Source organism: Haemaphysalis longicornis, unplaced genomic scaffold (assembly GCF_048455015.1).
Source record: "Haemaphysalis longicornis isolate Haplotype H1 unplaced genomic scaffold, Haemaphysalis longicornis Haplotype H1 scaffold_2, whole genome shotgun sequence".
Classification (NCBI taxonomy): Eukaryota; Metazoa; Arthropoda; class Arachnida; order Ixodida; family Ixodidae; genus Haemaphysalis; species Haemaphysalis longicornis.
The window spans coordinates 53,490,952-53,601,747 of NW_027526295.1; the positions used below are offsets into that span (position 1 = coordinate 53,490,952).

The window sequence follows — 110,796 nt, forward strand, 5'->3', positions numbered from 1 at the left end:
ACGTAACAAACAGTAATCTTCAAGTGAATATTGTTTATACATCGTAAGGGACATGCATATTTATATCTAAATAAGAGAATAACAGCCATCATACACTGCTTAACAACATGGGGCCAGTGAACAGTGAGGTGTTCACAAACGCGAACAGTCTATCAAAATTGGCCATTGTAAAAAATTGCGTAAGCTAGGCGTACAAGACATTTCGTGTGTCCTTTCTATAATAGTGTTGATTGCCGCATCACACTTGTATTCTTGGTTGTGCACAGTCTCCTCAACCATGGAGGAAGTCAGTGGCATTAAATCTTCCCAGGACTGGGTTCGCTGTGGCTGTTATTATGGTACCTGCAAAAACAGAAACGAAAGAGCACGTTTTAACTATTTTGTGTATTAGTGCAGGCCATACAAAGGCAATGAAAATTAAATAAAATTATCATATATAAAAGGACTGCTTAGTCCCGAAAGCGATGGCACACATTTTATTACAAGCTTCCAGTGACTAAGCTAGATAATAATAAAAGCAAATTACCCCTGCACACTGCACAGCCACGGTTAGGAGATCCTTATGACGTCGCAGAACCATGTTTTACGATTAGCACTAGCGCACCAAAGCCACTGTCAAGAAACATTACTTGTGGCGCTGTGTGGCCGCAGACGCTCTTCCGCCATTAGGATCAACATATTACAAGCATATTTAATTCGCGATTGCAGCGGGGCCTGACTTTTATTTGTGGGGTCACCTAAGGGCAAACGTGCAGGTAAAGTATTGATTTGTATTGTTTTTTTCTGTTACCTCTATCTCTGCTGAGGACTTTGAAAAGTTTTCCAATTGTTTTTCCTTTGGCAAAAGTTTTTTTCTGACTGAAATAGAGCTGCGTGATTTACCGGAGGCTAGTTCTTTCAAAATAAAGAGTGGTATTTTATCATCGTAGCCTTTAAAGTGGCCTTTTATTACAACTACGATCCTTTCGTTGGTGAGTAGAAATTTTGTGCACGTAGGCATACATAGCTACCTTGGAAAGAGATTGTTGTATTGCTATAACCACGAAACAAGTGTTACGCTGTGCTGTGTTGCGCTGTGTTGCCCATGATAGCATCGAAGGCTATCATGCGCCAAAGAGAAGGTTTTGTGTTTTGTCTTCTCTATAATGACTCATTGCTTTAAACATAGTAGATCCTTTAGGAGCGCTGTTTCTTTAAAAAGCTATAAACAGTGGAAAATTTAACTATTGCCTTGTCCCTTCGGAGTAGGCTGGGGATAAATGGAATTCGTTGTAGAATAGCCTAAAATGTGTTTTTTTTTTCTCAGGAACTCAAAAATCCTATATAAGAGTGAGATAAGGTTTACTGTAAGCTCTTGGTCACATTCTTGACATGTCAGATTATCTTGTTCGTCAGAAAAAAATTGTGTCTCAGATGTGGATCTCCCATTCGGAGACGACATAAATTAACTTCTATGCGTCGTTATTTATATGTGCTTGATGCCCACTCTGCTAGAGTGGGTTTAACTATGAGAAGTTTGTTGTTAGTTTCTTGAACCCATGAGGACTGTCATTTTTCTGTCAGTTTGCTCCGTATCAATCTCATAAAGTCGCCCTGAGGAATCTGTACATGTTTTATTATGCAATTACCTGCCTGTGTGGCACAACATGCATCTGCTCGCTCATTTACAATTGTTCCAATACGGCTACAATCCCAGCACCACGTAATTTCCCGTCCTTGCGTTTTGTCTGTTACTAAACTGCGTATTGTTCCCGCTATCAAGGTTTTAGCTGCATTTTTGTAATGTAGTACTATGATTGCGCTGAGAGAGCCTGTGTAGATAACACTGTTTCTAGATTTAAAATATTCTTTCTGCAGCCACAGCAATGACGCAACATTCCGCTGTAAAAATTCAGGCGCATTGAGGAAGGCTGATCACCGTCTCCCATGTTTATTGCTCTAATGCACTCCCAACACAGCATGGTGTTCTGGAACCATCTGTGTAAAAGGCCTTGTGTTCTTTGTATTTTTCGTTTAGCGCCAAAAACTCCTGTACGATTTGTTCGCGTGGTGTCTACTTTACTGAAGGTGGGTTAATGTGAAGTCACAGACATTTTTGATTGTAGGGTTTTAACGCGCCGACGCAACGCAGGCGATGAGGCGCGCCGTAGTGGAGGGCTCCGGATTAATTTTGACCACCTGGGGATCTTTAACGTGCGCCGAAATCTCGTACACACGGGCGTTTTTGCTTTTCGCCTCCATCAGAAAAGCGGCCGCCGCGGCCGGGAATCGAACCCGCGACCTCGTGCTCAGTAGCGCAACGCCTTAGCCACGAAGTCACAGACAGACGAAATGTATACAAACATTGCTGTCGGTCATATTTCTGAGTAAGTTGAGATAACGTGTCCAGCATACTGAGTTCTTGGCATTTTTCTTCAAACCGAAGGAGCAATGTTCTGGTAGCTTGAGGTTTATTATTAAACAGTGTCCTATACAGGAATTTTGTAACTATAAGGTAACACAGATGTTTTGGCAGTGAACAGGTCTTTAGGATGCATGAGCTTGTCAGCATCGTCCTTCGACCCGTGAGAGGTGGTTCATTAGTTTCGACGTAAAGACTGTTTATGGGTGACGTCCTATTTGCCCAAGACGAGAGACGCAAACCTAAATTGTGAAGTTGGTACAAGGTTGCAAGGAGGATTGTACGGCTGAAACATACATAAACAATGGTCTAAGCAGAAGCGTAAAGCTGAAGTATAAATTTGCAAAAAGCAGACCCTGCCGCAACCCCAATGTTTATGTGACAGGACTTTAAATATGCTTAGAGCTGTGTATACCTTCTTTTTAGCATATTCATTTGAGCAGCAAAGTAAATTTTCGTCAAACCTAATGCTGCGAAATTTTTGTTCTTTTTGTATGAGTAAGATGATTTCCTTGAGGTGTAGGGTGGGATTAGTCTGTAAGCCTCGTTTGAGTGAGAAAGGAGTAGGAACTGTTTTGTGTGGTGAAAACTGAAAACCATTTCGGTCTGCATACTTTGTTAGTCTGTTGATAGTAAACTGAACGTTCTCACAGCTCGCTTTATTGGAAGATGTGCAAGTTATCTAGGATCATCAACATAGAGGGAACATATAGACGCATTAGTTTTGATATGGAGTTAATTTTTATGATAAATAATGTTGTGCTTACAATACAGCCCTGAGGCACCCCATTCTGCTGTTCAAGTATCTTCCAGAGGGTTGAACTTAGGCGCCCTTAATGAACGGTTTGCCATGAAGTCCTTCAGGCAATTGAGCTTTCTTGTTCGGTTGCCTAATTCTGCTAGATCATGCATGATTCCAAACCTTCATGGTGTGTCGTAAGCCATGTCTAGGTTGAAGAATGTGGCAAGGCAGTGTTGTTTGTGTATGAATGCTTCTCGTACGGCATTTTTGAGGCTGAAAGATGTTGCAATGTTGACCACGTTTTTTCAAACCGCACTAGTGAACATGCATCAGTGCTTTTGATTGTAGGGCAAAGCGTAATCTGGTGTTCACGACAAGTTGACACGTTTTTGCTAGACAGCTGGTAAAGGTCTATAACTACTAGGAGCGGGTGGCAGCTTTTCAGGTTTCCAGAATGATACAATAAATGCTTTTTTTCCAAGCTTCCAGCATCTTTTCCGGTTCTCAAATTTTGTTGAAAGACTTCAGAAGTGCTTCAACAGAAGAAACCACGAGATGTGCGAGCATTTCGTAATGTATATATCTGGGCCGGGGGCGGTCAGCTCACCGGTCGATGAAGCTCTTTTCAGAATTTGCTGCGCAAACTGTTGTATGATTCGTTTGTGCACCACAAGTTGGCACTCTTTGTTTCTCTGTTGTGTTTCTGTACTTTAAGAACGATCCTGCGTAGTGTGGGAAAGTCGGAACTCTGGAGAAATGTTCACACATTATATCTGCCGGTTCTTCTATGCTTTTTTGTAGATGCAGTGGTAATAATAGGAAAAGTTTGGAGAGGGAGTGTGTCCCGTTCAGCTTATGAAGTGGCTCTCGTAATTTGTTTATGTGACTGATCTGTTTATGGACGAGACAATTTTACTATTGGGCTTTCTCGGTATTGCGGTAGTGGTACCTTGTTTTGTCTATTTTCTTTTTTAAATGTGTGAGGTTTTTTGCCTTGGGTACCTTCGAAAGACTGTCCATGGTTTATTTTGCTGCAGTTTCGCCTCCATAGATTCTCCGGTTCACCACACTTTGGGGTTTTGCGTTACCACTCCCGTGGACTGTGGAATAGTAAGCGTGCTGCATTAAGGATGCAGGACGTAAACACTTCATTAGGTTCTTCAATGCTTACAGTATCAGAAAATAGTTTGCCTAAATTCACTTCGGAAGTCCCCAGTCGGCAGACTGAAGTTTCCCGCGGCATGGTTTTGTTGTCACAATTGTTGGTTCTGATGTTACGTTGACGACCACAAGTATATAACTCCCATATGGATTGTCAATGATAGCCCAATTAAAATAGCCGCAGACAGAGGGCGAAATAAAGGGCAGATCTATAGTGATCATCTTATCTGAGCTTGGAGAGCAGTATGTTGGCTTGCCGGTGTTGAGAAGACAGGCATTACTGAAAAAAAAACCTATAAAATCTGGCCTTTACGTAAGTCTTTTCACGCCCCCAAAAAGAAGTCTGGTCATTAAAATGTCCAACTATTAAAAACGGCTCTTGAAATGGGATTAGTAGGCCTTCTAAGGCTTGTAGTGTTATTAAACTTGCATAAAGAAACCTAGCAAAAATGAGTGATAATACGAGTGTGGAGCTTTTGCTACTTAACTGCTCATTCCGTTTTCTTCCAACACACTATGTACTAAGTGCAAGCCTCCTTAACCCACATTCATTTTATTTTGAGGCCTGTGCGAGGCTTCAGTTGGCTCTATATATAGTGCGAATGTAGTTTGCATATGTACCAACATCTTGTGTTTTGTATATGTGCAATGTATATTCTTTAAAAGCCCATGTTCTTGTATAGTCGGTGTATAAGCCTACCTCGCCTGTAATTATGTGTGTGAATATTTATGCCTGTGTGTATGTGCGTGTATAAATAAATAACATAACATAACATAACAAAACTTTATTTCAGAAGGTGGACGCGTCGGTCAGCATTGCGGGCATTTTTTCTCCGCTTTCTTTCTTTCTTTCCAAGTTCTTTATCTGTTTCAATGACCTACCACAACCTCCCCTTTGCTTTCCGAGGTTTTTCTTGACTGCCAACCCTTATTTCTGTGTTATTTCTACGAGCCCCTCATGGCCTATTCTGATTCGCTATATATATATATATATATATATATATATATATAATATATATATATATATATATATATATATATATATATATATATATATATAAATACTTGATGTTTGTTGAACACTAATTAGGAAGCTACGATTTCATGCGACCGAAGTGACACCATTGTATTTTGTTTGTGAACCTAAAACTAGCCTCTGGCTATTGGGTACAACACTGTTTTTGCGTATGTTGTTCTACAAAAAATGAATAAAGCTTCAATCAATTAATCAATTGTAAGGTGTGGTTCGAGGTAGAAGCAGCACATTGTTAATGTGGCCGCTTCTGCGCCTAACCTAGCAGTTCGTGTTCTCGCACTGCGATACCTTTTCTGGCAACTATTGCAGCGCCACCAGAGAGCCTGCTGGTCTGCTCTCGGTCGCAACGGAAGAGGTGGTACCCTTTTAGTAAGTTCTTGTGTTTAGGACCCAAGTTTCTTTCTTGAACAGTTAAGGCCACAGGTGAGTCAGTGGTGAATGTCTTTGACGTTATTTAATTTGTTTAACACTCCTCCGCAATTCCAGTGCACTAATTATGCCATTTGCTTTCTATGAAGTGATAATTAGGTTTTTGGTCCTGTTTTTCGATGCTTGTTTCTTTTTGCATTTTCTAGGAAGTTTCCTGCGCCCTTACAAAGTGCACGACCTATAACCTCCTTCACTTGTGCCCATGGTCTCGTCAAAGACTCTGGAGGTTCGTGCAGGACACACGGGTCTTGAAGTGTTCGCCCTTGCCGTATGGGGTGAGTCCTTGGAGACTGCCGAACAGGAGGTCAGTGCAGCAAGCTTTGGAGGCGGTGGCGCAGCGCTAGCCTCTTTCACCGGGGCGCGGGGGGCTTTGCTTCAGCCTCACATTGTGTGGCCTCAGAAGGCGCCGAAGACCGCTGTGATGCCGCGCTGTGTAGCACCAAAATGGAGTTGGCGTGGTACTGCACCGGTGAAAGTCGTTTCTTTGCTTTTAGAAATGTCATGTTTTCTGACACTTTGAAAGTGAGTATTTTTTTTCGTCTTTCATGCTGGGCAAACACGAGAATATGCTGCGTGGCTGCCCTCTCAGCCCACACAGAGGTATGGTGCCTTTTCACCATTTTCAGCAGGGTGCTCGCGGGAGGCCCATTTGGCGCATGTCCATTGGCCATGGCAGCTCTGCGAGCCGGGACCGTATTGTTGGCATTTCTAGCATAGGCGTGTATTTAGTGTGTAGTGTCTAAGTTTTATTGTAGGGTAGCCTACTTCCACAGATTCTGTAAGTATGCTTGATGCAAAGATTAGTACGACGTGCTTAGTCTCGATTTCTTTGGTTTCCTGTTTGATTTTGATTTGATAGACAATCCTGACGTACTGCTCTTCCTTCTGGACGTTCTAAGAGCTCCTTTTCAGTCAGATAATTTAAGTCGTCGTCTGAGATCACCCCACCGACTTTATTTAGTGACCGGTGTTTACTGACCGAAACGAGGATTTCTCCAAAAGACATTAGTTATGGCAGCTTGTCATGCTGATGTTTGTAGAGCACTTCCAGAAGGATGTCTCCGTTTGCAATCTTCTTAACCTTGTAGCCTTCACCAATGGTGATCATTAGTGTTTGCCACTACAAATGGCGTGACAGGTCGGGCGGTTTTCTCTGCGTCATTACTGTGTACCACGTGGGAGCGTGGAAAGTTGCTTACATTTTTAGTGAAAAACTTAGTGGTAACAACCGTGCCCCCTCTTTTGCGAGAGAGATCATTTGAACGAAAAAGGAAGCCGTGAAATGAAAAATTGGTTCCCCCATGCTCTCATCCACCAACCATGGAGCCCAACAAGGGGACGGGCCAGGAACTCGGGAGCAAGTAGCGCCCACGCCCGCACTACCCCATGACTATAACCGAATATGGCAGGACTAACGGTTGCTCACCACACAAGGTTAACCCTATCCTCCGGGAAAAATGGAAACTTAAAAGGAATGAGACGACAGAAAAGTTGTTAGAAAGAATATAGGAAAGTCAAAGATGAAGCGGGGGCAGGGAAAGGCGACGGCGATTCCTCCCGGACGGGTCAGACCAAAGGTGCCGCCTGCGAGAAGTGGAGGCCAGATTGGTGTGTTGCCTTCACCAAGGGGCATAAAAGGTCCAAGCACTCGGCGTTGGCTAAACCACCAGGATCTCTCTTTTCCCGGACATGGCGTTGCCTCGCACAGAAGTGGGTGCTCGGCGTCCGTGGTGTCGCACAGTACACGCAAACATCGGCTGTAACAGGTGCCTCGTGCTGGGTCCCAGAGGGAGCCCGAAAAGTCGGCTATCCTTTGCTTTACTGAATATGTATGTCAAAAACTGAGGCAGCTGAGAAAAGTCACGCGTGCAAAACAGATCGGGACCCGCAGGGAACAGTACAAAACCACGCGTCGCCCACGTGTCTGTTTTGCGCTCAGGCAGATTTTATACTTCCGTCTCTGTCACCAAATGAAGCCACATCATCGACTTTCACTTTGAGCGAACAGTTTCCACGTATTTAGAACTTGTGTTTGCTACCTCATTGCTGCCGCACCTCAAATAATTTATTCTGAGCCTATCATTCCGCTAATGTGCTTTGAAGGCCAACGCATAATGAATTTTTTTTGCGATGCGTATCGAGGAGTTCCACACTACTATACGGCGTCTGCGTATCTTTCTTCGCTCTTGTTTTTTTCTCTTTTGGCCCGAACTACATCGACAGACAGACTGGCTACACTTAATTTTACCGCTTCCCTAGAACCAGACAATGGGTGGGGAGCACTTGTAATAGTCGCGTGCTGTCACGTTCGGCCACGCGATATGACGTCATAGACGCACGTACCAGAATAACTCTCTTACCCCCCGCTCGCCACGTGCAGATGGTCACGTATGCAGTGCACTCGGATCTAACAATGGACACCCGTGTTCGATTCCCGTATGAACACCAATGTCACTCAATTTGCGTTCAGCCTAAACGATTTGTATATGAATATTGCCATGAACTAGGCATTGGGTTTGTTTGTTTATGTTTTGTTTTTAGTGCCGGGCCGCGCCCGGCTGCGTTATCTGTGGCCCAAGCGAAGCGCGTGTTCCATTCTTTATTTTTATGCCGCACGGGTTATCTCATTCCGATAAGGAGAGCGTTTCGTCCTACCTTCACTAGCCTCGAATAGTCTTCTTTGATCTACAATGTTCTAGATGTAAATCGACGCTTCGAGAAATACTCGCGCCGAAAGATAAAAGCTTGTAGAGCAGACGCCGCGGCAATCAGATTGCCGACGCTCGCTTGCGTACGTCACTTTGTCGACTGCTGCCTCGCCGCCTGTGTATTCTTTGAGTGATTAGGGGAGCACAAGCTCGCTCCAAGAAACTTGTTTTTCTTGAAGGCAACTGCGTCGTCTTTGGTATCGTGACAATATGTATCTACGTATGCTCTGGGACACCGATTCCTACATTTTCAGTTTGTCATTATTTACTGCCGTGGTAATTGTTCTACCTGACAACAACACCTCTTTTGCGCGCACATCTCGTCACTTAGGTCTTTCGCCTTAAGCAAACCTATTTCACATCCTGTTTCCGCCGAAATTGCTGCCCAGTATATCTATCCATGATCCCACAAGTCAACATGCAGTCAGAGTGTCTGAAGTGGAGAGGAAGAATTTCCGTGTCGTGGTTATACTTGCCGATGGTGCAGGCGGTAAGATAGTTTGCCACGCAGCCGGCGACCAGGGCACTGAAGCCGATACTAGCCAGGTCGGTGGACCGGTTGGGTGCAATGGTGCTGATCACGCCAAATGCCACCCCCAGTGAGCTGACGTTGGCGAATCCACACAGCGCGAATGTGATCACACGCCGGGTCCGCATCTGGGATGGCATGCACGAATTACTGGTCAACGGTAAATGTACTTCACGTAGGACTAAGTAACATAGTCTTCTCTCGCCGAATAAACACTTCTGTTTCCTCGTTTTATTCACTGACAGCAAATTTATGTCTTGCGATGTCTCGGTCCGGTGGCTTCGTACTGCCACTTTTAAAATGAGGAAACTATTTAAATTAAGCATCGTGTGGACGATTATAGATTACATCATGGTTGATGGCATCAGTTATGGTTACTTCCGCTGAGAGCTCGGTATCAGGGGCGGGAGGTTCCGTTCCGCTAACCTGACGGCACTTCTTTTGGTCCAAGCAAGCCGTCCTTCTTTTCATTGGCTTCAAAACAATTTAGGACAAGCTTATATATTACCAACCAGCTCAATTAAAAATTACTTCCCCCGCATCCAGACCGTCTGAAACAAGAAAATTTACACCATCTTCCCGCGAGGAGAACCATGGGTAGATGCGACGCATTGGGGGGTTTCCGTTGCGCTTCCGTTATGTTGTTTCCATTTAGCGTGTCAATTTGTTGTGGCTAGCAATTTGTTGTGCTAGCATTTCTTGTATCGGGTTGGCCGGTGCTTGTTACGGTTGCGCCGACCATCGCGATAGCAGGCCTGTTAGTCTCCATTGAAATCATCGGTGGTCATCGGATGTCATCGAAGCGGCGGAACGACTGAGCGGAGCGGCGCAGTTACCGCGTTTATATGTACCGCGCGTTAACGGCGAGGGGAATGAGAGAGAGCAGCGCACGCGCATGTGTTGGATGTTTAACCGAGCGCTAACGCGCTCTGACGCACAGCTGGCACGGCGACGGGAGCGAGCACTAACACGCAGCGCCATTTTCAATTGAATTGAATTGAAAATGGCGCTGCGGTGAGAGCGGCGTTAGCGCGCATTTGGCGCGGCGAGGAGAATGGGGGAGGGATGCGGACTACGCACTACGGAAGACGCCGGAGGGACAAGGCGAGTTAAAGAGATGCGTCGCATCTAACAAAAAGTGCCAGAAGCACCATAAAAAAGTGTGCGCTTTGATGTACTTTTGCCGCGCATGCGCTTAATATGCGTGGTGCCGGTCGAGGGAGAAGGAACGCATCGTTTTCAGTTTGACCGGCTCAAACCCACGCAGGTCTCGAAGCTAGCTGGATGTCAGAGCAGTTGTGCCGCAGAGTTCGGCGGCCTTCCAAACAGATGCAAGAATATCGATTTAGGATTGGTTCAAAGCGACATGTGGTGATCATAATCGGGGCAAGGCACCTTAAATCTTCATAAAGTGTGAAACGTCAGTGTCATTACGCCACAATTAATGCGCCTTTTTGCCCGTGTGCGTCCCCTGAAAAGAAGTGAGCGGAAATAGTTTCAAAGAAATTAAGAGGACTTGAAAGCCTGAGCTTGAACCCCCTTTACCAGTGCCTCAAAACGCCTTCATTGTATTCCTTTTTAGGAGCCAAAGAGCTACAAGGTTCTTCTTGAAGACTTTCTACAAAATTTGACAGTGTAATCGCAAGCTATAGCATCCATCATCATCATCCATGCCATCTATGCCTTAGCGTCGTCACCATAGCTGTAATAAGTTCCAGTGTTAAATAGTCGTGTAGAGCTAGTTCATACTCCTTGGTGCAGACCCTTAAGCGCGAAAAAATTAAAATTGTTGGTGGCAAGGACAAGGACAGGAGCCAACTTCCAACTAATTGCGTCTTCCAACACGAATTACATGTAGGCCAAAGCAATAGCACTTACAGGTAAATAAACAGTCTAACTGCGAAGTGTAAGGCGCAGACTCCAAACTTATCCAATTATGTTTTGCCTGTACCCCAATACCATCTGCTCTTTCACAGTCAAAGGTATGCAGGTCGTGCTAACGCAGTTGCTTCCCTCGCGCTGCATTTCATCGGCTTCCACAGTATCTCGTTAACGCTGATTCGTGTCATGGAACACAACACTGCATTCTTCAAAGTGCGGCGTGCACTCGCAATCGTGGCAATTGATGGCCAAATGCACATCTGTGCTCTTTTCTACTCGATTTTTATGCTCCCCTAGCCGTTGATTCATCCACCCAATCATTCAGTTACGACAATACAAGATCATGACCGGTCCGGATCCAGACCGGTCATGATAAGGCATATCACATGATGGCGACAGCTTATACTGGACTCCTCCATTGGAGTCTACGTGCTGGTTTTGGTGTTCATCATTGAAGTCCACTACGGGGACTAATATATGAACATACGTAAAGTGTTGGGAAATATTGTTTGCTCCAGCAAAATGTGTTATGAATGAATGAGTTGTGAATGTGGCCGAGATGTAAAGTGTCCATACTATATTTACGATATGTTAGAACATAAGCTGGCATCCTTGAATACTTGGCTGTGTGCAGTCGGGTAAACCGCTCTTTTGATGCCCCGCGCTTTGTCTTGTCGCCTGAAATCGGGCATGTGTCAGCGTAGAGCCCGGATAGTTTTTCAGGCTCAGATATGTTGAATTTAACACCGGCCCACTTACCAAATATTACAAATTTTGTGAAATGATAGGGGGCTGCAGCCGTCTGCTTAGATTTGTGGGCCACTTTGTGCGAATCGCGCCAGCTGGCCTACCTTAAAGACCGGCCTACCTTTGGAGAAACGCCTGGAATTCGGAACTGGTGTCAGTAAGGTGATTCCATGTTTTCTTCAGAGCACCACGGTGACCGCTTTTGGCAGTGGCTCTCTTAACCAGTTCTTGTGAGTGGAGCTAAACGGCAGTAGCGGTTTCCGGCTGGAAAGGTCGTATCTGACTGACGTGACAGTGAGAACGGAAGGTTTACGTCCGAGATGTTGAGACTACATTGCTAAAGCACTTTGTGCGAAACCTCCAGGAAGCTAATACCCCCTGATTACCTCCGATATTTGCGACGCATCCAGGAAAACGCCTCTTTATCTCTGCTACCCGAAACCAAAAAGTCATCAACATACAAAAAAACCTAAATGCACACGGAAGCGATCTGTAAACATCGTGGAATTATTTTAGCAAATTGCGGTATGGATTCCTAGGCCATGTTTTGACCCCGTTCGGAGCATTTACGGGACTTTATTTAAATAAAAAGTAGTTCGAAAGTTCTGTCCTTGTCTCTGCATCCTCCCTACCAATTGTCTATGATGTTTCGTATGACTTTTACTCGGTGAGGCTCGGCTTCACTGCGCTACTGCTTGGTTTACCGACCCTCCGACAGAGTGAGTCGGCCGAACACCAGAGCGTCGTCGCAATTGGTTCGCTCGGTGGAAACTAAGCGCCTGAAAGAATGGGCCCTTAGTTTGTTACTTCGTATACTGCATCGAGCTTAGTAAAGTCTGTGCAGTCAAAGTAGCTCCACAAAAGTGCACGGGCTAGGGTTCGCGTAAAATATCTACGGCCAATTAAAGGCGGGAAAAGAGACAACAGAGTTAATATAGGTACTAATAAGTTAAACACAACCGAAACTTTTATTGTAAAGCCTAAAACCAATGTACAAGAGTATTTTTGTGTGCGGGTAACTAGTACAGCGGTCGCCGGCACGACGGCGCATTTGCGATTGCTTTTGCTGCCTAAGGAACACATTCACTTGAGAAAAGATATGCATAAAAATTTGGGGTACGGTTATGGCACAAGCGTTATTTAGAAATAGTCATTTAAGCTGCTAGAAATGCTGAAACCACAAAAATATCCAACAGGATATACGATATACACTTTATATTTCCATACCAAACATCGCTCAGACTATGCCGGAGGGGACTAAAGTACTAGGTGCAATATGTCGCGATTGGAAAGTTTGTATTCATGATAGGTCATGTTTTTAGTGTTTTTCTCTACTTAGGGAATGTGCTTTACTCGCAGTTTTGCGCTGGCACATTCATTGCTAAACAAAGTAGTTTGCAGACTGCGCGCAGAGTGACACTGACACGCTGGCGAGTTCTCGTTGGCGTGGTGTTGAGATAACCAGCGATTGCTTGCGGGAACAGTACTAAAGCAGCCTACTCTCAGCTTGGTGCCAAGAAGCCTCTTGCGACACATGGACGAACCAGGAAAGCTCCCAAAGTAGGGGCGAATTGCCTCGCAGTTCAGTGTTTGCGATGACGCGGAGAGCGTTCAACCACTGTACCCGCCTCAGCTATTGAACGTTACTATACTAAGCGTTCCTCGCAGGCTTATCTGACCCATTCTACAGCCGACAACGTGTCATAAGCAGAATAGGCGGATTCCTGAGATGTCCAGATTGTCTAACCAAGGGTAATGTCGAATTCCAATAGTGTTGTTCACAGAACCGAAACCGAAGGTGGTTTGAATTACAATCTTCTACATTGTCCAATCACATCCGAACTCGAGTACGGGTTACTGCTGGACGTTGTTGCGGCCGTCACAGATGTCGCAGGGTACTTTGTTTCTACCAGGCTTTGTAAATAAATGCTGCTTTACCGAGTAGATAAACGTTGAAAAACGTGTTGATTTGAGCGATCGAGTCTATGCAACGGAAACAGAAATAGTTTGACAAATTCGATTCGCAATGTATGGCTTTGTATTTGTTCCTGTGTAGTGGCTTCTACATCACAACTAGATATGATGATATTTTAGCTGACAAAGTGGTTAGTCAGAAATTCATTTTATTCCTTAGTCGCAGAGAAAGTGGCCCTTGTCAGGCTTATGAAGACGCTGCTGGGAAGAAGGCAAAAATTTCATGTACAAAATGGTATTGCTGTTAAACCGGTCCACTGAAATTTGCGAATCTCAGATGGGAAGATTACCGTGAACAATGTTGCAACTTGCGCTTAGTGTAAAGTGATTGTGTAATAAAGATGTTTTTTTCTACTGTAACAAACAGTACTTTAAGAGGGGATGCTATATATACCTCTAGCCTCTACGTGCATCGCCCGCATTCCCGCCCAGGAGGTTCCCGAGATGGGAAATGTCGGCGAAACGAACGCGTCCATGTGCAGAAAATATCAATAAACACAACATTTTGACGTATACGTTCAGGTACGTCTATTGAAAGTCTTGTGGGATGCCTTAGCATGGAACATCACTGATCCATTATACAGCAGATACATTGTTACCTACATTCATGCATAGTGTTGTATGTGCATGTGTGCGATTGCATTATTTGAAGTCAAGAAATATGTACAAAAGCTATATCGCCATCCACTTTTATATGCATCGGCAAAAGGGGTTGCCAGCTGTCTATTGGCGGTGATACGAGGCTGACATCGTACCGACAAGGCTCCGTTGCCCACGTGCGACGTGAGGTCCCGGTACGCGACGACTTCGCTTGAGAGCAGCTCCGTCGCCAGCAGGCGGGCCCCGAAGTGTACCTCGTCCAGGCCCACGCCCATGAGCAGCACCATTGGCTCCAACAGCGTCGTCAGGATGGCCTGCATCAGCGGAGGTGGCTTCGATTGGCTTGCTTTGCCTACCATTCCGCCTCTGCTAAAGAAGCTCCGAGCATACAATAAAAGCATAGGAAACATGGGTTCAGCGACGTCATGGTTGGGGTTAGTGGCGGTGCCACATGCTAGATACTTGGACTTCGCCGTTTGTCTACTGCAGTAAAAATGGTTTATTGGTATAGCCGTACAATCAGTTGCTATAGTAACGCAAATAGCACCGCTATATCTATAGCATCAAAAATAGCACCGCTACTCATAATATTCGGGCATGGGTTTTTCTATATACAACAGGCAGCGTCATTCTTTCTCAATAATGTTATAGAAAAACGCTTTTAGTGTGTACGTCAGCATTATTCATTCATTTATACAATTTCTACTGTCAAAAGGTAAATTGAGTAGTTATCAACTCTTCATGTCAGAAGAATATGAAGCCAATATATCGGAAATATCGAAGAAATTCATGGGAGCAGTAAATTATGCGTACCTGCTTTGAAGGGGCAAATCAGTAGGGCATCGAAAGCTTCGCTTTAATGAACATCGTCAACGGCGCATTTATGAAAAGCGTTATGGCTGCCCGAGGCGATGCGTGTTGCTCAATCGTTGTTGCTCAATCGTTGGCGCTTTCCCTCGTCATTGTGCCAGCGCGGGTTCCAAATAAGGCGCATTTTGGGAGCGAAGCCCCTTAGGGAGTGACTGGAACTGTTGGCGTCTCTTGTCGTCGTCGTCGTAATCGTCGTTGCATGAAGTCACGGTACTACAACGTCGAGAAACGTGATCATCCAAGATAAGGTAATCATCCCAGGGCGGCAGCACATGATCGGACGCAAGGTCCAACGTTTATAGTTGCCAAGATCTCTCAAATTAAGGCCAACTTCTATTCAGTGAAATGTCGGCGGAGATGCAGCGAACGATGCCCGGCGGCAACGTAGTGAAAACGGCTGTTCGCCGACAACATACTTAGGCGGCGAACGCGACCGGAAGAGTCAAAGTGTATTGTAAAGCTTCAGCCAATCACAGCTACCTACGTTCTGTCTGCGCGGAGCGCCTGCGCATTCAGTAGCCGAAAAGAAGGCGCTCTTTTCGCTCTTCTTTTCCGTATTGGCGGTGAGCGCGACCACAGGCGGCGCTGCAAAGGGCGTCTTCGTGACGTCAACTTAGGGATTCACGCATTTGTCGTCTGCTTCACTCGGGCTCGCTCTACCTGCTGTTTCTTTGCGCTCGGTCGACTTTTGATGTTTGTCCGCACCAGATGTTTTGTATGCGCAACTTTTTATTACAATAAAAGACTTACAATCCCATACACTAGCTCAAGGCGTGATTTAGTGTATAGTTTTCGACAAGGCTTCGGAAGAAACATTGACGGTGTGGCCACATTCCTGTGAAGCCCGTGTTGTGCGGAGAGTCGGAGCTATAGGCGTCAGCTTCTGTATTTACAAATCTTTCGAACAAAGGGAACATCCAGAGTCTAAAAACCCACAACAGCGAAATGCAAGAGCAAAACAAACTTCAGGCCTTCGGGGCTCTCGGCTTTGGCAGAAGGCACTACGATTCCTGGTAATCGATAGTATGTAAGGTAAAACTGTTTTTGCAACCTGCCGAACGCTCGAAAGTATTGTATCACATCACTTTACGTTGTCATAGCATGAAAGTGTGACGACAAGCACTATGGGGCGCAAAAATGTAAGTTGAGTTCCAAATAACCTACGGTGTGTATAGGCGCGTGCTGGTGCAGCCTTCTAACCAGTATGGATGCTTTTTGATCAGAACGGGTAACAATTACAGTAAAAATACAGCAACAATATGTTTCTTCTGATCTTGACGGAGATTTCGGTTCATATTTCCGACAGCCATGCCTTCCCAATGTTCACATATGCGGTATAGTAACACTGCACTCAAGAGTACGAGGCGGAGGCGGAGGAGGAGAAAACGTTTGCAGTAAAATCGAGCTGGTTAGTGGGCGGGATCCTCAGTCCAGGACAGAGAGTAAGAGTAATTTTCTACAGTTCGTGGAACATCACCCCGAGTAGGCCAGCATTTGTTCTTTACGCCTGAAGGGGTTGGAAAACAATAAATAGCTGCTTGGAGATATTCATCGGTTATGCTTCTTTATGACACTGAAAACCGGCACGTACACTATTTCTTGCGTTTCTTAGAAAGTATATCAAGCATTCAACGCTGTAATCATGTCGTAACTGTTCGCTTTGAGATTCAGTTCATTAGTTACGATAGAAATTCGGGGCGGAAAAGTCGCCTTCGAGTACTCTGGACAACGTCGTCTGCGCCGTTTCGCGGAGACGTAGCACAAACCTTCTCATTGCATTTGCATGGGAATAAACGCACGCTGCGAATATGCACGTTGTACGCAGCCATACCGAAAGCCAATTTCTGAAGAAGGTAGTGCATGCCTTACAGCCTGAAGAAAATATCCACACAAACTATGTGCGCCTCTCAAACCTCCACAAACCTCCTAATAAGATATGTGTGACGGTGCAGGAAAATTAATTCGTTGGGCATAGAAAAAACATTTACCTGATACAAGTCAACAACAACGAAATAAATAGACGACAACCGCTTAACCCGCCACGGTGGCTCAGTGGCTAAGGCGTTGCGCTGCTGAGCACGAGGCCCTGGCCTCGATTCCCGGCCGCGGCGGCCGCTTTTCTGATGGTGGCGAAAAGCAAAAACGCCCGTGTGTACGAGATTTCGGCGCACGTTAAAGATCCCCAGGTGGTCCAAATTAATCCGGAGCCCGCCACTACGGCGCGCCTCATCGCCTGCGTTGCGTCGCCGCGTTAAACCCTGCAATCATCAACAACCGCTTTGTTTCCTGCTTTGCGATGCGCATGTATGGACGCGCCGCTTGGTGAGTAGCATTACACTGTTGAGTCTTCATAAGAACATCTCGGAAATACTTTAGGGGAGCCTACGCATTTTGTATGCCTATCGAGGAGCTCTGAGCCCTGAACCTCGCAAATAAGGTAGAAAAGACGAGTTACGCACGATTATCTGATCGATGCTCTGAAGCAAGTTGGTCTGTGTATTTATACAGAGTTGTCAGAAGCTGGAATAATAACTGAATTACCGGAAATACGCTTTTTCATGCCCTAAAAGATCGAAGCGGGCGATATTTAGCTTATGCTTTGCTGTCCCTTACAAGCGCACCACAGCGGCGCAAGTGTAGCAGACGACAGCGGCGCGAGTCCTTAAGCTGACGTCAGATCCAGGGGGCGCCACTCAAACATCTCACCGCCAATACGGCTTCTTTCTCGTGAAGCCCACGTCAAGAAAACTGCCAGAAAGTGCCAAAGCAGCGCGGTGGGTAAAATTGTAGCCGAAACGGAAGACTATATGGGGACTGCAGCGAAGTTCAGCGCACAAAACTAAAAGTAGCTGCAAAGCTTGCAATCAAACGAACAACACGAACAGCGTCACTCATTTTTGCCATTTGGTAATATGTATGCGGGAACAATGACGCTACTTTTTAAAAAAACAGCGCCCTGACAAGTAAATAAACATTATTTAGGCCGTTCATATCAATTTTTAATAGTCAATAGATACTTTTTATTTAAGCAGGGATATAATTACGCGCATCTTGCTCTGGATTTAGCATCTGGTAACCTTGACGCAGGCAGCTCGCAGGTCGGCGGCGTTCGTCACTGCAAGTTGCGTGGATGTTGGGCTCGACGAAAACTGCGCGGCGCGTTGATCCTTTGGCGGCCGCCGCGATAACTTTTCCATCAAATATCGCTGCATAGAGGTTGCCCTTTCTGCGTCACGAATTATATTTCGCATTCGCCTGTGCCATATAGGTTCTCAATATTACCTAGAGTGGAAGCTGTCGCTGCAATCGCATGCCGCCATGGGAATTGTGGGTACCGGGAGAATCAGATTGGCAGTAAGTGGCTAGCGCAAAGTGCTATGGGTTAGGCTTATCGTCTCTGAAGTGTTTGTTAGTTCTGTTTTCGGCATACCTTTCCCTTCCGGGCATGCGCCTTGCTAGCATTAAATGGCTTTCACAAATATGTCCAAATAACAGCGTGATTAACCCTTAACATGTGTTCGCGTTAGCGGGGAGTTTCTTAGGATGAAGGTGTGACCACATGCAGCAACGGCGACAGGCGACGCGGAAAACTCAACTCAAATGTTAAAACAAACAGATCGTGTGGGCGACAGCGACAAGCGAAAAAAATAATATACTGGCACTAATGCCCGCCGCCATTGTCGCTCGTCGCTGCAGCTCTCTGTATTGTAGCTGTCGCTCCCGTGTGGGCTGCTTCTGGCCAGCAAAATGCGAGTGATAGCAAGGGCGCCGGCGGGCTATCTATAAATTATTTTCGCTTGTCGCTGCTGCCCAGCCCATACCTTTCCTTTACCCATTGAGTTATAATTTTCGCATCGCTCGTCGCCGACGCTGCGTATGGCTACGCCTTGAAGCATGCATGCACTGCCTTAGGCAGACGCAATGAGGCAACATACGTGGCAACTCGACAAGCCGGCATGTATTTACCATTCAAAGCATTTATGCAATTTTACAATGCTTTACACGCGTGCTTGAAGGCTTACTTGAGGTAATAGGATTCGCCTACAGGTTTATTTACATGTGCTTGGACAAAAGAAATAAATACAACGCGACGACATCACTTGTGCATCTCTAGCTGTTGCATCTGCTTCGCCTGCCAAAGCCCATAGCATACGAAAAATATTACAGTTTTGAGACGAAGCAAAGACACAGAAGTGAGGCAATTAATTTATTTTCAGCTAAATATTACAAAATACGAGGAAAGCAATATCTAGTTTGGAGTATGGAATAATTTTAAAGTATATCCGGGACGGCCCAGTGTAACTGGCGGCGGGAGCCATATGCATAACTCCTGCTTTTTTTCTTTTCTAACCCTAACGTTCATTTCTCAACCTAAGCGCTCAACAGTATTTTATACAAATTGAAATTTGTTAATGGCGGGACGTTTGGCAGCACTTTTTTAAACAAAAACTTAATTTGCGTCCCTGCAAAGTCGTTGCCAGCCATGCCACGCCGAAGTTCTGGCCGAAATACAGGCTATGGCGGCACCTACGGAGACATGGAGCGCTTTGGCAGAATCACTTTTACAGTATCTTCAGATTCTACTCTAGGTAAGCTAGTGGGAAACTCTGTGGCCTGTGCACCCCGAGGTCGGGCGATCGAATGCAAGTGCGTTCCGTCTGAACTGCGCGGGGGAAGTGTGTGAAATGGACATCTTTGAAACGCAGACAACCTGAGAATCCCGCCATAGATTACATAGATTACAAGATTGATCCAGCACACAGACTGAAATTCTCTATAGCTTCTAAACAATTGTTTTGAGTGTATACAAAAAAACAAAAGAGGAGAATGTTCCAGACACATATTAAGCTGTTGCGTAATGGGGAGGGCAGAAACGCAAGCATTTTGGAAACCTACGTGATCGGTCATATTTGTGACTCGTTGGTAAAAGATAACACCACTTGCCAAAAACTATGCAACAATCACTGCCTTTTGCACAGTGAAGAAAATTGCAAAAATCCGAATAAGCTCAACACAATATTAGACAAGCTGAGGCTTTTCAGCGTTTGAGTGCATTATCTGAGGGGCTGTCATTAGTTGTCCTCTTATTAGTGATCTTACGCGTCTTTAGCGTGGATCCGAAAATGTCCGTTAGAAATTTCTGCAAGGGCATCACTTCGCCCTTCGCCCACAAGATTCCCTGCTTACAGCCGCCACCTGAGCGCAGCGTCTTTTTATTGTAGACTCCTGGCCATATGGGCTTCGGCGGCGCGGAGACAGCGTACGAGGCGGCCCGAGCTTTGATAGACTGGTACCCTAAAGGGAGCCCTTTGTCCGCATCCCTACCCCAACCTTATCTATAGCTATTACTCAACTTCCGTGATTTCACCCTCAATCACAGGCTTTCCCGCACCACCCTTTCCCCCCTCCCCGCTTGTTATCCCGTGTAGAATCAGCATTCCGGAGACTAATCCAAACGCACTCCCTCCCCACTCCAGCCATCCTCACACATATCCCCATCCCTTTTTGACACCGCCGCTTGCCCACGCTGCGGGGACCCCGAAGATACCCCCAAAGCCATCTGGAAATTCCACGCCCTGCTTCCTCTTCGCCTACCGACCCCAACGCCCAGGCTGCAGGGTGTGTGCCCTCGCGCGCTCGTACGCCCAGTCGCCGTGCGGCCTGGTTTTTATCATTAATAGACAGCGGAGGTGAGCCCGATGGTCAGTGGTGCCATGGGGAGGTCCGCCTCTTTTCTTCCTAAATTTATGCTTAACACATAAGCTCTGACGTTAAAGCCGCGACTTTCAAAGGCTAATTTTTATGCGGCACGTGGTGGTAAGAGACGGCCCTTCTCACCACGAAAAATAAAGCAGGAAATGAAATGTTTCCACGTTCCTTACCACCTAAAACGCCGACTTTTGTCTGCATTTTCTGAAATAAAGCCGAGAAATTTTAGTTGTTGGTTCCATTCTTCAACCGCCTCTGCTATTTGTCTCTTAATTAACTCACAAGTTGGCGTAAACCTGCTTTACTTTTAGCTGCCTTGAAAATTAGGGTTTTTGTAAAATGGTTATGATATTGTGGAGCCAACGTAAGTTGAGCTACCAAAAATTGAAAGCCGATTAGATAGTTCCAAATTCGGTGTTCAGATGTCAGCCAGCTTAAATTGCCATTTTTTTAACGCATACTGCACAAAACACCACCAGAAAAGAGCTGTGCATTCAGCACGGGTATGCCGCCTGTACCAACTACCCATAAGGGGTTATTAGCAGAAAACAGTTCACACATTGTCGGTGAAACGAAGACCTACATGAAATGGCCGCTAGAAATTTTGCAGAGGTATGGAGCTTGTGCCAACTTTGATAACAGCACAGAACAGGTAACTCGTAAATTATGAAGTGTAGTTTGGACCCTTACACCTTGTAGTGTGAATCAGACTACCTTGACTACTGAGCTACTGCGCAAATACTTGCATGACTTTATCCCCTAAGTGCCCACTGCACTTGAATTGCTTGCAAGAGATGACCGTGACTACGGGGTTATTGTAAAAGAACCTGGGCGCTGAAGATGCGCCTGCATACAAGGGTCATCGTGACCCTTGTCGGGGCATTAGACACTCACGTGGGGCGTGAACTCTGCGACAGACACAAGCCTGCCGAGGCCAGCAAACACGTCGTTCACGAAGGCTGCGGCCGTGTGGAAGGCCACCAAGGTGTAGCCGATGGCGGGAACGATGGCGACCAGGGTGACCATACGGGTTGCCAAAGCCTCGACAGAGGTCTCGTTCGGACTGCGTTCGGCGGATTGCATGCCGGATCTTTTTGTGATTAAGCCGGACATGGACATGGTCACTCAGGAAGATATATTAACTGTGGTCTCTTTATAAAAAAAGAATAAAATAAATACGCCTGTGCCACACATGCATGTACAAACATCCACTTTGCTACAGCTACTACACAGCAATGTATACACTTCCAGGTGACAAGAAAAAAGGTAAAGATTAAAGCATGGTTGCGAATTTCGCTTAGAATGCCGCTTAAAAAAGTGATATGGGCTATCAGACAAAGCTGGAAACTTTTTGATTTTTGGGAACGATTGTGTGGACAGCTTCTCAGCAGAGAAAGAGGTAAAGGGTTGACCATGCAACGATTGCGCGAGTTTTAAAGGGACACTGAAGTGATTTGTAAACATTGCGGGATTACTAGCGCAAATTGTAGTTCGGAGTCCGTAGGCATTGTTTCGAGCACTCTAGCCGCGTTTACGCGAATTTATTTAGTAGAAAAATCAATTCGAAAATGCTGTCCTCCTCTCTTTACGCTCGCCCATTTTCTGTGGCGTTTTCGTGTGACGTCAGCAGGAGATGAGCTGGAAAATGGCTGCGCTACTGCACGGTTCGCCGACCAGCCGACCTACCGATCGAGTCAGTCGGCCCAGCGTTTCGTCCGCCGGCCGCCGACGGGTCGTCGCTATTCGCTCGCTCAATTGAAACTAAGCCACAACACCGTTGTGAATGAAAGAATGTGCCTTTCCTTACTTTGTTAGTTTGTACACTGTGTCAAACTCAGAGTACGGGTCGCTCCACACAAGCGCTGCACAAGTGCACATGCGACGCTTCGCTGACTTTACGCTAGTAGGAAAATCTAAGGCCAATTGAAGGCGGGAGAAGAGTCACCGAAGTCAATATAGGTACTAAGAAAATAAAATCACCTGAAACTTTTACCGTACAGCGCAAAACTAGGGAGCAGGAAGCACTTTTTGCGCTGGGTAAACAAGCACAGCGGTCAGCAGCACGACCGCACATCTGCGAACGCTTTTCCGTCAAAGAAATGCAATTGCTAGACGTGAGATATTGTGGAAGTTTGGGGGACACTTACTGCAGGAGTGATATACAACAAATAGTCACATAAAGTACTTAAAATGCTTAAAATAAATAAAAGTGTAAACTGGTCATACATTATAAACCTTATATCTCCAAACTGGCCAGCGCCGGCTCGTGGCCTAGCGGTCTGAGGCGCTGGAATTAGTTTTGAAAGTCGCAAGTTGGAATCCCCGAGGGTAGATGTGTTTTTTTTTTAAGTTGATTTTTTCGTATGCGGCCGATCTTTTCTGAACTGGGTTCACCATTTTTGGGCCGTAACGTTCACTGCTCCACGAGCGAGATCGCAGAACGCGCGCATACTGACAATGACGCGCTAGCGAGTTCTCGTTGGCGTGCTGTTGCCACAAGCACCGACTGCTTGCGGGCAGTGGGCCCAGGCCTGAATCAGCACACCCTTGGCCTGGTGCGAACTAGCTTTTTACGAACAGACATGAGTGAGGCAAGCTCCGAATATGCGGGAAAAGCGCATGGCATTTGAGAGTCTGCGGTGACGCGGGGGGCGTTCATCCACTGCGTAGGCCTCGTCTAGTGATTTCTACGATTCCAAGCCGCCCTGGGAGGTTTATCTTAGACATTTGACAGCCGACAACATGGCAGAAGCGCGGTACGACGATAATTGAGAAATCGAGAATGCCCATCCAACAACGCCATCAGATGTCAAGCATGTTGTTTTACAGAACCGAAACCGAAACCGAAACTTTTGATTGCTAACCTTGGGCATCGTCCAATCACGGTGCCCCCCCCCCCTCCTGACGTCACAGCCTTTAGTTGGTGCGGCCGCCGCAAACCGCGCATAGTAGTTTTTCTTCTTTCGCGCTTTGTAAAATAATTACCGATTTGTCAACCGGATAAACGATGAATAGTGTGTTAATTTGAGCCAGTCTACACAGTGCAAGCAAAAACGGGAGCTTGACAAATTCACTTCAGTGTCCCTTTAAGAGGCACTGTGGGCGACGCTTTCGCTTTGATAGTAACTACTGAAGCATCGATGCTGTCATTCCGGAGTGCTGGCGTTTCGAGCGGGCGAAAATCCTTCGTATTGCTGAGAACAGTACCCCGTTTTGGAATATCCATAGGATAAGGCGAAGATGTATGGCTCTGGTGACATAACGTCGGCCAAACTGGCAGAAAAGTTTTCCTTCGCACTCCTCCTCCAAAGGTGGATCCGCTGGTACTGCCGTCAGCCGATGAGGACCAGACGAGATGTTCGCCGGTGCGGCCGACGATCTGTTAAGCCGCCGGAGGCGGCTGTCGAGGAGTCGATGGGTTCGGTGGTTGCTGGTCTCCGGCAGCCGGCAGACGACGGCTTGGGTACGATATAACTTGGAGTTTATGGGCAGTACTATTTACAAGAGAAATTTACAATATTTGCATAAAGTGGGGTAACTCGTTACAACTCTCGGCATAGCCGAAGGTACAGGGTACCTACAAACGAGAATGGACCCAAGTGGTGGATCTTAAAAGGACGCTCGGCACAGCCGATGGCGCGAAGCGCCTGCAAGAAGTAAAATCCGACCCCCGGTAATGGGGTTCCTAGCATTTATAGGATTTGGGCAGCGCCCCTGCTGGTGCGAGAGAGCACATGATGTCAGGCGGATATCCGGGCTGACATCAGGGTGACATCAGCTCTCAAAGCCCCGATTGGTCCACTACAAACAAATAAAACACACACACACACACAAAAGAACTAACCAATCGTAAACATGTCACCCCCGCGGTCACATGACCCGATAATCTCTCTCATCCAACTCCTAGTCAGCTTCCCGCGAACGTTATTGCCACCGCTGAGCCAAGGCAAGGCCTCGGCTACACAAAGTCGCATACCGTGAGGAGTAGTCACCCCACTAGGTTGAACGGGCGGTATCTGCTCAAACGCCAAAGCCGGACGGCTTAGAGCGGTCTAGGCTAACGCCTTACAGTAACGTCTTAACGTCTCGCCGCGTCGCCTTTGTCCACGGGCGCTCCCCGGCACAATGAGGGAGTCGGGGCTAATCCCCTCCCGAGGCCAAGGGCGGCCGCCGTGCGACCCGCGGGAAGAGCTGACCGCATACCAGCGCACCAAAGGTTCTCGGGAAAGCACCCCCTCCTCTCGCCGCACAAAAGGAAGGAACGCGAGGCATGCACTCGCGGCTTCCAACTTCGCGTCCCGCCGGTAAACAAAACGAGAATTCCGCAGCGGGCTTACACTGGCCCTTCTGAGATTCTTGCACGACCAATCTACGAAGAAATCATGGCTATGTTACAATCCAAGCTCCAGACACCAAGGCGAGACAGCTAATCACAATTTCTTGATTCAAGCCGTCGTCAGCCAAGAACTTCAAAACTTGGCATTCCGGCCGCTTTGCTCAATTAGTCATCTTCACTGGTAAGCTACGAGCTTCTTGACACTTTTGTCGATGGAGTTCCTGCCCAGGCGCTAATCCATAGAGGTGCGAACGTATCTGTGATAAGGGGGAATAGCTGCATCACGCAAAAAAACTCTCACGTCCGCTCCCATCCCGCGACCTTGACGTTGCTGAAGCAAGAGCTTTTATACCATTGGTTTATGAGCTGCCGCCCTGCCATCCTGACCTCCTTCTTATGCTTGGCCTTCTTTTTGAACGTTCTCAGCTTATTGACAAATCGGAGGTAGACATTAGTCTGGAGCTACCTTGTCCGGAGAATGTTGCAGACGCAGTGCAGTGTCTCCCGTATTTAATACAGTTAATTTGACTCTCCCTAAAGCCGCAGCCATTCTATCATGGAGAGGACCTTAATTGCAGCATTCTTGCAGCGCCGTAGTAGCAGCAGCTGTTGTCCGGTTAAGTAAACGTCCTCCGCAGCAAAAACTGAATAATTAAACAAACACATGTTATCTGATAGGATTTGAGCCCGCGTCTACACATTAGCAAACAAATGTCCCACCATCTTTGCAATCTACGCACGTTGCCAGCACAGAACGAATGTTGGGGTGTATATTGCTCTTGAGTGGCGCATACATACTTGGGGAATTGGCCAATGATCGAATGTTTTCTGGGGGAATGTGTCCCTTCACAATGTTCACAAAACTTGGAATTGGAGAAGTAAAAGTTTCAGATTAGTTCGTGTCGGGTGACACCTTAATGCGAATAAGTCATGACAGTGGCACACTATCCCAGCAGAGCCCTCATTTTAGGGAAGCTGTGGTATGTGGTAGTTTTTTTGCTGATGTAATTCGCGCCATAAGACGAAGGAACAGAAGCAAACAAAGAGGTGCAAACGCGGTGTAGCAGAACAGAAGGTTAAAGACAACGAATCTTTGGCAGAATTCTGCCAAGGTAATAAAAGTTTCGAGAAATCCCGGCTGCACCACGATCATGTGTTTGTGGACAACGTCCGGTATTTTTGAGATGACAGCAAAAAGTTATCATAAAGAGAACCGGTTGACCATCACAAGCAATGACTGACGGTCTCATGCACCAAACTTTAAGCTTTTCAACCTAAATGTGCGTAGCCTCATTATTAAAACAACATACAACTTTCACTGCTTCTTTAAATGATTCCAAAGGCGGTGTCCCATGCTGCTTTTTCACCTAGCTAGTATGCCAGTGACACTACTGTACAGATGACAACATACTTGTCTGCAACGCAGTTTTCGTATTTTGATGTCTTATCCTGCCTCGCTTGGAGGGATTTAAAGACAACTACGGGGTTGTTTTGATGTCTAAGTCCACAGCTGTTGTCTCCAACATTTTTGTAAAACGTTTGTTTCGGCAGTTTGCAGACGTACCCAATTGCAGTGTAATTTGCTGGTATGGAAACTGTGTTGCGCACTGTACGACCAGATCTCTCACGTCTCATCATTGAAACACTCCTCAACAGCACACAGAGCCTACCAGTAGTTCGTGTTTATCAGCCATGTTCGCCAGAAGCTCCAGCCGGACTCATTGGTACGAATGTGGTCACCCGAGCGTCACGTTGGTCTCCGCATAACTACTTTTTCGCAGCGGACGTTAGAGTGTGTTGCTCCGCTCTCTGCCCCTCCTACCACAGAACCTGGTCATGTGGCCTGGCTTGAGACTGATCACACCGGCCTTTCCTCTTTAAGCATTCGCATTAACCTGAAAACGTTAGTGACAAGGCTACAGACTCGTTACAAACGGCAGGAACTCTGTGCTGTACCTTTTGTACTCCTCGAGGTTTTTCTGCGCTGTGGCAGAGTCCTCCGTCTCCGGGTAGAGCAGCTTCGAGGACGCGATGGCCGCCAGCGTCGACAGTAGCGGAGAAATCATCACGTCCACCAAGCTGAGCTGCAGGAAGCAAACATTAAGAACGAATTATCGAAGCGCGTGCGCACCGCGGGAAGCTTGCTGAATTTGAAGTGTTCGGGATTGATTTGAAGGCAACTTTAGTTTCTTCCTGTTGCAAGGGAAATGAAGATCGCGATGCATTAACTTGGCGTCGTTGGCTTGGCTGTAAGTTATATGCGGGTTTATTATAGCGCGTGCAATGGATGTGGCGTGTCTGCAATATGTTACCGTTGCTACCTCAATAGAGCTGGTGGCATGAGAGCTGAAGAATAGTGTAGAGAGCCCAAGGGAAGAGCTTCCTTCGAGAAGTGAGCTTAGGACGTTGCCAAGAAAACGACAGTCGAAGCACGTCTCTTGTTCCAAGGCCACCGCTCCCTACAAGCAACCGCTTTGACCTTCTGTCCAGGTCACACGAACAGAGCAAGAGCCGGGATCATTCAAAACACCGCAGCCGTAGCCGTAACCGCCGTCCGGGCACATCGAGCAAGCTTTATCCACAAACCAAGAGGCATAGGCAGAACAAGGTTCACATGGAGCTCTCCCAACAGGCTCGCTCCATTGTCCATGCGACGTCGCCTTCCCAGCCCCATCGAGATCCGCTACAAGACATGCACGATCCACCACATGTGAGCAGCCCAGCTAAGCCCCCCCCTCCTCTCCCAATTATTAAACCCCCCCTTCTCAAGCTACGTACGTTAAACCCAATATGCTCAATAGAAAGCCCAACTCATGCTCATCACCAACAACAAACCGGATATTATTACCTTACAAGAAACGAACACAGACTGTTTCCTCCCGGGAAATGATAGCTACGTTCATCCAGGAACTATCCCGAATGGGAAAGGGAGGCAACCGGTATTTACGCCGCCTACCATGACTATTGCCTGCGTAGACAACACGCTCTCCACCATCCCGCTGGACACGACGCATCCTAATACCTCTGAAAAGGAGCACGGAGCTACAACTACGATGGTTGACGATCATAACAGCACTATTGTAAACTGCTATTGGCCGCCCAAACAAACAACCGCCACGCTGCCCGCCTTTCATGGGATGTATAATGCAACTCGTAGCTGAACCATACTCTTATTGCTTGAAGATTTCTACTCTTCTCATCCAACCTGGAGCTACATTAGAACATCCCCTTTAGTGTGTAAATTGGAAGAATATACCAGCCTCCTTCAATTGACCACTATGAATGATACCACATCTCCAACGAGGCTCTGCTTCAATCAGGAGGCTGACACAAATCGTGATCTTACCTGGATTCGAGGTCCGCTAATCGCCGCCTGGGGCAACACCAAGAAAAATCTCGGGAGCGACCACAAAATTATCCAAAAAAGTGTCCTTCTCACCCGGTCATCAAAAAGAAACCGATCAAACAGGCCCACAACAAGTATAACGAACTGGCCGAACGTCCGTAAACACCTGCAAGAAATTGGCACAAGCGGCATTCCCCTTGCTGAATGGAGCGACGTAATCTTGACAGTGGTACTAAAACACCCCAAAAGAATAGCCCGCACCGAATACTATGCGTACGTTGACCAACGTCTTCTTACCTTCTAGAGAAATCACCGTGCTAGTTTCAAATGCTGGAAACGTGACAATCATAACGGCCTCCTCAAATAAGGTCGTTACTGCCTCAATCACGAAGCCCAAGAGAATACCCAAGTTATCCACACAGAATTGGCTCCAAGTATGCAATGGGCGCAACGGCAAGCTTCATATGGCGAGGGTCTGGCGACTGTTTCGCACACTACTGGGACAACAAAAACCAAAATACACCGTCCAACGGCTTCACTTGCCGATGGGAGGCACACCACATGATATCACAGAACAGATCCGTAACACACTCTACCCCTCTTGTAGTATGGCACGCATCGACATCATTTACACAGAATCAGCCCCAGAAGATGAGGATGAAGGAATGAACTCGGACTTTTCACCTGGACAACTAAACATAGCACTGCATCAATTCACTCACAACATGGCCCCGGGGCCCCCATAAAATTACACGCGGAATGATCCGCAACCTGCCTGACAGGAAATTTGCAGAACTTCTCGACCATGTAAATCGGGCTTGGAGATCAGGAAACCCATCCCCGAATGGAAAAGTCATGTTGCCCTCATCCCCAAATCAGGAAAACCACCCAACACACCCTACAACCTCCGCCCTATCTGAGCTTCATGACATTGTGGGTTCGAAAACGTATGGAGAAGGTGGTGCTCGCTAGACTGGAATGGCACCTGGAAAACAACGGCCACCTACTAGCAACAATGGTGGGATTTCGAAAGCATGTGAGCACACAGGACATTGGCAAGCGCACTCATGAGGACGGGTATGCACAGTCCAGTGCAGCCCAATTACGCACCATGGTAGGAGTAGATATAAAAAAGCTTTTGACAATGTGGTGCATGACGCGATACTTCTCAGCCTCAAGAAAACTAGACCGGGTATGCATATTTTCAATTACGTTAAAACATTTTTCACAGACCCAACCATCTGCATCTTGGGACCCGATGGGGAACCCTCTCGGTCTTACCCACTTCATAGGGGCACACCACAAGGATCCATATTATCACCAAAGCTCTTCAATCTGGTGATGAAGAATCTCTTCGCCAAACTCAACGTTATACCAAATCTTCAACACGCCATATACGCTGACAACGTCGCACTCTGGTGTACAAAGGCTAGGCATGGCGAGCAGGAATACACGTTACAACAGGGCCTCGATATCATCAGCGGGCACGCCCACGATGTCGGACTCACCTGCTCAAACGAGAAATCAGAATATGTAGTTGTATTGGACAACAGAACCAAGAAAAACAACCAATATCGAAACCTGAACACATTACAGTAAACAACTTATCCGTCCCTCACCGTAGCCACATCAAGATGCTGGGCTTCATCCTACAACAAGATGCTAAAAGTACAGAATGGGTCAAATTCATCATTGCTCAAATTAACCATATTCACCAATTGCTCCGCCGCATGACGCGACACCATCAAGGCCTCCAAGAACACGAATTACGCAAAGTAGTCGAAGCCCTCGTGTTCTCACGCGTCATGTATGCATACCGTTTTCAGCGCCTTACCAAGACACAAGCCAACAAAATTAAAACATCCATCAGAAAATGCGTCCGCATAGAAATGGGAGTGCCTCTCTACGCCCCGCACGACCTTAATAATGACGCTGCCCTCCACAACACTCTCGAAGAACAAGCCTCAGTTTATCGTGAAGCTCATCACCACCGAATAACAACTTCAATGCAAGGGTGGGAAATTATTCGCTCCTTCGGGTATCCCCCCACCGACCACCTCCCATCCATCACTCTCCTGCCGCCACCCTGGGAGAGCATACCAATAATCACTGTGCTACCCATACCAAAACACATGAGTCGAGCCACAGATCAAGAACGTAGAGCATCTCGCGCTCAACACCTGCCCTAACCAATTTATGACACGTACTACACGGACGCCCTTATTGTGGACTTTACAACGACTACGGCATCGGTTGGCCCCTGCAAAGTTCACGTACGGCATCACGTCAACACCCCATCGCCCACAGCTGCAGAGACTCAAACCATCGCAGAAGTCATTATACTTCACCAGCATCTAACCACACACATTACAGACTGCACGGACAGTCAGGGAGCACTACGAAGCTTCGCCTCGAATGACATTCCATCCCGTGTCCACACTAGCCTGACAACATGCTTATCCCCACCTCAAGTTTTCCTCGAATGGATCCCTGGCCACCAAGGCATAAAGGGTAATGAACGAGCCCATGGTCTAGCCTGAGACGCTCATTTCCCGGGCAGCCCTGAGCTGTGGCCCGAGGAATACAATCCAAAAGAGGATAGAGGAATGCATCACAAAAGTTACCGCGAACATCGGCAACCTCCGAACAGCAAGAATGGTACTTCCCTCCCCATCTAAATTCATGTCACGAAGATGCGCTACATATATTAGACAGGCGCACACATTGTTCATACCCTGTGATCTGTTGCTTCACTACATAGAGAAGTAACGAGACGGTCCGCACTGTCAGGTATGTGGTTGCTATCCGGACAATGAACATACATATGCGCTGTGTACAGGCGACCTCGCCTTCCCTAGTTCTTGCGTCCAACCCCTTCCCCCCTGATATTCCCTACTCGTGGTCTGGCTCAATCGCTAAGGCGTTGCGCTGCTGAGCACGAGGATGCGGGTTCAATTCCCGGCCCCGGCGGCCGCTTTTCTGATGGAGGCGAAAAGTAAAAACGCCCGTGTGTACAAGATTTTGGCGCACGTTAAGGATACCCAGGTTGTTAAAATTAATCCGGAGCCCTCCACTACGGTGCGCCTCATGGCCTGCGTTGCGTCGGCACGTTAAACCCTACAATCAATCAATCGTAGACTCGTTGGGCCTCTCCCGCCAAAAACCTACGGGCAGCCCTGTGGTCCCTCTTGGCTGCCCACATTGAAACTCTTTGTGCACCTCCGCCAAGCCACCGTCGGAGGACCGTGGGACACCCCATTCCTCCGAGGACTAATAATTCCGCGGCTCGGACTTGAGCTGCAGAATAAAGCCTGATCTCTCTCTTTCCTGTTCCCAACTCGTTAGTCCTTTTACGTACTCCTAGCTTGGGCAGTGTCCTCCGGTGCGCGGGGAACTACGGATGAGCAGCCCAACTAGGCGTACAGACTGAACCGGTGGCGTTGCTCGGGTAACATACGTTCGGGTGCTGTCGGTGGCATTCCTGCATGTGTTCGGGTATTTCGCACCTGTTTAAAGGGGTCCTGAAATGCCTTCCGCCGATGCATGGATGTACATGTAACCAAATAAAGCAATGTATTAGCAATCTCCTCCTGCAAGAATTTTGTTAAAGCGATGAGTATTAGCTGAGAAATCGTAAATCAAAAACCGCGCACTATCGTCGCGCCGTATTTCCTCCTCCTTTCAACTGTTTCTTCGCTGTTGGCCTCCCCTCCCATGATGCTCCGCTCCTCAGCGGTGACGAACTTCCGCTATTGCGCTCCCACAGACTGCCGTCTGCTACGGGCCAGCTCTTTCGGCTTTTTCATCTTTGTTGATCCCATGGACACTCCTCTAAAGGCTGGAAAAGTGAACGAAGGACCTGGCCGCATGTGTGCGGCCTGGCCTTGCCCTTTCGCGGTGTACGTAGCTGCCGTTGGTATCGGCGGCGAATTCGCAGCCGCGCGGGGAGAATCGTGCGCTCGTTCCCTTTGGTGCACCGCGCACTGTTTATCCAAAAAGCGCGGTCTCAGATGTGACCCCGCTGGTGCCGGGTGTTATTTTGCGGCGGTTGTAATTCCTACTACCGGCGGCATGTGAAAAAGGACATTTTAAACCGACACAGAACCCGTGCACAAAACGCGCCGGATTGGATCGCTTTATCAGCGGCGATGAACGGGAAGGCGCAGAGCAAATTTAACCAACGCCGCACTCGATCAGCGAGAACCCGTGTTCTGACAAGCTGCACGCATGTGTTGCATTCAACACTGACGGGAAAGCGTATGTTTGCACTTGTTTGGATAGTCGTAAAATGTCCAAACACTCCGGCACTCCGATAGCAGATGAGCCGGCGAGACATTTCGGAAAACATTTGACAGATGGCGCCGTATGCATTAGTGTGTCGCTACGCAAAACTGATTAGACGCTCTACCGCTCTACTAAAACTCCCCTCGCAGTGTTTACGTAGCGGGATGCAAAAATTTAGCGTTTAGCGTATGCAAAGGCCACAAACGCTGTACTAAAACTCTATTAGCAGCAAAATAGCGTGCGTATGTGAGGCCGCTTGCGTTTACAAAGCTGCACGCCGAGCGCGTACGTTTCAAACCTAGTGACATCGTTTAAATACACTGGCAAGCACAGTGTAACGTAGTCAGATATAAACCGTATGCTCAGGCGATAAGCAAGAGCTTGTTTTATGTGATTGCGCATAAAGGCCCGTTCGCACTTGCGACGAAAGCGAGTGAAAGTGGCAGGAATTCCGTCGCTTTGTCGCGCGACGATCGTTTTTGTCGAATGGTCGGGACAAATTTTCGTCGCGCGACAGAATTTCCGTCGCATTCGCTCGCTTTCGTCGCAAGCGGGAATGGAAAGTTCTGCCGCTGCCGTCTGCGCCGCAGCTCGGAGGTAACCGCGCGATCTGCTCGGGCCGAACGAACGCGCACACTCCCGCACGGCAGCGCCCCAAGCTGCAGCCGGCCGCGTACATCGCTCCCGGCGCCCGCCTGGAGGCCGCCCTCGGCACACTAGCCAGTATATTTCAGGCACTATAATGGAGGACATATTTTTTGCTTCCGATTAACCTAGTTCTTTGCCCCTGTGTTTTTAAATACGTGAAGTGGTTAGCACGTCGTCCTCACGCAGCTCTGTATCGTCGTAGCATCGCTGATTGTCCGAACGAAGCTTGCAGCTAAGCCAATGCAGTGACCGAAGCTGTGTGTGTGTGTGCATCGCCTCCTGTGTGTTGTGGACGCGTTCGTTTCGCGATGAAATGCGGCATTGTACTTCTGCGGGTGGATAGTGCTTCCCATGGTCTGGATTATCTTTCTCGAACGACGTACGACTATACCTCGCATGGGGTATGTGTAGTGTGCCTGCCTAAAAGCATTCTCGCTTGCGCGCCAGAGTTGTGACTTGCTGTTCGTCCACGCAAACCGGGTGTGAGGTGAGTGCCGAATTTACGACGGGCAGGAGGAGGCAACCCATCGTCTGTCAATCGCGGTTCAGACTTGCAACGCATGTTGTGACGTTGCGTTCGTTCGAAACGCATCTCTGGATTGTTTTGAAGTTGAATAAAATGTACGCGTCAAACCCTGGCATTCGGCTCAGGGCGTTCTCTGCGATTGCACCAAATAAGTGTCACGGGGCTTTCTTTATGGTACGTACTCATGTAACATAAAATCCATGTCGTGCTATGGCCGTGTTGCATTCAATACAAACGGTTAAGCGTTCGTTTACACTTGTTTCGTTTGTCGTAAAATGTCCAACACTCCGGCACTCCGCTGGCAGATCAGCGGGCGAGCCGATGCTGAGCAGACGACTCATCTCTTTGCCGGAAGTGCGTGAAAAAGCCGCCCAATAGCAGGATGTCTAGCTCATGACGAACATATGGGAATCGATGATGTAGACATGTGAAGATGGCGGCGTCCAAAAACACGAAGGAAAGGGTGACAAAAAAGCAACAAACTTTGCAACAAAAGTGTGAGCTTTCCGCTGCGCGTAAAAGAGTAATACTTGGCACAGATGATGTTGACGACCCTTTCTAACGATTGCGCTAGTTCATTTAGTGTGCTCAAAATGCCTTTCAGGGCCCCTTTAACACCATTGATGCGTAGTGTGGAACCTAGTTGGCAGCCACTACACGGCCAAGTAGACGTCAAAAAAATCAAAGCCAGCTTGCAGAACCGTGGAAGCCTCATGTCAAAGGAGAGCTGTGTCTCACTATGATTAACTCCACTAGCGCCATATAGGTCACCGAGAACCATTTACCCTGTGCATGCCCACGGCTCTCGTCACTGAAAGACCATGTCAAACGCAAAGTAAAGTATATAAATGGTTTATTTATACAGTGCCCACTTCAGTCTCCGTATACTTCGTCGCCCACCGCCACAAAGTCTTTGTCCAGCGCTCCCGCGCCGTTGAAGCCGTGCACTACTACTTTTCCTTCTTGTCCTTCTAGACCATTGCATTACGGCTTGTCGTGGTTGCGCTCCATCGCGATCCAATCACTCACAAACGTCAGGAAGAATGCGTCCATTTGCTCAGATATTTTGCCATTGAAATCACAATGACACTAGGTGGGTTCACTTGCTGACTGGAGTAAAAGCACGCGGTCATAAATTTTTTAGTGTGCACCTTTGATATACAAGAGGTGGTGGACACAGGGGGGTAAAAACTTCGTATCTCCTCCGGATGGCACAGGTGTCCCCGTGATTGGTGGCTGGACTGTGTGGTTTCAGTAGCTGTGTACTCCTTAGATCTAGCTCCTCTCAGATGTGAGCAAAAGATTGAGTGCGCGTGTTCTTGATCATGTCATGAATGCCCCCTCAACCTATCTTCGCACGTGATGATATTGCATTCGAAAAAAAGGTAAGCCCAGTTTTTGTTACCCTTACGTTTTATCCCTTATTGTCGTGTCCCTGTGGCCGGAAATATTTAGTGTTTTTCTGTAGGCTTAGATATTAGCACCATGGAACCATGCCGAATGGTGCAGCTCACATTGAGGTGTTGGAGTGCTGGCAAGAGGGCAGCCGAGATAGTAGCGAAGCCGGTGGACATAAGGCAGTGAAGCTCTGACCGAGTCATGCGCTCTAGGTACGGAACCACCAGCAGCGGAGCTTCGCCCTGTAAAGTGCACAGTAGAAATGATAGGTCACAAAAGCGTAACTCACCGGGCTTTGCAAAGAAGCACGTTTCACACGCATTCGAAAGTTATAGCACCTGCGCGAAGCAGTAGTTGTCAATAATAATGCGTGTTGGACTAGCAGGCAGTCCGAAGGTAACTGGGAAGGCGTCCCAACATAACGCATCCTCAAAAGATTTGCAGAGTTACAGACTACAGTTATGGCCAGCACATGACAACACTATCTTGATTCGCACGCCGCAGCAGATACGTACCTGTTTTATTTCTTCTTGCTTTTGGTGCATTTTTTTATAAAGAAGTTATCGGCTGTTATTGACAACCAGGCGCATAGCCAGGGATTTTTTTCGGGGGGGGGGGGCGCAGTCGACCAAAAGTTGGGACGGCGAAATATGTAGGCAAGGCTTCTTGCGCGTAGTTTTTCAAATTAAGCTTCAAATAACTGACTTTAACATGCCATTTGTGTAGGTTGAACGCTAAAAGTAAAGCCCACCTTAAGGGGCCTAAATCATGATGATGATAATGATGATAATGACGATGACCTAAATTACCGTTCGCCGGTCTTTGGGTAGGCCACGGGCGACTCGTTCGTTCGTAGAGCAGGGGGTTATGCGGGCACGCGCTCGTGAGCGTGATCATGAGTGTGCTCGTGAGTGGCGCGCGGTCCTCGAAGTTCCTCAGGTGGAAGTGGAGGCCAACACTGGGTGTTTACTATTAAGATTCGCGTGTTTCAGATTTTCCTTTAGGAAAGGGACTAAAAAAGTTTTTCTTATCAGATATAACGTACAGTCGAGCACAATTTAAAGGTTATCTCGCCATCATCGAGCGGCACACACGTGCCACCGTCCTACGGTTTCGTTTTGGAACCATGAAAATCAAGATTTCGCTCTCTTGTCTTCCTTGTTGGCTGTTCCATGCTACAACGATGGCCCGCACGACTGACTTGCAAACCTTTGTGTTTTAAGCTTTACATTCGTTGTTATCAAGCACAGACTTGGTTGCCTTTTATCTACGCCGACGATAACGAAACTGGCATGGAAGATTTGCTAAAGCTGGTGTTCTGTCTGCTTCATTTGAAAGAGTAGCTTTCCCGCGATAACCTTCGAATTGCAGTGGAATGTACGTTCGGCAAATTAGTATATTATGGCGGTGAAGCTGGCAAACGTGCGCCTTCGTCCTTAAGTGATCGCCTTTTTGTTATTTTTTTGTGCTTGTAACGTGAATAGCAAACTTACGCTTAGCGGAACACCTGATTGCACTGCTGTTGAATGTTGAGCTTGTTGCATGTTTGTTAAATTTTATTCTTTTCTATCCGCTAAATGAAACAGACATAGCTTCAGTAAAATTCCGGTTAAGCAAATACAGAATGCTGATTCTAACCAAAAGGGAGGTCAAGGAAACAACAATGTTGAGGCCAAAAAGACAAAGCTCCGCAATAAAGAGAACTGTACAGATTCGTTGATGTGTTCGATTCCCAGACGCTGCGGCCGCTTTCCTGATGGAGGCGAAAAGGCAAAAACGCCCGTGTGTACGAGATTTCGGCGCACGTTAAAGATCCCCAGGTGGGCAAAATTAATCCGCAGCCCTCCACTACGGCGCGCCCCATCGCCTGCGTTGCGTCGGCGCGTTAGACCGTAAAATCAATCAGTTTTGTCGATGTGGAGGAAATACAAGATGACTGGAGCAATGCTTTTCATACAGCAGAAATTATGGAACTGCAATAGTCAATGAAATGCGATGTCGGTAGAAAAATAAACATATGAAGGGTTAATAGTTGACTGAACAAAATACAGTGGCATGCTCTGTCATGTGATTATACTTTGTACCAGTGTAAAGACAAGGAATGACACGCTAAATTCCAGACCACATGTATGCCTATATGAGGCTTTTTCCTGCTGTCCCGCCATTTCGCGGTCGTGCTGCTCTGCCAACGAAACAGCGGGACTGCCTCGATCGGCTCGCGGCAGATTCCCGACGCAGCTCGGTGCATCCGGCGCGAAATGCAGCCGTGCTGTATAGGTTGACATGTACAGCATCTGGAGCGGGAACAGGGATCAGGCGTTGACGTAGTACCTGTCTTCAGCTTTATATGAGCAAGAATGTCCTTAAACCTGCAGGTACCGCGCCGCCAGGCGACTTCTGGCGGTTCTGTAGGCTACTTAAACCGCACCACAGCCTGGCACCAAACTTTTCGGGGGGGGGGGGGGCACAGGCCCGGTGTGCCCCCCCCCCCCTGGCTACGCACCTGTTGACAACCGCAGATAAATAGAACCTGAACGTTGCGGCGCTAAATGCGGTGCCCATCACAAAAGCACGCAAAAAATTCTCGAAATTTTCCATGACACTTCATAGCAGAAAAAAGTGTTAGGTTACCTTATGTTCGTGAGTGTTAAAGGAGTACTGACACCAAATTTTTGTGTTACGTTTTTTTCGCTGCTATGCGTGCCTACCAGCGCACTAATCATAGAATGACAGATTAGATGGTCCAGCGCAACGTAAACATTCATTTAAGGCGTCGTTTATTCGTGCCAGTTTCGGTTTCGACAAAAAAACGCCGAGCAGCCGCCATGACAGCATGTATCACATGGCGTCACCATTCTTGCCGTATCGCTGCCTCTCTGGAAGCGCGCGCCAGCGAGCGCGCGCGCGCGCCCAGACCGGCCGAGGTGTCCGCCGTCCCCACAGGTCCAGGCAGCATGACGTCAGTCCCAAAACCATGACGTGTACACACGCCCGAGCAGCGCGCGCCAACCACAGCCAGCGCGTCGGCTTCGTCACGGGAGCCCCGACGTCGGCAGTTTGGGGCACGTAGCAGATGATGTCACGTCGACCCGCTCTGGGCTTTCTCGTGCGGGCGAAGATTAAAATGGATTTTAAATATGTTTCGCTGAGCGGTTGCTGTTGAAACTTGCTGGGAAATATCTCCTGATAAAAAGGAAGCGTTTTACATAGTTATCTCAGCTTTGAAATTTCGTGTCAGTACTCCTTTAAATTACCTTAGTTACCTTATTGTAATCTGAACGTGGAAACGTTTAACACGAGAACTTTACCTGGCAAGGCGAGTCTAGAGGTGTTTTTCGAGCAATTATAGGGCATTAAATGGGATGTCGTTGGTCTTAGTGAGGTTAGGAGGACGGGTGAAGCGTTAGTGCTCAAAAAATGGACATTTCCTATGTTACCATTGCTTCGTGGAGAGAAGAGAACTGGGAGTGTGATTTCTAGTCAATAAAAGCATAGCTGGCAACATAGACGAATACTGTAGCATTACTGAAAGGGTAGCCGTTCTTGTAATTAGGCTTAATAAAAGCTACAAACTCAAGGTGGCACAGGACTACGCGCCTACATCCAGCCACGACGACCAGCAAGTAGAACGCTTCTATGATGACGTGGAATCGGCAATGGCTAAAGTAAAAACACCGTGTACGGTAGTTATGGAAGACTTTGCTGCTAAAGTAGGCAAGAAACAGGCTGGAAACAAGGCAGTGGGGAACTATGGTCTCCGTTACAGAAATAACAGAGTGGACCTACCAGTAGAGTTCGCCGAACGGAATAATCTACACATCATGAATACCTTCTGCAAACGGGTGAGCCGGAATTGGACGTAGAGGAGCCCGAGGGGGACCATAAAAATGAAATTGACTTGGCGTTGTGAATGACGCGGAAGTGCTCCGAAGGGTCAGGTGTACCACCACCATGCGGTAAGATTTCGAATTTGGCTAGATCTAAGGAGGAACCGTAGCAAGCTAGTACGAAAGGAGCCAACCAAAGAGTTAACAGTAAGACGTAAAGTAGAATCCAGAATCGCGCTACAGAACCGCTATTCAGCTCTCACCGAGGAAGCAGAGATAACGACACCGGAAGCCAGCGACAATCTTACACGATTATCAGAAGTGTGCAGTAGAAGTCGGGGGCACGATGGCTAGGCGGGATGCTGGTAAACTTTCCAGGAGACGGAAGATTTAATTGGGAAAGAGCAAAGCATGACAATCACCACAGTAGTTGACAGGATAGGACCAGCGACGCTTTCGAAATTAATAGCCGTAAGACAGCTGACATACGGAAGTATATTATGGAGAGAATCGAGCATGCTGTAAAGAACGGAGGTAGCATGAAATCAGTAAAGAGGCGTCTAGGCATGGAGAAATATCAGATGTATGCACTTAAAGACTAGCAAGGCAATGGCATCACAACTAGGGATAAAATAGTTATAGTAGCCGAGGAGTTCTATAGAGATCTGTACAGTACTCGGGACGTCCAGGATAATATCGAGCGAAAAAGTGGTTCAGAGTAGATAGACAACAAGTAAAGAAGACGTTGAAAGAAATGCAAAGGGGCAAAGTACCTGTTGAAGATCAGATAACCGCAGACCTCTTGAAGGATGGCAGGTACATTGTACTATTAAACTGGCAAACCTGTATACGGAATGCCTAATGGCCGCGAGAGTACCGGAATCTTAAAAGAACGCGAACATGGTCCCACTCCATAAGAAAGTTGACACGAAGAACATAAAAAATTACAGGATGACCAGCTTACTGTCAGTCGTCTACAAGGTAATTAACAACATATTCGCTAACGAGATTTCCGCCACCTTAGATTTACGTAAACCTAATGAACAAGCATGGTTTCGTAAAGGCTATTTAACAATAGACCATGTTCACAGGATCAATCAGGCCATAGAGAAGTGCGCGGCGTATACCCAACCACCATATATATATAGCCTTTATATATTATGAGAAAACATTTGACCCGGTTTAAACCTCAGCAGTAATTCAGGCATTGCGGAACCAGGGTGCAGACGAGCATTATGTAAGAATGCTATATGTCTACAATGGGTCCACAGCTACCATCCTCCTCCATAAGGAGAGCAGTAAAATACCTATAAGGAAGGGCGTCAGACAAGGCGACACAATCTCTCCAATGTGTTTGAAAACATGTTTGCAGGAAGTATTCAGAACAATGGATTTGGAACAGGTGGGAGTAAGGGTTAATGGAGAATACCTAAGTAAACTCAGATTTGGTGATGGCGTTGCCTTGCTAAGCAACCCGGGAGACGAATTGCAAAGCATGCTTATCGCACTAGACAAACACGCGAGAAACATAGGCCTGATAATTGATATACAGAAAACTAAAGCAATGATCTCTAACCTCGGGAGAGCACAGAGATTTGAGATAAGGGGGCGAGGCAGTGGAATTAGTAAGCGAATATATGTACTTACGCCAATTGGTGACCCCGGATCCGAACCAGGAGACGAAGGTAATCAGAAGGATAAGAATGGGGTGGAGTGCATTCGGCGGGCATTCTCAGATAATAAATGGCAGCGTACCATCTTCTGTGAAGAAGAAAGTGAATGACAGCTGCATATTACCGGTACTCACCTAAAGGGCATAAACTCGGAGGCTGGCTAGAGAATTCCACTTAAATTGAGGACGACTGAGACAGCAATGGAAAGGAAGTTGATAGGAGTAAGCTAACGGCACAAGAAGAGAGTGGAGTTGGTCATGGAACAAACGCGTGTTCAGGACATATTAGTAGAAATTACGAAGAACAAATAGTCGTGGGCAGGGCATGTAATGCGAAGATAAGATAACCATTAGCCATTAAGGGCAACAGAGTGGATCCCTAAATAAGGCAAGCCTGGCAGGGGGTGGCAGAAAGTTAGTTGGGCAGGCGAGAACAAGAAGTTCGTGGGGATAGATTGGTCGCAGTTAGCATAGGACAGGGATAATTGGAGATGAACGCTAGAGGCGGTTGCACTGCAGTGGGCGTAGATAGGCTGATGATGATGATGATGATGCTCATGCAGCAGAATGCATTGTTCCATTATTTCATGGCTACGTAACCAAAAACTGGAGAGGAGTGTCAGCAACGTTTTAGACTGTTGCAGGGCCCCTCAAGTGCGGCCCCATTAGCCCGTAGCTCGGAGAATGCGAGGTTACGGAAATATTTATATACCCGTACATCAACTGTAGGCCATACTTTTTGGGGTGGGCGGTTTTGAAACCCAGATGGTCTTGTTCTTGTTTGTTTTGTAGCAGCTTTTTGGAAGCCGTAATAGGTGTAATAGGCGAGTTTACCGATTTGACTGCAAAACCGCCTGTTTCGTAAAGCACAGACTCAATTTTTTTGCCGTGGGAATTAGGCGCAGAACATCGGAGAGAAAAGATATTCATCAAGAGGATCCCCATGCACCGGTATCGCACAGGTGCGCTGTCATAGCCCGAGGAGTTGCAGTTGCGTCATCGCACACGAGGGCAACCGACGAAAAGGGGAACTGAAGAGCCTTGAAGACTTTGGGAATACGCTTATACTACAGTTAGAACTTGATCTAATAAAGTCACCAGGAACCGCGAAGTAATTCGTTAAATCGAGAACTTCGTAAAATCGGGACTGTCATGTTTCAAGCAGTTGATTCTATTGATTCAGTGGCTACTGGGAGTCGCATCCCAGCCGCTACTATGACATCGTAATTGGGGCAGCCAAGGCGCTCGCCTGCCGATAGTTTGGCACTGTGCTTAAAGTTCGCCGTGAAAATGGGCCAGCCGGGGGTTGGTCCGAAGCCGTCGAACCCCAGCAGACGCGCGAAACGAAATGCTTTGTGTTGTACCCCTTCTGGATTCTGGATTCTACTTTACGTCTTACTGTTAACTCTCCCAGGAGGTAGAGAGGTCATGATGCTACTTTTCCTCGAGGCAATTCGAGGGGAACTGGCATGGATGATGGCGCCCTTTGCTTTCAGCATTGTGGTAAGCCAGCTAGTCGGGACAACGTGGTCTGCGACCAAGGCACTGCTGAGTTTATATTGTAGAGCTACGTAAAAACGAAACTAGGTACCTCGTTTTTTTTTACTTGGCGCAATAATCTTTATGTCGTTCTAACGAAATACATTCAACAGTTGGGTTGTCTTAAATGTGGCTGTTTATCGAAATACTTCATTAAATTAGCAATGGGGCTGAATCTTTCGTTAGTTTGAGTTCATAAAAGCTTTGAGCCGTATAAGCACCTGGGGTGGAATCCAACTTTGTTCGTTGGATCGGGAAATTCGTAAGACCGGGTTTTGTAATATCGAGTTTTGACTGTAGTTACCTATTGCTTTCTCATTCAACTTCAAAGCTCCCGCTTGGCTGGTGTACCTCCAGAGCAACCGTCGTAGCAAACTCTTGTAAAACAGTAAACTATAGTTGAAGCGATGCCGTCGGAAGAGGAAACCGACTTCCCTGTAAGAGGTGCTTCATTAAATGTAACGGTGTTTACTCGTGTGAAACTGGAGTAGCAATTTTGAAAAACGTAGAATAAATAGATGGCGTCGTACCGAAGGTTTACGGTATTTTGTTTTCCAGGCGATACTTAAGGACGTGTGTACAACATGCTGATAGCCAGGCGATGATCCATACAGCCTGCCACATAATTCGGCAGTGACGAAAAATTGGCTCTAATACACGCTGTGAAGGTGTTTGGAAAGCAAAGCTGTGAACGACCCCCGCAACAATTATACATGCGGAGTCACTTGAATTCACACAGGTGGCTTTAGAAAGAGTGAAACCAGAGGAGATTCTGTCAGCCGTTACGTGGCAATGGCGGGGTGCCGTCCCGAACGCAGCAGCGTTGGGGCTGTGCTCGAGACAGCGGAACCAAGCCATCCTGGCGAGCTAGCTTGGGGCTACACCAGCGCGCGACACAAGCACAGACGGCGAAACAAACCGGCATGTCAGCAGAGTGACTCCTATTTATACAAATTTAAACTAAATAGTTCCGCAAGTTTGAGAATTGCGAGAAAGCAGACGGAACGTTTATATTCGCTATTTATCAGAACCAGTTACCCCATTCGTCTTTTTTAATACCTGTTAAAACACAACCGAATTGGTATTCAGAAATTTAGAAAACGCCGTCTGATTCGTGACAAGCAGTGACCAAAAGGTTGCGTTGCTCTAGTGGCCAGATGTCTGTAAATCGTCTCTATATATTGTTTTCCCGCCCAGCGTTAACGTGTGTTTGCCGTACAACCACTTAATTCTGTCGGGTCCGGGTTAACCTGGAGGGGCTGGCGAACTAGTTAAGCCGCACGAAGTAAGCGCGCAATGGACGCGAAGCTGCGCCAAACCAGTCCCATCACCGTCGCTAAAGCAGACGACAAAGCCGACTGAAGGGTCCCGCCGACACGTCAGCCTTCGTGATCACGGGAAACACTTGGTAATAGCGCCCTATCGCCGCACCACCTACAGTGAGCTCCGTGTGTGAGGAGCGCCCTCCGCCTCCCCAGCCGCGTTGGCAGTTTCTTGTCCCACACACCACGAAAGAACCGTTGGCTGGTGTAGGTAGAAAACTTTGCTTTAAAAAGCCCACGTGACCGCAGGGAATCGCGAATGCATTCCTTTTCGTGGCCATAGCTGGAAGCCCCGCCATAACGTTCGTGTAGAGGGGACTCGCCATTCCGAAGAAGACGTTTGCTAGGGCGACGATGGCTTCGCAGCTGGTGATGCCCAAGACGTGGTGAGCCACCCATCCCGTGTTGGCGATGATGAACGGGGTGAGGCCGCAGCAGAACAGCAGGATGGCCACGGTGCCCGCGAACAACACTCCCGGAAGCACCTGCACTCGTAAAAGACATAGGTATCGTTTTCAAACGAACAGGGATAAGAAGGTTTGGTGCAATTTCCGCCCACATTATCATTTCGTTTTTCGTGTGTGCATCTTGAGTTGCACTTTCACGAACGGTAAAAAGCTGTCGAATGTGGGGTTCCTAGAGGCACGCCAGTATCTGTTGGACTTCCGTATTCTACACGGCCAATGAAACCCTAAAAAGGCTGGGGATATACAACTCATTCGATAAATTTAGAGAAGCTCTCATCATTTCGCAGAAAGAATGATTCCGAAACACGAAGACAGGCAGGGCTATTCGGTCCAGAGTGGGCTCTCCTGCAAGACGCACGTTTGATCAACGACAAATACTTAAGGACGGACGTAATAAATAACTGAGGGTGCTTTCCAATGGTGAAATTATGGTCCCATTTTACACAAGCAGCAGCGGCAAGCAAGGGTTCGTTCATAAGAAAACAGGTAACAAACGACACCAACGTCGTATGCACTGGCGCTGCCTTCGACGACACAAAAAACACTCTTGTTTTCGTAGACCCAGCTGGAGGCATTAAAGACCGTCTTTCTCTAAACACTTGTACAGAAAGAGGCTGAAACCGGCGCTCTCCTCCTTGCCGTAAGGTACGGGGAACGCCAAAAAGAAAGCCTTCAAACTGTGACCGTTTCGGCCTTATTGATCGGCCTCATTGACGGCCGAGTGCCCAAGCGAGTCAAAATGCTGGAGCCGAAAAGAGCCAGCTGCCCTCACCGCAATATCTGTACTCCGGGACGCAAATATGCGGAATGAAAAGACGGAGCGGAGAGAGATGGGCGAGAAATTAGAAACCACACAGAACGCAGCCCCAAATCCTTCGAAACCCTGCCCAACAACTTCGGAGAAATGCTCATTATCCAAAGAGAATCTCGAGCTTCCCTCCACAGGCCTGACAAAAGCCTGATGGCCACAGGAGCTCAGATACTGCTAAGTATACAAATTAACAGCTTTCCTAGCAAAACAACCCTACCCCAAATGTTTCCCGAAAAATGCGACAATGTAACAAGTGCGGAAAACCCCAGAACCTGCTCCATTAATCCTCGAGGTGACCCGTCATATAGCCCTCAGCATCCAACACAACACACACTCTCGAGCTATGAGAGGCAGCTCTGACCACTTCCACCTCGCGGGTTCCTACGGACTTGGTTCTTCGAGCCTGGATAGGAGCAGAAGAGACCGGGATCTTGAGGGAGGGAGCCGCCCGAAGCCAAATCTCAAGCACTCGTCCCCCCTCCGCCACCCCCCCCAAATACAATGTTTGCTTTTGGCCCAACAATGTTGACATGTATGAACATTGCCACCGCACATAGATTTTTACAAATGGCTGTTGGTATATAAACGCTTCGTTCAACATCTTAACTTTAGCAGGGCGGCTAAACCAAGAGACAGACAGACAGGCAGGCAGACAGACAGACAGACAGACAGACAGACAGACAGACAGACAGACAGACAGACAGACAGACAGACAGACAGACAGACAGACACACACAAAGAGACCAAAACTTCTTCGTTAAAGTAGCCCATGAAAGACTGCTGTCTTTAATGTTTTTGTCTCCTCTTTTTGTTGAACGGCGGAGGCGTGGGTGCATCGAGGCAGCGCAGGCGATCGGAGCTACCTGCGCTTCTTTACGGCCGCCGCGGGCCGCGCGGCGTTCTATGCAGGCGGTATCCGCGGATCCTTCAGTGCCACGGAGCAGAAATAAATGTAAGAGTCGTAACCGCCCGTTGCGGCGCGTGCGGGCGAGCGACCACAGGAAAAAAATTCACAGCATATCCACGGGGTGAATGATGATGAGTGGGCGAAGCTCCTGAGGGGAAATCATCTTCAGTGAAAGTTCGCCCACTACATCTGTGTCCGAACGTAACGTCCAGAAAGTCTCGCTTAAACCGCGCGTCGGCACATTGGGGCTGAGCTCGCCTGATGCGTTTTGCAGACGCCTCACGAGCTCTCACTGCATCGGGGTCTGCCTGCCGATACGCGCGCTTTCTCACCGCTTCTCGTTCTCTGATGTTTTGGAGATCCTCTTTGCGCCGCAGCCGTGCCGCTTCGCGTACGGCAGGGTCCTCGCGCCGTTGCCGTGACGCTTGGGCCTCTCGTTCTCGAACGCTGGAATCTTGGCGGCGTCGTCGCGCAGCCAGACGACACGCTTCGGCCTCCCGCTCTCGTACGCAGGATCTTGGCGGCGGCGTCGCGCAGCTTCACGGAGCGCTTCTGCCTCGCGGGCTCGCACATCTGCAGCCTTATCCATCGGGCGACTCCGAGCGCGCGCCAACAGCGAACGGATTTTATTACAACGCTCCCCGCCATCTAGTAAACAATCCAAGAACTAAACTAGAGGTAGCCACGCCATCTAGTAAACAATCCAAGCGCATCTTTTCATTATATACAAGTACCGCCATCTAGTAAACAATCCAAGAACTAAACTAGAGGTAGCCACGCCATCTAGTAAACAATCCAAGAACTAAACTAGAGGTGGCTACATACATACGTCGAGGATGGACAGACCCACGCCTTAAGGAGCTTCGCCCCTAAAAAAAACAAACGCGGAATGCGAAGATCTGTAACTGCGTCGGCGAAGGAGGGGGTACCGGAACCTGATGGACAAAATAGCGGCAACGATTCATTCCGGTGCATCGCAGTGGCATTTCGGACGCAGCGCCCACGCAGTTTCCCCCTTGGCGCACAGATACGGCTATTTTAAACTAGGACAAACGCTTACGACGTTTTCTGGCCACACCAGGAAGCGTCGTTCCCCTCCTTTCTTGTTCTCTCGCCGTGGTCAGAGCCCTTGTGTGCGCAGCAATTTAGCACGAACTTGTTCGCAATGACTATTTCCAAAGGCACAGGGGTGCTGAGGTTTCTCGTAATGTTTGGCCGTTTTCGGCTTTTGTGAGATCAGACAAAGTGCCTCGGCGGGCTCTTTGTGGCCCAATTTGCAATAATAAGAATTTTCTTAAAATTACAAAAATAAATCTTTTTTACAACAATGCAGGAGTCCTAATTTGGTTTGTGTAGATCGACAAAAGTGACTGAAACGTGAAAGATTTCTCGGGCTGGTTTTGCTGATAAAAAGACATCCCGTGGGCACACTTACAATGTAGGCGACGCCGACCGGAGCAGCTTCATCCAGGCCAACGATCTCCCCAGTGCTCAGGTAGCCCAGCGTGGATAAAGCCCCGTCTTGGGAAAAGCTCATCAACCTGCAAGCAAACAAGTCCTTGTCACTGTCACTTATTCACTTAGAGCATTTCTGGAAGAGGCTGCTCTACGCGAAAAAGGATATCTGGAATAGCCGAGAGAATCGGAAAGCGGGGTGAGCTTCGACGACTAAGGCGTATAAAAAGTGGACGAAGAAGTTAAAGGTAAGAAGTAGCAGCACCTCTGCGGAAAAATGGCCTCCTGGGTTCCTTCTCTTCGCCCCTCCAGTTTTATCATTTGGTGGCAAAATCCTGTGTGGAAACTTCTGGAATCTATACAGAGAAATGGTAGGGTGTCATGTCTCCTCTATTCCCCCACTTCGGTCCGCGAGGGGGAAGGAATCGTCTTAAACGTACGGTTCCGAATGTCACGTGCGAAGATCGATAAAGAACTGCGCAAAGATGGTGCGCCTCCATATCAAACTTTCCATTCCAATACCCTGCATGAGGAGACTGCTAACTAAAGCAAGCATTTATGCTCTACGACGAAGACGAAAGCATGAAACTCCTCGGTTTGCACGATCGGCTCTTTACTACTGACGCTGAGCTCCTTAAGTGCTACGGTGAGTTTTTACCACGTGTTACTGTGGATGGTTCAGAGTTTGAAGCTCTAGTCTAGCACAACTACCTGACCATCGAAGTGCTGTCCTAGCTTCGTTTAAGATGGTCTCGCTAGAACCACTCTGGTAAAGCATCCTGGAGCGCCGGTTGCCAGAATCATCCCGGTCATTCAAGAAAGCATGCAAACGACCAGTGAACCTCGGCTGCTTCCCTTCCAGGCGGCGCCAACAACGCTTAGTATCGGTGCAGGACTTGGAAAGGAGCTGTCCAAGAAGTTGTGCGAGCTTCATCCACACATGTTGGCCGCAGAGGAATGTTCGGCCAAGAAGGCAGCACTGAACTCGGGGAAGCTTGCCTACCACAACGGCGTTTCGAGGGAAATGGACGTGACGGATCAGCGGGCCTACGAACAGGGACGTCTGGTCACAACATTTTATGCAGTTGATTGGAGGCAGCTTCCCGAGCGAGGATGCGCAAAAAAACCGATGTGGTGGACATTCGCCTTCATCTTCTCTGCAGGAGGATGTAGAAAAAGAGGTTGTGAGGTTGTGGGAATAGGGCGTGCGTATTCCCGGTTAAGAGGGGGGGGGGGTACGGACTAGGAGGAGAATATATAAAGGTGGCATGAATAACAATTCATACAAATAGTAGCAGCTTTGCAGAACAGTGGCCTCCTGCCATTCTTCCCTTCGCCATACCGGGTTTAGTGTACGGAATATACTGCGAAAGCAACATACTAAATTCCGTATAAACGTACAACGCACCACAGGAGCCATGGGCTACTTACTCCCTTGGAATGTAACACCGTGATACTCACGGGGCAACTGCACAGTAGGTGGCGTGGTTTAGGCCTGGCGTTTGTTTCCGTCAAGGCCTTAAGGTTGTATAAGACATCGTTGTTGATATCGTGAGCACGTTCTGAGTATCGTGTACTATGCAGTGAGCGGCTCGTACATGAAGGGCACCATCCTGAGCTTCATCATCTCCTCATAACCATACTCATCAATATCCATCCCATTGCCTTTTTCGCGAATATCATCATCATCGCAGGCTGGTTCGGAATTCGTGGCGGCTACACCACTTCGAATTAAATTCTTGGTGTACCTGTCTCTCAAGGTCCTTCTGGAGTGGTGCACGTCGACATCGATCTCGTCCTGTACGCCTTCCAGTCGTCCCCCTGGAGCTTCGTTCCGGTCACCGTTTACTGTCACACGCCATGCAGCGTGAAGGCGGGAGCAACCCCACTGGCGCTGTTGCTGCGGCTCTGGCGTTTGCTGGCGGAAGCCGGGAGCGTGTCCCACCATTTTTCTCCTCACTTTGCGGCGAGGAAGTCGATCATTAGATCGACAAATGCGCCCGGGTCAGTGCAGTCAACCGATTGGACGATACGTCCAAGCTCCAAAACTTTATTTACCTTACGGAAGTGTTAAAAACTAGTTTTTACAGCAATGAAGCTGGCTTTGCTGACTGGGACAGCTTTGCCCAGCAACTTCGTAAGATTTTCGGCAATCCAACCATTCGTTAAGACGTGGCCAAAAAGGAAGCTGTCTGCATGCGTTCAACGCCCGGAAGGGATGATTGGCCCATACATGGAGGAAATACGTGTCCTGTATCGTCGCGTTGATGAAAGCATGCCAGAGGCCGACAAGATATGCCACCTCTAAAGGGCATCTCTTGATTTACATTTAACGCACTTGCAGTTCAAAATCCTACAAGGTTCAGCGCTGGGTGAGCAACTGGTCAGCGCCTGGAGGAACTGCAGTTAATTTGCTTGCCTCAGGACGTTCGGGCTTGTCAGCCACATGGGGACTTGGAGTTAAAGGCTCTTATGCGCGAAATCGACAAAGAGCTGCAGCTCCATGACCCACCTATCCTTACACGTGGTCAGTTTCGGATGGATCGACCTGAGTGGCACGACCTTTTAAATGAGGTATTGGCAGCCATGGCAACGAGGTGCTACTGTGGATGGTCACGCGCAGACCTGGGCTGCGGGAAAAATTCCGTTATCACTTCACAGGCCCGTGTACCGCCTTGGAATAAACTTCAACCGTAAACTACCGCGTCGCTTCCTGCAGTGCTCCTGTGGATCGTCGGTACCATGGCAGAAAAGTACTGATTGATTTATTGTAGGGTTTAACTCGCCGACGGAACGCAGGTGATGAGGCGTGCGGTAGTGGAGGGCTACAGAACAATTTTGGCCACCTGGGGATCTTTAACGCGCACTGAAATCTGGTACACGCGGGCGTTTTAGCTTTTCGCCTCCATCAGAAAAGCGCGAGCTGAACCGGTAGCCGCGCAGGGTAGTAGCGAGCCGATTGGGCCGACAGATCGCGATGCCAAAGCTGTACGCATAGCCGCTCCACATTGAAGCGGTCTGATAGCTCTGGCAGATCGCGCAGAGCGAGCGGAGCCCGTAGTCGCTCAGAGTAGAAGCGAGCAGTTTGTGTTAGCCGATCGTGAAGCGTGAACTAAATCCGTAGCCGTGCAAACAAGTAGCGAGTCGACTGCATCGACAGATCGCGAAGCGCGAGCAAGCTCTTTAGACGCGCACATAAGTAGCGAGTCGACTGCGTCGGCCGATCGCGAAGCGCGACCTAAGTCCGTAGGCGCGCATAGAAGTCGCTAGTCGACTGCGTCGGCGGATCGCAGAGCGCCAGCCGGACCAGTAGCCGCGCAGGTTAGCAGCGAGCTGCTTGTGTCGGTAGATCGCAATGTGCGAAACGTAGTCACGAAATCGGTCAACCGGCATGTCAAGTGTACGCACCTCTATAAAAGCCCAGTTTTGCTCGCCTCGTGGGAAACTTCTCAGCAGTTTACCAACGCTGAGAAGGAGACGCTTTTCGTAAAACAGAACACGCGTTTGACGCGAAGCTCTCTCCACGATAATGTAGAAGGCTCAGCAGCTTCACGCAGGGGTGCGCCGAAGCCGAAGTCCAGTGAAGCCGTAGATCTTGGGGCGCTGATGAAGCCACCGAGATCACAACCCATTGGTAAGGGCATTGGCCAGGCTTTGGAGATTGCGGAAGTTAGGTATGACTCATGTCACCAAGCGGGGCTATTCCCTGGTCCGCTGTTTTCCGCAGAGAAACGCTGGGAAGATGATGACGCTCGCCATCTGTACGGCATAGAATGTTCCTTGCGAGTAGTGGCTCAGAAAACGAAACTAGTCTTAGAAAACGAAACTAGTCTATGCTAGCTTGGAAGCATTTGTAGGCCTGGGTAGGCAGAGAACCAAAGGCGGCGACACGCCACAAATGTTCGATTGTAAGTCGCCTGGGATCGGTGCATTGCCTCTCGAATGCGTCGCGATACCCAAGAGAAGAAAAAGGCGGCCGAGACACAGTCAGCATAGAAAGCCAAAAAACGAAGGCATACACTCCCACTATGCAACATTCAGGTCTAGGTTTACCAAACGCCGCACAGCAAAACGAAACTGAGACGTCTGATGGAAACAAAGAGGGCGCTCCCTAGCCGTGAAAAAGGCCGAGGGGCAGTCCACCAGCAAGGGCAGAAGGGAGTGACTACGTTTCGCAGGAATTCTCGGAGAGCTGTGGGGAAGGCATTTCGGGGAGAGAGTATTCCCCGCCGACGCGTTCGTCAGGGTCGGCGTCCCATTCTCTGGGTTCCCTTCATTTAAATACTCTACGCAGGCGTTGCGCGCATTTTCCCTTTCAGTGTCAAAGACGTCCCTCAGACAAAGGATGGTGTACCTTGCAACAGATAAGCAGAGCAGGTTAGCCTGAGTGGCAGCAGCGTTTCCGCAAAGTGCACCCGGCAGGATTTGTTTTGAGAGAGCTTAGGTTGTTCAGACGAATCCTCGTGCGCCTGTATAATTGCGTACTCATTCTGTTTCCTTAGTTAAGAGTTTACCCTGTTTTAGTAAGATGGAGAGAAGTGAAGCGTCGATTTGTGTTGGTTAATGGTTGTTAAGTCCTGGCTCCTCATTTAGTAATGAAAGCCGCCGGTGGCTCATGTATCGGCGTCGCCTCCTCTTGTAGCCGTCATGCCCCGTTCTTCCCATGCAACCGCAGGGACGCGAAGTTGGGGGCCGCTGATTGCATGCTTTGTGCTCCTTCCTTTTGTGCAGTAAAAGACGGGGGGGGGGGGGGTTAGCCCGAGTACCTCTGTTGGTATGCGGTAGTTCGGTGACGAGCTGACGGGAAACGAAAGGATGCCGCGCGGCGTTGACGTTGAGGATGTGCGAAGCCGGCGTATGTGCTGTTTGTTCATGGGTCAGTTGCCTCGAAAATGGGGGCCTGCGCTTAGAGCAGCTCTTCCCGCAGGTCAGACGGCGGGCAGCGGCGTCCCTTAGTCTGGGAGGGAATTAGCCACGACTGCCTCATTGTGCCGGCGCGTGCGCGCGGACAAGTGAGAGGCGGCAAGGCGAGGACACTGAGGTGTTAGCCACGCGAGGACCGCTCTAAGCGTTCGGCTTTGGTTTTTAGCAGGAGCCGCCCGATTAACGTAACGGTTCGACCACTCCGCGCGGTCAGGGACTTTAGGTGGCAGATGCCGTGTATTTGCCTGTCGGTTGCAATAACGTGGGCGGGAAACGTACTGAGTGCATGAGAGAGAGCGTTGGGTCACGTGACCGCAGGTGGGGACAGGTGTAGGATTGGTTGGTTCTTATGGCCAATCAATGGTTGATAATAATTATTTTGAAAGGGGTTTTCGCTCTTTTTTGAACGCCCCCTTTGGAGGCGTGGGTTTTTTCGAGGTCGGTCGACAGGGATCGAGTTCAGTATAGACCTTGGGCGAACCGGATGCTGCAGGCAGAGTGACAATGTAACCGTCATTCTGTCGCGATGTAAATACTTATAGTTATTTAAATAGTGTAAATAAACTTAATATTCAGCAAGAAAAGCAGTCCTCATCCCTCACCTGTTTCAAGCATCGGGCGTCGGTCATCGTAGCGAGTCGAGATTGCCCTCTCGGCTCGAGCTTCTTCAAGAACCTCATTATTTCGTCTTCATCAGTCGCCAAGAAGATGGACAGGCGGAATCTAATTGCAGTGTCAATAAGTGTGATTTAACACCGCGTGAAGTAAGCGTAAATTTTGTGAGTTCGATTGGAGAAGTGGTTCATGGGCGTTATCTAACACTGCGTGGTTTGATGTCTTGTTAGGCGTTACAGAAGTAGGAGTTGTTCGGGATGGGACACAGCGTTAGGTAAGCTTAAATTTTGTGCTGTTCGTTGGAGAAGTGGTTAATGGTCGTAATTTAACACCGCGTAAGGTCGGCGGAATCTGCGTGTGTTTATTTCGTCTCAGTCTGATGGAGTATAGGAGGTAGTTGTACATGAATACTGAAAGTGGGTGCATTTAGTACTGCGTGTTTACGTTAAGTTCGCATTTTGAGGCATTTGTGTGTGCCAGCTTGGTTGTCTTGCGTAAAGGTAACCTAATACAATTTTGTAGTGGAGTGTGCTACAGATTGTTGATTAGCGTAGCCGAGCTCTGTGAGCTAGCGATCTGTAGGTTATCTTTCAGATAACTTGTCAAGTATCTGGGGTTTTCAATGTCGCCACTGGTTTCATTTTCAATGTCGCCACTGGTTTCAAGTGTACGTATGAAATGTTTGTTCATCAAGGAGCCGTATTAAAGGTCATAATTTGTTTTGTTGTACTGTCATATCGATCCCGCTGACGTAGACTTTGTGCTGTACACGGTGGCGAAAGGCGTGCGTTGCCTCGGTCACTTCGTAAGGGCAGTTCTAGCTGAGTAGCTTTGACAAATGGTCATAGGCAAAAAACGGAATGCCTTTCGAGTTCCTTTTGGCCTCGTTCATTTGCTTCATCTGCCCCATAGAGTTCCTGTATCACATTCATGATTCTTTTGCTCTGCTGTTGTTGTTTTAACTACACCAGGAATGGAGGCCTGATTTTGAACTTCTTCCATGGAATGCGTGCTTCGAATCGTTTTAAAAGGGTGTAATATTTTAGCAGTTGGATTATTTTTTGTTATCAAGGTCTGGTAGACGGAGGGGTGTTCAGAGGGCCCTTTCCGCACTGAGCGTGGTTCGGCAATGGTTCCCCTGCCGAGTTCGTCATTTCTGCAGGAGCATTTTGTTCGGGTCTTCTTTGGGTTCATTGGGGCGGCCAGAGAAAGGAAGCAGCCTACGGGGAACACCGCCTCAAGGCATAGATGCAGCTGCTAACTACCCGCATCATTCCAGCCGAGCCGCGATGAGCTGCTCGTCCTCCTGCAGTATTATCTGGCAGCGGGGGTGCTGTTGTGAAACCGGTATTCGGTATTTCTCGGATCGAGCACCAAAGCCTGCCGTCGGCCGGGGTCCTTCCCTCATTGGCATTCGACGACCCGGTGTGCCGACGATGCCGTCGCGGCTAATGATGCTGCCACTGGACATTACCCTTTTTAACGAACTCGCGGCCCATCAAGCATCAACCGGTTAGCGGCGGTGCTGAAAATAGCATCCATTCGCGCCTCGCACGGCAATTTTCGGCGGCGTGCCTCGCATCATTGCCAGGCCCTTTCCCAGCGAAACTTCCTAACTCTACGAGCCAACGGTTCTTTCGTGGCGTGCGCGACAACAAAGTCGTAACGCGTTGAAGGCGGCTGCGGAGGAGGGGGTCGGCGGAGAGTTTCACTCAGAGAGCACACTAGATATGGCGCCGCGAATTTACACAGCGTTCCCCGCGCGGGAGTGCCTGCTGACCGGAGGCGGCATCGGCGCTACGACGTTGTCGTCTGCTTCAGCGGTGGTTGTTTTGGGCCTGTTTTGGTGCAGCTTCGAATTCACTGCGGGTGCCTTCGCACGGCTTGATTAAATTGTTCGACGCCACCTCCAGGGTAACCCCCACCAGACAGAATTAAGTGGTCGTACGGCCAACATACGTTAAGGATTCGTTTGCAGGTTGGGAAAACAAAATGTACAGACCCTATACAGACATCTGGCCGCTAGGGAAACGCTACGTTTTGCGCACTGCTTGCCACGAAAAGAACTCCGCTGAATAAAGTGGTGATTAAGAATTCGGTTGGGCTTTAAGACATATTACAAAATGCGAATGTAGCAACATCTTCTGATAAATAGGAAATATAAAACTTCTCTGAGCTTTCTTGCAATTCTCAAACTTACAAAACTAATTAGTTTTGGGAATCACTAATGGGAATCACTAAGCTCATATGCCGAATTGTTTCGGTGTCTGCGCTTGTGTCACGCGGTGGTGTAGCCCCAAGCCAGCACATCAGGATGGCTAGGTTCCGCTCTCTCACCCTTCGAAAGACGCTCCTCTATGTTTTCTCTCCCGACTCACGGCCGGGCTACAGTGGCGGCGTCCGCTGCCGACGCTGCTGCTGCGTTTGGGACGCTGCCTTCGCGAATTCCACGTAACTCTGGCTGAATCTCTGGTTTCACGTTTTGTAGAGGGACGTGTGTAAATTCAAGTGACATCGCATGGGCAATTGTTGTGGATGTCATTTAAAGCTTTTTTTTTGCAACCACCTTCACAGCGAAAATTGAAGCAAATTTTTTTTGGTGTGTCTGACGACGCTGGAGAAGTCTTCAACGAGCCACTCGATGGTTATTACGAGAGAGGAACGCAAGAAGTCTTCCCGGCGCTTGAACATCGAGAGGACAAAGGGGGCGCGGCTCCTACCTCAAGAGGATTGCCTCAGCGGCGGCAAGCTAACGGTCTCCTGCGCAAAAGAGAAGCATGTCTGTCAGTGTTTGTGTGTGTGCTTGTGTGGACGTAATTCTCAGCGCCATAAATTTCGTGATTGGTGCATCGCGACATTAGCTGAGAGAAAGGGTGAAAGGGGACCGACCCAACGTGCCTATTTAATCTCTAGCGCGCAGTGGCGCACTGTCTGTTCTCTGACATCGAGTGTAAATACTGGTACATAAAGTTTTCTTCTCCTTCAACTTCGTCATCATGACTGCCCCGGCCAGACACCAATTCCGGTCCACTTCGACCACGCTACGCCGGTTTGTAATACCCCCTAGATTCAGTGTGTTCGGCTGTTTCTCCGCACCTGTTCCACTCACGTGCCATAAAGTTCAGGTGACACGGGGAAGGTAAAATTCCTCCACTTGTACGTTTCCAAAACACAGTTTTGTGAATGTCGTGGTTAGAGTGCACTGTACCCTTAAAAAGCTTCCAATTCCGGCCCAATCCAACAAGTGGGCAAGTGATACGGAGAAAGGGAGAACAACGACAACATGTTTTGTTCTACCTCCCGTGACGTGCTGGATAGCCCAATCGGTAGAGCAGCGATATAGTACTCTGGACAGCCTAGTTAAAACCCAATCGGATCACACCCGTGTTTTGATTTATTTACTGTTTACAACAGCGACCACTTATTGGTCGTACAACTAGGGCACTTTTTCGCAGATTGGGAAACTTAATAGAATTTAAGCCTCTGTAGCAACCATTCCTTTCGAACGCGGAAATTTGACAACGCTATCGACTAACGGGATAACTAAACCATCCAGCCTCCAATGGGGCCATGTAAGAAGGCATAGTATTCACGATGCTTCAACAACAATAACAACACACACACATATTCACACACACGCATACATACACACGCACACATACACACAGCCAACATGCCTTCATGCCCTCCAACCCACTCTCTACTACCACTCTACGCTCACAGCGAAGTCCCACCCATTCCTTCGCACATTGTCTGAGAAAGCAAAAAACCCACGTCTTTTTCCATTTATAACCTCTTACGTTTCAAGAGCGAAAGAAAGCCGGAGACCGCCGGCCGGACCAGCAGGATTTTGTAATGAAGAGCCCGACCACGTACATCCCTGCTTCATTAAAAGTTTTATCTTTCTCTCGAAACAGATCCTCCTCATAGTGGGCTCGCATGTGACGCGGCCCCTTGAGAAACTGCCAGTGGTGCCTTTATCAAGAAACCCGCAGGGGTGTACTCCTGCTTTTCAGATAAAGGGGGAGAAAAAGCTCGCCGCTCGGTGAGTAATGGGAATACAACGGGTGGCCGGTTGACCGAGGCCAAGAAAGAAGAGACAAACGGCAGTTACTGCAGAACGGCAGTGCAGTTGCAAGTTCTAGAAATAACCATGGAAGCTTACAAACTGGAAGTATCAGATTGGCTTGGCCATTCATTTCGGAATTTATCATGGATACCGCGTGGCCAAGGCTCCCAAGAACTTCAAACGAGGGCTTTGTTTTTTTAAAACGAACCTGCCTTTCCCCCTTCCCCTAGATTCTGAGCGGCTGCTGCTGTTGCTGATTCATGGGCTGGTGTGCCCCAGGGTTTCATCTCATAGCAGATAACGGTGCCCGGTATCCGATTGAAGCTCCCGCGCGGCACAGGAATAGGCTTGCGGGAATTCACCAGACGAAGTTACGTGAGGTATCGCTGGCCTTATCGGTATACGCTCAAGGTGCGGTGCGAAAACGATTTGCGGGAGAGTTGCGCTGGAACGAGGACCGATTCCGGCGTGCGTTACGTCCTCATTGCTTCGGGCGATGAGAACGTTATGTCCTCTTATGGCCTCACCACACCGATGTCCTCTTTGCAGGGACAAGCTGAGCGTTTCTTGTCACTTCTTACAGTTATCGACGCACTCGCCACGCTTAACCGTTGTAAAATTGGGCCCCTAAGACAAACGCAATGAATTAAAGGTTTACCCCGACTGGTTTCTTTCATTTCAAACTAGACATGACACGATGAAAGTTTTGCGTTATGTTGATTCCGCGTTATGCCTGGGATGTGTAAGTTCAGTTTTATCTAAGTTACGCTGACGTGGTCAAAATGAGCTTCTAATGCGCAATTTTATTATCAGTCCCCTGATGAATGTTTGGGCGTTTGTTCTGTCGAGGTCGTTGGGTCGGTCCATCGGTCGGCCTCGGGATAATTTGTCTGGCTATGCGCCTTTCGTGTAAACTAGAGCATGCTGGTTTCAAATATTTCCTAGTTTCAGCGGAGGCTAGCAGTAAGTACTCCAAATGAACACACCTGGCGTCACAGGGATGCTTTGTCAGGCGACAATTTTCACGCGACAATGTTGAACGATGTCCACTCTTTTGTAAGAAATATTACCCTTTATGTGTAATTGTCAGCGTATTAAAGTTGGTTGTTGACTTTCTATTGCTCCTACACTGTGTCCTTTCAAAGCATTTTTCCCAATTATTATTGAACGCACTAGTCTTGGAGTTGTCTTTAGGACAACAGTTCGCCAGCCCTTTCCCAGGTCCACTATTCAAGGGGGCATAGATAGAATCTTTGTAATCGTTTTAGTACTGCAACTTCTACTACAATTCTGTCTATTATGCTAACCTTAAGCCCTCCAGGTGTTCTTCCGTCAAGGTAAAGTTTTGGTCTCTTGATGCGCACGTGAATGTACACACACCAAGTGATGCACTGCATTGGGCTCTAGAAAAGCTATAAGAAGGGCTCAACAATAACCCACCGCTCTCAAAAGGGCAGCGCCGTCAGTGAATGTTCAAAAGGCGGGCTTGCCTGGCGATTAGGGGCTTGGTACAGGCAAGCAGCTCGTGTCCCGCACCCAGGTGGACAAACAGGAGCGCCAACAAGTAGTGGGCGAGGAGGGCGGACATCGGAATCGTCCAGCGGATGCTCTTCGGGTATCTAGAGTAGGCGCAGCAGCCGGCCAACAGAACTAGCTGTCCTGCTGCACAGATGGGACCCTCCATGGCGGCGCTACTGTTCAGCGTCGCCCTGGCCAGTAGCGCCGCGAAGCACGCCGTCCACAGCACCCTGCGGCACGAACGCGCACCAGCGAAGAGGAGAAAACAACTTTATTTTACTGAACAGCTGGTAGGTGGGCGCGGCCCTTAGTCCCGGACTCCGTTGGTTCTTCCAGCCGTCTTTGCCCGTTTGGTCAACCATAGCTGTCTATATCGGGTCAGAGCCAATGCCTTCTACAGTTTCTTTTTCTGTAACGCATGTACCGCATGAATCCGCATTCCACCAATTTCCTCACTCTTTTTAGAAGCCATTGGCATAACTAAACCACTTTTGCAATTACTGTAAAACTGTTATAGGACAGATTACTTCAGTTTATGGAGTTTTGTCTAACGCTGCTAATACAAACTGGTGTTCCTCAAGGCTCAACACTAAAATCACTATTATTCATAATTTACATAAATGATTTACCTAATTGCCTTTTTGATTCAGAATGGCTTTTTTATGCTGACGACACTACTATTTTTAATTCGGGGAAATGTATGAAGACTTTACTGAGAAAATTAAACACTGACCTCAATAGTGTAGTTATTGGTGTCATAGCAACCTGCCACAAATCAATCCATAGAAAACAAAATTTATTTTATTTAACTCCAATCAACGAAACACAACTTTGGTTCCGACCTTTTACAGTGAACAGCACCCCGTAACAACAATCAACAGCCCAAAATTTGTTGGTGTTGAGTTACTATTACTTGAAGTATGCTTTTCTTGCTGCTCGCATTAAAAAGAACAGGCTATATCTCATATGCGTAATGAGCAAGCCCGGCCATATTTCCGTCGTCAGACACTCACCAGGCTTTACCATTCCTTTGTTCACTCTCATATTACTTATTGTATCAGTTCTTGGGGCAGCAAATACAAAAGTCATATCGCGTCGGTACAAACAATCCAGAATCAAGTGCTTACATTCATAACATCCAGTACCTACCTTGCTCAGGCCAAGCCTCTACTGCAACATAACCGCAATTTGACCGTTGGGAATCCCCTCAGGTATAGTCTTTGTATCTTCCTTTATCGAGCTATTAATAACTTACTTCGCGTGGTCATTTTTTCCGCCCCATCCCTTTCCAACGACAACCTCACGATATTTTCGGGCAATGGTAATTTATTTGTGCCTAAATTTCGAGCTAATTACGGTAAGCAAACAGCGCATTTCATTGAATTTACCATTTGGAAAGCAATTTCGAAGAAAATTGAGGAATTAAAAACCCTGCATTCTCTCAAAAGTGCATTGAAATCCCATCTCCTCAAACAGAATTCACAACCGTTTGTCAATACGCTCTGCTCTCTGGTAATTTTTATTTCGAAATTATTATTACTATTCTTTAAGTGCTTGTTCTTTCTCTGTTTTTTATTTAGTAGTAATTGATACTTGTTGTTTCATTGTTCATTTTTGTAAATATTTGTACTTGAGTGCTTTTCTTATATATATATTTATGTTCACTTGCATTGTCTGCAACGTAGCATGCGCAATATTGCTAATAAAAATGTAATTCTCAATATATTCGTGCTACAAATAGCCTTTTCCTTAAATATACTGTTTGCTGCACTTCGTAAAATCGCGAACATTCATTTTCTAGGAGGTCCGTTGCAGTCTGACTTTGGGACCTCCTTCTGTATATGATAATGATGTACTCAACCGTCTGTTTACAATAAAATACTTTTACTTGACTTGAGAGCTGGTTAGCTTACTATCGCACTGCTCGTACATAGAACTGGGAATTGTATTCAAGTCTGGGTTGGTCTGGCGCTCCCAGACCATGTGATATAGAGCAGCACGTTGGCCGCAGTAATTGCACAGGGGGGTATTGAGTATGGGGTGGGTGGCGTGTAGTCTCATAGGGTCTGGGAACGTGTTCGTATCGTAGTCGACCAGGGGTCACTTGAATTCAAAAGCGGATCAGCTCCTGGTGGGTAGGTGCGTCTGAATAGCCTGTAGTGTTGAGTTATGTCGCCTAAAGTAGTGAGAGGGTGATCTTCCCGGTCGTCATTCTCCAGCGGTGACCTGTTTCCAAAGACCTCGGGCGAATGCATGGGCTGCTTGATTGCCGCTATTGATGGTTTTTTTGGTGGGATTCTGGCCTAGAACCGGCATTGCTTTTTTAGAAATTCTTCTTGTCATGTGCGTACGACACACCGCTTGAGAGTCGGGGATGATGGTACTGGCTCAAGTCTGTGCAAACCAGCAAGAGAGGATGGAGGCTGGTCTGGTTGAAATTTTGGTAACTGCACTCTTTTGCCATAAATATACCCAAATGTACCCAACCTACCGAAAACAAGAATATTGTTACCACTATGAAATATACATCATTCCCTTCCTTCCATAGTGAAACCGAGACGTCTTTTGCTTGTTTGCTGTTTACAGTTTTGGAAGTTTTTTTATCTGTCTTTTTCAATGACAATTTTCCCACAAACTGGCCGAATTTTGTCAAACCTTCGGTGGGCCGTGGTTGGTCCCATATCGGCCACAAATGTGAGCAATTGAATGAGGCAGCCCGCCAGCTCACTGAAGGCTGGAACGGGCAGCGTGCTCGCTCTGCATGCCAAGGCTTGCAGGTGTAGGCCACAGTTTCAAGAGTGCAGTATTAGAAAAGGTTACGAACACCGGTGCACAAGGAAAACTTTTAAAGCGTTCGTCACTCACAATACTGGATGCCAGTTTCTTAGCACTCCGTCACTGGGACATTTCAAAAACGAATGCCTTGCAAGCAAGGGAGGTTTCTTCGTGAATATGTAGAACCCATATGCCTTTACTAGTTTGTTTCTCTTCTGTTTCTTCTATATCTCAGAAAGGATAGCTTCTTAGACAATTTGACTATATTTTTGACAGGTTCTAAAGAAATTAGAAGTCAGTGATAGCATTCGTGCATGGCTTCTTTTCTCTGTCCTGTTTCTTGCACTGTTCTGTTCAGTTTTCTGTTCTCCCTTGTACTAACTCGCTGCGGTGCTCGCTGCTGCTTGCTAACTTGCCGAGCACCGACTAAGAGCCCGGCAAAATATTCTGGAGTGCAATCAGCATTAAGTACCTTTCTCCTCTCGTGGCTTGTCCGCTTGCCAAAAAAGTGCATATATTGGAATGCTTGACCGGCCTGGATCGAAATTTAAAATATTCAACGCTCTTACACCGGCAGACTCGTAAGAGCGACTCAACAATATAGGAAAAGTAGTCGGCATATTCTGTTGGAAGTAGTTGTAAAAAGTAGTTATTGTGAGTAGGTTTAAAACAAGACTGTCGCGATGGTTCAGTGGCTAAGCTATTGTGCTAGATAACACAGGTCGACCATTCTATTCGCGGAAATGACGTTTTTTTTTTGTGAACGTGCGAACACGCGCGTGAATGTGATTTGGTCCCGCGTTGAATACCCAACGGTATTTGTAAATCAGTGAACCTTCACTTAGGGCCGCATCGTAAGCCCAGGTTGCATCTTCAGCCCACGAGACACCAAAATGAGAAGACAGCTTGTTAGAGGAGAGGATCTCACGGCTTGATGCACGAGCATCCTTTTATGGCGCCTCCGGTGAGCTTGGCGGCCGCGGCGAGTGTGTCCACGAGGGGTTCCCAGAGGCCCGTTTTCCGCAGCACGAGGAGAGCCGTGTACGAGTGCGTGGCGACCAGCATGGCGACGAGCAGGCCGGTGTCCGGGCAGCGGTCACCGGCCAGCGACAGGGGCTCGTGCACCGCCCAGAAGCGCCACGCGAGCCAGCCGGTGTACACGTGAGCCGCAGCCAACGCCGCCCATCCGAGGGCGGAGAGCAGGCGCTGAACAGTGTCGCTGGACGGAGCCTCGGGACCGGCGGGGCCTGCGAAAGCGAACACTCCCGTACAGGTTGACTACAACAGGAGACATAGTGGGAGCAAAAGTAGTACTTGAAGTGCCCTGCAACACCTGTTAAATTCAAAACTTTGAGCGTTCGAAATGATGGTAGAGCGAGTTGAATAAGGGAACGTACTCCACTGAATATGTGGATATGAAATACCCGATAAAATGTAACTGCGCCACGCGTGCCAGAAAGCGTAGAAAGTTGTTCCAAATGTTTGTTTTTCTTGCCCAGAGACTCCCAGACTAGCCCCACTGCCATCACTGTCACCTCAACCGCTGTGCTTCGTCGTGCTGTCCTACTCGACCGCGGAAATTCAGTTCAGCATCAGAGCAGATTGAGCATTTGTTCACCACGCCTGCATATTGGCCTCTCAAGAGTTGCAGGAACCGTTTAAAAAAATTTGCAAATAAAAAAACAAGTGCTACTCACTGAGCATAGGCCAGCCTTTCGGGATTCCATCCTCCCCATTACAAAATAAATAAATATTTACATAAATAAATAAATAAATCCTTCTCGCCAATGCCTGCAGCAGTGAATGGCGTTACAAAATCCGATTGGTTGCTTTTTTGGTTCGCTTCCTTCCAGTTACAAAAATAAACGCATTCGATTACCACTTTTGGGCAAATCGCAACTAAAGCGAAGCAGAAAACAGATGTATGTCCTCCGGCAAGCAGACAACGATGTGCCGGTTGCTACTGTCGATAACTACAGCTTTCCAAGTTATTTTATGCAAGGAACGAGTTGAAGTGTTTGTCAGCCTTTTTTGCGCAACCCATCTATCTAAAGCAACGATCGTCGACTGAACAGAACGCAGCCCAAATAAACAGAAGTTTGGGTGGCTTCGTCAACGAGTGTTCTTTCTTATAGCAATTTTCGAGATTGGACTCGTTCAAGATACACGTTGAAGAATTAATCCGGCTACCGCGCCACTGCCTCCACACAGTCTGAACCCACTCTGAAATTGCCGGCGTGTAGCCGGAGTTTCCGTTTACCGCTGAAAACGGTAGAACATGTTTTAGCGCACCGTTTGCGGTTTGCGTATTCCGGCTGCCGTGGCACAGGTAGCGACATCTGATGAATTATACTCAAAGCAATTTACGCATAATTTTGTTGCTCAATCTATTTGCATTCGTTTAAAGTAGCTTGAATATTTCACTTTGCGGGTGAAGCATTCACACTTACTGTAGTTGTTTTGAGAATACTGTAGCAATCACCTGTAGAGCTTTAAAAAGAAAACGTGTTGGTGGCGCCATCTACTGAGTAGAGTTAGAATCAAGGTAAATAGAATTTGACCCCGCGCTAAGTATTTAGGCATGAAATGAGTAAAATCGTCGTCGCAATTACTCAATAACCTACAATACCTTGCCCAGGAATATTTTGGATGCCTAAAAGCACTTTGCGAGCTCAGAAACCTATCCGAACTATTTGAGGAGGGCAAAGGTTAGCACGAAAAGGGGCCGCCATTTTTTCGCCCATCTGAGAAAAATGGTCGTTGGTCGGTTTCCTGAGCATTATTTAACAAGAAACACGTAATAAACAGCATCAAGTAACGTTACTTTCATCGGCTGTATAGAGCATAAAGCGCCGAGCGCATTGCATTTGCTGTAATCAATACGCGACGGTACACTTCGTCTGCTCAGGACACTCGCTGGCGACAGTAGGCAGTTTTAGCATATCGGTACCGTGTTTGTGTTACCGCTTACCGTGTGAGTGCACAGCGCGAGAGTTACCGGGAACGGTAACTTACCGGTACAGGCTTCACCGTCACCAGCGGCTTCCCGTAACACGGTAAACGGTAACGCAAACACCGTAACGACATGCTAAAACTGCCTAGTAAAGCCTGTGCCGGTAAGTTACCGTTCACGGTAACTCTCCCGCATGCGCAGTCGACTCCCGCAAACACGGTAAACGGTAACGTAAACATCGTAACGTTATACTGAAACAAGGGAATAATGCAGATTTCGCGCAATTTCCACCTGTAATCGTTTTAACAGTGTAAATGAAGATAATTGGTCAAAAAAGTTTTGAAAAACTAAAAAATAGGAAAAATATCAAATAATTATAAAAACTGGGTAACCGTTTAACGCCCTGCATTTCCACAACAATTCAGATTTCGCGAAAAATCCAACGTAATCCTCAAAATAACGTAAATGGAGATAATAGGTCGGGTGAAATATTGAACAATCGGAAAATAGAAAAAATTACTGAAGATGGGAAAACGTGTAAGGCCCTGAATTTCCACAATATTGCAGATTTCGCGAAAGTTCTACCTGCAATCGTTATATTAGCGTAAATATAAACGACTCGTTAAACGAAATTTTGAAAAACTAAGAAATAAGTTAGAAAATAGCGAAAAATCGCAAAACGTATAACGCATGGGATTTCCACAATAATGGAGATTTCCAAAGAGTTTCACCTGTAATCGCTATAATAGCGTAAACGAAGATAATTGGTAGAATAAATTTTTGAAAATTAAAAAATAAGAAAAATATAAAAGAATTACGGAAAATGTCGAACCGTCTAATGCCCTGCATTTCCACAATAATGCAGATTTCGCGAATGTTCCAAATGTAACCATTGTAATTTCCTAAATGGAGATATTTGGACCAAATTTCGAAAATTTAAAATAAGACAAATATTAAAAATTTACAGAAAATGGCAAAACGTATAACGCATGTCAGTTATGCAATAATGCAGATTTCGGAAAAGTTTCACTTGTAATCGTTACAATGGCGTAAATAGACGTAATTGGTCCAACGAAATTTCAGAAAACTAAAAAATAAGAAAAAATATACAAAAATTACAGAAATGGGTGAACTATGTAACGCCCTTCAATTACACAATAGGGCAGTTTTCGGGAAAGTTACACCTGAAGTCGTTATATAGCGTAAATGGAGATAATCGGTTGAACAAAACTTTGAAGAATAATTAAGAAAATACATCTAAAACACATAGAAAATAGCAAATCGTATGACGACCTATATTTGCACAACACTGAAGATTTTGCAGAAGTTCCACCTATAATCGTTATAGTAGCATAAATGAGATAATTGGTAGAAAGACATTTTGAAGATGAAAAATTAGAAAAGCAAAAAATAACAGGAAATGGCGAACCGTGTAACGCCCTTCATTTCCAGAATAATGCCGGTTTCGCAAAAGTACAACTTCTAATCGTAGAATAAGAAGATAATTGGTAGAACAGGATTTAAAACAACAAACATTTGGCTGGAAAATCTCACACTCAAGACAAGAGGCATAAGAATGCTACGCATTAGTAGATAATTCTCTGAATTTGTGCAGACCTTTTGCTTTGTGGTGGAACGAGTGGGAGTCAATGGGAATTGATTGCACGTGGAAGTTTCGCTGATTTTCAGGCTTTCTTTCCTACGTAAGCCGTGTCCGCTTTTACGGGAAAGGCCTTAGGTGCCTCACGATACGTAAAACAATCGTTATTGCTGTTGTTCGGAAAGAAAAAAATCTCAGCTCCTGCGAACAGCGAGTGAAAAACATTTATTTTGGCATTTAAACCCATATGTACGCAATAGGCGCCCATCGCTTTACCGTTGCAATACAGCGGCCCGTTGCCAACGTTGGAAGAAAAAGTTGGCCGCGTATCTGCTCCTTTCTCCGCAAATGTTGACAAAAGATGATAGTCTTCGTCGACATTAGCCAAGTAAATGCCTCCCTTCACTTTCCCGCTCACCTCTGATGTTGTCCCACTTGCGTCGCGCTCCTCCCAAGGTAAACACGCTTAAGGTTAAACACGCTAAACACGCCAATTTAAATTTGCCGCGTTCAACTGCTCCAGGCCGGGTGCCTCGATTCAAGCCCTTACGTACGGCGGAGACGCGCGGGAATCGAGGCGCCCTGCTTCAACGTTTATAGAACCGTGTAGCCCTACTGCACGTGTGTTCCAAAGAAACGTGAAACCTATCCAGTGGGACGTTTCGTAACTGTAGCAGCTTGAATTCTTAAAATGGCGCCAGAAGCTATAGTGGCGCGGGGGACAGCAAGACACAGAATGAATTTTTTTCTGGAGTAAATGTAGTATTTAATTTCGCAAAAACCAAGCATCTATGAATTCTTTTAAATGCAGAGCATTTCAGTAACTCACGATGTCACCCGCGTTGACGTCTGTCGTAGTCCGCACCCCTCCCCCTACACTATATAAAAAAATACTATCCGGCGCCTGGTTTCAATCCCTCGACCCTGCGGGCGGAACGCAATGTACATGGTGCTCTACCCACTGCGCCACAAAGCTGACACAGAATGGGAGGCTACGAACGCGCCTTATATCCTTGACTCATTCACACTATATAAAAAAATACTATCCGGCGCCTGGTTCCGATCCCTCGACCCTCCGGGCGGAACGCAATGTACATGGTGCTCTACCCACTGCGCCACAAAGCCGACACAGAATGGGAGGCTACGAACGCGCCTTATATCCTTGACTCATACAAACTACGTCAAGAAGCTGCTGATACAACGCATTCACTACCACCAACTCCCCAAACACTAAACGTTAACGCAATACACCCACCCCCTATGCGACGCATTTACTCGAGTCCCCCTCGCGGGGAGATGGGCCCAATTTTTTATAAAAGAACACTGTAAATATGCCTGGTGTATTATTTTCTGTCCTATATGTGCGTAATGTCTTGTTCTTGTTAAACAATGTGGACAAGTAGGAACATATAAACCGGACTTAGACGTTAGACGTCGGTTCACATTTGCCGGGTGGCTGAATCGAGTCACAGACAGACGGACAGACATTCAGACAGACAGACAGACAGAAATGTTTCGGGTTATGTAGCCAAACAAAGGCTATCATCTTTAAAAGTTGGCCAGTGCACCCCGCGGGAAAGTGAGCGTGACGGCACGTGAGTACAAATGGTGTGTCATAGCCTGACAGCCCTCTCATTCCGAGAAGGCTGTGGCTGTGGTCACGACTTTTCCTCTTTTATGATTTCGCTGCAAATGGGCAGAAACGAAGTCGAGGAAAGACGCGCAAATAAGTCGTTAATATTTATTATCGGTCTTTTCCCTTCAAACACGCAAGCAGATTTTAATGCCTCGAGAAATGTTTCTTCTGTCTTCAAAGGTGTTTGTCAGAGTGCACAACGTGGTGATCTCCGTGAAGGTACTTTCATTTAAAGAGGTGTATAGTAGCGGAATGAGCTGCTTATTAAAAAAAAACTTAAATAGCGAACTTTTCAAGTCGAGAATTCAAAACGCAGATCATGTGCCGCGTTAGCTTCTATACTTTAGGCGGTAATACAATTTTTTTTGCTAACGCTGATGCTACGGGAATTTCGTACTAGTTTGTTTTTGAAGATTACTACACATTTATTGTCTGCTTCCTACACATCTCAGTTACGTGCAGTTCCAATTAGGCTGTTTATTGGACATTCAGTACATTGTACAGATTTACGGCCAAGTCATCTTTGAAAGGAATTGTTTTGAGTGCAGAATTTGATAATCTTGAAATGAGCCTCATAAGCAAGGAGAAGAAACACATTTGAAAAAGAACGCCTAAGAAACCTGGAACATCTGCAGTGTGCACTACTTTTACATCAAGGAACTAGACCACTACGGACGATGTCAAGCGGGAGGCAGCTTAGATGAAATGACTTCAGGACGAAATACGTATATACGCAAACATTTTTTCTCATTGGTACAGGCGCAGACCAATACTTGAACGATAAATAACCGCAATAACTTATCATGGGCCGTATTTAATTTTTGTGGTAAGTATGGTCCGGGGAATATTTTGAAACAACTACTGTGAGGATGGCCCCTCTTAAAGCGGCACCACTCGAACGCCTTGCTTTACTCCCGCCTTCACGGTCACTTCACGTTACATAGCCTAAATTTGACGTGACGAAAGAACCACAATGTAAGATGCACAGTGCCTAGTGTCACCAGCACCAGCAGCACCATCATCGCCATCATCGTAATCATCCTCACCACAGCCTTTCCCAAGGATCTCGCGACCTTTACCCTCGCGATAGTTTGTGGAAATGTGTCGTAAATCTCGCGCGCTTTACAGCGGCATTATGATTGGAAACGCAGGCACAGCTCTCCTCACCAGTCGGCTTGGGGATTCCCGGCGAGGGTGGTTGATCCGTGCTTTTGCTGCTGAATTCACTGGGCTGACGCGTCGAACTGGTGGCGTCTCTTTCATACCCGCCCCGCAACTGGTCCAGAAAACCAGGCAGCAAAGACAAGCCCAGGGGAGGCTTCGCAGCCACCTCGTGGGGCACGGAGCCACCCTTGTTTGGCTCGGCTACTTCTGCAGCTTGTGTGTCCTCAGCCTGGTGGGTGGACGTCGAAGGCGGCGCCTGAAATCCGCTCGCTTGCCGCAAATCGGGCTTGTCGGTACCAGGCGATGGGCGGTGGTACGGCTCCGAAGTGGTGGTGGCCCAACGCGACGCATGTTTACCCGGCGGGGAGGTGGCTTGCGCAGCGGTGCTGATGGTAGGATGGGTTGGCCCAGTATTCTGCACCGCCATGGCATCCCGCGTCTGTATGAATCCAAAACAGTTTTCTGTATTAAAGGGTGACGCACAATACAGACACGCCCGAAGGCTTACGTTAACTGCAAGGAAATGCCCGGCTTCAAGTGAAACTTAGCTCGATTTTGTACAAATGACGTACAAAGCGACATCAAATACGGCACACCCTTGAATTTCTTCAATACGACATACCCTTCTCGTCTGATATCTTTGTTTCACTCCACCACATTCGCACCGTTTATGACACCGCCTTGTTATTACCGATTACTGAGAAGTTCATGAGCATTCCATAACGTTATGTCGCTTAGTTAGCGTCGAAGTTAAATTCGCTTAGGTGTGTTTAAGACTGAAAACCGCAGCTATTCCCACAAACGTTTACTGCTAAGGCAGTATTATGGACTGAACTCATTGACTAAATATACAATCATCGTAGTGATCTATACAAAGAATGCAAGTTAGTATTACACAAAAATGCTTGGTTGCCGTCTTACTAATCGACGTATGTACAGTACGACGTAAACTTATAAGTGTGTATGTATGTAGGTGGACTGTACGACTTCAAAGCTACAAATAGGTTTGCCGGTAGCACATCTCCCTTAAGAAGTTGCAAACGAGTAGCACGATGTGTGCGGCGCTACGGACGTGATTGGTCAGTTACAATTTCCGCGATCAGCCATTGTGAGGTCAGACGCTGCGCCCCCGCCCCGCCATCCATACTGCTCTCTCGCGAAGGGGTAAAGTAGAAAAAAAGATGATGGAAACCAGTGGCAAAAAGCATATTTTCCGTCGGCACCGACACTAGTTACGTATTTTCTCCACACTGTATCAACTCATCAAAGTGCGCACTCTGCCTAGAGAAATTTACGACGGTAATAACCTCTCCTTCAAGAATGTTTCCCAATACAAACAGGACCAAGTCAGTTACGTAGCGACATACCAAAGGAACCAGCACGTGACCCCGCTCCGATCACAAAGAAAGGTGAAAAGAGGCTTCACGCAGACTTGCGCTCACCCGAGGAGCTGGCCTTTCAGCGGTTGCGCTGCGTGGTGAGCCACTGTGGTTACCGCTCGCCACTGTAGCGGGGGTGCCGCTAGGGGGGTCGGCCAGGGCGTCGCCAGTGACGGCACTGGGGACGACGTGAGCGGCGCTGGAAGTGGCCATCTTGGAAGAGGCTCGACGCGGCGACTTGGTGCGGTGCTTCTTACGAGGCTTCGCGTTCTTGTTGGCTGTGGCCAGCTGCGTGTCCTGGCGCCCCGCACGCCCCTTGCCCTTGCTCTTCCTTGCGGGTCCCATGGGTTGGCCACAGGGGTAATCACAGGCACGGCCGGCCTGTCGTCAACAAGGAGCTACTTTACACGTTCGTCGCGTGAATGTTTCGGGTATGACGGAGGTGATCCGCTAGTTGGCGGCTGTTGTCGGCGTTGTGAACCAAGCTAAAGATGAGGGAGTTCCACAGCAGAAAACGACGATGGCGCGAGTGGAAGCGCGTGTCTGCTGGCTCGTCTTCATCCCTTGATAACGTGCTTAGGCATCACTCGTTGGAGGAAAAGCAATTAAAAATTTTTGAATCACTTAAGTATGCTTAAATTAATCAAAGGCAGCAGATCGGCGCACTCACTTATAAACTTCTTTACTACTTCATCATATTTGCGTCTCTTTCTTTCCTTTCGTCTGTTTTTCTTTTGGCGCTAATTACTTCGACTGACTCCTTTTCGGCTACACCGTCGTTGCCTCACTTCACTTTCGTATCCTCGGCTAACTGAGAAAATTACGTCAGCAAACACATTGACACACGTCACAGCCTCCGTAGAATCAGGCATCTGCGCGCCTTGTGCACCCCTGTTGTTCCCACGTGTCATGGCGTTAAGGTGTGACGCCACACGCCCCATTCCATAAATGTCACGTTTCCATTCGAGAGTTTTCTGAATTTTGTGGAGGAGGGAAATTATTCCTTCAAGGCTCCTAATTCTTGGGCAATTATCCAAGTCACTATGTGTCACGAAGAAAGAAACAACGACAACCAGTTGTGATTCACCGCAGTGTGGATACGTGCCCAGACCTAACAATAGTCCCTAACTTGGATGGCCTCACCACCTGGCTTAATACTAAGGAAAATCTCGCAAGCGATCATGACATCATCTAAGTGAAGACATGCTCAGACAACTACAGAAGAAGGCCGAGAAAACAAAAGATGACTGATTGGAACGCTTTTCGCGAAAAGCTAGGGGCCCTCGGTAACATCGAAGAAATAGGCGCCTGGTCCGGCGACATCAAGGACGCCTTTAATAAAGCAATCAAAGAGTACGGACAGGAAAACGAATACGTTTGCGTTGACAGCTACCTGATCAGTCTGCAGGACAAGAAAAATAAACTGTTCAAACAAACAATGAAAGAAGAAAAGACACAATTAGAAGCCCATGCTTCGCACCAGAAACTTATACAAACGGGCCAGAGATCATGCCAGCAATCTTGCAAACCAAAACTGGAGCGATTTTTGCGAATCACTTAAAGACATCTTGAGCACCTCCAAAACATGGACTATTATTAAGGGCATGTTCAACCCCGAAACAAGAAGGAGAGACACGAGTCACAAACTCAACAAAGTGGCTCAGAAGTTCGAAGGTACTAACGACGAGTTGATTTTGGCTATTAAAGAACAATTTGAACTGTACCGAAACATCCCAGCGGTACGCAGGAACTATCAAGGTAGCCCCAGTGACTTACTTAATAGAGAAATCTCCAAGGAAGAGCTACAGCTGGCTATACTGACCAACAGTAAGAAGAGCGCACCCGGGGCAGATGGAATAACAAACAATATGCTAAGAAACTTGAACGATGCTCGGATGGAGGCCCTGGCCAACTACATAAACGATTTGTGGCTGAAAGATCGAATACCACATAAATGAAAACACTCAACGCTAACAATTATACCCAAGCCGGGGAAATCCCTTGAAATAAAAAATCTAAGACCAATCTCTCTCACCTCATGTGTCGGCAAAATCTACGAAAGAATAATTAGGACAAGACGGCAGAGGTACATAGAAGAACATCAACTTTTTCCGTACTGCATGATCGGTTTCAGGCAAGAACTGTCCACTCAGGGCGCCTTTCTACAGTTAAAACACGATATCACAGACAACGATAACGACCAAGAATAAATCATCCTCGCACTGGACCTCAAAGGTGCCTTCGACAATGTATCGCACGGTTCTATCCTGAAGGCCGCCGAGAAGACACAATGCGGGGAAAGAGCATACAATTACATTAAAAAGTTTCTCTCAGACCGAACAGCAACAATCGGCATAGGCAACACTCGATCCGACCCTTTTAATGCACGAAACAGAGACACGCCTCAGGGATCAATTATCTCGCCTCTTCTGTTCAACTCAACAATGATCAAAATTGCTAAGAAACTGGAAGAACGTGACGAAATTGGAAAAGTCATATATGTGGACGACAATACTATCTGGAAGAAAAGCGGAACTTTACAATCTAAAGTAAATCTGCCACAGGATGTTATCAACGACCGCCAAGATCTTATCATAAAAAATAGCTTGAAATTCGCCCCTGAAAAGTCTGAATTCATCAGGCTAAGATCGACGAGAAACAACATCTCTCTAGGGAGCATTGAACAAAGCCGCCGCTGCTACTGGCACAACGAACAAGTAGCTGCGGTCGCCTCCCTACCCTTCCTTACGTGATCTTCGTTCACCGCTCGCTCCGAAGACGGGGGCACACGCTCACGCGACGCACTGAACTGCGCTTGAACTGCTTCGGGCCGTCGTCACACAGCTTGAGATAGCAGCGGAGCGGACCAGCCAGGCCTGCGTTAGGCCTAGTCCGTCCCCGACCCCGCGCGCACGCCATAGCGGCTGCGCCCGCGATACCTCACGACTAGATGAACCCCCACGGAGAGGCCCCGGCGATTATGGACTACGAGGGCGACCACGTCACCCCCGAATTCGAGACCAACGAACGTACTCTACCTCCACAACGCGAGCACGACCGGACGCACGAGACGGAGACGGAGGACGACGATGGCTGGATCACCGCCGGGAGAAGGCTTCGACACCGCGCCGCAGCACCCCTCGGTAAGCCGGCCCCTCCTTCTTCTCCTGCAGCCTCGCAGCCTCGAGGCAGCGATAGCTTCGTTAAGAAAGTGACTGCCATACTTAGCAGAGCGGCGCGCATGCCCGTGGCGCTACCGAGACACGAGACCAAGATTATCATACGTCCGCGCGGCGGGCTTAACGTAGCGAAAACGGAGGCCACGCGCCTCATGTCAGCCATTTTCGCAGCAGCCGGGGTTACCATGCATGAGTCCAGAATAGACACTATTTGTACGAATCTGACTGAGAACGTCATAGTGATCAGCACGCCCGATGAGGGTCGCGCTAGTAGCTACGTGCAAATTAGGCAGCTTCGCATAGGCAACGCCGAGTACGAGACCTTCGCGTACGTGTCCGCCCCGGACGGCACAGTAAAGGTAATCATCAGAGGCATAGACACTACGGAGACGCATCAGGATCTACAGAACAACATCGTAAACGAGACCAACCCCTTGGCACTAGAGGCCCACAGAATAGGAAACACCACCACGGTTATCGTGGCGTTCAAGGGATCTAAAGTACCTAATTCGATCAAGTACGGGGCCATGATAGTGCGGTGTAGCCTGTACAGGCAGCACCATGAGTTCTGTCGGTGCTGCGGGAAACTAGGGCATCGCGCTGCCGTGTGTCCGAACCCGGAGACTAAAGTGTGCCTTGCGTGTGGGAGACGCGAGCCGGAGCCAAACCACGAGGCCACGTGTAAGCCCGGTTGCAAGCTCTGCAACGTGGCTCACGCAACGGGAGCCACGGGCTGCCTCAACCGATTCAAGGTGCCCCACGTGGTACTCCAAAGGCGAGGGGAAAAAGAGCAACAGCGGAAAGAGGCCAAGCAGCAGCCGCCGCAAAAGACAGTGGAAACTTTCCCACAGCTGCAGTCGAGAGTACACGCCCCCGTTGCGGCGCCGCGGACGAAAGTAGGCGGGTCCGTTAAGACGCTGGCGTCAGCGGCAGTGGGCGGAGCAAAGAACAACAGAAACGGCCAGGCTCAGCCGGCGACGGGCGTGACGTAGGCCAGGGTGACAGCTGGCGCAACGAGCCGCGGCAACCCCGCACTCGAGCGAGAGCTGCGAGACGTTCGCCACGAAAACATGCATCTGAGAGCGCAAATGGAGAGGCAAGAAAAGATCATACTCGCGCTAAATCGCAAGCTGGACTTGCTGCTCGCAGGCAAGATACCGCAAGAGCTCCCACCGCGAACCCTAACGGTTTCAAGGGACTCGCCACAATCGCCGCCCCCTCCACCGATTAGGATCCCACTCGAGCCCGAGAAGGTGGAAGAGACCTCCGAAAGCAACAACCCAACGCCTGAAAACGTCGCGGCGAATTGCAGCGACGCTCCACGGGAAGAAATGGACACGGACAGCGAACCGACCAAGAAGAGACGGGCACTGAAGTCAAAGATCCGCGAGCAACAATACGTGACCAAAGAATTCCACAGTTTTCATGACGCGTGCGCCAAGCAATTCGAGATGGTCAACACGCGCCTATCGGCCCTCGAGGCCACGCAGGCAGACATGTCGGCTAGACTGGCCAAACTAGAGACCCGCTTCACCAACATGGAGCAAATGATGACGACAATCTACAAGAAGCTCACGGCGAAGCCGCAGCCAATACCGCTTCCTGAAGCACAGCCGTAATGACAATAAAGACCGCGGAGAAGACACACGAACTCATCATCTGGCAGTAGAACGCGAACGGGTTCCGGGGGAGGAGCGACATTCTTGCACCACAATGCACGCGCGGAGAAGAGACCGGACATCATCCTCGTCCAAGAAACGCACTGCGAGCACGCCCCGAAAATACCGGTCCTACGCCTTTGCACTTCCCAAGACTCCAGAGAAGGGGGCCCGGGTGCGCGGCGGCATCTGCACTTTCGTGAAGAAGGGCATGGTCAGCCTCGAACACAGCCTCCTGCACGCCACGAACGTAGAACACCTTACGATAGAAATGGTGATCGGAGCCAAGACCCGAGCCAGAAAGGAGCACGTATACATCATGAACGCGTACACGAAACCCAAATACGCGAAACAACGCTACGGCACGCTGATCAGCAAGATCAAGCGGCTGGCAGGGGACCAAACAACGCTGTTCTGCGGAGACGTCAACGTCCCGCACACGGTGTGGGGCTAGCAATACTTCACGGCGAAGGGTCGCAGCCTCCTGGCAGAGACTCAGGAGGCGGGGTACCACCTCTCCAACGACATTACGGTCCCCACCAGACGGGACATGTCGACGGTGCGCCGAGATAACAACCCGGACCTCACCTTCAGCAACAACGCGAAGGTGAGGTGGCGAAACACCCTGGAGACGCTCGGCAGCGATCACTGTATCCTAGAGGTCGCCGTTCCCCTCAAAAGTCGAGCGAGCCCGCATCGCAAACAAAGAATCACGGACTGGGACAAGTTTCGTGCCGACCTAAGCACCGTGCCCGAGAACATCGAGGACATTGAGTCATGGACGGCGGCGGTGCTACAAGAATCGAAGCGGGCCACCACGGAGTTCGAGACGGAGGAGGACGCACCCAACGTCGACAGCAGGCTAGCACACCTCATCGAGGCGCGCAACTCCCTCAAACGCCGGTGCAACGGCCAGCGGCACAACCGCACGCTGCGCAAGAGGGTGGCGATGCTAAACAGAGAAATCGAGAAGCACTGCGAGACGCTGAATCGCCAGCGCTGGCACGCCGTCTGCCAGAAGGCCGACGGGCAAATCCACAAGAGCCGAACTTGGAAGTTGCTCTGACACCTGCTCGACGACACCAAGACCAAGAGCACGCAACAGCACGTCTTGGCGCGAACCCTCGTCAAGGCCCGCCGAGAGCTCGGCGACAACGAAGTCCGGCGCCGGCTAGACGCCAAGTACCTACCGGCCACGCCACCCTCGCCCCTTCCGAGCTACGAGGGCGACGTCAACCCAGAACTCGACGCGGACATCGAGGAGTGGGAAGTTCGCGCGGTTCTGCAAAAGATCAACGGAAAGTCGGCGGCCGGTTCCGACGGGGTGTCGAACAAGGAACTGCGCAATCTCAGCGACGGCGCAATCGCGTCTCTCACACGGTACTACAACAACTGCTGGCGCAGTGGCGTCATGCCCCGCAAGTGGAAGGAGGCGCGCACGGTGCTCATCCCGAAGCCCGGTAAACCGCCAGACATCGAGAACCTGCGCCCGATATCGCTGACGTCGTGTGTGGGCAAGGTCCTAGAACACGCGCTTCTAAATCAGTGGCAACGGTATCTGGAGGAGAACGAGCTATACCCCAACACCATGCTTGGATTTCGGGCGGGACTGAGCACCCAGGACGCGATGCTCCTCCTAAGCCACGAAATCATAGACCGGACGACCAAGAGATCCCGAGACACAGCGGCCATCCTCGGCCTCGACTTATTAGGAGCGTTCGACAACGTACAGCACTCGGCAATACTGCAGCAGATGTCGCGCCTGAAAATGGGCGAGCGATGCTTCCAATACGTCAAGGATTTCCTCACGGAGCGAACCGCGACCATCGTGGCGGTAGACCTGGAGTTACCGACGAAGACGCTCGGCAGCAGGGGCACGCCGCAGGGAGCGGTGATCTCGCCGACGCGGTTCAATCTCGTTATGATCGGGGTGGCCGAACGGCTCGGCTCCCTCCCAAGGGTACGACACACCATATACGCCGATGACATCACCATCTGGACCCACGGGGGGCAGCGACGGCGAGATCGAAGAATCGCTCCAGCAGGCCGTCGAAGCGGTCGAAGAACAACTTCAAGGAACGGGCCTCCAATGCTCCCCGGCCAAGTCGGAGCTGCTGCTGCTGCGGCCGTCTCGAAGTGGCAAGACCGGCAACGACGAGCCTAACATCAACGTGCGCACGAGCGACGGTATCACCATTCCCAAGGTCGACACCCTGCGCGTCTTGGGACTGCACATCGAGAGCACGCGCCGTAACGGTTACGCGACACAATGGCTCCAAACCAAGGTACACAGGGCGATGGGGCTCATCAAGAAGATATCCACCAAGTACGCCGGAATGCGCGAGCGCAATACACTCAAACTGACACAATCCTTCGCCGTCAGTCACCTGGCCTACGTCACCGCCTTCCACACCTGGAACGCCGCCGAGCGTAACAAGCTGAACGCTCTCATACGCAAGGCACACAAGGTCGCGCTAGGTCTATACACGCACACTAACACGAAAAGGATGTTAGAGCTGGGAACACATAACACAATAGAAGAGACTGCAGAAGCGCAGCAAACAGCGCAGACGGCTCGCCTCGCGCAAATGCGCACGGGCAGGGTGATCCTAGAACGACTAGGACACAGGCCGCGGCTGCAGGAGGGTAGGGACCGGCTGCCGCTTCCGCGGGGCCTGCTCGAGAAACTGCAGGTCCCACCGCTCCCGCAGCACATGGACCCACAAGAGAACAAGGAACGACGGCTGGCCAGGGCCCGAGCGCTGACCGGCACGTACTCCAACGACACCAGCGCCGTGTTCGTGGACGTGGCCTGATACCCGGGCCGACGACACGCGTACATGGCCGCAGCAGTCACAGCAACGACGGGCGTGCTCGTCACTGCCGGCAGCGTGCGGGCCAGGTCGGCTGAGCAGGCGGAGGAGTTGGCCATCGCGCTGGCCCTCTCGATACCGGAATGCACGACAGTACTGAGCGACTCCCGTGCGGCAGTCACCAAATTTGCAAGAAATCAAGTGTGCGCGAGTGCGGTTAGGGCGTGCGGTGCCCCAGACCCAATGCGCGCGCCGATAACGGTACGGTGGTTCCCGGCCCACATGGGCGCAGTGGGACCCGAGCCCAACCGGAACGAGGACGCGGACAGGGCGGCAAAGGAGCTTACAGGACGCCCAGCCGACCCGCGAACCGCTGTGCCTCGAACGACCGAAACCGGCAACGACGGAGTCTACGACGACGATGGCGAAGACGTCGACGGCGACGACACGGAGGCGGAGGAGCCCGCCCCGGTGACCACTTACGGAGGGGTCCTGGAGTGGTACCGGGAGCGTCGCAGACGCTGCCCGGGGCCGCACCCCGACCTCACCAGGTAGGAGGCGGTGCTCCTCCGCCAACTGCAAGTGAGAGCAACGTGGACTCCCGTGTGGGCCGTACACGCGAGCCCGGAGCTCTACGAAACCGATGTGTGTGCGGTGTGCGGGGCCGCTAGGGCCACGCTAGCCCACATGATGTGGAACTGCGACGTGAACCCTGACTCATCCGAGGCGCTCCCGCCTCACCTCGCCCGTGCGGTGGGCGAAAGAGATCTGGACTATCAACGGGCCGCCGCGCAGTTTGCGCTAAGGGCGGTCCAACGCCAGCAAGCGCGGGTAGTTGCCCCCTCCTAAGAGGGAGATAGCTCCTGTCGCCGAAAAGCAGGCAAATAAAGATGTTACACCCCCCCCCCTCTAGGGAGCATTATGCTGGATAGACAGAACATCCCTTTCCGCCCCGCAATAAGAATAATAGGCATGGTCATTCAGGAAGACAATAAAGCCACAAATACTCTCAGCAATCTTAGCAAGACGGCTCAACAGCTTGCCAGAGTAGTAGGAAGGATTACAATAGCTAGGAAGAGCATAAAGCCCTCATAATGAGCCGCATTGCATATAGCCTACCCTTCCAACGAATGGATCACAAACAAGAAGAAAGGGCTGACGCAATAATAAGAAAAGCGCACAAGAGCGCTCTAGGCCTACCAATTTATACATCCAACAAAAAATTCCTCAAGCTCGGCGTACACAACACCTTCAGAGAAATCAAGAACACGCTATTAGATGCCCAGAAAGAAGGCCTCCTCAAAACTAGAACGGGCAGAGGAATTCTCAGAAGATCTGGAGAGAAGGTTCATGCAGCCTTCATTAATATGATGATCGATTTACCACCCGCTCAAAGACACTGTATCAAGGCCTGTCCAATTCCCAAGAAAATAGACCCCACTCACAATAAGGGCAGAAGATTGGCAAGAACTCGCTACATTCGAAAAACATATCAGGACAATCCAAAAGCAATCTACACCGATGCGGCCGTAAACAAACAAGGCAATACCTCAGCCGTAGCTACCAACGAACATGGGACGATGCTGGATTTCATCATTACCAAACAACTAAATATTCAAGAGGCAGAAATTGCTGCCGTCATACTAGCAATCACATGGGCTGAATTCAAGAATAAGGACTCAATAATTATCACTGACTCGACTAGGGCCATAAGGAACTTCATCTGCAGCATCGTCCCAAGGAATGCTGAAAGACTTCTTCCAAAAATTCTAAAACAGAACCACACACGTGTCTGGACTCCAACCCATGAGGGGCTGGAGGGTAAGGAGGCCGCCGATTCTCTTGCGAGGAGTACCGTACACCGTAGAGACCCGGAACATTCGTACGGCCTCCCTGCTTACTGTCAAGGCACAGACAAATTAACATCCTATAGGCTTCACCGAAGATCAATGCCTACGCCACACCCCTGCCTAACTGCTGAAGAAGCGAGAAGTTTTAGAGCAATACAGACGAACACCTACTTACATAAGTCCAGACTATCACTTATGTTCCCAGCAAAGTATAATGAGTACTGCAAGCAATGTCACCAGAAGGCCGATTTATTCCATACAGTCTGGAATTGCCCAATAACTTGGGACAAAAATAGCCACCAAACATCATTAGAGTCCTGGGAGGAAGCCCTGTACAGCTGGAACCCTGCACAGCAGCTTGCGCTGCTTAGTAGGGCCAGGGATGGCCAAATAGCTTCTGGGGTCCTGGAACTTGGATCCCACCCTTTATCTCTCCCCCTTTTCTCTCACCCTTTTTACAAAATAAAGTTTACAACTACTACTACTCGCCGCTGGGAACGTGCGGGGAAAAAACAAGTTATAAAGAACAGTTAGTTGCTGCCTTATTCCGACCAGATTATGGAGCACTGCCGAACGACTGGAAATTTATCCTTTTCACATATTTCAAATGGGAAGGAAGTGTGCGCACGCTTGGAAATTAAAAAAAAAGCTAAATGTATTATTGATTATTTATAGTAAATATAGAATTACTTATGATGCCTGTGAGCAGAGATAATAGGGCTAAGCTTTTAAGAGAAAATAACATTTTAACTAGAGCAGAATGACTGGGCTTCAGCTGCGTTCGTAATTAACTGCAGAGAGGCCTGTGACGGCAGGTGGGCTAAAACAGGAAGGAGGATGGGTGCAAACTGACATTGGGTATTAAGTTGCGTTGGTTTTGTTTTGTTGTTAGTCATTTGTGAGAACTCTTAAAACGCTAGGGTTAGAAAGTGGGTAGCCGTCCCCTTCTACACTTCCCGAGCGGTACTGCTGAAGAATTGGAACAGTTCAGTAGGCAGAGGGCGAAAGTGCCCACGGAGTGATGGTTTATCGGTATCGCGAGGGGAAGAGAAATTTCGATAACTACTTTATTTTTTCTGAGCCAACTCAGGTTATCAGGGTGTGCTTGGGTACATTTTGTTGCTACGGGACATTTTCATCATAATATCACCCAACATTAAGGTAGCAAAACACTCATCCTGGACACTAGTTTCGAACACGGCGCGAAAAAAGGTTCTTAGAACCTTTATTTTTCAGTATTTACGACAAAATGTGGCGAAAGGCTCGGATAATAAGTCCGGTATTTTGGAAAATTACCTTTATTGTTCGAAACATCGATTCTCTCATGGCGTTTCGTAATTTCTTATATACATATGGGCAGCCTCTCCAGTTGAACGTCAAGCATGAGAATTGATATATTTGTACAATTCTAACGCACATATTTTTTTGATAAAAGTACCCGTCAAATTTTTGTGTGCGTTGAAAGATGATTTAAAACCGAAATTCGCTTCAAAGTAGCCAGCAACACGCCATGGACACGAGCTGCTCCGGAAATCCAACTTGCTGGGCACGGGAGCCGTCTGTGCAGCATGGCTCACGCGTCCAAACTTTACGTTTTGCAGGCTTTTTTCGTGCCTTCAGTGCTGTTTCGTTTTCCGGGTGTGAGTGCTTCGGTAGGCGCTCCTACAGCGTTTGCAGTGCTGATGAAGGTAATCAGCCACCACTCTCGGAATTATAGCGTTCTCTTGAACGAGGCTTTCGTCATGCGCACGAACTTCGGCGCATCAAGTTCCTTTACGTCAACACCGTCCAGCCCGGCCTTTGTAAACCGTGACCTGCCAGCCAGCCACCTCAGTGAACACGGGAGCATTCTACGCAGCATGGCTCACGCGTGTCAACTTTACGTTTGGCAGGTGCGTAGTACTTGCTCGTTATACGCGAAGAAAAGCGACAACCGTTGTTTGGTGTAACTCCCGTGCCACAGGGTAGTGTGTAAAATTATCGTCGACTGTTTTTTAATGACGTTTTTTCTGTTATGCTCGGGGGATGTGGAAACTAATCCCGGTCCCACGACACTCTACAGTGCCCTTCTTGCCCTCGAAACTTTGCCTGATGACCCCGCCGAGCATATGTACGCAATGTTTTACCTTCTTAAGGATCTACATTCGCATTCCATACAAGCGGAAAAAAGTCAGGCTGTTTTGTAGGATGGCCTTAAAACGCTCCAAGCAGGTAAAAGAAAATTGAAGCCAGAATGCAGAACATTCAAGCACGTCTCTTGGCACTAGAAGAAAAAAACAGTAGCGTTTCAGCATATTAAACATGAGATGGTGACGCTAACCACTCAGCATGATTCTTTGCTATCTCGTATGGATGAGCTAGACGATAGATCCCGCCGCAATAACCTAATCTTTTACGGTTTTTCTGACTCTCGCCGTGGGACTTGGGAGCAATCAGAATCGCTCGTGAAGGGTGTCGTTACTAACGTTCTTCCAACTTTTTCTGAAGACGCATTCGAACGTGCTCATCGCTTAGCGTCTTTTTCACCGAGTAAAGCCCGTCCAATATTTGTGAAATTTTTAAGCTTCAAAGGGGAGGATCAAATACTTTCTGCGCGCAAGAAGCTGAGAGAAAAGAACATTAGGGTGTCTGAAGATTTCTGTCCTGCAACGCGGAAAATTTGTAACAAACTAACTGCCGTTGCGAAAACACAACCTGGGGAACCACTTTTTCACCTGCGTTACGAAAGACTCGTCACTAACAAGACCCACTACATCTACAACCCGGCTACTCAGGAAATATCCGAAGACGTACGACGACCCACGACCACTTACCATCAGCCTCGCTTGAGCCTGCGTACGTCCCACTAGGGAAGCGCGAGGGGAAGTGGTCAGGGTCAGTCGCGTGTATCGGTTCTTTTTTCTAACAATCGTAGTATTCTTAAAAAGCGCGACTCGCTAACATCGGCACTTGATACTAATAAACCTGACATTTTAGTATTAACTGAGACCTGGCTACGGCCGCAGATTTCAGATCATGAATAATATTTTCCTGCGCACCGCTTTTCTGTTTTTCGCTGCGACCGCACTTTACGATGGGGGGGCGGTTTCCTTGCAGACATTAATAAAGGCATACCATCAAAACGTATTAATGTGCAAAGCAATCTAGAAATAACTTGGGCTATCGTCGAAATAAAATTCCAAAAACTTAATATGGTGTCTGTTACCGTCCTCCACATAACTCCCGAACTTTTATCAATGAGTTACGTGATGTTATCAACCTCGTTTGCACACGTTATACTAATACCCCGTTATTTCTACTGGGTGACTTTAACATTACAAATATATCTTGGTAAAAGGAGGCGCCCACATTGCAACCCTTTTAAACCCTAGCTAAACACTTCCTAGATACGTGCTACGTTTTTTCTTTAACCCAGCTTATCAAGCAGCCGAATAGAGCAACACAAACTACCGCCACCATTCTTGATCTTGTAATAACCTCCCGGCAAGATTACGTTTACAGTATTACGCACTTACCCGGCTTGTGCGACCACTGTATGTCATCGTTTGACATTAACTTACCACGTCCGAAGTGAAAAAGTAAGAACAAACCGCTTCGGCTTTACGAAAAAGGATATTTTAGAGCAATTAGCGAAGAACTGTCCAGTTTTCTTGACACTTTCTTCGCAGATTTTGACTGTCACTCTGTACATACTACTTGGGACATGTTTTGTGACAAAATTAATGAACTAACGGATAAGTACATACCCACTCGCACTATACTTTCTAATAATAACACACCATGGTATTCTAAACACTCAAAGCGCTTGTCTAATCAAAAGAAGCATTTATACGAATTAGATAGGCTGTCCCCTAGTTCTTTTCGGTGGGCTGCCTACAAGGCGTCTTCTAAAGATTGCGTTAATGCTCTTAAAAATGCCAAAGAAATTGTTTCAATAATACATTGCCATCGATGCTAGCGACTGACACAAAGATTTGGCGCGCTATAAACTCTCCTAAAGATGGCGCTTTTTAACACTTTGGGATAATAGTATCACTTCTATTCCATCTACCCAGTGTGCTGAAGTTTTGAACAACGTATTTGCATCTAACTTCTCGGAAAGTACTAATGTCCTGCTACCTTACCTTGAAAAAATAGTCACAGCCAGATGCCACCAATAACCACCGATTCCTATGGTATCGAAAAACTTATGATGTCAATAAAACCATTAACTGCTCCCGGTTACAATCTGATCAGTTCAAAACTTCTGATCAGTACTTCTTCATATTCTTCCAAATTACTAACAAAAGTTTATCAACATTAGCTTGACAATCGTGTCCTACCAGCTCAGTTTAAAATCGGGAAGGTGGTACCAATTTACAAATCTGGTGACAGGCACTCACCCATTAATTATCGCCCTATTTCATTAACTAGTATTCTATGTAAACTAATTGAACACATATTGTTTTCTAATCTAGTTAAATTTCTGGAATCTAATTCTTATTTTTTTGTATGACAACGTGGCTTCAGAAAAACGTATTCCTGTGAAACGCAGCTTGCATTGTTCACATATAAACTGCATTCTTTTCTTGAGCAGTCCTTTTTCTCGGATTGCATTTTTCTTGATTTTTCCGAAGCATTTCATAAGGTGTGTCACAACATATTGTTTAAACTGCATCAGCTTAACCATAATTCCAAACCTTTTTCTTGGCTTGAGTTTTTTCTTACTAACCGTTCGCAATTTGTATTCGCTAATAACTTTAACTCTTGAGCTAACACGAGTCCACTCCGGTGTGTCGCAAGCTCAGTACTGGGTCCTCTTCGTTTTCGTATCTACATTAACGATTTGCCAGCATGCGTTTCTTCTAACATTCATTTATTCGCCGATGACTGTGTTGTGTAGCGACAAATAACGTGTGACAATGACATAAACGCCTTGCAATCTGATGTTAACGCTATTTCTTCCTGGTGTGAAACTTGGCTCATGGAACATAACGGTAATAAATGTAGGCACTTACGTGTCTCCAGAACAGCTCACCAGTTCCCTACCTACTTTATTAATAACTCCCGTTTAGATCATGTGTCATTTTACAAATACCTGGGTGTTCACAATTCAGCCGATTTAACTTGGACCAATCACACCGAGTATGTGATTGCCAATGCTAACCGCACGTGACGATACCTCCGACGCAACTTTTCAAAGGCCCCGCAATCACTAAAATTACTAATGTACAAAACACTAGTTCGTTCTAAACTCGAGTATGCCGCATCAGTGTGGGATCCAAGTCTCGTTACTTTAACACAATCGGTAGAAATGGTAGAAAATGATTCTGTTCGTTTTATTCTCTACAATTATAATCGCACTGCTAGCGTATCTTTGATGAAAAGTAGCCTTAAACTGCCCACGTTATCTTGCCGCCGCAAAGTTTCCCGTCTTTGTTCCATAAAATTTTTCATTACCCACGCCTACGTCATCAGCTTATTTCGTCTCCCCGTTTTATCTCGTCTCGTGAGGGTCATGCTAGTAAAGTTGGAATGCCATCGTCAAGAACCAATGATTCTTTCAGTCCTTGATACCCAGAACTTCAGTAAAGTGGAACCACCTTATATTGTATACTTATGGGTTCATTTTTTTGTCCTTTCCCTTCATCGCGCATTAGCTAACGTTGCACATTTTGAAGCCAATTTGTCATTTCTTTAGTTGCCTTATTATGCGTCAGCTAGAATTGTATGTTTAGAACTCATTTTTGTAACCTTTTCAATGCCATTTGCTGCTTTTGTCATTACTGTATTGTATCTAAACCACTCTGCCCTCCAATGCATTCTGGCCTTGAGGGTAATGTAAATAAATAAATAAATAAATAAATACATAAATAAATAAATAAATAACTAAATAAATAAATAAGTTAAAAAAATAAAAAAATAAATAAAAAAAATAAAAATAATAAATAGATAGAAAAGTGTAACTTTATTAGGGAAAGGGCTGGCTAAGAGGCCTATAGGAATGGTAGGGCGGAAAAGGAAGGAATAAAATTAAGTCCGGCTCAGAATGTCAGCCTCGCGTGCGAAGTTCCAGAGGGAACGCAGCACTCGGGCTGCGTGCGTGTGCTGTGGTGGCGAGATCCAGTACTGGTACGTCGGAACTTGGTGGCGATGGCGCGCGCGAATAGCCTCAAGTCCGGGACACTCCCATACAAGATGCTGCATAGTGGGGCGGACCCCCAGGTCGCATGTTCGACAGGTGACGTCGGGATGGGAGGGCTTAGCGTCTTTAGGTTGCTGGCGTCCACGACGAGGGATGTACGCTCGCCATTTAGAAATGATGTCATCGGTGAGTGCTGCTCCAGCTCGAGCCTTATAAATGAAAACCTCGGCAGCACGCGGCAGTCCGCTCGGCAATGGATGAGGGTCAAGAGGTACCGATGCGAGGAGCACTTGCCGTCCGCGTTGCTTCAGGAAGTCACGCTGGTCGTCGGGGTCCTGGTGTGGACGGGCGGTAGTGAACCCGTGTTCCAGCGACGGCGCCCGGGAGTGGAGAAACGCGCTCGCCAAAGCGTGAGCGGCCTCATTTCCAAAGCCGCCCGCGTGTCCGGGAACCCAGGTCACATGTACGTCCACATTGTTTTGTACGTAAAGTGCACGGTAACTGCTCTTAATTTGATGAGTTAGGCAGCCGTTCCGTGGGATCTGCTGTAGTTTTTTGATGGCCTGAAGGGAACCTGTGTAAATGGTCAGGCGCGTCCCTCTGGAAAAGGCGCCTTGAGACTCTTGTTGCGAAAAAAGTCCAGGGCCATGTGAATAGCGCGCAACTCCAGTTCACAATACGTGGGGCACTCCTGATCATTGTACTGGAGCACCAGGCCACGGCGCACGTCACATTGAGGGTGGTCGAAAACAATGCCTGCGCGGTGGGTGGTAGAATCCCAGGAGGCGCCTGTGAAAATGGCCCCAGGATCGGCATCGGCACGGGCAGCCTGAGCGGATCGCTGGAAAGTGTGGGACGCTTTGGTAATGTTTCGAGTAATAGGATTGAGCCGGCAGCAATTTTCATCCTCCCATGGTGGAATCTTCGGAGGAATGTTTGGCAAGTCGGTATGGTGCACGGGGGAGTCCAGCAATAGTAAACGTTGACCAGAAAGAGTCCATGTGCGGCGCCTTGAGTGATTACGCCTCCACTCTTCGATAGTCGCAGCTATTGCAGGAAGACGAGAGAAACGATGGAGCTCTTCTACCCGCGCGTGCCAAGGAAGGCCCGTAATAACACGCATGGCTGCTCGGTGTAACACCTCCAGTTGTTTGGTTTGAGCCTGAGTTAGGTCAAAACACAAGGCTCCGTAGCAGGCGCGGGAAGTTAGAAGTGATACTACTAACATGTGGGCGACCTTCGTACCCACACCCCCACTGTGATGGGAAATCCTCTTAATGAGGTGCAGGATCTTCATCCATATAAGAGTGAGCTCTTTAAGCCATGCGTCGTCACCCCCATTCTCGTGAAACGGTACGCCGAAGATGCGAACCTGGCGAGTAGGGGATCTGATGATTAGTTGATCCTCGAGATTCAGGCTCACTTTTCTCTATCTTCCTCTGACCCTCTTAGGAGAATGTACTGAGTTTTCTCAGCCGATGGGTACATGCCAGTCTATGGAAGGTAAGCGAATAAAGCATCCAGGGCAGTTTGAACGGCAGTTACTGCTTGTTCTGTTGTGGCATGGTGCCCTGGGTTAGTCCAGATAGTGACATCATCGGCATACATAGTAAAACGAATGCCCGAAGCGTGGTCTTGAAGGCAATTTGCGAGCCCTCTCATCACTAGGTTGAATAGGGTTGGCGAGAGGATTGCCCCTTGGGGCACTCCTACGTTATTTGTGTAGTGACGTGGTTGGCTACGCCCGCTACATATTTCGAATGTGCGCTCATGCAAGAACGCTTTTACCATGTTGACGATTCGTGTGCCGGGACGAGCTTCTTCCAGTGCTTGAATGATGGCTTCGTGAGAGACTGTGTCAAACGCTTTGCGAAAATCTACGGTGACCAGGATGCTCGGTACGCCGGTTCGCCGGCCGCGGCGCTTGTTTGCCAGACGTCGCAGGAGGTAGAGGCTGTCGTGTGTGCAAAGGTTTGGACGGAATCCCGTTTGCGCTGGATGGAAATGAGCGCATTGTTCCTCGAGGTGGTAATTGAGACGCGTAAGAACCATTCTCTCGAGAAGCTTGCAAAGGGTCGAAGTCGGTGAAATTGGCCGCATGTTGCTCAGCTGCATTGGGGACTTGCCAAGCGTAGGAATAGGTATTACGAGGGAGTGCTTCCATTCGGGTGGAAGGGTACCTGACATCCAAGCGTGATTTAAGTTATCGAGTAATTGCTGCTTGCCAGTGTGGTCTAAATTTCGGAGCATCTGCCAGGTGATGCGATCCTTTCCAGGCGCACTGCGCTCATTCACGGACTGTAAAGCGTGCAGCAATTCTTGTAGCGTAAATTGGGACTCTACCCCGTCATCGCAAGCTGGGGTACGGTTTTGGTATAGGTGCGGTACCGGTGGTGTACGAGGCTGGGGGAAAAACGTAGATGCAGCCAAATCCTCAACTTCAGCACTGATGGTGCCTTCCTTAAGAAGGATTGCTTGCACGGGGTTTCCGTGTTTGCGCTCACCGTTGATGGCTCGAAACGTTTGCCAGAGTTTTCGATGGCCCGTTCTTTCTCCGAAGGAGGCGCAGTGGTCGAGCCATCGTTCGCGGGTAAGTTGCTTTGCGTAACGTCGAGCTTGCGCCGTCTTGTCACGCACCTTGAAAAGGTCCGCGTACCACCTTTCACCGGCGAGGTAAGCATGGTGCAGCTGCTGCCTAGTATTCCACAGGTTCAGTAGATGTTGATCAGGCGTGGGCAGGTTCCCATTGACAGAGATATGCCGGGCTGAGTCTTCCACTGCGCGCAAAAGTTTGACGTGGAATGGCATGTTCATTTCGTAACGCTTAAAGTTAGCGCGAAATTCGTCCCAATTGACAGCATTTGTGTGGCGCGTATGCTTTTTTGCGTTTGCAATATGAAGCTCCAACCAAATTGGGTAATGGTCGCTACCCATGGTATCGAGCCCGCATCGCCACTCACGCACAAGACCAGGTGTGCTCCAGGTTAAGTCAGGGGATGTGTCCTGCTGGCTCGCGTGAAGCCCATGTCGAGTTGGGTAAGCGGTGTCGTTCGCCAGTAGAAGGCCAGCAGCCTCAGTTTCGTCGCTAAGGCGCTGCCCACGAACGGAGTCCCGAGCATATCACCAGTCACGAGTCGGGGCATTGAAGTCCCCACACATGAGTATGGCGTCACGTGGATATTGCGCACGAAGATCCCGTAGCCACGCGAAATTTGCTCGTCTGCGCACACTTGTGTCTGGACGTATGTACACCGATATTGCTAGCATTGTCTTGCGTGGTGTCAGTTTGCATCTTACTGCTACCACCTCCTGGTAATCTGTACAAAATGCAGCTGTGTTCAGAGGTGTGTGAGGTACGTCACGACGAACAAACACTGCGGCTTGTGCCTGAACCAATCTTTCCGAACTGCCGTGTCTCGCGGTGTGCACGATAGCAGGTTAAAAGTAACCGTCGTAGCCTGTAATTCTCGGTTGAGTACCCCTTGTCTCTTGCAGTAGAAGGAGAGTGGGGTGGCCGATATGGCCAAACAGCAGGTTCCGTTCATTGGCGCATGTCCCCAGGCTGCGGCAGTTCCAATGGAGGGCGTCCGGACATCTTGACATAGTGGTTAAAGCCAGATTAGAGGTAGAGGTGTTGTTGAGGTCGATGTTTCGGCTCATTTAAACTACGTTTGAGTGGCTGAAGCGAGCTGTGGCAACCGATCACGTATCTGCTGCATGAATTGCTGCATTGTGTGCTGTTGTTGCTCCATAAGCTGCTGTATTGTTAGTTGTTGACTCTGCATGGCTTGCAGAAATTGCTCCAAGTGTATGGTGGAATGTACACTTCCTTCTTTGGCAGTGCTGGATACACTGTCCACACAGTTCAGTTTTCTGGCAACATTTTCAGATTGGGAAAGTGGGGTGGTACTGTCACGGGATCGTGGCTGAAGTCTGTCATGCGTCTCGATGTGGTCCCGCTCTTTCCGCAATTGTTCCTCTCTGCGTTGCCACACCAAGCGGCGCTATTTACGCTCCTTGGCTTGTTTGGCAAACTGGGACTTCACAGTTTCAATAGATTTTTGGAGTTCTGAAATTTGTTTTTGCAAGTGCCTGATCGTCGACGCATAGTCCCGCTCAGCTTGAGTTTCTTCTAGCGCCAATTCCTGCAATGCCTGGTCAATCTCATCTTGGCAGGGCGTGATAGTGTTAGAAGGCATGTGTGAAATCGTTGCTTTGCGAGCGGCAGAGGCGTATGTACCATCCAAAATACCAACAACAAAAAACATAAATAATAAATAAATAAATAAATAAATTCAATCCTATCCGATCCAAAACAATCCATCCACATAAGGTGAGCAATTTTCAGTGCAGCCATTCTTCAATAGAGATACGTTAGCGAGCAGTTGCACATATTTCTGCTGCTGGAATGAGCATCTTGTTTCAGTCGTTATAGCTCCGAAGACGTACTACTAGGAAGCGCCCACAAAAGAAGCCATGAAGACAAAATACAAGTTTGGTTTATTAGAAAGACTGCTTAGTCCCGATAACAATGATACCAATGTCATCTCAATCTTCGAAAAAATAAAGGAGATATTAGAGCAAACGTGTGAAGCAGTAGCGACCCCCTAGCCCATTTCCCGCAACTTTTCTATGACGTCACGGAACCTTGTTTGTGCGATTGGCGGCCGCCTAACTGACCTGTCGTGACGACACATGACTGGACATCTGTAATGGCGCCTCTAGTTCCGTTTGACTGCATCACTTGAATGCTAACGTGCAGTTAACGCACTGAAAATTGTTTTATTGTTGGCCCGTATGACGTCATTCTTGCTCATAACACGTCACTGTGGCGCAAACTTTGAAAGTTTTAAATACTTGCTTTTTAATTCTTAAAAAAACATCTTTTGGGGCTGTAATGCAGCTGAGTGAGATACTGAATCCTAGTTCTTCCAAATTACACGAACTTGTATTTTCTCTTCATGGCTACTTTAAGCGCAAAATAAATTTACATATAGACACCAAGGGCAACCGAGCAGCACCATGCACACTGGGCGTCCTGGAGACATGAGTGCACGATTGCCGTAGACAACGCACAGTATATATGTTGATGCAAGGCTGCACCGGCCCCCCGCACGGACGTTGTCAAGAATTTTAAGAGTGCCAGGTGAAAAGCATAAATCAACAGTCCGTCACGTTTATGTGGCCAAGGTCAAAGCACTTGAAACGCACGGACTCCAAGCAGCTACAGATTTAATGCCAACCGGAGCTAGATATACAGGTTGATTAGACACAAGGTATTTTTGGTGCTACATTTGCGTGCGTCAAATTATATGACTTCTAGCAAGTGCATGGTTTTATGTATTTTCAATATGCACACCAAAAGCGGCGTTAAAATTTATTTTTTAGAATTTTCCTGCGTGAACTCACCTGTGGATTACCATCGGGGGCGCGTTACAACCCTGCAAACACGGTAAGCGTTGCAATTCGAGTGCATTGAATGTAGTTATATCAGATGCATGATAAGCTTAAATATGCCGCGTGTGCAGCTGGAAGCACAAAGAAACATGTCGCCGTGACATAATAGCCAACAAAAAACAGAAAGGTGAACGAAAAACAAGTACAACGACAAAATAGCAGAATGTCAAAGCAGAAAGCTTAGGAAGGACAACTATAGAGAGAAATTTACGCAGTTTTATTGATTGCACAAAAATGTTTGAGCAGGTAAAATTCTCTTGATCGGTTGTTTGTTGCATTTCGCCCAAGACATCGATCCCTACCATCGACTTCGAAGTAGGCAGCGAAGGTCCTTCTATCGTTCCTGAAGTACACAGGCTTACATGAAATACTGTTGCGCCCACAAAGGGACAAAAGCGCGCGCGTCCCCGCCCCTGTCCCCTCCTTTTCGCCTGCACTTTCTTTCATCCTCTTAACACCTCTCCCCCAGTGACAAGCGCCAAACCTTGCTCCACGCCTGGACCAGCCTAGGACATTTCGGTGCAGGACGTTTCGGTGCAGACATTTCGGGGCACGGAAATATCGGTCCACGGACATATCTGTGCAAGGACATTTCGGCGCGTAAACTTTTCGGCGACCGAATCATCGGATGCATGCTGCTTTGAAACGGCCGTTACATTTTTATTTCAGCATAACGTGGGTTATCGACAACCATCCAGCACAGGGATTGCATTTTGAGATTTCCGCCGTTTTTGATTTTTTCCAGGTATTTTTAGAAATTGAAGAATTGTATCTTTTTGTTTATTACCTCGTTCAGGGAACACCTTATGCGGCCAACTTACGGAATTCTTCTGCACGTGCTTCTTTTTTCATTTACGACGAGATGTTAATTCAAATTCGTTTTTTTTGTGGCATACAAATCAGCTAAAACAATTAGACGGTGTTTACGATGGCACAATGCATTTTTGTGCAATTTCCTCTAAATAAAAGGCACACTCTCACTATTAAAAGAAACCAGCTTTACAAACATTCGATTGCCCCCCCCCCCCGAATGCAGAAAAACTTATGAAGAAATTTATGTAGGCAGCGCTGTCATGCTAAAATGAAATTTAAAACACAACCCTAGCCAGGTTTTTTTTACGGAGAAGTCTAGGATATTTTCGTGGAGGAAGAAGGGCTCTTTTTACAAACAGCTGCAACCTCTATATCTCCTATAGACTAAATCGGGTACGGGTTGTGCGCGCAAATAGCACCTTTTCCCGTGTTCAAGCAAACCAATCTTTGTTTTTTTTTTCCACGCTGACTTTCATTTTATTTTAATTATTTGTACCAGCCCCCCCCCCCCCCACCCAAACCCTCGTCTTCCAGTTTCAATCCCCCCGATATTTCGTTTTCAGTCGTATTGTTTTCGGTTTCTAATGAAAATGTTACAGGCCTAGTGGAGTTCGCGGTCTCCGAGGGCCCGTAATACGTACTTCACTGAAAGCTCATGTATCGAAAGCTGACGGGGATTCCTAATTGCCTAGAACTCCACGGCGTCTTTATAACAAGCAACCAATGACTCGACATATGTTATATCTTTTGGTATACTGCCCTATTCGGACTTCACCGAATGTATAGCTACTTCGCAAAAAACGCATTCAATGCATTGTTAAACCCGCTCCAGGGAGAAACGCAGGAAGGGAGAGTTTTGAACGGAAAAAGAGAGATTTTTATTCTTTAAGAAATAGATTTGTCATTCGGATTGTCGCAGTAAACCACGCCTATCACCAAGTCTAGGTGTTATGTTTGAGTTTATTCTTTTCAAACAAAAATTCCACTCGTATGGATTAGAGCATACGACAAAACCCACATGACCAACGTAGAACACACCGCAACTACACTGCGGACACTTCGTGCATCTCCAAGGTGGTTATCAGCAGTGTCAATTTGCACAGTGCGAGTGGCGAAACGTTGAAAAATGCACTTTGTAGTCGCAGGACATGTTTTCTCATCATGGCAAGATTTTACACATTTTCTTGCTTCACAGATTTCCTAAACAATCAAACGAAGCACAAACACTCTGTTCCTAAAGTCACGATAACTACATCGTTAGGTTCTCAAAAAGTCGCGCAAAAATGATTAAGAAGCAATTTCGCAGTAATCTCGTTGACCACCAGCGCAATTTGGCCAAAAATTCAAACATCCATCACTGCGCATTAAACAATTTCCCGTGAGGGCGTTTAAATGCGATAACCGTTGTGCACGGTCTGGATAGAACAATTTTACCATGCTATACCGGAACAAAAACGTAAAAAGGAGCAGTAAAAAAGTAATCATTGAAGCGATTTGTCTGGTGGCGTCGTGCGAGGGAGAACTAATCAAGGCTAAGGTGTTATGGCAGTAGGAGGCAAACTGTGTTGAAACGGTCGTCGCTTCCATGATTTCCGAGATGTCTTCCACGTAGTTTAAGACACCGAGGGCACTGACGATGGGATTTGACCGGTAGGCTCTTTCTGCTTAGAGGATGGCCCGGTGCTTAGTTGGAGCGGAGGAGTTCTTTTCGGGGATCCCAGTGACGCCACAAGGGCTTCCTTTCTCTCCTGCTCGCTCTTCATGACTGGGTCTTTTTTCGGGGGCTTCTCGATGAGTACTTCCGGGAGCCACTCGATTGTCGCAATGCTGAGCGAAACCATCAACGCAGCAAACAAGCTGAGCACCCCTAAGCGTCTTCACAAAAATGGCGCACAGTGTTCCGGAGGAGCCAATGAAGAGAGCCATGCTGATGCCTACACTGCGCCGATCCGTAGGGAAGATTTCCGCGGTGTAGAACAAAACAACGCCCAACGCCCCGGACACGGCAATCGTCGGACCGGCCTGCAGGATGGACTGCACATCCTGACTGCGGAACACAATGCTAAAGGTCGGTTAGCGCTAGGGTTGAGTGAGAAGGTGAGTGAGCGATGTCGGTGTAGCGGGTTTCGTTGTCCGGTGAGTACTTCTTCTGATGTAGGTAGCGAACACGAGCGTTGCGACGTCCTTTGTAGTACTCGGAATGCATATGTCGTGGGATTGGGATGGCTTTGATGGCGGCCCGTATATGAGGTGGTATCGGCTGTAGTGCTTCATGGGGTTCTGGTGTACGACGTCCTGAATGAAGTGTGATTCACACACTGTGTGCCCTACTTTGGTTGTGCACATCGAACGCTAGCGGGTCTACTCACTCACTCACTCACTCACTCACTCACTCACTCACTCACTCACTCACTCACTCACTCACTCACTCACTCACTCACTCACTCACTCACTCACTCACTCACTCACTCACTCATGTCAAAAGAGGCAATGCAAGATGACCCCGACCTGATCCCTCGCGGAGCTGACAACTCCTGACTTAGCAGTAGATGCACCACTTTGCAATCGCTTGTAGCCCATGCACCTATTGTCGAAGGCGGCCGCACTCCCAATGCGGGTAACCGTACTGCGGGGTTGAATACTCCTACATTTACAGTACCGCCTGCTTCTATTTAAACACTGGAAGGAAATTCTCTACCTAATACAACCCGTTGAAGAAAATCAGCAATGGAGTTTTCATTGTGAAAGCACTGCTCGCCTAACAACTTGGATGCTTACTCCATCGTTTAAAGCCTGTTAGCCTCTGTAAAAGTAAACCCTCTCGATGCCGGCGTCTTGCCTGTGCTTTGTTCAGGTGCGTTACTGACTACTTCACGTCTTCAGGATATCCCCATAACAGCAAATTATTGGACTTGGTGCCAGTGCTGCGCATGTAGTTACAGACTGCAGCCAGCAGTTGACTCATGTCAAATGACAGCAGATTAAAAATCGCTCAAATCCCGAAAGCTTGGTCCTGACGTTCACAAAAATTGAGCCATATTGTGCGGTGGTTGCCTCATCGAAACCAGTTATTTTTGTAATTTTTAAAGCTAATAAAACTTTACTATGGTGGCAAATACCCCACATTGGTGCAAAAATGTGAACCCAGCAAGTTAACGAAGAAGTAGTGAAAGCCTGCGTACAGAAGATATCAACAAGGTAATGTCACTTTTTGGACTCCAATGTCCATGTTTGCAGTCGGCATATCAGCTTCATTTGAAGTGTCCTCACAGCAAGCAGTAACCCAGAAGGGCTGAGTTTCGTCATTGACGAGTAGCTGCTGCGTCAATAGATGATAGGCCTTCTCGCCTATATGATGAACATGTTCTGGTGCTTAACAGCATGCACGTTTGGCGTATTAAACGTTATATTTTACGGATTATGACGTATAACGGGAGTTTGGGTTGTAGTAATAATGTGTTTAGCTTCAAGCAGCAGCCAGTATGACATTTTATTCGCAATAGCTACGGAATGGCTGCTACGAACATTCGGGCCACACACCGGGTTATATTCGACACTTCTGAATCATTAAATGCGTTTTCTAGATGCACCATTGCGGTATTGATTTGAAGCAGTGTTAGTTGAACAAGAATGCCGATTACGCCCTTTTGTAAGCGCGCTGCACTGCATACTACACTACGATGTATCTTCGTCCCCGCGGTAAACAGCCATGCCTCAGAAGCCCATTGAAGCAAGGCGAGGTTTGGCAGGCCAAGATGGCGCAGTGCAGGTTGTTTCGCCGAGAGCGATATCCAATAGGGTGCCCAACTCGGCAGCACAGCGTTACCCATGCTCAACGTGTTGAAACGAAAACTTGGTTAGGGCTTGTGGCTACACGTTGTAATTCTCGTCTGCCACGCTGCGTAGTTGGTCCTAGTTTGAAAGAGAAACACCGTTTCCTTTGTAATATTCTGCATTTCGGTAGCTTAAGTAATAGGTGGAAAAAAATATCTATCAGGGGTAATTACATGACGCATCGCTGGAAACACATCCAAGAGGGATATCTGTGAGGTGTTTACGTAAATGCGCAAAATACGGGCCAAACTTACTGCCCCGTTTTGCGGCTTGAGAATGTGCTGGCTTAAAATCAGGCAGCATTGCGATCAGAACCAACACTCAAACACGTAACGAAATGCCCTTAACTGTTAAAGCCTCATCTATGAAAGACAGTCTGAGCAGTGAGTGACTGGCGGGCTTTTGTTGTGTCATCTCCATGGCGCCATTTGTCGTTTGAAGTCTGTCATGTCGTTTCTGTGTTTAAGGCGTTCTGCCGATGCCCAAAGACGGCGGTTAGATCCTCGTACTTGCAGCCGTTTCCCAAATGGAAACGCCCCTGTTTTAAAATGTCGCCGCACGTCAAATACCTCAATGTGGTTGACATCCATGTGTAGCCTACAGCTAACGCTATAACCCAGGCGTAGTTTTGACACGTAAAGGTCCAGTTATGGTCGCAGGAAATCCGGGTAAAAGAAGTAATGCTCTGACTGTAGTTTGGGTGCCTTGTATACAAGGCGCGCATACAAGTCTCCCAGTATACAGACGCTGATAAGACTGGAAGATCGCTATACAGGGTTCTTTTATTTGGGCAGGTGTTTACACTCCCACATAGCCAGGTGAGTGCATCAGCAGTACAGCTTTGCTTGATGTCACGATATATTGTTGTTACTGCAAGCTCTTGTGGGCGGCCTGCCGTTAGTTCAACTGACTCAGCGAACGATTGGCAAACATTGCTTGGGCCCAGCATCAATGCATTCACACAGATCTGAACGTGTGCGTGAACGGAATCATTGCTCAGAAAATCACATTTCGGAAGCGTACGATGGATGACCAGTGTCAGAAGTCGTTTACACCAAAGCACCCCGACCAGCGTGTGACGATATCTTCACGTATTAATTTTCGGTGGTGTTCATTTAGTAGTGTTTCGCTAATTTGCATAAGACCACTGCGGTTGATTTTTAACAACGTACGATAAGGCCGAATCCACCATTTTTACTAATTGAGCTTTTCTTTTTTTTCTGATCTCAATAGCTTAGGCCCGAGTTTTGTACCTTTAGCTACAGTGTTTGGTATTTATTTAATGGTAAGACCTTTCAAAACACCAAGACCCGCCGCGGTGGCTCAGTGGCTAAGGCGTTGCGCTGCTGAGCACGAGGTCGCGGGTTAGATTCCCGGCTGTGGCGGCCGCTTTTCCGATGGAGGCGAAAAGCAAAAACGCCCGTGTGTACGAGATTTCGGCGCACGTTAAAGATACCCAGGTGGTCAAAATTAATCCGGAGCCCTCCACTACGGCGCGCCTCATCGCCTGCGTTGCGTCGGCGCGTTAAACCCTACAATCAATCAATGAAAATTCAAAACACCAAGTGGCTCTACGAACTACTTTAGCCCGGAAATGTTAGATGTCGGCTGTTCTGTGTTTAAAACATATTGTCATACTTTGCTGTTTGATTGTTGTTGGCTGGCTAAGCGTATATTTTATGGAGACTTAAACTGTCCGCGCACTTACTGCAAAAAATACCTTCAGCGAACAACATGCACGTGTACACAAGCACATTTTATTGAGTAATGTGGTGCGTGCTCAGTGTGAGTACGCAGCTCACACTTCTGGCGAAGACTAGCACCGTAATTGAGCGATTCTAATGTGCACCCAATTTTGATAAAAATAGCTTTGAAATTTGAGTGTGCGTTAGAACCGCCATAAAAACGGAGTCGAAAGGAAAGCGCCCAGTAGCATGGCCATGAATACGATGTCTGATCAAATTTCAACTCAATCAATTCCAGAGCAATTCGTCAGTGTCAAGTGTGTAAATACCTTTCTCATCTGTTGCGCGTATTTCTGCTCTGCAATCAGCCCCTCCCTTTAATCGGTATGGTTCCGAACTGGTATCACTATGAATAGATGAGCATCATGCGCTCTCCTTCGTCCCGGCGACATGAGTGGGGGATTGACGTAAGCCAAGCCAAGCCGCACTTTGATGCCAGGCTTCACCATCACCGAGTACGGATGTTTTGGATAGCTCAGTGACTTCCAGGTGCAATTCCAAGAAGTAGCTGTAAATGAACCAACTGTTCGTCCCATGTAAATGTAAAAAGATAAATGCCTTTGATATTGCCAACACTCAGAATGTTACTTTCAAGTTTTAATGCAAGCAGGTGCTGGGTAAGCATGTTTATGAAGCGGAAAAAAAATTTCTGGCGGCAGTTGTATTTGTAAAAAAAAACCTAACGAATAAATGGTCTGTTACATGTGCGTGGTAGAATCGTCGTGAAGTTATTTTTTAAATTTTCATACCAAGACGTACCTGCAGGTTACAATCTGGGGCACGTTAGAACCGGGGAAATATAACAGGTCTGGAAAAAAAGGCACTGCGCCCTAATATTTCGTTTTTTCTATTTAAAGGGGTCATGCAGACCAAGTTTGATTCATTCGAAACATTGCCTGATTAGAACCATACTAAAACCACTTTGCACGTAAATTCACTCAAATAAGCTATATAATTAGGGAAAAAGGGAATGGCCATGCGACTCCTTGGCTTATTTCCCACAACCGAACGTATGATCTCATATACCAAGCAGTGCGATTCGATTGGCTGAGGTCGGCAAAATCAAACGCAAATTACGCAGAGCTTTTAGGCTTCCCAAACAAGCTGTTTGCGCTTAAATTTGCAGCGCGTTTTTTATAGCAGTAAGAGTGGTGGGGTGAGCAATTAACGTTACAAACGAACATGTAAACATAGAAGCAGTTAGTGCGGCACTTTGCCAGCTGACACTTCCTAACACAGTCATCGGCTGCGTTGGGCTTGTCTTACACAAAACTGACCAACTGACATATTAGCACGGTCACTTACACAGCCATGTTTGTCGAGTAGTAGCTCACATTTTAGGAAACGACTAGTATCAACACTAATAAAAATACGACAGGTATAGCAGTCCGGCCAGAAGCAAAGTGTGAACAATGGCACCTCAACTAAGGATAGGGACCTTAACCTCGGCGGTATTGCAGCGCCATCCAGGAATTTAGGCTATAAACAAGATAAGTAAACGGCCATCTGTGAAATACTTGCAGCCCTGGTTAGCAGGCTATCTTAATATTTAGTGCTCTTATCTGGATACGTCAAGGTCGACGTCACGAAAACACACGATTTAGCCGGAAAAGTGAAATTTTGGCTTTAAATGTTTCATTTCTCTATGAATAAAGCATGGTTTCCTGCCATACAAGCACTGAAGCCGTTATAAAACACCAAATATTTCGAATAAAACAAATTTCTATTTTGTCTGCGTGGTCCTTTATGCTCTATACACTCGTATGCACTATAAACTCAGTCGTCAGTAACCAACACCTGCCTAAATTTAAAGTTTTGCTATAGAAATTTCTAAATAATTTTTTGTTGTAGTTGAAAGTGGGGTTGTTTTATAGTTCAGAACACATCTGCACAAAACGTACAGGATTGGGGCAGCAGCATCAAGCAACGCCTATAAATATGCTATTTTAGTGTTAATAGAAAAGACGCCTTAGCCAGACTTTCTAAACGGTAAAAACCAACTCCGGAGTTGCGATGGTGCAAAGACCACAAACATGCACCCCCTTATAGTGATATTGCGGGGTTCGTTCTTAAGTACACGCGCTGTGGAAATTGCGATCCGCACCCTTATAGTGATATTGCTTAATACTTGAATGAAGTCGTGGAAGCTGAATTTATGTAGTGGAACCCGCAGGAAGGAGCCCGGTGCCCGAAATCGGCCTGGCGTCACTTCGACAATATCGTGGATACCAACGTGTGTCTAATCTAACAGTTCGCGTATCTACGCCTTGCCGTGAAGCCCACCGGACACTGCACAAACTAGTTGGCCAACCGCAAACCCGCGACCTCTGTAGACGCAGTGGGTGATGGCAGTAGCGGCGCGTGTCTCCTTTGGTTGCGCTTTGTTTGTGGTGGCAGCCACCTCCATCTCTCCGAACGTCGCCATGGCCGCACCTGCGATTGTATGGAGCAACACGTCGGGAAAGATGTACGGTCTAGCACCCAACTACCTCAAGCTCACCCAGGAGAAGCCTGCCCAGGTCGTGTACGCGCTCATCAACAACCTCGCCTGTGGTGAGCATCAATGGCCGTGGTTTGTGGGCGCACCATTCCATGTCACAATAACCGAAGTCGCGCGAAAATAGAATTGAACGCGTAATTAGGAAGGACGGTATTTCCTAGCCAAATATTTGAAGCCGAACTATGCACCAAACGTGCATCATATACTTCGTTGGTTGGAGTATTTATTTTTGGTATAATATGGACCATGGCAGAATTAAAACCAAACTGGGTTCGTTCCTAAGTACACGCGGTGTGGAAATAGCGACCCCCCACCCGGTACTTCCAGAGCCTTCTTGCGGTAGTGAGAAAACAGTAGCGGATGAGGAAGCAAATAAGGTAAATCTTACAAGTCTCTTGACAGTATTGCGTGCCTGTGTGGGTATGACTCTGCGCAACATCTCTAATCATATGGTGCTCAACTTTACATTACGTGAGAGAAATGGGGACTTCCTTTTCCGTAACAAACCCGCCAGACTTCAAAGTCATTCCGAACATCACCTCTTTCAGGGGGAAAAGAAACTCTCTCGTCCCTCTGACTTGTATTCAGTTCCAGTGTTATGGAATATGCAACACGAAATGCTAACTGAGAAAATAATTGACCACAAAAATTAATCGGCGAGGTCACACGAAAATTCGACCTTCCAGTAATAAGTCGGGCACGAGCCGGCAGTCTGGCGAGATATTACAACCCGGAGGTTGTAATATCTTTGGCATTTATTGAAATTTGTTCCCCAACGACTAAGTGCCCGTTGAAACTGATGCGTTGTTTGCTGCAGATTTATTCCTAGCAGCTGAGATGCCGCTACGAACACTGAACTGCTTTCTCTGTTGCAAACATTGTTATGGTAGAGCGTTCATATTGTAAATGAAGTTTCTGCCATTTATTCTATGTCGAGCTGTTCATTTTCAAATGGGCTGAAACGAACTAGCACAGAATACCTCCTTATTGTTGCACAGTTGCACATAGTGTGCACGCTTTCTAACATTGAGTACCAATATGTCACTATTGTTCTTTGCCCTTCAACCTTCAGCAAGGTGTGGCACGAGTGTCTCATCTCTGAAAAAGGCGGCGAGCTGTCTGCCAACAACTGTAAGGAAAATTCCTGCTAACTTTTTTAGGACACCGAAAATAAGCCTGCGCACGAGTACAGAAGTCCGCTATGTTCCATTTCGTACAAAAATGAATAATGAAAACTCAAGGCGTTGGCTCCAAATTTTCAATAAAAGCAAACGACCCCAAAACGCGCAGACACAGGGACCCAGGGAACTGAGAATCCTGGAATAACAAATCATTTTATTAAAAAGCAGAACGGTCACCCCCAATGCAAGCTCCGTTTGGGGGCGAGGGCAGTGTTGAAACTAAAACGTAATTTTTAACGCGTACTTTATGACATCAACCTTCTTTAAAATGCACAAAGACAAGCAGAAAACAAATGATAGATGAACACTTTAACCACTGCATAGCTGTTATTTCTTGTCTGAAAGGCTCAAAGTTTCCAGGCGAAGGCACCATTGCCGTTCCTCGGGCTTGATAAAAAAAAAGCATCTAATATTTAGTTCTCATAATTTGTGTAGCTATGCAGTACCACGGCAATGTTTTCAATGAGTGGTTTGCGGCCGTACATTTAGGAACTGGTTAGCAGCATACAGTCCCAATCATAAGATTTCGGAGAACCGTAGTGTTCCTGGTTTATGATCCTTCATAGCCTGCCGTGCCAAATTAAAAGTACCATGCCGAAAAAAAACCTTTTGTTGAATTTGAAAGAGCTGTCCTTTCATAATTGCTCAGTGCCTTTTTAGCCGTTAAAAAAGTTTTTTAACAGAGAATATGTGAGCAGGAGTGACGTAATATGGACAAGGCATACAAACGAAGCTTTCAATGCGTAAAGACGGGTTCAGACTGTTGCCGCAACTGTGGTAGTAACATTAAAGAATGACGTCATTTCGCGTCTCAGCCAACCGAATTGCGTGACACGACGTTTTTTTTACACCCATAGATCACGATGGGGTTTTTGCGTCAGTAGTTTGAACATAGCCTTAACTGCAGGCTAGCTTTGAAGTGCTACGATCAAACGCAACTAGAGACTTCGCTACAATCGCCCAATAATGTCTTTTGGTAGTGGCTTATTTAGGCGGCCGTCCAATGCACATAGTTCTGTTACGTGTTAGAGACGACACTGGAAAGTGGCTGGGTGTCATTAATGCTTCAGCTGCTTTCCTTAATATCTCGGTCATTTGCTTGAAGTGTGCGATAAAATGGTGTATTTGTTATGGGGACAAATACGTCTTCTTATTGGTCCAAACTTGCGTTTTGTGTTCATGGTCCCTTTAAACCTCGGCTGATTACATCGACATCTCATGTACCACGCCAGTGGCGCCCGGAAGGTATTATTGCGTAACCTTCTTTACCGAGTATTCCCACAGCCAGGACTGTGAAACGCTCTGCATTTCTACAAAAATGGAAAATTGGCGGAATCAAAACCTTTACTTGTTATAACACCTTTGATAGAAAGAAGTTCGAAAAGTTAAAACATAAGAAAAAATGGCTCACGATTCCTATATTCCCTAATCTAAAATTTCTGCGCAGCGCGCACTCAAGTCTTCTCGGTCACGGCACATGGCCGCGGCGTCGCAGGAAGTGATCGCGTGATCAGCGAACGCACGGTGGCGCGCGCTACTGTGACGTTATATCGCAGCACGGCGCTGCCGCCGAGCGTGTTGTAAATTGTGTTTGAACCTCCCGTCAATGCCACGTGGTATGGACGAGCCACGCAGCGAAGAGGACGCGGAAGGATCGATGCGCGGGTGCGTGTTTCCAAACACTCCCCTGCACGGCGCCCCACATGATATGTGTGATGCCACTGAGCGTGCAGTGAAGTCACACTTTTTTTTTCTTAACTCAATTGTTCATTTATTACGGAAGATCTCAACCCTTCGTGTTGCTTTTGTTATAAATGGTGAATGGGCATCTTTTAGGTCGCTGTACTTACGGGGTGGAGCCTATGACCATGTTTAATTAACGTTCTGTATCGCGCTAAGACACAAGTCACGTGGGGCGCAGTGCAGCGAACCGTTTGGAAATAGGCTCCACGGGCATTACGCAGCGCTTAATTGGCTTATGTGGCGCGGCCTCGGGATACCGTCCTCCCCTCACACTTTCGGCGTACTTTCATCCTCCGCTTTCCTGCGGGCTCTAATCCTTTGGCGTCTTCGTTCTCTAGGTTATCCCGTATAGCGTCGCCGCCGGGCAGCGACCGGCTACGCCTCGACATACCGCCCTCCCTCTAACACTTCCTCCAGCCTTTCTACTCTGTTGTCCTTAGGTCTTGTGTGTTCCCTTCGTTCTCTGAGTTACAAATCCAGCGCTGCCGCAAACCACACTAGGCAACGCTTAAGCGGTGGGCACCAATGGAAAAATAAACTTTTCCCCAATAATGATCTCACAAAATCAAAACTGTCCATCCTATATATCTCCTCTTTAAACTCAAGTCTAAACAAAAAAAGTTTGCAAATAGAAACAGTGTAAATACGAACAAAAAGCAGCAAAAATGAGCGAACCTTGCAGCACCCTGCAATTGCGCAAAAATGGAGATTTCACGGAAGTAACATGTTCCCTCGTTACAACAGCGTACATGGAGATAATTGGTCGTAGAGGGTTTCTAAAAGCAAAAAATAAAAAAAATAGAACACGTTTTAAAACAAACGTCTGGAAAATTTAGAAATGTGCGTCTTATGCATGCCCCGCAAATCCAAAAAAAAACTAAACGTAAAGCACGAAAAAAAGGTTGCAAATGCTTATAGGGAAAAAGCGAAAACGAACCAACCCTACACTACACCTTGTATCCTCCTAAACAAATATAATAAGCGAAGTAAGGCACTTCATCACTAGAATGCTGGAACTTTACATCATTGCCGAAAAAAAGAAAAGCACCATAAAATTAATAAAATCATACAGCGTCTTCCGCTACTTATAGCCATATCTGGCTGTAATGCAGCCGTAGAGATAGCGGTGTGCTGCACTGAAGTGTTCGCCCTCCCGTGGGAATACTGATATATAATTACCCTGATACTGTAGAATTAAGTGTTCCAAGTATGTGTGGAACAGGTTAGGAACATGTACAACCTAAAAGAAGTTATCGCGTAATTGTGATGTAGTGTATTCGTTAACTCTGGAAGTGTATGAAATACAATGTTTCTGTGTACTATGATCCTTCTGTGCATTTGTAGCCGTATGCTGTGTATAATGCATAAGAAATGTATTTTGACTCTGTTTCTGGCTATTGTATTATGATTGCCCTATTGTGTTTAAATTTGTAGACGTCACTTTTGTTGCTCCCGCTGTGAACCGGGTGTGTGAGGCCTATGTTGGCTATGCGCGCCTTTAGTCTAAGCGTTCCCTTGCTATCACCGAGGAGTGAAGATGGAGTCATGTCAAATATTTTCGTAGGTGAAGTTGCATTTCTCACAGCAGTAGTTTGTTTGGGTATATTTTAACGGGAACAACCAATGAGTGCAAGCACATCCTCACCTCCACCGCTCCTATTTTTGACCCAAATAACAGTTGTAAAAAAAGCTATTTCATAACAAGCACTCCTCTCCACAGTGCCACGGGGAGCACGGTTATGAAAATATTAAAATATGAATGTCTGCAGTACAGTGTATATGTATCTTTTTTTACCAACGCCTATTTTCAAGTGAATTGTTTATGAAATTTTGTTTCACGTTTTCTGCCTAAACTTTACGAAGATGCGCAGGGGGCTACCGACATGCAGGACGGATTTCCTGCAATACGTGAGTAGACGAAGCTAATGCCTTTGCTCCCCTGAATATTGTACGTTACGTGCAAGACCGGGAAAAGGTGTGTTTATGCATATAAAACCGCTTATTTAAACTGTTAGGGCAGTGACAAACGCCTCAGAATAATCCATACCTGCATTGGAAGTGCTGGATTAAACAAAGTGACAGAGTTCACAACAAAGTCCACGAGGCTCTGGGGTCCTACCTGGACGCCTCCCGGCGTTCCGGTTTCTCCCCGGTTAGACTGAGCTGTGGGCGTGGTTTTTTCTCTCCGTGTGTTGGTGTGTGTGTGGGGGGGATGCTTTTTCTTTTCTTCCCTTAGTGTTCTGAGCATATAGTCTTGTATATTTTGTACATATATACTCCTGTATACATATATATGTATCCTCCCCTTCTCACTCTCGTCCCTTTCCTGTATACCTTATTCCCCCATTCCCCACACCCCCCACCAGAGCACGTTCCGGTGTCCACCCTTAGGTCAGACAAATTACGCCTGCTGGTGGTCCTTGCTTTCAATTTCGACAATAAATTCATTCACTTATTTCACATGTTTCAGCCTTTCTGTGTGCCACTGTCTTTTCATCGGAATGCCAGAAAACATATTGGCGTTACCCCACATCTTCCGTTCCGGACGTGCCACAACAGAGGCCTTCGTTTACCGGTCGAGAGAATTGTAGCACACCTTGAATATGAATATCAACACAAGTCCGAGCCGTAACTGATTGATTGATCGTCGGGTTTAACACGCCGACGCAACGCAGGCGATGGGGCGCGCCGTAATCGAGAGCTCCGGATTAATTTTGGCCATCTGGGGTTTTTTAAAGTGCGCCTAAATCTCGTACACACGGTCGTTTTTGCTTTTCGCCTCCATCAGAAAAGCAGCCGCCTTGGCCGGGAATCGAACCCGCATTGTCGTGATCAGCACCCCAATGCCTTAGCCACTGAACCGCCGCGAAGGGTAATTCCGTGCCGTAGGTGTTGATCATGCAAATGATGATATTGCAATTTGATGGTACTGTAGAAGAGCAATTTTTTTCTGTCCGGGAATTTGCTAGCGTGAATGAGCGCCTCAATGACGACTGTTAGTTTTAATGTTTTTGGAACAAGAGATAGTGCACACAAGCACGAAAAATTCGTCCCTTCATAATGTACGGAACATTAAACAGCGTAGCTCTAACGTGCTTCCAATGTTATACGTATGACGCTTGGAATGCCCATATCGCGGCAAAGCGCCGTCTGTGTTTACCTTAGCCATGTATACGCTGCTCTTCCCGCAGCGCTGCCAGGCGTTTTCGCTTGAACTGGACTTACCGCTACAGTTGGCTGCGGGCGCGATATTCTGTGATAAACCCCGCCAACCTCTCTTCCATCCTCTCTCTAACAACTCTGCAAGGTGGGCTGTTCGCGCATGGGCATGAGGTTGCGCAGAAGTGGTTTCTGCGTAAACAGTGCCGCGGTAGTTTTTTTTTCGCCTGGCTCATAAAGTTTCGCTTTGTTTTCGCCTTCGATAGATGAAATCAAAGCAATCCAGGGAAATTAAAATACGAAAGATGGTCTGACACGACTGCCGGCAACGAGGCCGGCTGCGTTCGCTTGGCCACCGGCCCCGTTGCGAGCGGGACGCGTGAGCTTGCTGCAGAGTGTCTCGATACGCCCCGTCACTGCGTGTGCCAGTTGTGAAATCAAGTGTGCAGCAAGTGCAGAGCTGAATATGGTCGTGTGAAATTGGAGTAACGTCGGCAAAAGGCCGATACCGGTGTGCAACAAAGGGAGCGACCGGCAGCTAAGGCCGCTACTGAAGCGAGTAAGAAACGGCTTGTTGCGGGGTTTTAGAGACAGAGCAAGTCGTGTTAATTGAGTCCAGCCTGAAGTTTAGGAGAGAGAGGGTAATGTGTGGACGCGTTATTGATGGTCCACCATTGCATCTTTATTTTTTCAGGCATTGCTTTTTATTTTGCGAGTTTGCGTAGCTCTGTTTCGCAGCAGTACGTATTTTATGTTTCATGTCTCTTTTTTAATGATGATAAATTATTTTATTAGGAAGGGGAGGACCAAAGGTCGCTGGAGGGGGAAGAGGGGGAATAGGGAGGGAGGTAGATGACGATAGTCTTTTTGGGCTACTAAAAAGCATAAATTGGTTTGTCTGTCTGTCTGTCCGTCTGTGACTCGATTCAGCAACCCGACCGAAGTGGAATACACTCTCCTCAATATTCTTATACACTCACAGCCAATCTAAACGTCAATGTCCGGCGTCAGTGTTCATACTTGCCAACATTGCTGAACAAGAACGAGACATTACGCAAATATAAGCAGAAAATCAATACATAACTGATATTTGCAGTGTTGCTTTACTGAAAAATTGACTGATGATTGGATTTTGCTATAGCAAATGAAATACTACATCAACGGCAGGATACCGTCGTCTGCTGTTACCATCGCTACCTCCTGGCGCCATTTAAGAAATCAAACGGAAATAGCACCGAAAAGTTCCACGGGATGGGATGCATGCTCCGCTTCTAACGCTCGCGCAGTAGGGCATCGTGGGTCAATAAATGTTGTAGTCGGGTGGCTCGGTTCACGCGTGTCTCCGCCATAGAGAAGCGCTGGTACCCAGACACCCGACTTAGAGCAATAGAACGCGGTAGATTTAAATTGACTAAGTTTAAATTTATTTTAAATTTAAAGCTCTAGCGGGTTTTCTTGGTAGGAAAGAGACGGGAAAGAGAAGGGAGGCCTTTAATTGGCTAGGCCGCCAGTCGACTATCGTCTTTCGCCGACATTTGCGACGAAAGGAACACATACGCGGCCATTTTTTGCCTCAACAGACGGTATGCTGTTGCGGTTGTAATTTGATCTTGAATATATTTAGGTCCTACATGCACTGTGGTTACATGACTTCATTTAGTGTCATCTTTAACAAAGAAAATAACATAGATATTTGGGGTTCGTCTTTCGTTACTATTTCAGGGTGCGTGGCTCTCAGCCATACTGCGATAGAGAAGGGATGACATGTGATGTAATTTCTAACTGCAACAAGCGTGCAATTTTCGTATTCCTGGACCTTTTGTAAACAAGCTAAAAACGTTGTTGAAACCTATCTTGATTCGTAACCTATTTGAACACAGCGAAGTGTTTTTTTTTTTACGGCAAGTTTGCGAAAATATCCGAAAAACACTCGTTCGTCAGCCGGCAGCGGCGGGAGCAGAATTCATAGTAAATACATTACGCTTAATAAAACCTGGGTCATTCCAGTAATTACCTTATATTTGCTTGACCACTTTTCTGAACGAAAGAGGGTATATAAAGACGGTAGTATAACTTGGGCTATTTAAACAAGGAAATTTTGGTCTGTCTGCATCACTGTCGCAGTATTCAGCCTTCCGACCAACCGTTAAAAAATACTTATCAGATCTGGAAACACAGTTCATACTTGCAAATGTTTTCATGCAACATGATAACATTACGCATATTTGCAGCTAGACATCAATACACAACGGGAAGTTTCAGTGTTCTTTTTATTGAAAATAATCGTTTGCTTGACATTTACGATATAAAATGAAGCACGCATTCAAAACAATATTTCGACGAAAAATAATAACAGCAGGCAACGAGCGTGGACAGGCGGGTGCAGTCCTAGTCCAACAGTAACCATAAATTCTAGTAGGTGAGAGGCAACAGTTGAACGTGTGAATTGGCTCCGGCAAATCTAGCCCGTGCTTATTCTGGGAGGCGCGAAACGGGAGGGCAAGAGCGTGACAGCTGGGGAGGCGCGCGAGAGAAGAAAGTCATTTAAGTGTAGGAGTGGCAGAACAGTACCGTCTTTCGTCAACATTCGCAGAGCAGTGAGTAGATGCGCGCCCAAGGTTTTTGTTTCCTGCGTTCAATTCCAGTGTGCATGATGCCACAATGTGTGGATTTTACACTGGCTAAATACATTCAATAAAATCTATTTCAGGGTGACAACGCTATGGAAGTAATAGTAAGTGTTGACATTTTCAAAAATTTTATTTTCGCATACCGAAAGGGTTTTAGGCGTAGTTTTGGGAGTAGGAAAAATACTGATTCAGATGTTGAAAATGACTCCTGAATCTACTTTACACAACCAAGTGCAACAGCATTTAAAGCCTGGAGAATGACGGTGTTTACCAGTTGTTCATTAGGCTTATAGGTGAATTGCGTGCATAAAGTTAACATGTAGAGGGTTTTTTTATTTTGTTTTGGGGTTACAGAACACGGGAGCTATCGTCGACGCACATGGATCCTGCAAGCTATAGCACGTTGACTGGTTTCTATTGTTACCTAAAAATTGACGAGGACGACGGTGTTGAAGTAACTTTGTGCCACCTTCTATGACAGTGCTTAAATACAAACCGTGCAAAACAAAATTTCTTGTGCAACTGCACGTCTAGGTAAACTGTATTATTATTAGTTCCGCATGCTGCGGTCGCCTAAAAATAATTGGTAAACTTTGAACAACATCTAAACCTATAAGGACAAGTGCCTAACTGGCTGGCTTGCAGTCTAATCAACGCCCATCCAAAACGGCTAGACGTGAAGACTGGAACTCTATGGAGCACATTTCTGTAATGGCCTAGGGGTGGGCTAAGACTGGAGTTTTGCGGAAATTGAACCTTGAAAAAGGAATAGGGGTAAATTGCGTTTCCGCAATCTCATGATTACCGCACTCACCCGTTGAGATACGTAGTAGTTTTTGCTGAGGCCTCACACACCGCTGGGCCGTAATTGGGTAGTTCAGAATCTATTTTGTTTGTTTGTACATATTCCCCAAAATATGTTGGACCGTGGATAATACCGGGTTGATTTTTGCTCCTAAATGAGACCGATGCGCACAAAGGTTTCAGAAATATCGCTGGAAGGTGACGCTAAATAGGCGAGAAGAATGTGTTTTTGAAATCACACCCATAACGGATGGCCTACAGGTAACCTCCACGCCGAGCCACAACGCTGGAATCACACGTTTCAAAATTTTGGAGTACAATCCTATCAGGATTTAGAAACTCGGTGTGGCTAGATTTTATTAAGTACACTGCATGCGAAGATAAGTGAGAAAATATTTTTGCATGAATTCGATATTATACTGTAGGCCTGTTCGGCTATCTAGCTGGTTTTGTTCTGGTATGCGTAACACGCCAAAAATCTAACTTACAAGTCTTACAAGTCTAAAATATAACAAGTTTATCTTACCTGTTTTCACTTATTTCACGATTAATGCTCACACCGTATGTAGATACATGTTTTTTTCACTTGCAAACGCTGCCCAGAATTATGGCCGAAACCAATTTGAGCATTTTCGGCTAGGAAATGTCTAAATGGCGAGTGGAATTCTTGCAATTCTCCTCTCGCCAACTGAAAATGGCGAAGACGCGGTGGCAACCAGCGTTACTAGTTAATTGTGGTAGCGTTAGTAGGGAATACCCAGCACAAAATGCTGGACATACGGATTTGAATTTTCAGGAGTGCATTCCCGTTGTGGCGGAGTAGCTCAAATAAGCCCTACGTTATTACTCCAGCCCCCCTACGTGAATGAACACAATGGACCGCGTATCTGTTTGGTTCACTGAAACGATAAGACTAGTTGAGAGTCCCGCCATCCCTGGTACGTAACTGCCGCCCCTGTATCCGCCTCGCGCAACTCGCGCTCTTTCATACTTCAATCAACTGGAACGACAGGGCATTTGTCCAACAATCCCGTGTGTGCAATCAATTCAGAGTTGCTCCGGTGCTCAGCCCCATCTCCCTCATAAACGAGGACACACAAATACAACGCGCCATGGATGGAGTGAAGAAAGTCCTCAGGTTCGTGAACGTGGTGGCGGTGGACGGCACCCTGGAAAGAGTATTGCAGGCTTTTAAGGAGCAGAGATTGGGTGCGAAGTTCACCGTTGAGACCGCGGGTGATAAGCAGGTTCAATTCCTGCATCTGAAGCTGGAATTCCAGGATAGACATATTTGCTGGAAGTAGAACCCAAGGACTGGAAAATCCCTTCTGGGCAACCAATCGGCACAC

The 110,796-nt window shown here is 47.6% G+C and overlaps 1 protein-coding gene across 1 annotated transcript; it reads right to left on the reverse strand.

The window, feature by feature from the left end:
• Window positions 1–271: 271 nt before the first annotated feature.
• Window positions 272–70,302, reverse strand: LOC144167973 (sodium/nucleoside cotransporter 1-like). Its single transcript, XM_077697082.1, has 13 exons — window positions 70,074–70,302; window positions 68,582–69,040; window positions 62,154–62,472; window positions 61,106–61,207; window positions 58,423–58,680; window positions 47,306–47,411; window positions 44,009–44,170; window positions 35,442–35,567; window positions 27,080–27,207; window positions 21,682–21,850; window positions 14,364–14,522; window positions 8,954–9,134; window positions 272–342 (listed from the first exon to the last, which is right to left on the reverse strand). Exons 1-13 carry the CDS (start codon window positions 70,300–70,302, stop codon window positions 272–274), a joined length of 2,469 nt encoding a protein of 822 aa, XP_077553208.1.
• Between the last annotated feature and the right edge of the window lie 40,494 nt (window positions 70,303–110,796).

Coding starts and splice junctions, on each gene's coding strand:
- LOC144167973 (XM_077697082.1), bottom strand. CDS start 70,302: ATGGGACCCGCAAGGAAGAGCAAGGGCAAGGGGCGTGCGGGGCGCCAG. Junction 69,041..70,073: donor CCCCGCTACAGTGGCGAGCG/GTAACCACAGTG, acceptor CCTTTAATACAG/AAAACTGTTTTGGATTCATA. Junction 21,851..27,079: donor AACCTCGAGGAGTACAAAAG/GTACAGCACAGA, acceptor CGCCGAACGCAG/TCCGAACGAGACCTCTGTCG.